General features: G+C 41.8%; 10 protein-coding genes and 2 non-coding genes across 15 annotated transcripts; 4 read left to right on the top strand and 8 right to left on the bottom strand.

Moving 5' to 3' along the window:
* Positions 1-5,390: 5,390 nt before the first annotated feature.
* si:dkey-208k4.2 (uncharacterized protein LOC570186 homolog) lies at positions 5,391-8,978 on the bottom strand. Its single transcript, XM_027016111.2, has 9 exons — positions 8,844-8,978; positions 8,615-8,712; positions 8,416-8,512; positions 8,196-8,284; positions 7,965-8,038; positions 7,772-7,852; positions 6,986-7,215; positions 6,314-6,367; positions 5,391-5,889 (listed from the first exon to the last, which is right to left on the bottom strand). The coding sequence occupies exons 1-9, from the start codon at positions 8,976-8,978 to the stop codon at positions 5,659-5,661; spliced, it is 1,089 nt and encodes a 362-aa protein (XP_026871912.2). The 3' UTR covers positions 5,391-5,658.
* An 8,662-nt stretch (positions 8,979-17,640) lies between these two features.
* On the top strand, positions 17,641-29,235 carry LOC113581139 (oxysterol-binding protein-related protein 7-like). Its single transcript, XM_035529293.1, has 21 exons — positions 17,641-17,832; positions 18,545-18,691; positions 18,777-18,830; positions 18,932-19,045; positions 19,247-19,426; positions 19,770-19,908; positions 20,311-20,429; positions 20,721-20,795; positions 21,052-21,202; positions 21,872-22,005; positions 22,451-22,543; positions 22,635-22,815; positions 23,282-23,571; positions 23,834-23,971; positions 26,455-26,518; positions 26,696-26,774; positions 27,028-27,172; positions 27,362-27,512; positions 27,804-27,930; positions 28,038-28,160; positions 29,126-29,235. The coding sequence occupies exons 1-21, from the start codon at positions 17,692-17,694 to the stop codon at positions 29,232-29,234; spliced, it is 2,754 nt and encodes a 917-aa protein (XP_035385186.1). The 5' UTR covers positions 17,641-17,691; the 3' UTR covers position 29,235.
* A 1,539-nt stretch (positions 29,236-30,774) lies between these two features.
* On the top strand, positions 30,775-48,934 carry LOC113581129 (TANK-binding kinase 1-binding protein 1-like). Its single transcript, XM_027016065.2, has 10 exons — positions 30,775-30,910; positions 36,616-36,853; positions 42,316-42,444; positions 42,674-42,778; positions 43,450-43,627; positions 43,917-44,110; positions 44,375-44,436; positions 45,204-45,325; positions 45,728-46,347; positions 46,551-48,934. Exons 2-10 carry the CDS (start codon positions 36,629-36,631, stop codon positions 46,677-46,679), a joined length of 1,764 nt encoding a protein of 587 aa, XP_026871866.2. The 5' UTR covers positions 30,775-30,910; positions 36,616-36,628; the 3' UTR covers positions 46,680-48,934.
* A 1,091-nt stretch (positions 48,935-50,025) lies between these two features.
* ankle1 (ankyrin repeat and LEM domain containing 1) lies at positions 50,026-58,075 on the bottom strand. Its single transcript, XM_027016067.2, has 9 exons — positions 57,764-58,075; positions 57,413-57,565; positions 57,090-57,195; positions 56,636-56,759; positions 53,020-55,209; positions 52,740-52,902; positions 52,458-52,620; positions 51,774-51,906; positions 50,026-51,593 (listed from the first exon to the last, which is right to left on the bottom strand). Exons 1-9 carry the CDS (start codon positions 57,832-57,834, stop codon positions 51,421-51,423), a joined length of 3,276 nt encoding a protein of 1,091 aa, XP_026871868.2. The 5' UTR covers positions 57,835-58,075; the 3' UTR covers positions 50,026-51,420.
* Positions 58,076-59,043: 968 nt separating this feature from the next.
* psmd3 (proteasome 26S subunit, non-ATPase 3) lies at positions 59,044-66,027 on the top strand. Its single transcript, XM_027016080.2, has 12 exons — positions 59,044-59,352; positions 60,281-60,471; positions 60,804-60,941; positions 61,240-61,376; positions 61,835-62,025; positions 62,229-62,332; positions 62,559-62,673; positions 62,854-62,973; positions 63,257-63,360; positions 63,505-63,660; positions 64,019-64,069; positions 65,295-66,027. Exons 1-12 carry the CDS (start codon positions 59,193-59,195, stop codon positions 65,370-65,372), a joined length of 1,545 nt encoding a protein of 514 aa, XP_026871881.1. The 5' UTR covers positions 59,044-59,192; the 3' UTR covers positions 65,373-66,027.
* A 7,590-nt stretch (positions 66,028-73,617) lies between these two features.
* On the top strand, positions 73,618-75,396 carry LOC118241924. Its single transcript, XM_035529473.1, has 5 exons — positions 73,618-73,633; positions 73,871-74,031; positions 74,429-74,539; positions 74,725-74,943; positions 75,205-75,396. Exons 1-5 carry the CDS (start codon positions 73,618-73,620, stop codon positions 75,394-75,396), a joined length of 699 nt encoding a protein of 232 aa, XP_035385366.1.
* Positions 75,397-75,554: 158 nt separating this feature from the next.
* LOC113581130 (sterile alpha motif domain-containing protein 14) lies at positions 75,555-90,499 on the bottom strand. The gene is made up of 10 exons (XM_035528796.1): positions 90,305-90,499; positions 84,251-84,307; positions 82,945-83,105; positions 82,386-82,716; positions 82,135-82,234; positions 81,882-81,950; positions 78,782-78,920; positions 78,310-78,411; positions 77,166-77,321; positions 75,555-76,803 (listed from the first exon to the last, which is right to left on the bottom strand). Exons 2-10 carry the CDS (start codon positions 84,279-84,281, stop codon positions 76,648-76,650), a joined length of 1,245 nt encoding a protein of 414 aa, XP_035384689.1. The 5' UTR covers positions 84,282-84,307; positions 90,305-90,499; the 3' UTR covers positions 75,555-76,647.
* Positions 90,500-93,856: 3,357 nt separating this feature from the next.
* Positions 93,857-104,789, bottom strand: LOC113581136 (suppressor of cytokine signaling 7-like). 4 transcript variants are annotated; one of them, XM_027016076.2, is made up of 10 exons: positions 102,925-104,789; positions 102,397-102,449; positions 101,687-101,791; positions 99,687-99,782; positions 99,434-99,579; positions 98,640-98,808; positions 95,268-95,396; positions 94,632-94,767; positions 94,290-94,422; positions 93,857-93,917 (listed from the first exon to the last, which is right to left on the bottom strand). In XM_027016076.2, the coding sequence occupies exons 1-9, from the start codon at positions 104,385-104,387 to the stop codon at positions 94,314-94,316; spliced, it is 2,406 nt and encodes an 801-aa protein (XP_026871877.2). In that variant the 5' UTR covers positions 104,388-104,789; the 3' UTR covers positions 93,857-93,917; positions 94,290-94,313. The 4 variants fall into 4 exon arrangements, with proteins under 4 accessions (XP_026871877.2, XP_026871878.2, XP_026871879.2 ...); XM_027016077.2 differs by having other exon boundaries at positions 102,397-102,446; XM_027016078.2 differs by lacking the exon at positions 101,687-101,791.
* An 860-nt stretch (positions 104,790-105,649) lies between these two features.
* kpnb1 (karyopherin (importin) beta 1) lies at positions 105,650-122,334 on the bottom strand. The gene is made up of 22 exons (XM_027016072.2): positions 121,966-122,334; positions 120,647-120,705; positions 119,675-119,857; positions 119,074-119,274; positions 117,705-117,857; positions 117,257-117,316; positions 117,043-117,132; positions 116,817-116,927; positions 116,480-116,581; positions 115,947-116,171; positions 114,857-115,048; positions 114,380-114,510; positions 113,419-113,566; positions 112,951-113,022; positions 112,663-112,807; positions 112,439-112,521; positions 111,868-111,975; positions 111,606-111,749; positions 110,984-111,089; positions 108,805-108,919; positions 107,941-108,102; positions 105,650-107,579 (listed from the first exon to the last, which is right to left on the bottom strand). Coding segments are annotated over exons 1-22 (2,631 nt in total). The 5' UTR covers positions 122,006-122,334; the 3' UTR covers positions 105,650-107,578.
* On the bottom strand, positions 112,122-112,264 carry LOC113581161. Its single transcript, XR_003411042.1, has one exon. It is a non-coding gene; the product is annotated as a small nucleolar RNA SNORA79 (small nucleolar RNA).
* On the bottom strand, positions 113,210-113,352 carry LOC113581162. Its single transcript, XR_003411044.1, has one exon. It is a non-coding gene; the product is annotated as a small nucleolar RNA SNORA79 (small nucleolar RNA).
* A 1,824-nt stretch (positions 122,335-124,158) lies between the features above and the next one.
* On the bottom strand, positions 124,159-132,206 carry ube2m (ubiquitin conjugating enzyme E2 M). The gene is made up of 6 exons (XM_027016107.2): positions 131,935-132,206; positions 128,271-128,365; positions 127,818-127,856; positions 126,457-126,560; positions 125,434-125,497; positions 124,159-125,052 (listed from the first exon to the last, which is right to left on the bottom strand). The coding sequence occupies exons 1-6, from the start codon at positions 132,047-132,049 to the stop codon at positions 124,912-124,914; spliced, it is 558 nt and encodes a 185-aa protein (XP_026871908.1). The 5' UTR covers positions 132,050-132,206; the 3' UTR covers positions 124,159-124,911.
* Between the last annotated feature and the right edge of the window lie 1,141 nt (positions 132,207-133,347).

The following is a 133,347-nucleotide window of genomic DNA, read 5'->3' as shown; positions in this document are numbered from 1 at the left end:
AACTGAACGTAATATGTACTTGATGAAGGAACAGGACATTCGTGGCAATCTTTCGTTTATACCTACATTTCTATATAACCGACCGTGTCCTTGTGTTCTTCTCTCATCTAGTATTTGGTGCTTTAGTTAAATGCGTTCACAGCTTCGTAGCTCACAATTCGCTATGTGCTGTTTTTCCTTTAATATGTGTGGAGAATTAGTTTGTTAAACAGAAGTTGGACAATGTACAGGCATCATTTTGCACGTCAGAAAGTCATTCACAGTCAGATTTCTCCAGTGTATTCGGTTTGTTTTAGGGGCACAGCGAAAACGGCAGCAACGGTTAAACCCAGCAGTGTCAAAATACGGTAATCCGACGTAAACAGGGACGTGAAGGTACGAGAGGCCGAATGTAATTAAAAATGAAATGAAGTTCATGAGATTATATCCATTTCAGTACTCGGCCCTTTACTCTGCCTTCGAAAAGTGTATGCTTCAAGGCCCTTGCTGCGTATGGGTAGAATTTGGACAAGACCTACACGTCTCTTCGACCTGTTTCGCTTCGGCTACTTTTAAAAACAACATCATTCGTATTTGTGAAACCACGAGATGATTGCATCTCCATGTTGGAGCTCTGGGTTGCCAGGAAACCAGAAAACACGGCAGTAGCCAGAACATTGTGGGTCTTTAAAACCGAGTCGTCGCGGGAGGAGTGCAAGTCCTCCCCGCTGCTCATCTGAAACGCTTGGCAGGCCGTGTCTCTGCCGCTATGGTTGCTGTTTTTGTTTGTCCACTAAAGTATACACAGACTAATTATGTCTGCGTGAGGGGAAAAAAAAAAAACAATACTGGGATGATGAAGGAAATAAGGGAGATTGGTGTGGTTGACTTGTGATTGTGATTAATTGGGATCTCAACACACGTGAAGAGCTCTCAGCAAAAAGCCCTTTGGCTCATCAGAGATCTCAGAATTCTCAGCGGGAGGGTCTGAGATTAATGAGCGTGCTCTCTTAGTGCACTCAGCAGAAATCCCTGTTTCATTAAACCACTTATTTGCCGAGTAGCATTATTTATAACTAAGAATGCGTATTTCGGAGACCATTAATGTTAAAATTTACTTGAGACACTTTCTATTACATTTAACACATAAATGACAGTATTATATATGAGGGCTACGTTCAGAAAGACCAACGAATTGACAATCAGTTCCATCCCTTCCAAAGGACTTCACTGTGTAAATTTTCATTAAAATCCCTGCCAAGGTTAAAGACATTCTGCTCTTTTGATAATGGATTGGACAGAGTCTGTATGCAGTTGCTTGGAGAGAAGTAGATGTACCAATATTTACTGAACATTTCACGGGAGTAGTGGAAGTAGGAGTAGTTCTCTTTGAGTCTGACAGGTAGCCTGCTTGTGGTTGCTTGAGTGAACTTATGATTGAAATCAGCAGCGCTTTGATCTTTCTCTTGGGCTTTAGGTCAGGGGCCTCGCGTGCTTTGCCAGTGTGCAGCAGGGTATGGTACTCCCTTACATTACAGCAATGCCCTTTATCTACAGAGCATCACAGGCATTCCACAGCTTCTCGTCCAGTGCATGCACACATACTCACAAGAGATGAAACTAGATGAAGGCAGTAGATTTGCCTCCCTTTTGTATGAAACATATAGATGTGCCTGAGAGAATTAATGAGCATTTCACAAAATGGGGTATCTACGCTCTGACATGTACATAGAGAAACGGGGGAAGAGGGAGCGAGGGGGAGGATAGGATTCCAACGTTTTTGGGTCATGTATTCTGGAATGTGAGGAGCTGTAACTATTTGGGGGCTGGGATACAATGCTAACCTACTTCACAGTGCTCACACCATCCTCCATTTTCCACCTGGGGGAAAGAGTGTGAGTGAAAGTGCAAGAGCGAATATTTTATTAGATAAAATTAGGGAATTCATGATGAAATACAAATGGCAAAGCTCATTGATTGGAGGCAGAGCTGTCTGGTCAACTGCCTTCAACCCCACTAAGTATCTCACCCTAAGTCTCTCACCCTCTTAGGGAGCATTTTACATCTGGTAGCCTGTTGGGCAACTAGTGGTGAAACTTACATTTAAAAATCCATAACAAAACATCATAGAATCAGAGGAAGTGTCATGCTTGCAATGCTTTGTAAATTAACAGTTTGGGCAAGTACATAATTTACATTTACAGCACTTAGAAAATATTATTTTCCTGAGAAACAACAAATTTTTTGTATATGTGCTCCCTGGAAGTCAAACCCAGAGGCTTGGTGTTGATAGTACTTTGCTCTACACCCTTTACCTGATGGCCTACAGGGGTGCACCAGAAATGATTGCCAAAGAATCACAAGACTTAGTTGTTATGACTCTGGGATTATTCCTGTGGTAAAAGTACCCTCCAAACACATGTGGTTATTTTCTTGAAACTGTGTGTGCGATAACTCCAAAGTGATTTGTAAATAACTAATACACTGTTTACATCCAAGTGAGCACACTGAGCTACCCAATGCTGCATTCTCTGAGATTTTCTACCATCCCCCAAATACTTACTTATATTTGGCACGTAGTTGGATTCAGGAGTTCCTGCCACTTCACCCTGTTGCGAGGTAGAGGAGGGGCAAACAGAAAGGCAGTCGAGCCACATGTTCTCATTTCCTCCTGCAGCGTTGTCGCTTAGCAGCTCCCTGCGATCTGCTGGCCACCTTCTTCACCTGACTCTCTGTCCCTTGGCTCAGTGGTCTGCCGGTGCCACAGCCATCCCTCCTCGGGGCAAATGTAATCATCTCCAGACAACCCTCTCCCTTCAGGCCAACACAACAGGAGCTGCTGCTGCTGGCAATGGCAGTGGTGGAGGTGCTCTTCAGTTCAGAGAAAAGACTTTCACTTATATAAAATTACCATTTTTATATTTAAATATTTTAAAATGTATACTTAGCCAGAAAGATTTGCATTCATGGTGCAGAATCTTTTCAGGAGATGTTCATTCAGAAGTGCTTTCACTCAGAACTGAAGACTAATTTTGGGACTAGTCTGTGTTTTCTTCTCAGCTGTGCTGATCCTTTGTTCTCATTTACAGTAGAACAGACATATAACTTCAATTTCATCATATCCCACTGTGCCTATCTCACTGCACTGAGACCCATGGACGTACAGGGCCACTGTTCAGATTCACACCACCACAGGGGTGCTCAAGTCTGCTCATGGAGATCTAACACCCTGCCAAGCATAGTTCCCACTCTGATCCAAAAAACTTGGTCCTGTTAGCCAAGGCCTTCAGTAGCATCTGGATATTAGTATCAGGGGTGGTAGATTAGGGTTGGAATAAAGCAAAGCTATACATATCATCTTTCAAATGACAGGCTGAAGTGTCACCCACCAGAGGAGATTAGGACCTTGTACACTTCTTGTTAGTCAGCTCACCAAGTAAGGATGACATGCAGTGCTAAACTGATCAAGTGGCTGTGCAGAAGATAAGCTGCCCCTCCCAGATCTAAACACATTTGTAAAAGAAAGTGGCACCAGAGCAGTTTAGCCAATTTATTCCATATGCGATTGCATCAACAAAGGCACAGGTGTCGTGGTGCAAATTGTCCAAAAGGACAATATGCCCAGTGCTCATTCTCCAGGTTATATTACCATGGAAACAAGGTCTCACCTCGGAATCAAAATTCACAATGCATACTCTCAGATGTACTATTACCATGACACTTAACTACGTATACATTCCCAACCTACAGTACACACACGTGCACACCAAATGTGACATGCCTACACAAAGGAAACCGTTTAAAGCATTGGCAAACACCTGAAAACAATGGTTTACATTTCTTCATTCTGCAGGTATAGTTCTTCAGGTGAGTGTGCCTGTCTGTGTCCTTTGAGCCTGCAGCAATTTTTGGCTCTAGACTCCAGGTCTTGCTGCCTTGCATGGTGTCTAGTGCTCCCCATTCTAGCACCTGATCCATCTCATCAGCTCATTATCAATCCCCTTGCAAGTTAGATCAGGTAATGTAGAATAACGTAAACCCAAATTTGAACAGGGCAGTGAAGCCCCAAGACTGGAATGAAAAACCACTCCACTGTTCCATATTACACTGGCCCCTCTGAACTATACCACGATAGCTACCTACCTCAGTCATTTTACATGAAAGATATTTTGCTTTTTGATAGGTCAAAGTCTGAGACCTGTGGCTACAGATGATGGAATGGTAAACAAGCAAGTAGCATTACTTGCTAATAGCTAGTTTCCCCTCAGACTTAGCTAGCCAGATTCAGTTTACAAGTCTTTTTTTTTTTTTTCAAAGTGGACTTCAGTTCAGGTCACACCAGGATGTAAGGTGCAGTACTTTGATGACTACTCTTTTAAAAGAAAAAAAATGCAGAGCTTTTTATTTTCTCTCTATTGTCCTGACAAGTTTTAAATAGAAGCAGCATTGGTCTAAGGACCCCATGATTGAGGCTTATTCGGGAGAACATTCTATTTCAGCATGAGTAACAGACCAAACTCTGCAACAAATCCCTAAATCTTAAATTAGAAACAGTCTATATTATTGACTACACTCATCCACCCCTTAGCATTGAACACAAAGTAAAGCAACATTTGACAAAATTGAACCTGGGCTTGCTCAAATAAATTTTGTACAAAAAAAAGGAAATGCAAAATTGCAAGGCCTTCATGGTTTTGGGCTTCATTCACCACTTATCTCAGGGCAGCAGGTGGCTGTGTGGATCAAATTGGTAACAATCAGCCTTCACCTTGAGCCCCAACAAAAGGACATGATCAAAAAGACTCCAATAACCAGGCAGACATGAGCTGGGGTTGCAGTATTCAGACAGTGGAGCTAATGTAGGAGATGGTTAGTGCAGACATCATTGTAACATTTGAATCACTTTAAAAGGAGCAAAGACAGGTGTGATATTACAAGTGCATCATTTGCACCCAGTATAGACCAGTCTTGCAACCCCATCTACATTTAACATGAAAAAGGACTATAGAGCAGCTCCTCAGTGCCTTCTGTGGAACACGCTCCAGAAACTCAATAGCAATTTAGAAATTCCAGGTACCTCAGGGTGGCATGGCATACATGGGAGAAAAAGCACTTATTTTCCTCTTCCCATATCCTTCTATAAAAAACTCCCAATGAAGGAATTAAATGACCAGACAAACATCTAATCTTCATTCCCTCTTCAGCCATGATGGTTAACTACCACAGGCCAACAGGATTCCCCTGAGAAAAATATCCATTCGACATGTGAGCATAGGACCACTGCATGCATTTATGGTTAGATGAACATTTAAAATGAGACCAACTGCAATGAGCTACCAAAGAGTACCAAGTTTAGAAGTTGACATGAAAAACCAGGAGAACAAATTTACCTGCATCTTTTAATCAAATTAATACAACCAAGAATAAGTTAAATGATTACAAGTTTGCAGAAAAAAAACTACACCCAAAACCTTCAAGCTGTACAGGTCAATACATACAACTTATGCTTTGTTTAGCCAGTACCAATTCAGTAATTGCCTTCACACATTTGAAATAAAAGACTACAGCAACAAAAGGTTCTTATTCACTTAAATGCATTACTAGGCACTTGACTTGCTGCCCTCATCCAAAACCCCTGGTATCCAAACCAGGTCTCATGGGAAGGCAAGCCTTAAGCCTTCACTTCCTGACATGTTTAATACTGAAAAGGTCCCGCAGGTTGACCTCTGGATCAACATGGTGTGGGATCTTGCGTTCATTGAAGAGGCTGGAAAGGTTGGCCTCCACCTTGGCTTTGCGCGAGATGCGCATACGTAGTGCAAACAGCCTGCGCAGGTCCTCCTCCACCAGGGGGCCCCGTCGTCGACCCTCCAGCCGCTTCTGCCAGCCCTTACTGCTGCGCTTGTGCTGCTGTTGAGGCAAAACAAGAAATGTGCAGACATCCGACATGAGCATTTGGCCTACTTAAACCTCAGTTGCCACAGTTATCAATTCTCATCATTTCCCCCCTTTGTCTTTGTACACACCAATTGGTGTTATGGCTCAACCTTCAGAGCTACTCTGACATTAGCTGAAGGATCAAGGATTTAGTCCCAGTCAAACTCCAGATGGTTGGAACATATGGCCCAACAGCTTCAATACATCCGACACCAGCACTGCAGGCTTAGTGTTCGTCTAATCAAATACCTCCAGTTGGAAAATGGAACCCTTCATAAAAGGTCAGCAGAGCTGAGTGGGGTGAACAGCAATGAATCCTTTACCAACACATTTGCAGTTATAGATCAAGTGCTGTGAGGTGGAAGGATTGAGTTAGGGGATCAAAAGTCCACCCTACCTTCAGCTTGCTGGCATCAGGGTCATGATGAAGCAAGTGACGGACGAGACTTTGCTGTTGGACACGACAAAACCTTAGCAAAAACCCATATGCACATGTCAAGGTTTAATACTGCACCATGCAGGTCACCATGGGAATGGATGAAAGGATGAAATGCAATATGAAGATCAGCAACATGAATTTGTCAGACTAATTTCAGGGTCTCAAGTGTAAGGCTAGGGATGTGCACTTGAGGCTATGCCAAGTACGCCTTTGAAAAGGCAGTCACGTCTGCCTGCAATTTGACAGACCTCAGCAGTTGGTCACAGTCTGCTCAAGACTCCTAAAAGGTGTTAAACTAGCACTATTGAAGACTGCATTACAAACTTGGTTTCTGCAGATTTTTCCATCATCTGGCCAACTCAGAAATCATGTTTTGTAAAATACCCCCCTAGTGATAGAACAAAGCTAGAGTTGCTGTAAAATCCCACTATGCCAATAGTTTAACATTATAAAGTTAGTCACTTCATTAGGCTGTAATTAAAGTACACCATGGTGCACCAACTACCAAGCAGTGCTTTAAAAGCTACAACTCCTAGAATAAAAGCCCTGAACTGAGAGTCAAAGTGAATGGTGCTCATAGGAAGCACAACCCCCTCCTCCCATCCTGCAGGGGGAAGTGCAGACACCCACCCGCATGGCGAAGGCCTTGGTACAGCCAGGGAAGGAGCATACGTGACTGAGCAGTTGGAGGTGAACCTTGCGGATGTGGTGCTCCAGGTTGAAGGTGGTGGAGAAGTAGGCCTGGCAGCCCTTGTTGGGGCATAGCAGCACAGGCTTCTGCAGGGCGTGGCTCCGCTTGTGCCGGCGCAGGGAGTCACGTTTCCCAAATGACTTCTTACACACTGTGCAGGAGAAGGAGGCTGCAGACCATTATGTGCATGTGCAAACAGAGGGAAGAGAGGAATGAACCAGCATGCAAAAAAGCAGTAAAAAATGGCAGGTTATCAGATCACAAATTAACTGGTCATTCCTGCACCCCTAGAGGTTATGCATCACATACTTTGTAGAGCAGAAGTTCACATTCCAAACCATCTGGAATATTGTCCATTATGATATGGCACAAAATACATTTCTTAAGACATGGAACAGGATTAGAGGCAGTTCTATATAAAAGTGACAAGACTGAAGACAGGAATAAGAATGGATGCACTGAGGGTTTACACAAGGCTAGTTCTGTTCTGAGGCCATTCCCTAGGCCTTGATGCAGTTGCCAGAACTGCATCAGGTACTTGACTTGTAGCCAGAAGGCTGCTGGTTCAAGTCCCACCAGTACTGAGTTGCTACTGTTGGTGGCTCGGAGCAAGACCCTTAACCCTCAATTGTTCAAGTTGTACTCAGTCATAATTGTAAGTCACTTTGGATAAAAGCATCAGCTAAAGGCCATAAAAGGTAACTAAAATGAATATGCTCCCTCACCAGGATGCTTGGCTTTATGCTTCTGTAGTTTTCCCCAAGTATGTTCAACTACCTGACACTCAGTGTGAGGACAGCAGTACCCTATGAAAAAACAGTAGGACAAAAGCATGCATGAAAGTTAGAGCAGATAGTTGCAGGCAAGTTTAGTTAATTCCCAAAAGGCGCACTGCAGTGAACTCGCTTTAAATTTCACCTGCGTGGGTTTTCTCGTGAGCTTTTCGGGCAACATGCGTGTCAAACGTCATTCCACAAGTTGGCTTCGAGCACCTAGGTGGGAACATGCATATACATTTTTAAGGCTCTCAAATACAGCTACCAATTTGCATCTGATTAGGTATTTAATCGTCTGTGCAGTCATTTTTATAATGTTGCGTGAACGCACATTAGATTATAAAGCACGCTCGGCAGACTGAACAATGCCTACCTGAAACCTTTGGAAACGCCGTGCCCGGCCAGGTGAAGCTTGAGCATACGTCGCTTTCGAAAGGTAACTTGGCAGTTTTGAAAGGTACACTATAAGACACGAATAAATGCCTGCTATAGACAACTACGGAAATATTTGTTCGTTTTAGACACGTTGGCTGAAGCGGTTTTTGGGGCATTGATTCAAACTACGGTCTTAACACGCCATCTTATGGTCAAACCTTAAAATACTTGTCTTTCTCTCCGTGGGCATAGCGGACGTGTCTCTTCATATTGTCCGCATTAAAGAACATCTTGGCGCAATTTGTGACGTTACACCTGTTAAAGTCAAGCCGTCTTAGTGTGAGCGTTAAAGCCCTATACGCGTCAATACGCCATGCTATTCTTTGTATTCCTGTTAGTGCGCGTATTGGTCTTAACCTGATCTTTTTCTCTCCGTGTTTCAGCGCGTGTCTGCTGAGGTGCGACTTGCGTGAGAACTGGCGCCCACATCCCTCGACCGGACATTTGTGAGGTCGCTGCGGCGAGAGAAAGGGACGTGCAATCAAGCTGTGTAGAAGGAATCTGAGCTCCTTTCTTCCCTTGATTTAGATACGGTTATGGATGATAATGAACCTATTAGTGTCCGGTGATCCGTGTTGAGAGTTACCTCTCCGGTGTGTACTGTCTCGTGCTCCTTCAAGCGCCACTGACGCGTAAATGTGGCTCCACAGGTCGCGTGCACACATTTGAAAAGCTGTAATCGTGGGATAGCGTCCACTTTTCCGAATCTTGCCTGGTTCATTTTTTTTTACGTTTGTAGGCTTTAGTTTTAGACAAAACCGTTACCCACAGCTGATCTAATGCTATGATATTAATAGGAACGCGAGTGCTCTGGACCTCCTTTATATCTTGTCGTCCTAATTACCGCACCACCTGAAATGTGTTAAGATGACTGTGCGTGAAAGGGTCCCAACCTGACATATAATGGCTAAAAATGACCGCGGGCGCAATCAAAGCGGTGCAGAGATGAGGTGGTATTGGTTGTGTTCGCAACTAACATACAAACTAACACTTTATATTAGTAGGCTGTGTAGGTCAATTTAGCTAATACAACACACTAAGACAGCTAGACAGGAAGATATGTGAACTTACGCTATACTGAAATTGTATAAAAGAGAATACTTTAGCTTCACACTTGCAGATTAAATGAAAGTGAAATAGCAATTATAATGGCAGTCCTTTTCAAACTGTATCTGATCTTAATCCATGGCTGGGTAAACTAGAATGGTTGGATTCAATTAACTAGCCTAAAATTACATGAACAGTTAAATGTTTCTCAGAGGCATTCTGGGCTGGCTCAACCTACGTATTTGAAGGGAGAAGCAGTTGATGCACTTTTGAGTAGTCACGTGTAAGATGATAATAAGATGCTGAAGAAGTGTGAGGGAACTCCCATAGTGTGTTCTATGGATTTTGTTTGGCCTCTGGTCTTATATGGAGTCTTATGTCTTCTAACTGTCCTGAGGAGTTTAGTTGTTCTGTTTTAAGTTTGCACAAATATTCCCCCAAAATCTCCATGAGTTTAAGTATGTGGTTTCTGTTGAGCAACTCTGCCAAAGTGTTTTTCCCCTCTATAGGCCTTTAAGCCAGACCTTTCAGAATGGGACCGAGGGTGTGACACTTGATCTTGACCGAGAATAACACCAGTGCTTTTCAACAATAGAATGCAGAATGTTACAGTAATGGCTGATCCAGCCAATTACAATGCCTTTGACTGCTGAAAATTATTATTAATAATAACAATAATAATAAGTTTCATTTGGATAGCACATTCCATAGTTTTTATTTTTATGTTTGTTCACTATTACATAAAAAGGAAACAGAAAACAGGTTTAAATGAATATAAAGGTATAATAATTGGATAAGTGGATGAAGATCTCTGAAGCGGGGACACACACACACATACATACCAGTCTTGGCTGGATATTCAACCCATCAGTGACACTGATTTTAAGCAAGGTTTAAACAAGATTTTTAACAATGCTGTGCCTGATAAACTTGTGCACGTTATGCACTTTAGTTTCTCTATGAACACATGCATCAGCTTATTCATCATGAGATAGAGAAAGTTGAAAAACTAAGTTTTGATATATTTGGAGCCCTTTGGAGTAATAACAACAACAACAACAACAAACATATCAACCATTTCCCAGATATTTTATCAGTTATTTTAATTTTTGATTCTGTACAACATTTAAATTAAAATAACATCAAAATGCTAAATGTTTTATTTAAACTTGCCTTTCTTCATTCATGTGGGCATTTAAAAATAAAACTTGCAATGCTTTATATTATTGTTTTTATTTTGTAGAATGTAGAAAAATAGTAAATGGACTTGTATGTTTTTTTCATTGCAAGGGATCATTTGTGAGACAAAAAATCTCTAAAATTCATGCTGTCAGGAACTCATCATTTTTTTAAAGGCTCAGTTAAGTTATAACTGGATAGCAACTTTTTGCAACAAGCTTTTCCAAAATTTTGCACAAAACTATTAAATTAGAAATGGGCCAAGAGTTTAACAAAACTACAGGGTACAGAATAGTGTTTTGTTATTTGTTTGTTTATTGCAAGAAAATATTGTAAGGGAGCCAGTTCAGCATCTGAAAGTGCAGTCCGAGAAGACAGATATTTGTTGATAATGGTAATAAAAATAGAACTAACTGCTTGAAAAATACTTGCAACAATGTGGTATCTAGAGTGGAAAATAGTTTTTTGTCTCACTCATCATAGCCAAACTGAAATAACTGGGTGCAGAGGATAGATGCTTGGGATTGTCAATATTTGTCTGACTTAGTACAGAGTAATATTTGGGTTCTGTAACTGTCCAAATATTGATTTGTTTAGGTTTTCTAAGCTTAGTTGTTCAGTAAATCAATGTGACAGATGACAGAAAGGCAGTGTGAATCTTCTGAGGAGCAGATGTGTCCAGGCTGCTATGAAGGGCAACAATATGAACAGAACAAGGCTATAGACCAAGCAGATTAGAGGCATTTACAAATGACACCTTTAATGTTATGCAAAGTACTGGATTAATAGATGTTTTCAAGAAATTATTTCACACCATTCTATGGTCAGAAACACCAATTTCCAATAATTGACCTGTAACAGTACTCGTCACAGGAGGACCTGAGGACTCGCCATGCTTAAAGAATGAAGCTGTGGGAGGCAACAGGGAAAAGCAACAGCAAGTGAACATTTTGGGGCATTAACATGGGTGATAAAATCAGAATAACAGCAATGTTTGTGAGATCCGGAGACTAGTTTCTAATTGCTCACTTGAAAGGAATTTAAAGCAGCAAAATATATTTATTACCCAGCAGATAGCGCTGTGGCTTTGACTTCAAAAAGTCATGGTCAGGTAATACCATGTCTTGCTAGTGACAAAAGTCTGACACACAAGCTTCCATAAGTTTTCATGGAAGGACCATTGCATGCTTAGTAAAGTCAAAAGTAAAGTGTAAATAAAACTAAAATTAAAAACCAACCATCTTCCAGATGGCAAAAGGGTGAACAGTTCATGTGAGGGGTGTGTGGGGTCTTTCACAATGTTGGTGGCTTTCCAGATGCAGCGTGTTATGTAGATGTTCATGATGGAGTGAAGAGAGACCCCAATGATCTTCTCAGCTGTTCTCACTATTCTCTGGAGGGTCTTGCTGTCAAAGGCGGTGCAGTTCCAAAACCAGGTAGCGATGCAGCTGCTCAGGATGCTCTCTATAGTATCTCTGTAGAAGGTAGTGAGGATGGGTGATGGGAGGTGGGCTTTCCTCAGCTTCCGAAGGAAGTAAAGACGTTGCTGGGTTCTCTTGGTGATGGAACTGGTGTTCAGGGTCCAGGTGAGGTTCTCCACTAAGTGAACACCAAGGAACTTGATGTTCTTGACGATCTCCACTGAGGAGCCGTTGATGGCAAGCGGGGAGTGATCTTGCCTTGCTCTCCTGAAGTCAACAACCATTTATTTTGTCTTGTCAACATTCAGATACAGGTTGTTGACCTTACACCAGCTCACCAGTTCTTGCACTTCCTCTCTGTATGCTGACTCGTCATCCTTGTTTATGAGACCCACCACAGTTGTGTCATCAATGAACGACAGATAGTAGCATAATAGCACCATTTATCAGACCTGGAGTGGCCACTGCGTGCTACGCCGCCAAAATTGTTGGACTATGAAAAAAACTGATTGTGATTATTTTATTTGCACTGAAAACCTAACACACTTCTGTCACTATGTCCTTACATTGAAACAACACAGGGTCAGTTGCCTACATTCAGCCAGCCCCAGGTTAATGTACGAGTGGTTAATAGCACAGATACACTGTCCTCCACCCAGTGTTCTTATCATGGGTTGCCCCTGTTTGTAGCAGTTGATGGGCCTCCATTCAGATACAGCATTGAAAACCAGTCTACACTAAGGACAGGGATGCTAAACAAACAGTCTCGCTATCTTATGAAAACAGGCATGCAAGCAATGTTTTCATTGTCACAACATATAAGAGCATCTATATCATCATTTAATACTTAAAGAAGGAGAATGTTAGAAAAGAATGTGATAATGCCAAGGTATTTCCAACCTTTGGAAATGACCCAGCAGCCAGATAACAGCAGGGGCTTTCATCACTGTAAAAGCATTTTTACATAATTGCATACTGAATCAATCATTGTTACAATGTTCACCGCTCTGAGAAAGTCCCTAATGTTTAGGGCTAACTTGTCTTCTGGTCAGCTGTGAGTGTCCATAACTCAGACCAATTTTAACATTGGAAGATGGAAAATGCAGCATAAAATATACTTTTCAGTTCAAAAACTAGGCTGTTCCGTTTGTATATTTGGTTCTGATGGCCTGTTAACGTGCGAAAATATGAATTAATGGTGTCATTAACCTACGTGAAAGAGTTGTCGAGTTTCGTTGTACTTCGAATACCCACACTACGCCGTTGCGTGCTACAGCACACGTGCTTTAGCTCCAGGGGTTCAGAATTACTCGAACGGCTTGTTAACCAAATTGAATCATATATAATGGGGCAGCAGAACAGAAACGTGCCGTGAATAGGGCTGAGAGGCAGAAATGCCATCACGGCACAAACGGTCCCTCGAGAGAACGGGAAAAGGGAAACGGACAGTCGACGGACCTGCGGTGTCCAAGCGCCCAAGGAAGATACCTAATTAACCGAGAAAAAAGACTTATAATAATATCACGTTATAAAACACCCAAAGCACCCCTCACCCGTCCGCAATAAACAATGCGCGATAAAGTTGATCAGCAAAAACATGAGATTTCTGAGCAAGAGCAGTATGGCAACAAACAAAGCAACCAAAAGAAAGACAGCAAACAAAACAGGTTTTCGACCATGACATTAGGCAGATGTTTTTTTGCAGTCGTTAAGCAGGTGAAAATCACACCCCACCTCTCCAGGTACGGCAGGTTTGGCGCTTCGGGCCCGTGACGTCATCTCGTGCGTGCGTCTTGACAAAGCAAGGTGCGCACTTGAGTTTCATTAGAACTTTCGATGGCACTTGCGCTCGAGTATCCCCCCAAAAAAGGGTAAGTTTTCGTTTAGTCTTCCAGATCACTTAAAATTTTAATGCTATGTTTGGTCATCAGAATAATATACAGTATGTTTCACTTCACTACCTTAAAATATATTCAATATAATTTTAGAATGCTTAAAATGGATCGCAGTGGAATCAGCTGCGAGATGTAATTGAATGTTACTGCTTGTTGAACTTGCGCTTAAGTGGTTTAATCAAGTGGATCGCTATTCATTTTATTCCTCATAACTGGATTTAACAGCCCGTTAGGGTTTTTCTTGTTAGGTTTGCATGGTTTAAATTGTAAGCGATAGAAATTGGGGAACAACGTTACGGGAACTAACGTAAACTCTGCGCTTTTTAACATTCACGGATGACTCGAGAGATTATCACATCTGAAATGAGATCCCTTTTGAGTAAGGCCGTGGTGCACGTGGTTCACTGTTTTAAATTATTTTTCTAATTTTGCCACATTTATCACTAAATTGCATGTAGTTACACCTGGTTCTTCCAACGAGATAAATAAAATGGCAGTTGGCCATATGCGTTAAAATGTTTTGCAGAAGCACGGCGTAGATGGTATTACATTAATCAACATGCCGGCAGCGTGTCGGATCTACGAAAGAATTATGGGACATAGGCCACTAAGATAGAACAGATTTCATATCTTAGTTTGAATATATGGCCTCTCTTTCGAGTTTTGTTTTGTTTGTTTGTTTTTGTGTATTAACTTGGCGTCTTGCTCTCTCGTAATACCTGAATTCAGTTCAGTCAGAAATTAATCGTGTCCGCCAAGAACTCTTGTGTGCCTTCACGTGTTTAGGTTCCCTGTAGGCGATAAGCGAAGGATACGACCCACCCCGCAGGGTTGGGTGATGTCATGATGGCTGGTGTATCTACTGATAATGCTCCCAAATCTAATGGGATCAATTGGAGACCTTTGTCACTCTCAAGTTATTTTACAGGTTATTAAAATCCTCAGACCAGTTTATCGAAAGCATGCGCTTGCAGAGATGAACTTAAATGATGGGGAAAGTTCAATGTGAGGCTTACTCTACTGTTTCATAGGTAGCTTTTGGGAAGTCCGATCCCGAGTTCATTGCCAGGACCAGTGACTTTCGTTTAAATTAAATTTTACTCTAAACCAGCGAATGAGGAGTGTAGCTGGCAGTGTACGTGTATGAGATGTTTTGCTAACTTTTCACTGTGGGTTATATCTAGATGCCAACAGAAACTCGCATTCCCTTCTGATTGTAATCAAAGTTTTATCATGTGGAGTGAAGCTCTGTGGTCTAGAGTGGTTTGTCTGGAGGTGCTATGTGGTTAGCATGCAACATGTTGTCTGTTCACATTCCATTTGGGGCAGCTGAACTGGTCTGCTCACTTCTGTCAAAAAATTCTCACTTCACTTCTCACCAAAAAACTCAGGCTTGCTTCCTCTTGGACAGTTACTCATTTTCTTTTAATTCACTCCTCATTTAAGCCGTGCATTCCTGTTTCTACATCATATTATACATTGTGCCTATTTTTGACTCTATTCTTTTTCTTTTTTTTTCTTCTTTTTTTTATGTAGCAACTTACACACCTTTCATTAGTCATGTTTCAACACAAGTGTTTGTGTTATTTCAATGTCTCAACACAAGTATTTTGTTCTGGTAACAGGTTGGTGTGCATGTCTCAGATGTTTTAAAGTGAGTCATATCTGAGCATTGTATGACTTGGTCCAGGACAAAACTATGAAGGGAAACGTGCAGTATTAAAATGTTTGCTGATGTCATTCTGTCCTACAGGAGCCTGGATGAAATTTGTGCTCCCAGGGTGTTGTGGGGTGTGATTTTGTTTGTGGGATTTTTAAAAATTCATTCTATCACTGCTCAGTCCTAAACTAATTCAGCAATACGTAATCAGCAATGCTTATTTTATCAATACAAACAACTTTTTCCTTTGTTGGGCTAGCTTCTTTAATTAATCCTAATTGCAAAATGAATTACAGTGACTATTGGTCTTAACATTATATTAGATCATACAACACTGTTATTTGCCCTGTGTTTGTGACCCAGTTACACGTGTTTGTTCATGCTCACACCCATCCCTGAAGGAACATGTAATGTAGGCCTTTGCCTGTGAACTAATTTACTTTAAGAGAATTACATATTTCTGTTACTGACATACAGTAATATTAGGTTCTCATTTACACCCTCAAAGATCAAGTGAAAATCATGCACCATACCATTATCTGTACATTAGGCCTGTGAGTGGTCTGAGTGTTTCTAGCAAGGGTGTGTGGAGACACTTTTTATGATGGCTTGGGGTTTTTTTCTGGGGTTTATTACAAAGTTGAGCAGTTGTTGTGGTTTGTTTTTGGTTTTTTTAACTCAACATTTAAAGTATTTAACATGGAATTGATTTTCTTTCTATCATTTTTTAAAATAAAAAGGTTAACATGCATTCAGCTACATATTACTATGTAGTCTTAATGACATTGCGGTGTCCCTAACAGTTTCAGCCTCTGCAACTGGTCTACATTGCTCATTCTTTTTTTATGATGCATACACGTGACCTGTGTTTTACTGATAACACTGTCATGTGCTTTTAAAAATGTGGTGACATGATGCATCAGACTTGTGATGTAGATCACTCCATCACTAGTTTCTAGAGGTTTTCACTTGGTCATCTTTGGCTGTCACTCATTTCCTCAAAAGCATGCCGACCTGAGTGCTTTTAGTAGCTTCTATGGGAACTTAAAATTTAGATCCCTTACTGAATGGCTTTAGTCCTCTCTGACCCTTAATGAATGGTGCTAGTCCTCTTTTCACCTTTTGTTTCCACAGTAGACCACCTTTGACTCTCAGTAGGTCACTGTTGACCAACAAGCTAAACCATCTTAATCATCACGCTTCTTGGGTGTTTATCCCTGAACAGTGTTTTGAGATCCTGTAAAGCAGGGTGTCTGAACTCAGCAGAACTAGAAGTGTGTGTGCTTCAGCCAAGCATTGCAGGAGATTCTTCATGGGCAAATCCTTGGTGTAATCCATTCATGTTGTTTGTCATCTCTGGATACTTGCATTAGCTTCCTTCATTTAGTGATATTTAAGCACATGCTAGTTAGTGTGGCTGTGTAACGGTTTTATTGTAGTTTTTATGGTAGTGTTATTCAGGCCAATGTGTAAATAGATTCATTATTCACACTGTGATGGCGCTGCCCTCCATTACAGTATATGCTCAGGGACATTTAAATGTATAAGCAGACATATGTCTTTTTAAAATATTTTTTGTACTGCCATATATTTGTAAATATTTATTTTTTTCACATGGTAAATTTAGCATTTTCTTCACTTGGAGCACTGGGATTGAATAAACACCTCCTTTTGCAGCCTAACCCGAGACAGACCCACGTGTGTCTTCCTCTGGACCATCACCCACCATGGCTTTGACAGATTTCCAGCAAAATGTGGCATTTTCTTCATAAACCATAAAGCCTTTGATGTGATCTGTCAACTTTTCTGTAAGAGAAGTTGCTGCAGTGTTCTGGTGCTGTCCTTTCAGCTTCTTTTACCTGTGAAGTGTCTACCTGCTGCATTTTGCACTTGCCGGTTATAAGATTCAACCTGTGTCGGAGACGTTTGGTAGTACATGTATGTTAGACATTAAAAATGCTGTGTTGGGACTGAACTCATTGTACACACATTGCTTAGATGTGACTTGTTACCATGGTTACGATGTGATGTGCCTTCTTTTACTTGGCCTGTATAACAAATATGATGAGATTTACCGCAGCATTTGAAGAAAAAATCACCATGAGCCACTTCAATTGCTTAATCTTTTAAGATTTTTCTGTTTTCTCTTTGTGTCAGTGTCATTTTGGATGTAATGAGAGAGGAGGAATCTGACCCTGAATAAATTGTGCACGTAGACATTTCTCAGCTACGATGATGGAGCACCACGGACCTGTGACGGGCAGTCATTCTGTGACGGGCAGTCATTCTGTGACGAGTAACCTGGAGAAGTCACCCAATAAGATGGGCCACTTTCGCAACAATAGCACAGGCTCTTCCCGTCACTCCCGACAGGTGAGGGGGTGCCACTATGGTATTAACCCCACTTCCTCCCCCCCAAAAATGCCCTTTTCCAGATTATAACTGAGGTTGATGCAGTACATTTATATCTCGAGTAGTGATTTTTAAACCCTTATCCTGTTGATAAAGGGCTAAAGTTAAAACTAAACCGACCCTTCTGTGAATGCTGAACTTCATAGACCTTTGGGGGGAGGGGGGCGGTGTATGAGATGCAATTAAATTATTCCTACTCTCAAAAGAGGGGAGAAACTGCCCTGGTCAGCCCCTTCAGTTTATGTTCCGTTTCCCAGATTCAAGTTCAGTCCAATTTCAGACTCAGATTAGCATCAACGTGCCAATGAAAGCTGTGGCTTGTTGACATTTTACTGGGTGAAAATGTTCCTATAGTTTCTGTAAGTCTCTCATGTGGGGTGACAGAGCCAATCAGAAGGCAGGCAATAAGCAATTTACCTTTAAACTTATCAGCATAAAGTACTTGTATATTTTTTGTATATGTGGAATGAGCAACTCGAAGACTTCCAGAAGAATTTTTACTGCCTCTTTAACAAGTCCAAAGTGCGATGCTAAAGCTATCATGCCTGACTACATAAACGGCTAATAACAGCTCATAACTGCATCCATTCCTATCCCGGGAGCTGATGTTGGACTGCCTGTGGTTTTCGTTCTGCTAACTGTGATGTTTGGTCATTGCACTGACATGATGCAGAACTCCAGGGACTGGGAGGTTGTGGCTGATATCCAGGCCGGCACAGCTGCAGCAGGCGCAGCATCATGCATGGAGAATTGTGTTCCCGGCATTTGCGAGGGATATCTGATGAAAAAGAGGAAGTATCCACTTAAGGGTTGGCACAAGGTAAGCTAGATGGACTCCTAATAGCATTCTGCCTGGGCACTTTGAAAATTTAAAAGTAAAACATCTAATCGTTTCTCCCCTACAGAGATACTTTTTGTTGGAAAAGGGGATTCTCAAATATTCCAAAACTCAACTAGACGTAAGTACCCAGAAGGATGTCCATGTGCTTTATTTTGTCTTGTTGGTTATTTGTCATCTTCTCTGCTGTTACTGAATTGAGTGGGTTGTCCTCCCCTTCAGCTCCTGAAGAAGAAGACGCACGGCACTCTGGATGTCAGCCTGGCTGTCATGTCCGTGAACAAGAAGTCCAGACGCATTGACCTGGATGCAGGAGATAACCTGTATCACCTTAAGGTAGGTAAAAGGGTGAATTTCTTGGGTTTTAAAGAAGTGTCGTGTTGATGCCCTCTACCGTTCATTGATAACATGCCGACTCATCATCTCCGTGCCGTTGTGTATCATCGGGTCATTGTCTAAACCTGTCAATGACATCTTCCTGTGTAATAAAAGATCACACTAGTTTGGGATCTGCAGTGTCTGGTTTATTCTCTGCAGGCAAAGAGTGATGAAATATTTTACATTTGGATGACCAAACTGACCGCCCATCGGATCTACAAGAAAAATGAGGCCATATCTGTCCATCAGGGGGTGCTGCAGGCTCTCACGGCGGGAAATGACAACCCTCTGCCTGCAGTGGCCTGTCTGGCCCAGAGGAACAGGGCAATGTGGGAAATGGTAAGAAATCACAATAACTGCTTCCAGAAAGATCACAGGGCCAAATTCTTTTAACAGGTGGTCACCTGAAAAGTCAATATAGCATAATCTAGCCATAGCAGATGTGGAGACAAAGAATCCAGTAGTCCTTGAGGCCTGATGTTCTTGGCTGTGATATGGTGGTCACATCACTCGCCATATCGCTGCCTGCATGCCGTATATTTGCTGTAGCAAGAAGTGGATTAAACCTCCTGCTACAGCAAAGATACGGCATCCAGGCAGCAATATGGCAAATGATGCGACCACCTGGCCAGGGCTCTGTGTCTGCCGCAGCCTCCTTAAAGCCCTCTCATTGCCTTTTCAGAATGTGCCACAGTACCAGAGCACTGGCTCAATATACCAGGCTCCTGTGCTGGGCTCCCCCTCCCTGGCCTCATCGCGGGTGAACAGCAAGGTCTCAGCCTGGCTTCAGCAGACCCAGGAGACCCATGCATGTCAACAAGGTACGTCCCTCCAACGTGGCTGGCTGGGTGATGCCAGTGCCTTCCTTTTTCACTAAAAGCCAGAAATGGGTGATGGGATGTTTTTTGTTTTGTTATTTAAATGGATGTGAGGGCTGTTTCAAACTCAGGAATGGACCAAGGAACATTGGGTAGAGCTCACATAGGTTAGCCCCTGCTGTGGCCTTTGCTTCTCCAGGAAGTTGCATGCAAAAAAAAAAAAAAGTACACAATGCAAAACCCAACCAGGGGCTTCAATGTCCACACTCTGGGGGGGTGTCATCAGAACCAAACGAGCACCCCGGTATGAAAACCACCCTGAACAAGCCTGTAATTGATCCTGCTCTGCTTTTGCCCACACATCTACCGTGTCCGTCTGTAACAGTCACTCTTTCACCCTGGCAGATCTGGCCCACTGTGAGCAGGACCTGGCAGAGCTTAATTCTCTGATCCAGAAGCTGCACTGCCTGGAGGGGGACCTTCCTATCACCAACACAGACCTGGCACAGCGTATAAACATGCAGGTACACCCTCAGCATGGTCATCAACACATTCCTGCCTGTTCCTCCCCCTTCTCTCTGCTGCTTTCTGTATGTGTCACAGGTTAAGAAATGTGGTCGTTTTGCATTACTCTCATCTTTGGGTGTTTGTGTGTGTTGGCTGGAGTCACCCAATCACTTTCAAAACCACAAGTTATACCATTTAGTTGAACTGCCCCATACTGTCTGATGGCCAGGGGGGAAAAATACACTTTTTTTTTTTCTTTCATGGACGTGATCAATGCTTGACTAAAGTTATCTTTGTGCTTCATTCAGAATCTAACTCTGGAGAAGCCGAAGAAGAAGGTTGGGAGGAGCTGGGGCCACACGCGCACGCTCTCCCACGGCATGGTCAGTCTCCTTTTACCTCTCCTGCTTGTGCCCTCTTCATCTGCCTTATTTTTTCCCATGTTTATAAGAACCCTTAATTTAGCAATCTGTTCTTTGCTTGTAGCCACACTGAATACCTTTTACCTTTATACACCAACTCTCTAACACCACTCCCTTTGTTGCCTTGTCTATGTTGTGTATTTCCTGTTTGAAATCTTGGTTCTTTTTACGTCTTAACCCCCCCCCCCCCCCCCCCGTCTCTCTCCCTCCCTCCCAGCTGTATGCGAGTCATTTGGGCACGCCAGCCGGCCTGGGTGCCTCGCTACAATCCATCCCTGACTACGTTTACAGCCAGCTTTCCACACCGGGCCTCACCTCACCAGAGGGCAAGAAGCTTCAGCAGGACATCTGTACTGTGGCCCAGAGGGGTGAGTGCACAGCTTCTGCTTACCTTGGCTCTTCATGTTTTATACTTTCATTCACCTTTTTACATCTTATAACCAATATACACTAACACTGAAATCAAGATGCAGGGGACTTTGGGTTTTGTTTTAATGGTTTTGATATCTGCTTCTGGTGCTGCCTGTATTGAGTAGAAAACGGCAGAGACGTATTTCTCTGAGCGTTTTTAAAAAATGTTTTATCCCACTACATCTTACTAACCAGAAGCGATGTAATCAAAGTTCCTGAGCCTTATCATCAAGCTTTCAATCAGATTTGTATGGATATGTTCACTGTTCTTTGTGAAATGCAGCATTCTAAAAGTTTTAAGCTGCTTAAAGTGCCAAAGCTTTTGTAGCTCACCTGGTAGAGTAGGGCAAGGTGTTTAAATTCTCTGCAAACACACAGTCATAAACATGCAAGTCACTTCGGATAAGAGCACCTGATGAATGCTGTAAAATAATGTAATTTCCAACATTCCTGTTTGACAAGGAGGTTTGTTCTCGTCTGTGGTTAACTCAGCTGTGAAAAATCTGCTTTGATGATGCCTTGCCTCTCAAATATGCATTCACCTGGCAAATACTTGTCCATTTTGTATTAGTTCAAGCAGAGTCTGTCTAGTTGCTGTGAGTAAATTGCTGTTTCTGTCCCATCAGTGTACTCCTCGCTGAAATCCATCCAGAAGGCTCTGGCCATGGAGCGAGAGCGTCTCAGACAGGCCTGGACCGGTCCGGATATCCGGCAGTCCACTTCAGACCAGCTAGCCTCACTCTGCACCACGCTCTCTGAGGTAACAGCCTGAAGAATTCCACCCCCCCCACCCCAAGTTATGACTGGAAGTCTGAATCTTGCTGTAGTCTGACTCTGAAGTAACTTATCTGAAACTCCAGTATACCACTTAGTGTTAAAGTATTCCTTAATGTGCCAAAGAACAAAAGAATAAGTAACTTGTTCTGGATATAAAGTGGAAGTGTTTGTTCTTCATAGCTGGCATGTAGCAAAAGGGCACATGACCTTTTATGTTTTTCATTTGCTCTCTAGATGCACAAGGCTTTAATTTAATGACTGTTTCCTCAAATACAAGTGGCAACTCCAGAACAGCCATTCAAATACCTGAAATAACTTGGTGTTGTGTAAGCACGACTCGACAATACAGTATGATGGTAAGGAAATTCCTGTTCTCACTCTCTGTCTGTTTGTCTGTCTGTGCATGCACGCACATACGTGCACTCCAGCTCGAGCTGCAGTCCCGTCTAACCAAGGTCCACTCCCTCTCCTTGTCTTCTGACTCTACTGACGAGTCTTTCTGCACCGTACAGCAGGACCAGGTGGGTTATGTACTTCTCTACGACACAGTGAGACTCTGGTCTCCTCCGGTCTGCTTATCCTTGTACTCACTGGTTGTGATTTCTCCCACAGCCATCCACCCCATTGCAGGGGTGGCGCACACACGGCAGGCTTTCCAGGGCCGAGTCCATGGCTGAATACTTCGATGCTAGCGAGGTGGTTGTGACCGAAAGCCTGTCAGAAAACGAGGCCTCGGATGAGTCTGGCCTCAGTGATGTCACAACGAGCAACTCCGAACCTGAGGAGGGACATGGTACTTCTTGCTTATTTTGATTATTTATTATCTGAACATCTAAAGCTACACACTAATTTTAGAGTAGCAATAACCTTCAATTTTGGAGCATTTAAAAAAAAAAAAGCAAAGCAGGGCCCTTTAAAAAAAAAAATTAAATCCACAAACTTGGTGGTTTTTGGCAACAAACAATGGATATGGTTTTTTGTTTTCTCTCCATTTCCTTAAATTGTTCCTGTGCTGTTGCATCTAACTTTGCATCCTCCCTCCTGGCCGATCTTGCAGTATGCTGTGTAACTACATGTACTGAACAGTAACTAGGTGTAGCCTTTGTCCAGAAAGGTGAGGCTTGCAGGAGACAAGCTTGCCATGGAACAAGAAGTAAAATTCATAAGGTCCAGAGGAATTAATGAAATCTCGATGGTGGGGTCAGCTAACTTTGATTTTGCTTCCTCTTCTCTCATTGTCCCGTTTCTGTCCTGTGCAGCCACTGTGAATTTAAAGTACCGAGCAAGTGTGTCCAATGCACCCGACGTGCCCTCCCGTGTGCCCAGAGACACAGGCCGGCGCACAGCAATGCCCGGACGTTGTGCTGACAATAGCCACATTGGTATCCTCTCCATCCTGTACAACAACATTGGGAAGGACCTGTCACGCGTGTCCATGCCTGTGGTGCTGAACGAGCCCCTCAACTTCCTGCAGCGTGTCAGCGAGGAGCTGGAGTACTCGGAGCTGCTAGACATTGCTAACCGCACGGACGACCCCTACCAGAGGATGGTAATAAGCTTTAGCCAAGAAGCTGCTTCAGGGGTGTTCTGGCAAGAGCTACGCTTTATGCAGGGAAGAGACTAACTGTACCGCTGGCTGAGCTGAGACTGACTGACTGCGCTCGCTCTCTTGCATTCAATACCAAAATACCTTTCAAGAGTTGTTAAGTCATAGATCTGGCTTGATCAGAGTTCTTTGTATTGTTTGTCATTTTATAACATGATGCAGATTGTGTGTGTGTGTGTCTCTCTCTCTCTACTGTGTGTGCCAGGTTTACGTGGCCGTCTTCTCAATCTCCGGCTATGCCTGGGCCTCTTGGCGTTACCGGTACAAACCCTTCAACCCAGTGCTCGGGGAGACGTACGAGAGTAGCCGGGAGGACCGTGGCTTCCGCTACGTAGCCGAGCAGGTCCTTGCTCTCCTCTGTTTTACCAAACTGATTGTAATGATCCACCTGAGGACCCTGCAGTCACAGCATATTTCTAAAACACCTCCACAAATAAAATTTTAGGAAGGAAATATTATGTTATTAACAAATTGGTTGTTCTTAAGATCTAATATTAAACCTATATAGTTTGATGAACAAGAGCCTTTCCAGCCTACTGTGGTGCTTGAAAGTTTGTGAACCCTTTAGAAATTTGTATATTTCTGCATAGATATGAAATGAGACAAATAAGACAAAAACAATATGCTCATTTATTTGTTGACAAAAATGATCCAATATTGCATATCTGTGAGTGGCAAAAGAAATGTGAAACTTTAGGATTTATAGATAACTTGGAGATAAAACTTTACTCGAATTCTGTCAGTCATTCGACTTTAAATAAAGAACAGGCATCTAGCAAGGTCTGATCTTCACAACATGTTTGTGTATCATGGCCCAAATAAAAGAGATTTCTGAGGACCTCAGCAGAGTTGGTGATGCTAATTAGGCTGAAAAAAGGTTACAAATCCATCTCTAAAGAGTTTGGACTCCACCAATCCAGTCAGACAAATTGTGTACAAATGTTGTTCAGGAGAACACTGAACAACAATGGTGTGTATGGCAGGGTTGCAAGGAGGAAGCCACTGCTCTCCAAAAAGAAAATTGCTGCCCATGTGCAGTTTGCTAAAGATCATACAGTAAAGCCAGAAGGCTATTGGAACAGTGTTTTGTGGATGGATGAGACCAAAATGGATCTTGCTGGTTTAAATGCGAAGCATGTTTAGAGACAGGTAAGCTCTGCATTCCATCTTAAAAATCTCACCCCTTCTGTGAAACAAGGTTTTGGCCTGCTTTGCTGCATCTGGACAAGATGGCTTGCCAGCGTTGGTGGGGGGTGGGGTGGGGAATAAATTATACCAACAAATTCTAATGCAAGATGTCAGGCTATCTGTTTTGTGAACTGTATCTTAAAAGAATGTGGGTCATGCTGCAAGAAAACAATTCTAAGCACACAAGTCATTCTACCAAAGAATGGTTAAAGAAGAATAAAGTTAAGGTTTTGGAATGACCCAGAAAAAGGTTTCATCCAATAGAAATATTGTAGAAGGACCTGCAACAAGCAGTTGCATGGGAGGAAACCAACCAACATGTGAGTTGAATGGAGTAATGTGCTAAAATTCCTCCTAGCTGACATGCAGGACTGATTTAACAATTACCCAAAATGTTTAGTTGTTGTTATTGCTGCACAATGGGGTCACACCACATACTGAAAGCAAAGGTTCACATAATTTTACCACTCACAGATATATAATATTGGATCATTTTCCTCAATAAATAAATGATAGTCTAATGTTTTATCTTATTTGTTTGATTTGGTTCTCTTTTTATCTATTTTTAGGACTTGACGATCTGAAGTTTTAGGTCAAATTTGTGCAGAAATATATAAACTTCTAAAGGGCTCACAAACTTTCAAGCACTACTGTTCTGCCTGTTGGCTCCCTTATGGCATGAAAAGAGAACATTTTATTGTGGTTTCTACATAGACAAATTTGTACAATAATGAAATGTTAAAAATTCTCTTTTAACCTACTGCATTTATTTTCCATTGTGTTTTTTGTTTTTGTTTTTTTCTTCTATGCAATTTCACTATTGGTAGTCTTGATTGCATTTGAGCTATAGTAAGACCTTATGTTCCACCTGACGATGCATTTTAAGCATTTATATCCAAGTTTATCTGGTCACATGTAAGCAGCTCTGAGGCTGATGTTTGAGGATTTGATGCTCTTCAAATTCTTCCATCCCTTGTACTCCCTTGATCAGGAGTTGGAGCTCCATTTTCTAGCATGTGGGCCTTTTAGTTTATAGTATGTGCACTGCATTATGGCCTGATACCTAACAGCTGCCATGATGTTACTTTATATCTGTCCTGTAAACAGAAATGTATTTTACTTCAGTGTTTTATGCATCATGAAGACGTGTATCTGCATCCCAGGAACATCCAGTCTTCACCATGACCTCAGTGTTTCCCTCGAGAACTCCTTGGTCTCACTGTTTCAAACTTGACCGTCATTCAGGTTTCTACTTTGCATCTTGTGAAGGATTCGAGTCTTTCTATCATGGGAAGCTGTTCAGTCTCATGTCAAGCCTTGAGATTGCTGCTGCAACTCCCTACTTGTTGGTCTTCCTCTATGGGCCATTGGACCGCTACAGTTGATCAGAACACGGCAACACGGCTAGTCTTCAGTCATCCAAAGCTCATACTTCTCTCCACTGATACTGCACTTATTGCAATACTATTGATTTTAATTGAACACTTGTCTGGTATTGCACATATTTTTGTTCTATACTGTATTGTGCTCATTTTATAATAACTACATCCTATGTGTAGACGACAGCACTTTTTTTCAAGTTGCCCTGGATAAGGGCATTTACTAAATGTATATATTTTATATAATAAAATTTGTTAGGTGAGTCATCATCCTCCTGTTTCTGCCTGCCATGCAGAATCTGAAAACTTCACATTTTGGCAAGGTAAGACTGCAAAATCTTTAAGGTGCAGCTGTTTTATACAAATGCCTATTAGGTTCATAAGAGACTCTGTTTGTTATTCTGTAATAGACATTCTGCTTAAGGTCCAGTTAATTGCTAATGGAGGGGCTTATGTTCATTATTTATTCTTTTTTTAACTTTTTTTTTTTTTTTTTTGAGATCAAAGATGGAAGAATAAGTTTTGGGGAAAGTCTGTGGAAATTGTGTCTACAGGAATGGTGAACGTCACCCTGCCAAGGTGAGAAATCCCAGGTGGCTTTGTTCTTGCGAGGTTCCTACAGTTACTGGTGGAGATGCCGCCATAAGAGAACAGACCTGTTTGCTGGGCTGTCTCTGGAATGACAGAAGTGTTATGAAGTGTCATTCCAAAATGTTTCTGTTGTTTGGTGATGGCCGTCTCCATGGTTTCTTCCCTTTCCTCTTCCTTCTCCTCGTCCTCTTGCCCTCATTGTAATGTTTTCTCTCCCTGATTGGTTTGCATTCCTCTGCAGGTATGGGGACCACTATGAGTGGAATAAAGCAGTGACATGCATCCACAGTGTCTTCAGTCAGCAGCGCTGGCTTGAGCACTATGGCGACGTCGTGATCCGCAACCTGAACAGTGACGAGTGCACCTGCAAGATCACCTTTGTTAAGGTGGGCCAGAGACTGCACTCTGCACCAGCAGGCAGATTGGTGTGGGTGTGGCTCACCTGCAGAGTAAATGGGGATATCTCAATTATCATACTGCCCAAAGAGCAGTTCATTATTATAAGAAGTGATGGCTTTTTTAGTGACTGAGGCTTTGTGTGTGTGTGTGTGTGTGGTCTCTCGGGTTCTCTGCAGTCCCGTTATGGTGGAGGGGAGAGCAGCAAGAATGAAGTGCAGGGTATCGTTCTCAACCAGGCAGGCAATGTTGTGCATCGCTTTGGTGGCTCGTGGCATGAGGGCATCTTCTGCGACACTCTGCCAAGTCCACAGTGCCTCTGGAAGCCAAGTGAGTTACGTTACAGTTGCTATCCCCTGAATGCCAGCATAGCTTTTAACATTGAGGCCACTTCAAATCTGAAAAAAACTCATTTTGATGACTGTAGATCATCTAATATATCTATAACTGTTCTGGTTTATAAGGTGCAAGCTTTTATTTAGAGTATATCTATAATCCATTTTGCCTGGTTTCTTTAGGCTAACAAGGGCATTTTCTAATGTGAGTGATTTGCTCTGTGCTTCAGACTTGCCTGATTTGTTTTATGTTTCTGGGGATTCTGTATTTGTGTATAATCCACAGATGAACAGCCTGAAGATCACTTTGAGTACTATGGCTTCTCACGTTATGCTAGGGAGCTGAATGAGCTGACGCCTGAACTTGAGAAGCTACTGCCTCCTACAGACACCCGCTTCCGCCCAGACCAGAGGTATGCTCACTTTAAAGTCTACAATATCTTGAAGAGCAGGCTATTGAGTATAAAATACTATTTATATACAAGAGCTAAGGGAGACTCACGCTCTCACTCTCTCTCAGACTTCTTGAAGAGGGCAAAGTAGCTGAAGCCGATAAGCGTAAGGATGAGGTGGAGGAGAAACAGAGAGAGCGAAGGAAGGAGCTGGCTAAGCGAGGAGAGGAACACGTTCCTCGCTTTTTCAGGTTCAGTGTCATGTTTCAAAAATGTATTGTCAACAGGACTTTTTGCATGGAATGTTTTCCCGCTCATCTTTAGGGCAGAGTGGAGAATCCCTCCACCAGACTTCACCGCACTCAGTCATGTTCTCATTGCTTGGCAGTGTTTCAATAAGGGTGTCTCTCTTGCATTTCATTTTGAACTGAACATGCAGTTCCCATAGCTAAAATGTGTACATGCCTGAGCTGAAATTATTCATGGCCAAGTTTCATAGTAAAGATGAAATCACTCTAAAATGTTATGGAATATTTGTGGTTTTACTGGGTCTTACATCCTCTGACATCTACTCATTGAAATTCTTGAGTATTTTTGACTCATCCACCATCCATTGTGAGCATGGGAAGATTCTGTCTCTGTCCATCAGTCTTTGTGCCTGAAACTGGAGCAGTGTTTTTCCACTCAGTCCTAAGAGACAGTTTCCATTTTGCCTCATCCAAGCTCCCAGTCCAGCTGAACTAGGTGTTCAGTGTGTTGAGTGCATACTAAAGGTGTTGAGAGCCACAATGGTACAAAAATGTGGACTGGATGTTTGGCCACATGGACTGTGTTGAGAAACACTGATTTGGAAGAGGGTTTTGACATCATGTGGTGTGCTATCCATAGTCAAATCTCCAGGCCATAGTCATCATCTGGCCTTTTCAGCAGCTGTTATTCCTCATGGGAAGCAGAAATGGTGCAATATTTTGTTTTTTTTCTCAGAAGCCATTGTGACTTTGTATCCTTGTGTATTGGAAGGTGTGAAATGCTGTAGTCCTCCTAGACTGATTGTTTGACTTCCAAAATCTGAAGGGAGTTTGAATATATTTTACAAGCTTGATCGGATGGTGTGTGACACAGCAGGGGGTTTCATCTACATCAGAAAATAACACTGCAATTCTATGTAGACAAAACTTCTAAAAATTTAACAAACATTCTCCTCTATATCAAACAGAAAAACAGTGGATGAAGCTGGAAGGGAAGTCTGGGTAAGCAATGGAACTTACTGGAAGATCAGAGAACAACCTGGATTTGCAAACACCAGCAATCTGGATTTGTGGTGACCTGAACAATGACCCTGCAGTACATTTGTTTGTTTGTTGTGGCCCTTATTGTAATAAATTAATGGTAACCTCACAGCTTCCAATAGTCTTGACCATAGTCCAGAGAATCCTAGTCGCCTTTTAATCAAAGTACTTTGTCAAACTCCTATTGGCTGAGCTAGATGGAGCGGAACTGCTGCTGACTCTGCTAGTGGAAGGGAGGTGTGTTCTGTTGTAACTTTAATGAACCACCAGTTGAAGTGGTGATGATACTATTAAGGAGTAATTGACTTATGGTATGGATCTCTGATTCATCGCTGATGCTCCTTGTAGGCCACACCCCTCTCTGTTAGCAAGCTTTAAGCCAATGGTTTCTCACCAAATTTTGTTGCTTTCAGGCACTGTGTAAAATGCATATAAATGTATATATCCTAAAATGTGTGCTGTGCTGATTAATCCAGCCCAATCTTTTAGCAATTTTACTGAATTTTTTAAATGATGTGCTTTAGTCAAAGGTTTGACAGAGACTGAGTAAAAGGAGATGGCTTTTTGGTGGGATTGTTTGGGGTATTCACAGTAAAGTTGTATAACTCATATACGGGTTATTTCTGTGTATATGTTTTCAGTGTAAAGTCTGTTTTTCTTGATGATTTAAGCACATTTTGATGTAGCCCTTTCCCTGTTCCTCAGGATGTCTGTCTTCTGTAAATATCCCAGGTTGGCTCTCTGTGGCCTGTGACTGGGGTTTCTCTTTCGTTCCCTTGTGAGATGAATGAGCTGCTGAGTTTTTAAAATTTCGTAGATGAAATGAACACATGGGTCTGTTGACGTTTCAGCCACGCATGCCAAGGAAAATATTTTGTAATTTGTGAAAAATGTAAAAACGGGCCATGTAGGATGTGCTCTCTCGCTCTTTCTTTCTCGCTAGCTCGTTCGCTCTTGTGTAAATGCCTTTGTATTCATGCAGAATTGTATAAATAAAATGGGAGAAAATTAATGCCAGTTTCGTATCTGTCTCTGTAAATCAGTTGGACCTGATGAGCAGTACCTAAGAAGGGGATGGTGTTTGTTTACATTGGGTGAAAATTATACTTTTAAGATTCTCATCTTAAGCATATTGTACCTCTACAGAGGTTCAAGTCAGTATATCGCTGATACTGAAGGAACATGTAAAGAAATACATGGCTTATAACATTAACAGCCTTTTGGATGTTTTTTACCATATGCAATTACGAAACCTTATCCATACTTAATTAAAACAGGACTATAAAGTTTCTGTTTGAATATACTGAATAATTGTAGTGCACTAGTCTATGGTTTAGTTTTTCGTGTTAAACAGAGGGTGGTGAAGCATACACAGATGAAATTGGACAAACGAACGCAAAATCCGACGCATGTGCTTTTATTGCGTTTGCATTTGTTGGGACAGGCGCGCTTGGCACCTAAGCGACGATGAGTGAACTGTGCCCTCCGTGCGCGTTTCTCCTCCACCAATCAGTGACGTCGAAGCAGCGGCGTTCATTTACTGACGTGGGAATAATTTCCGACCTACATCTTTTCCCCGAACGCGGGGTATAGTATGTACGATTCAATTGCTCATCTCTGAACTCTTGCATGCAACCTGATTGCCTCTATTGACGGTATAAAAGGGAAGCACTCTTGGAGTTAGAGGTGAACCCTGTCTACGATTAGAAAGAGTGAGTAACGTCGCCATTTCTATGACACTGTCTCCTACTGTGCAACGTGAGTAGAACAGAATTTGTTTTAAATTACATGCATATCATCGTATATTTAAAAAAATCATACAATAACTAATGTGCAAAAAAGGACGTCCTGAGCACGACCATATTATAGCGACCTCGTATACGTTTATCACACAGTGGAGTTGAAACAAAACCACACAGCAGTTTGCTACAGTGAATAAGTCCTGAACACGCAGCCTACATATGCCTCGCGCTTTCGTGATAATGAGTCGCTTTTTGATCGGTAGAGCGTGTGTGCTGCTTTTCAAGTCTGATCGGTTTATCTGAAAACAACTGGCGCAATATTTCAGACTATATGTTGCAGGCTCAGTACAATAAAAGCCGCGTCCAGTTTTTCTTTTGCTCGATGTGGCACTTACGACTCACTGGGCAGTAATAAAATAAATTGGGTCGATTGTGTTTTAAGTCAAGATTGCAGGTGGCTGTAAGTAACGCACAGAGGCTACACAGGCGTATCGAGCTCTTTTGCTGCAGCGCTGTATCGGCCAGTAACCACGATCGATCGGTTTCGGCTATTCAGTATGAATTAGAAATCAGGTTTAAAAGTATTGTTTGACTGGTTTGACGCTTTTTTCACAAGTGAAAACTATTTAATGTAACCTTTCATATTTATGCATAACGGTTATGGAGGGGCACAACCAAATTAATTAGTTGCGATTTTGTCAATACTTGTTATAAAAGGCACCACAAAGTTGTATTACTATGATAACTTATTTGGACAATGTTCAGTGTACCATAGTAAATCCACATAACATGATAGTATAGACCAGTAATTGTTAGAGATGACATCTATGACATTTAACCGTGGCTTGCCAGATAAAATTGAGACTACCATTTATCTTTCATAATTTTAACATTCTTTATTCTGTTCGTTGTCACTCAGTATGTCTAGCTTTGTATGTAATTATCACAGTAAAAGCTGTATGGTTACAGTTTATACATCTGAACTGGTGGGTAGCAAGTATGTTGATCTGGAGCTAATGAGTGGCTGGTTTTGATTACCACCTTCTCATTTCCTGAGTTGTGCTCTTTCCGCATTTACTACCTTGGCATCTTTCAATGAGCTCTGTGGGTTTAGAAGGGTCTGGTTAAACAGGCCTATTGAAACCAGACAACTAGGTATCTGGGTCAACCTGAAGGTCCCAGCATAGTAACCTAGTATAATTCATGTGAAAATGGGCCATCAAGAGTGAGTGAAATGTACTGAAGTATAATGCAGTTATTCTTAAACAAAAAATCACATCTTATGTCTTACTTGGCTTGCAGAAAATAGCCTTGGTTAAGACATATTTTGAGATGATGAGGTTTTTTGTATTAAAAAAAAAAGTGGAGTGAATGTTAACTCATGGCAGCCAAAACAGCTGAACATACATTCCCACAACACACAGTACAAAATAACTTCTCAGTCTGTCCTCATAGAAAATGAAACTATCAACATGGAGAAAAATATGTTTGTAAAGAAGCCTTCCCACTGCATTGGCCACATACTTCACTACAAGTTCAGTCTGAGTGGAATTTTCCAGATCCTGTGGGAGTAAGCCTGCATCCCTCTCTCCCATGTTGCTGGCTGGCACATCGGTTTTTGGTAAAGCTCCATAATGGTGCGTAACACTGAGCACACTGAAGCAGCTGCTTTTATAATTGTAATGCAAATATTATTGCAACACTGCCAAAAGCATCCAACCGTATCACACATAAATCACAGTGTCAAGGTCAGAACAGTTGAAGCATGTGTGTTCTCCGTGATATAGCAGCTTTTCAATTTGGGAACGTTTTCCAATTTGATTAGATTAGTTTTGATTATATTTATTACCCAGAGAATTGATAATAGAATATAATTGCTTAATTGACTCCAGTTATATTTGTTGATGCATATATACATTTTAGACACATCATCTTTTTTTCTTGTACCCTAATGTATAAATTACAGGTCACTATATCTAAGAGTACTTTCAATTTCAAGCATCTACTCGGATTAAGAATTTTGCTTTGGAGTTCCAGGTCCACTCTCTATCTGAAACTGAATGTCATTCTGTGGTAGGAAACTGCATTATCATGTCTCTCTAATTATTCACCTTATTATGAGAAAATGACTGACCTATATTCAAAGCATACTTTATCCAAAAAAATAGAATATAAAATATAGCCAGCTCTACTTCTCTGGTGTCAAATATCCAGGTAATACTACTGCCTGGAGAACTGAGGCTTGCCTCAGACAGACACTTTTTCCACAGCAGACTGCAATGGTAATCAGTTCAAATCTCAAGGAGAACATTTTCACTGTCAGCAACATGCATTCATCTCTCACTCACTCACTCTCTCTTACTTTCTCTCTCTCTCTGAGTAGACTTTTGTTGTTGATGTTGTTGATGATGAGAACGATAATTAAGTCAGAAAAAGTACATGATGTTCCCTGCCACCTCCAGTTTTGGTTCCTGCAAAAATATGTAAAATAAATGCCATGCCACTGTAACCACAAAGTGATTTTATATACATATATATATATATAATGTGTGTGTGTATATATATATATATGTATATGTGTGTGTATATATATATATATATATATATATATGTATGTATGTATGTGTGTGTGTGTGTGTGTGTGTGTGTGTGTGTGTGTACATCTGGGTGAACCAAAGTTCTTTTTCTAGTAGCATGTATCCTTTTAGGCCAGTGAGTGCTTTAGGGCATGGGGGACCTCTGCAGTGGGAGAGGTCATTAATATATGGATTAGCCATGTGACATTAACATATGGAGTTGCATGGGCATACAAGAAACAGAGGACTGGGCATTGGTCCCATTGTTTGGGTTTTCTGAGGGTGTTTGATGATGTGTTTGTGTGTGTGTAAGTGAAGATATGGGCAAAGGAACAAGGACACTGCTTTCAGAATGGTTTCAAATGCTTTTTTCACCGTGTTTACCACATTTCAGTTACCATGCACCATAATCAATTCCAGCACATTCTACCTTTGTTGGGTGTGTCGCTGATGCATAAAGAACATAACTGTGATGTCAACCTCCTCCTCCCATCTTCACTCTTTTCTAAAAATTAAAATGCTGGAACACTATTCCAGCTCTCTTATTGACTAATGAATCTTGACTAGTGAATCTTAGCTCTTTAAACCTTCAGTTCAATCAACAATCAAATGCTAGAATACTAACATATAATGGGTAATCTGCAAATGTCCCATCTGTCCTGAGGTTCTCCATCTTCACATCCCAATATATCTAAATACGTAAATAAACCGAATGAGGCGGAGGAGGCAATGTTACAAAGGCATAAAAAGACAGACTTAATTAGATGTAATGTTAGGTTCAGGTGAAAGTCTGGACGTACAAATAACACCAAGATTTCTAACAACCTGAACTGGCCTGACTGATACACCGTTGATGTCAGTGGAGATACTGGATGAAGGACCTACTAGCAATACATTTATTTTGTCAGTGATTAATTTAGGAAAGTTTATATCCATCCAGAGCTTCAAACTGGAAATGCATACTGTCAACTTCTGCATGAGTGAAATAATGGGACACTTATAGTGGGTAATGTTATCAACACATTGGCTGTTAGCATTAAATTGGTTTGTCACTGGAACCTACAAGTCCTTAACATCATGCGATGAAGATGGGGTGCAGAGCAGGATGCAATTTAAAAGGAGGAAAACCAAAACAACCATTAAACTAACAGAGAAAAACTGCAGCCAAACCAGAATGTATCTACCCACAATGTACCATTACCTACACAAACACGAGAACAAAGCAATTAAATGCAGTGGTTTAAATATACCTTCCATTTTCTCTGCCGGTCAATTGATGGAACAATGACACACAAGTGCATTCGATAAAGGGAGATGATTAAGCAAGAGAAAAGTGCAGAAACAAACAGCAGAACAAAACTACTTAGCAATTGTTGTCTAGGAAACCAAATGAAAACAAAAATACATAGACATAATGTGATACGGGGAGGGGGAAGGAGCATGGGAATCCATGACACTTAATTGATGTTGCAAAGGTGTTCAACAAAACAGTCAACAAGCCTTCTCTTGTTTGCTATTATGTAAAGCTGATTTCACCTCTTGCAAGAGATATAAGAGATGATTCCTATAGTGATAACAATTGGCCCCTTCATTCCAGTTGTTTTAGTGGCTGTGATAATAAATCTACATGTGGTTTCTCCATCATCCTGGAGGATTTTGAAGTGTTTCAATAAAATATTAGCCACTGTTTTATTTGTATAGGTGCGTATAAAAGGAATTCTTGTAGTCATAACAGTAAATTGTTTATAGGTCAGTGCATCTATTCTCTGAACAGGTAAAACACAAGAAAAGGTATCATCTACAACTTCTTCAGGAAAATCCAGAGTTATGGAAATATTCACACATTTCAATATTTTTTTGGAGGAGGTCTTCATTCTCACTGGAAAGGTGCTTAAGCCATAATAGCTGTGAGTAAGGAATGGAGTTTTTGCATGCTTTAAAATGTAAAGAGTTGTACTATCTGTTGATTTATAATCAGTCGTGATATTTAAGCCAGAATTTTCTGAAATTAAATGTTCAAAAATGAGAGTGAAGTTCCCAAGGTTTGCTTGCACAGCTGATAAAGGTCCTTGTGTACTTCACTGCAATTTTAAGCATTCTACATTTTTTTTTACTACTGTACACTACACACACAGAACATGGAAACCCACAGAGATAGAGACTTGAACACAAGACCCTAATGCTGAGGCACACATGCTATCCACAGAGCCTCCCCTGCCATGCTGCACCCTATTTAAAGTCCTACACACATGTACAATAGTTGTGACAATGAAGTAGACTTTGACTTTGACTATGACTAGATTATAATAAAGGCAGAATAAACATGTACTGTATACAATATTAACTTAAAAAGACGAATACAGTAATATCACCAAAACAGAACAAACCACATAATGAACAGTAAAATGGGTTGTGCAGATGTATGAGACAGATGAGTCTAGTGGGTAGAGTTACTGTGTGGTTGAAAAAGGTGGAATGAGGTAAGAGTGTTATCCTTGCACACTCAGTGACAAAACTGAAACGAGGGGGCGGTCTAGAGCTTAGTGGAACATTGGTGAAATATGAGGAGAGTGAAGAGAGGAGCCTCTTCTGTAAGATGTAGGTGCACCACTGCCCTCATTGCTCTCAGGTGGTCTCAGTTTGTTTATAGGAATCAGAAGAAAGACAAAACTGCAGAACAAAAAAAGACATTTCAGAATGGTGTTACAAAGGTAGAATGAGCACTTTATTGTACTGAAGGTCTGATGTGTGTCTATGGTGCAGTCTTGGAGGCATTGTTTGATGGAGCAGTGTATGGTGATTTCTCTCTTGCAACAATCCTACTAAACATGGTAATTAAGAGAAACTCAAACTGCTGGTCTGTGGCCTGTATTGCCGTTGGTGTGCTGTCCGTGGTGCTGAACTGCTTTGGGTGCAACGTGCTGCTGTCCCTGGTACTGGACCCTCATGACTATAGAGAATCCAGAACCTTTATGTTTTTCTCCATTCATAAGATGCCTCACTGTACATCACTGTATCATTTCTTTAATGATATTTTTAATATGTAGTTTAGTACTGACCTACAGTGGTTCTTGTTCCATTTGTAATTCTCTATTCTAGCTGCGGTCTAGTGATGGAGTCTCTCCTGAGGGGAGAGCTCAGTTTCAGGGGAGCAAGGGAGGTACTGAGAGAAGATGGGTGTGGACTGGGATGGCCGACCTCCCCTTTGCCTGTCGACATTTCTCCAGCTTCCCAGTTTGCCCTGACCGCTGCTTACCATGACATCAAACAAAGGCTTGCCGGTCTGGAGCGGGAGAACAGCAGCATTAAAAAGAAGCTAAAGAACTATGAGATAACAGTAAGATAACTTTTTTTCATTTCATTGTAGTGCTGTAGTGCCAGATTAACTGTAAAGCAGTGGATCAAGTGTAGCTTAGCTCTGAGAAAGCAACACTGTTGAATGCACAGAGGCTGGGAGTGAGAACTATTTAGAATTGAATCTTTATTGCCATTATACTCAGGTACAATGAAATTTCATATGGCGTCTATTCTTTAGAGGTCACAAGGCAGTGCAAAGAAGGTTGTACAATTCAGTCTAATATATAATTTAAATATTTCAGGTGTTGAGTGTTATAAAGTTCAACAAATATTAATAAATAGGTAAATGCTGTATTTTTGAATGTTACCTTTAGCAAGTCTCTGAAGATGAAGTGGATATGTACATACATACATGCATAGTTGCATAGAAGATGAAGTGGATATGTACATACATACATGCAACTATGTCATAGTTCTCTGTGTGTGTGTGCGTGTGTGCACGCGCATGTGTGTGTACGTGTGTGTGCGCACGGATGTGTGTGTGTCTTTTTTGGAGGAACACCACCTTGTTGTGAAAAAAGACCTCAAGATGCCGTATGGAGTTCAGCTCCTGGTAGGGTCACCCTTGGTGTTGAGGTTGAGGGGGAAGACAAAATATAACTCAAGAAAGACGTCAACAGTGGAGCAGGCAGATGATTGTGTCCAGCAAACAGGTGGATTACTACAATGGCTATGATGGTGGAGGAAGGCTGAAGCAAGGGAGGATCTCCAACTGTCATAGAGTCCATACGGTAGTCCATGCTATTGATTGCAGTTCCATCTCTGCAAGTACCATGTGGTGGCTCTCTGTGCACAAGTCTCCTCACATTAAAAGAAGTTACCCACAGGCATCAACCTGTAGGAGATAACCCACACTGCACACTTCAAGTCCTGTGGCAGTCAGCATATGCTGACAGCACAGGGTTGAGAAGTCTGGAAGCTCATAGTTACAGTGAGTTAGGTTTTGAGTTGCTAGACTCTTGGATTTAGGCCAAGAATTTTTCAGCACCTTCACCCATTGACTGAGCAGCCCATTTCAGCCCTTTTCTGCCTAACGAAACTTCCAAGCTGGATTACTGCATGCAGTCCCTCATGTGATCAGAAATACAAAAATATTCATTTTGGAGGCTGGAATGTGACTCCTGGGAACAGCTAGAGCGATTAATAGCCTTTGTAGCACAGGAGCTATGGAGATTTACATCAACATTGCAGCCCTATTTGAAAACATGCTAGCAGAAGAAAGACAACCGAGGGAGGAAAAGAGAGTAATACACCTTCTTACAAAAAGGAAAACCTACTAGTGAACCCAGGATACATGGTGGTGACTTCACCACCAGAAACAACTTGGTCAGTCATCTTACTGAACTGCCCAAGGGCATCAGCAAATTCCTAATGCCTAAAATCATTCTAGGGGACTTCAGTTGGTTGGGGTTATAGAATGTGGAGTGGAAAGAGAGGGTAGGAAACATTAAAGGGTATTTTCCTCCTGACCAAGTGTGCAGAACACACTACAGGGGAACCTCATTCCTGTCCACAACAAGGAAAACTATTGCCTGCATTCTGCTCAAGACTCCCCCCACTATCTGAAGAAGTCCTCCCAATATCCCATTGCAGTTTCTCTCCTGCTTGTGAAATTATCGTCATTATATTCAGAGCCAGAAAATTATAGAAAAAAATGCAAAAAAAAAGGAACAAAACAACCACTATACATGGCCTTCATTGACCTTACTAAAGCATCTGACTCCATGAACCATCAGGCCTGCTGGACAGTCCTGTTAGTGTTGCTGTCTAGAGAAATACATTAGGATTCTGAGACTCCTTCACAATGACATGTCAGCAGCAGTCCCCTGTAATGGCAGTGAGACTGAACCTTTCAAGGTAAAAACATGATTTAAAAAAGGATGCATCTTGCCCCAACTCTGTTTGCAGTTTTCAGCTATCCATCTGCTTTCAGCTTTTAGTTTTCAGCTACCCAGCTATCCACCATGGAGCTACAATATGCAGATGATAACAGTATGATCCGTCTACACAGAAAAATATCCTCTGTGCATACCTGTTGCTTTTCACAGGGTGTAAACAGTCGTTGGTTTGGCCACAAACGTAAAGAAGACCTAAAAATATATTCCATCAGCCCCCATTGGACTCCTCTGCACCCCTGCAGACAATAACAATTGATGGTGCAAGCCCTGAAGATATAGGCCAGTTCCCCTTTCTTGAAAGTCATCTCCTCAAAGGCAGACAGCAACAATAAGGCCTCTGCAAGGTGGAGAGTGAGGTTTTTGTAAAGCTCCATAGAATGGTCTTTGACCAGCTTGAAAGACCAAGGTAGTTGTCTTTCCCACAAGGTACTGATCTTGCCCACACAATTAAAATATGGTGCAGACACCTGGACTAACAGCAGTAGACATATAAGAGTCCCGGAGTCCTGCCACCAGAGGAACCTGCAAAGTGTCTTGAGTATCAGTCAGAGAGAAAAGAACACTAACATCAGTATTCTTGAGGAAGCTGTAGAATTTTGTACTGTCACTTTAAAATTACAGGTGCTGATGTACGACATGCACAGGTGGCAACCTGTGTGGTTGATATAAAGTATGCGATGGTGAATAAAGCAGTTCAGTGTACATGAACTTGTCTGTTTATAAACACTTACTTGGTGTCAGAAGTGTGTGGTAATGGATAAGTGGCTTTGTTGCACTGGCCCCTTAGCTTTTGATGACAACATTGCTGATATCTGGTGGAAATCTGACAAGGAACAAAGAATCTTCTGCAATGCAGGCCTGTCGGGTCAATCAAATAAAGTACGATCAGCCCTGAGGCTACTGAAAAATTCAAATTGTTCAACTCCAAAGATGGGTGAAGGCACAAAGGTCTGAAGATTTTACTAACACAGTTTACTTATGCTTGCCTGCAAAAAAAATGTAATTATAGACAGATATACTTTCAACACTGTTAGTCAAAAGCCTGATAAATCAGTGCATGTTTACATCTTGAGAAGTGTGATTTCAACTGACATGACAAATAGATTAGAGGTTACAAGGGATAGAAAGTTCTTTTGTCCCGAAGCATCTACTCTGTGAGAAAAATCTCACACTTTAATTGAGGATTATGCTCCAGGAACAGTGAGAAAAGGATTACAGGAAGCTAAAAAGAGGTGGATATGTGTGTGCTATTCAGAAAACGTACTAAAGCAACCACAATGAACAACAGTCCCTTGAACTCCCTTGAACTCCCCTGAACGTAAATGCTATGCATTCAACTAACAATCTAACAATTGTAATAATTGTAATAATTTTGCTAAATGTTGCAGATCCCTGCCAGCACAGCTAGTACCAAAGCCCCCAGTTAATACAGGAAGAGACAGCCAGGTAGAGTGCAAGAAATATGCAACCACTGATGAAATAAACAGAAGCTGACAAATGAATAAAAGCAATCTAAAAGATTAGACCAAACCCAAGATAAAACAAGGATAAATATCATAGCAATTTTTCAGACGTGGAAAATAAACATCTAAGCACTGAAATCAGTGTGTGCTAGTTAATTTTAGAAATAAATATTAATTAATGGATTATTAATTAGTGGATTAATTATCATATGTAAAATATTTATTTCTGCTTGTTCATTGGCCAGCAATGTTTCATTATGTGTACAACAGCAGGCAGGCCCTAGGACACAGGGCTTTGGAGGTGGGGCTTTAGTAGCAGGGCTTTGGGGGCGGGGCTGGAGTATAGAAGAGGGGGAGGGCCATAGATGTTGTACTGCTTTGAATTTTCAAGCTAATTCCTCAAGCATACTGAATGCAGCTTTAATTTACAATTTAAAAATAGATACATTTTAAAATAGTCAATGGTGAAAAATAACAGCAAATTAAAATGCCATGTCCTGCACATAAAGGTTTGAGATGACATAATTTTTGTTTGTCTTCATTTTTTGTTGCTGCAATTGTTCCTAATTATGTACTGCAATGTGTATACAAGTTTCTAGAAAGGCTCAGACAAATAAAATTTATTGCTATTTATTGCTACTAATGATATGAATATTATTGTTAGAACCAGCAAACAGTTGGTTCTGTTATTATTTCAGGTCACAGTCTGAATAAGTCTAGCTAAATGCAACAAATGGCCTATGGTAGTAATTTGACTGGGCTGTCATTAATATAGTTCAATTAAACATTTGATTTTCATGGATTAACCATATCCTTAAAAAACTACTTTTGAGAAATACTTTTATTCATTTTTGTGCTTTTGTGTGATATGATGGAAGTGGCCAGAGAGGTAGCAATGTGGCATGTTTATGTAGCTTACTCAGCCAGAAGGTTTTTAAATGCAGTCCATATCACAGATTGCAGGATATAGAGGGAATACAGATGGACATTGTCACAAGCTCCAACCTACAGTTATAGGAAGTGGGAACAAAAGGGATGAGAGGCTTTGGTATAAGGAAATGCCTTTTGCATTTTGAAATCTGCATTTTGAAAAAGCTGTCCAGGTGCTTACCATCAGAAGAAGCTTGCAGTGATTATTCCAATGATCTAATAGGTTCATTATGCTTTTAATTAATCTAAAAGCCCACTCATCTACCACTTAACACCACACTCATTGAATGATATACTCACATTGGCAATTTGATACACATCAGGACAGTGATAGAACTTGTTACTAAGAAACCAGAGTACAGACACTCTATTCATTCTTGAAGCAGTTAAATTAAATGTTAGTCAAATATAAGATGTGCATACACAGTTCAGGGTGATGTCCTGTGTTGTATCTATGTCCTACTTTTGAACATCAATGTAACATATATTTTTTTAACCTACCTATCAAGAGAACTCATACAGGCAGGCAGAAGAGGTTTCTGTGAAAACAATATGCAGGCTTTCAGAGAAGATACACAATATGTAATTGAATTAAGATTTTCTAAGACTGATCTAGGCTTATATCCTTTTATGAGCATAAAAGGAAAAGCAGGGTAATGGCATTCCACCCCACTATTGCCCAACACACTGCTATCTTTCGACAATGATGTACTAGAAGAAAAGCTGAACAAACTGAACAGTTGTTTCAGCGGAAACCGAACCCAGAGTCAGTGACTAATGCTGCCTCTCACCACAGCTGAGCTTTATCTTCTGTGTTTTCTGTAAGTACTGGCATGAATTCCCCAGTGTACTGTGAGTTCTGTGATAACATCTTCATAATGCTGACAGTGAAACCCAAAGTCCAGTATTGGGGAACATGGAGAAGGAGCAAAGTTGTGGCTAAAAGAACCTGGATGACCAAAAATAGACCCAAAACAACACCCTCTGAAAGGAATAGGGCCTACACAAATCGATAGAACACTTGGTGTTTAAAGGCATTGCTGAGAGGGAGTTCGATCATTGTACTGAAGTTGATGTGTTTCCTGTAGTATGAATAGACTGCAGGAGTCATGTTCAGTCTGGTTTTCAGTGTCTGGGTGTGTTGTTTGCAGTTCCCCATGATCAGTGTGTTTGAGGAAGAGAGGAGCATGTGCCGAACATGTGACCCCACAGAGGCCACGCTGATGCATGTGGAAGATAGCCTGAACCTTCAGCAGAGGATCAGCAACCTTACCCAAGAGGTAAGACAGAATGTGTTTGAATGTGTCTGTGTGTGCACACATTTGTATATATGTGTGTCTTTGGGTGTCTGTGTATCTGTGAGGGTGCATGCATGTGTGTGTAGTAAATATAATTGCACAATAACTAAATTGGATCTTGTTGTGGCCTTTGCCTGAGCTTCTCTTCCCAGCTGCTCAGACAGACTGTCCTAAGCTCTGAAATGTAAAAGTCTCAGATCATCTCCCGCAGCTTCAGAAAAGTAAAGCTCAGAAGGAGCACCTGGAGGAGGTGATTAAGGCCTACGAGAATATCCATCTGGAGAAGACCAGCGTGCAGAAGGACCTGGACAACATGGTGGGTAGCTATGCTGGTCCAGTTCAGGCCATACAGTGAGCTTAGGATGTCCTTCTTCTCTCACTTAGCGTTGTGTGTTACTGCTGTTTGTTTACTGTAACTACTGGTTATTTTTACCTCAAGATTAGCAGAAGAGACTTTTTGTTATACTAAGCATATGTGCATTGGAAATAAAAACCCAAATTGAATAGAACTGAATACCCTGGGACTCCCTCTGGACCAGGCTTTAAGGACTTGCTGTTCTTTTATTTTAGATTCCTTTGGGTGAGTGTAATAAAAGCATACGAGCACTCAGGCAAAATTCAAACATTTGCTGTACATTTAACAGTATAATTGAACTTATGTCAAATATGGGGGTTAGCCCTTGGATACTGCTGTCTGCTTGTTCTTGCTCTGTTGTTAGTTAGCACTAATGGCAGTACTGCCAGCTTTGGTTTAGGTTTTTAGTAAGCTGGGGTTCCCTATCCAAGTCCTGCAGGTTCATTTAGTTTTGCTGCCCTGACACACCTGATTCAGCTAGACAAGGGCTTGATAATCAGCCGTTGAACCGTATCAAGTGTCTAAGATTAGAAGGCATGTTCTGTAGAGCATGGTTTGTCCTTGGACTGAGCGGCATTGCTTGGGTGTGTGTGTGTGTGTGTGTGTGTGTGTGTGTGTGTGAATGAGATCAGGCAACCCTGGCAGAACAGCACCTGAAGCGGATCAGGGGTCTGGAGACAGCTCTCAGGCAGAGAGATCTCCTGCTGCAGAGGAGGTGCTCCAGGCTGGGTAGCGCAAGGGAGTCGTCTTACTCTCGGAGCAGAGAAGCCTACTGCCTGCATCTCCATAACAGCCTGGATGTGCCCTGTGGTAAGACTCACAGTTAAGACATCAAAAACATATGTAGGGAAAAAGACCCCTTCTCTCTCTCTCTCTCTCTCTCTCTTTCTCCCTCTCTCTTTCTCTTCCTTTGTCATATACATACAGACACACACCGTACTGGGTCAAACCAACAAAGACAAAGTGACACAACAGGAAGAAAATATTAGAACAATTTTACCACTAGTACAAATGTCCTGATACACAATTTTTATTTCCATGTAAAATGTGCAAATCTGTCATGGGCGTTACTTCCCCCTGTGCTTTAATTTTGTGACAGATTGTCCTGGTCCAACCCTGCACAGTTCGCGTAGTTTGGACACCCTCACTGACCTAAGGGTACTACGCCTGGAGGCTGAGCTTGAAGGTGCACGGCACGAGGCTCAGGGAGCGTTTCAGCGAGAGGAGGAGCTTAAGTCAGAGCTCCAGCGACTGCAGGAAGAGGTCCAACATTTACAGGACCAGCAAAGACAGGTGCACATAGCGTACATATGCCTTTATGAATCCAGACATTGCTGTAATACTGTACAAATGCACTGGAGTGTAGAGGTTTTTCGCTCCAGCTCACCATTTTTGTTCTTATTGGCATTTAAACACACCTGCTCCAAGTGATCAGTGGCTGTAGTATCCTGAATAACTTTGGTGGGATAGAAAAAATGTAGACTGCATAGAGATTCTGAAGAACTGGACTGGAAACCTCTGCTACAATAAATGCTGCTACCATCTGCTTTGCTGCAGGAGTTGGATGCCCCATGTGAACACTGCAGTGTGGAGTGGATCAAGAAAGCAGGAGATGAACAGTGAGTGACATCTCCAGGCTGATGGGCCTCAGTTCAGAGCCTCTCAGTCCAGTCCAGTGAATTAACCAGTAATTGCCTTTTTGTTCCAGTTCCCAGCAAACCTGACCTCAGCATTCAACATCTGTAGATTGCTGTAGAATTACCTCATGTGTTTGGAGCTGAAGACAAACAAAAATATTTGTCTTGCTGAGCCTCCCTAAGGAGTCACTGCTCCAGTTTGTTTGGATTATAATTTATTTACCTAAATCAAAATGGGAACAAAAATAATGTGTCAACATCTTAAACTTGTAAGAGATCACAGAGCAACCCCAAAATGTGCGGTGTGTAACTACAGTTAAAGTGAAGGCACGTGGTATTGTGTAGTGCATGGAAGTCAACACCTGGAAATCACAAGCCAGAGAATGTAACTGGTCACAGTGTCTCTTAACAGTGCTAGTCGTAATGATGCTACTCATAGCAATGTCATCCTGTGTGCAAAAACACCATTTGTCTCATAAACTGAACATTAACAAAGGCAATCAAGCCTCATGGACAGCCTGGGCGTTGAACAAATATTTCACACTTTAAGTAGCCATTAAGTGATGGTTAAATCTATGTCACAAGCAGCTTTCAAACTTAAAAATGCCATAAATTATTTTGTAGTATGATTCATTAATGTTACAGTTGTGTGTGGATACAAAGTTTGTCTTCAAACGGCAAAAAAAACTATGAGATACATTCTTCATATTGATGTGGATACTCGCATGTCCTGTGTTTGTGTTCTGCAGAGTAAATCTTGCCCTGGCCTACACAGAGCTCACTGAGGAGCTAAGACGCATTTGCATCTTAACCGCTGAGCAGAGCGAGATTCTCAGACAGGCACGAAATCCTCCAGAACAGAAAAGCCCTGGTAAATGCCTTTAGCTGCATAAATCCCATGAGCAAAACAGCAGACAGCACACACATGCTGATTGTGATTTAGTAAAGAATTTGCTAATTGTTTACCAGGCCCAAAAGGAGCAAGATTGTTTGCAATATCATGAGCAAACAGTTCTTGCTAAGAACATAGAAGGGAGACAGTAGTTCCTATGAATATGAAGCAGTCCAGTCAACATTGAACCTGCACCACGTCATAAGTAGCTAATTTTCTTTAGTAAAATACATCACAATAATTTTTATATAACACTTATATAAATAAGTTTTATATATGTATAATTTACCAGTGAATTAAACTTTGCAAAAACTTTTTTTCTCCCTTGCAATGCTTTGCGAAGTCTCAATAGAAGCTGTTTTCGGTGTGTTTCTTCTACAGTGCTGAGGCGTTCCCCAGCCCCCCATCACAGCTCAGTTGCTTCCCCCCTCCCCTTAACCACCCTCTCTCCTCTCACTCCCTCTATCTCTCACTCCGCTTGCCCCTCTGTGCACCACCTACGGGCCAATTTCCAAGGCCGCCGTAGCTACTCTGAGATGGCCAGCTCCTCCGCCCACCAGGGCTCTGCTCAGATCATCTGCAATCCGGTGTCCACACTCCCAAAACCTCGCCCAGGAGGTAATGGCTATCTGGGGCAGCAGGAGCAGTCTCAGGCGTCATCAGTAGGGACCCGCCCAGCCTCCGCTCATGGGCGGAGCCTGAGCAGAGGGGACATGACCAGCAGCCCGCGGCTGGAACTGGGCTTTCCTTTGCCAGGTGTGCAGCTCCTGTGCAGCTATGACGAGCTCCCTGCCCCTGCCCCACTAGTCACACCTCCTCAGTCTTCAGAAGATGAAGAAGAGGAGTGGCCTTGTCCAAGCCCCACCCACAGTCCACCCAGGACTCTAGGAGTGATGCCTCCACACCCGCCTTTCCCTGCCCCAGACGGGCCCTGCACTCTGACCTGCCCACTGCTGGGATACCTGAGCACTGAGCATGCACGGTCCTGGCCATCAATCAAAGTAAGTGATTATGCTATGTTAATTTGCTGGCAAAGCCAAAAGCTAATAGCTTTTTCCTGTGTTTGGATTTTTTTTTAATGATTTATCTGAATATAGCAGGATAGTGCAATAGTTATTTTAATTTGTTGATTAGTTCATGCCTGGTATTTTTATGTAGGTATGCAGTATGACTATTCTTCTACTTCTTCGTCTTCTTCTTTCAGCTCTGGATGGAGTCAGAGGAGAATGACTCACGAAACTGCCCACTCTGTCAGCTGACATTCCCTACCGGTTACCCTGATGACGCTCTGATCAAACACATTGACACTCATCTGGAAAACAGCAAAATCTGATAGACCAGCTTGGCCAAGCCTTTGCTGATCTTGTTGGATTTATTTACTACATAATAAATTTGCTCTCCTTGGAGACATTCATTCATAAATTGGTCCAAATTATCAGAACTGCCCACAATGTGTTCAGGTAATACTGTAAGCAAATCCCTCAATCTACATATCGCACACACACAAAGCAGCTTGTAATGACTGTTTAGAGGTTGTAGATCTAAACTGTGAAACCCCCCCTCCTAAAACATCACATATGTCAACCCAGTCAATTGTAATGTCTTTAATTAAGTGTTGATACATGGATGTAGCTTTAATCCTTATTTTCTCATCATTCATAATCCTAAAAACATTCTATAACCACAAAATCCTGAAAAATAGGGCATAGAATAGTAAATGTTTTTTGTTTAATAGAACTTTGTGAATAGTGCTGGCAAAAAGGGACTGTTTTCTCCTGTGCTAATAACTGCTCGGTTCCAGCCAGATGTATGTTTGTAAATGTGTTAACATGTCAACTGCCTCTGGAGAGCATGATGTTTTCTTTGAGCATACAAATGTTTAGTTCTTTGCTAGCTCAGCTAGCAAAACCTCATGCCCATTTATATCTTCAGAGTCTTCTTATCCTGTTTGGATTTCTGTAATACTAACTATGATGTGTCCATTAATGTTTGAAGGGCATTTAGATTTTGTGCATGTATAACTTGACTTTATTCTTTTTGTTAATAACTATGGGAGATATTAGCTATTATATGACAGACTGGAAGAAAAGGAAAACCCTTACAGACCTCTACAAACATTTAACATTTGTTTCAGTGAATGAGACATGAAACCTAAAGAAGAGGAATGAAGCCATGGTTTCAGAACTGGAAAGAATTTTCATTCTTTAGAAGAGTCAGTACTGGATGGCCATTTTGAATTTTCTGAGTCAGGTACAAAAGGATTCCTTCAAAATATTCCTTCTGGCGTAATTCCCAATCTCAGACCTGGTAAATTTCACATAATGCTCATTTTTTGTTTTTCATGCTCTGACTTATCAGGTAATGACAAAGACCTTCTTGAGTTGACTCAGGTGTGTTATAGCAGAAAAAAGACAGTAAACAGTGCAGAGTTGCTAGGTGTGGGACTGGCAATGAGAGCCAGTGTCTTTGGGGTTACAGGTATCAGGACCCTCTGCCTTCTGCTGGGATTTGCTTTTAAACCTGACCTAGGCTTTCAGTACACATCAGATCCCAGACCACCACACTGTCACAGTATCTTCACCAGAGCACTCCGCCACCAAATCCTTCTGTCACCTGGTAGCAGATTGGCTGGAGAAAATAAGCATCAAACTGTGTGTCTTTGTTTTCCTTCACAGGTTCCATCTGTCACTTTGTAAGTGTGTATCCTGTGAGCATGCTATGATTAGATGCAGGCTCATTATAATGGAACCAGACAAAACAAACTACCTAACACCAGCTATGTGCTTTAGAGCTGCTGTTGATGGAGATGTTTTTGATCCTGATTGTCCTGATTGGGTTCTACAAGAGCGTGATTGACCTGCGTGCTCCTGAGGTGACGCCGATATGTGCAAGCGTTGGCTAGATGGTTAGTGCCAAACTAAATCGGTGGAGTAAAACCAACACAAAGACTCATAATAGGTGTGTTTATGCTGTATGTTTACACAAGTGTATTCTGAGGTGTGTCAATGTTGAAGTAATAACACATTAATAACAACAGCAAACCATAAACCAGCCTGTGGGAGGTATAATCTCCTATGTGAATAAACACATTTGTACTGTTGAAAGATTAGAAGACTGTAGATTGTGCTACCAACCAAATAGCCATCCAGTATACATTTTCACAAAAAACAAAAAACAAACAAAAAAAAAGTTCACACAGCATTAGTGACATCACTTTGGGCCTTCATTATGCAAAGGCTCCAAGATCTGGGACTTGGTTGTTTAACATAATTACCAAACAGTAGGTATTCAAACAGGAGTTCATTTAAATCTCCAGTATGTCTTGCAGGAAGTATGTGTAAACTAAAAAAAAAAAAGTAATAATACAAAAAAAGGGCTCGTGTTGGGCAACAGGCTGCTGTTTGTCTTTTTCTTTAATGAGTTCAGCAGTTGATTATTTCTGCTGTTGTCTCTGTCAGGAATATGTACTTCTACTGAAAGCAAGTAATAAAACTAGAAAACCAGAATTATTTGCTCCAGAATCATGTAAAATTATTTACTAATAAAACATTCATACCAGTGTTACCTTGACATGTACCACATACATAAACATTGCTGCAGACCAAGTACACACCTTCATGGTAACGGTATTCCATAATGGCAGTGGTGTCTTTCAGGAAGATAATGCACCCTGCCCCACTGCAAAAACTGCTCATGATTGGATTGAAGAACATGACAAAAAGTTCAAGGTGTTGACTTGGCCTCCATATAACTGAGATCTCAATCAGATCTAGCATCTGTAGGATGTGCTGGAAAAGTCTGATCCATGGAGGCACAATCTCACGACTTGCAGGACCTAAAGGAGGTTGTGTGTGCCCTGACAGGTCAGAGCTGTTTTGGCAGCACAAGGGTGACCTACACGATATTGGTCAGCAATGTTATTGCAGATCAATGTATGTGCACACACACATTTAGTTGATTTGTTTGTGTCAGTTTAGTTATTTTGTGCCTTCTTAAGTTAATTTATGTGGTAGGAATATGTTACTATCTTTGTGGCGTATTTTTGTTTTTCCTGTTACATCAGCTCCCTTTCTGCTTGTTTTTGCAGGGTGTGAGCCTCGTTATAGGTCTGCCATTGCAGTAAAACAGTTTTCCTTAGGCAGAAATGTCATCTGTTGACTCTTTTCCCACCTGGTGCTATATATTCCTGTCTCACCCTTCTAGTGGGTTAGTCATTTCTTGTTTTCCTCTATTGCTTTCTACTTGGGAGTTTGAGGATGTTCTTGCTGTTCCTAGGATTGCGCTCTTCTGGACTAAGATCAGTGTTATCATTCTGGGATCTGTGGAGCCTCTCTTCTACACCGGGGGTCACAGGGACAACCTTTGTATACGTTTTCTGCATTCTCTCAATATACATGGTTTAAGAGACACTACTAAACATGTGATAAAATGATAACACAACCAGCATGTCTCCAAGGAATACTACAGTGCAGCAGCTTGAATTTAAAAGCCATAAAATGCCTTTTATTAGAAATGTGAACCTTAATTCGATTGCCCTAAAATGTAGCCTGCTGTCTGAGGTGTCCACCACCCTGCTGCAGTTCTGAGTGTGTTAGACTTACAGGAATGTATTAGCACACTGTGAAATATGAATGAATTATAGTGAGGGGTACCATGATTAACACAGCCCAGCCAGCCAGTTCCACTGCTTTCTTCATTCATATTTGTTTATTGCTGAGACCCAGTACACGTTTTTTAATCTATATTCGTCCATGTGTTTGACAGCACACACCCACTGTGATGGGTACATAGAAGTGTATATGTATAGATGTAAAGGATGACAATATACTGACAATCTCATAATATTTATGAATGACAGAAAAAAGATTTCATTTATTTATACATGAATAAAAAAGGTTAGAGACAGTCAAGTTTCTCTTTTATATGAATGTATTTTTTTTTTCATAATTCCATGACAATATAAAAACTATTACCAAATTCTAAAAAGGTTAACTTTAAAACAAGAAAAGGCAATGTCCTAGTTAACATTTATAAAAACAGAAAAGGTCTTCCCTAAAGAGCTTGAGAGGCAGAATTATTCCCATTTCTAAACAAAATGACTAGTGATTGCCTCTAATAACATTCATACAGCAGGACTATATAGGAATTACAGCAGGACACTGAAGAGCATTACCCAGTTCTGGTCCTGACCTTGCTGCACATTGTAAATCTCATCGTCTTCCCTGCTTTTAATGCACCTTACACAATACACCTGACTCGATACATAAGCTAATTAACACACCTGACTCAACATATCAGCTCATGAAGAAGCCCTGTTTGAGAAAACCCCTGCATGTGCTGAGAAAGATACTAGATTTTTTTCCAGCTACCAATCCAGTGAAGGAAAACTACAATTATAATCTAATTAATTTACATTTTGTGCATTTCTGTGTATTTTATATGACAGCAGCACAGAAACCCACTCCAAATGGCTTTTAATTGCAAACACAATTTAATACAAACTACTATAAACTGTTTGACTGCTCATCATTATGAAGGTTAGAAGTATAGATAATGCTGGCTATGTTTAGTGCTTTAGGTTTTAAAACACTGTTGAAATGCAGCTTTACCAGGGCCTGAATGTAATTTTTTGTTGTTTTTGTTTGTGTGTGAGACTTTCCCTAAATGCTACACATTAAAAATCACAATAGAAGAGTCTGTGCCGCCAACTCCCAGTGGTAGTTTTAATTAAGCGTTGTGAAATCTTAAAAAGGAGAAAAAAAAAAAAAAAAGCTTGCATATGTGTTTTTTGCACAGGGCTGCACTGTCTTCTGTACATTAATCATTATGACAATCCTAAGCAAAAAAAACCAAAACAGTGCTGTAGTGCATTCCATCCAGGAGTACAACTAGCCCAGCATAACTAAACAGGCTGACGGAGTGCCAGTGAGCAGCATGGCTCCATAACACTCCACAAGCATTCACATTCCCCACCATGAGCACATGCCCTGTATGTTCAACCGGGCTGCACACACATTTGTGGGATTTGTCAAGTCGCGGTGTCTGGTGACGGAGCTCGTCCTGTGGCCCGCAGCTCACCGTGCCAGCCTGATGTCAGTCGGCCTGAGCTGCCTCTCACCCTCGGCCAGGAAGATCTGCATGGCTCTGTAGAGCAGGTGCACGCCCAGCTCCCGCTTCCTCTTCACTGGCCATGTGGAGACCACCCCATAATAGTCTCCTCGCTTCTGATTTGTCAGCATCTTTAGGCCTAACAGGACAGAAGTGGAATTCATTCCACTTTGAGTCACTGATGAGCACAAGGATGCACATAACCAGAGAACTGCCATAATGAGCATTCAACGTTCTCAGCAATCAAACATTAATTTAAACAAAATTCAGGTGGAGTGTGTGTAGCGGGTGGAGTGTAAGGAGTGTGTGGAGTATGTACCGATGGCGTCCACCATGCAGGCCTCGCGTGTGTACGCCTCCACAGGGATGACATTCTGAAAGCAGTGCAAGGAGACCACGCCCAGGCTGCAGTTCCACACCTGCAGGATGTGCTGCACCTTCGAGCAGAGTTTCTAAAGGAGAGGGGCATCACTGCAGTTACAGAGATCCAGTTACAAAATCCAGGTACAGAAGGTCAGCAAAGCCTTAGGTAGGCAGAGACTAGTTCTCAAAGGGCAAGTGGGCAGAGACTGGATTCTTCAAAGGGTAGGTATGGCTGGAGGGTTCTGTTCTAGCTGAGCAACTGATGCAGCTAATCAACTGTCTGCAGTCTGAGACCACCTGATTAAACAAGTGGAATCAAATGATGCTCCTGCTCGGTCAGAGTGAAAAGCTGCAGCCACACCTCCAGGAATAAAACTGGACACTGCTGAGATACAGGACAGAATGGCTGTGTGGTCTTATGGTGTTACTGGGGGTCTCTCGTACTATGGAATAAGTATTATTTCAACATACAATAAACAGTCAAAGGCCTTCCCTTGCAAAAAGGGGCTTGTCAAAAACCACTGACAGAAAACAACAAAGCCAATTTGTTGAAAACCTCACCGTGCTGGAATGGTACATAAAAGGATCAGTTAAACAAAAATGGTACATAAATATGTTGAAAAATTCACTTCTCTCAGACCTTGGATGTCTTGTCTCCTCTGAAATATTCCAGGGCTTCGTACAGGTGGCTGTAAGGTCTGGAGCGCTTGCCTTTCCCAATGTAAAAGATGGCACTGACAAAAGTTTGGAAGCATTCCAGGGCACTCATGCACTGACTGCGGTACGGAAGGTTCCTTGTCACCCTAGCAACAAGACCAAGCATGATTAGACCTGGTCCTAGCTGTGTGTTTGTTTATCCTCCCTAAAACAATAAATAAACAAAAAAAATTGACACTTCCCTTGTTACGAGGCACGTCTTTACCTGGGATCAAGAAGCAGGTAGTTAAAACTGGACTTTATAATGCCTTCGCGCCAGTGCTTGTTTTGATCGGGTTGATCAAACTGCTCGCACAGCGTAAACTCGTCCGCCTTGCAATCAGGCAGATGAAACGTGCGGAGTGCTTTATTGAGCTCTGCGCTATAATCTGCAGCTCATCACAAAAAAAAAGGAAATAAACATAACAAAGGGAAGTAAACAAAATATATCAAACTGACATTAAGATCAACTTAATTTGTAGGTTGCAGATAATGGATACACATACCAGGGAATGCAGATAAGCTGGTCCGGATGGGTTGTTGGAGCATGGCCATCTTCTGAAGGGATCTTAATTTCTGAATGTACAGAGGACGCGTGTGTGTGCTGATGGGCCCTGGTTCCTCTCCCAGGTCCTGAAGCCTGTGCCTGAGCTCTTGATCTGTCAGCCCTCTGGTATCCACAGCATCCTCCCCACCAGGGCTGTGGTTCTCCTTGCCTTTCTCCGGACTGGTGGCCACTGACTGCAGAGAGCGCCAGTCATAGAGCACAGTGTCGTCGCTGGTGGAGGTCAGGAGGCTGGAGCTCAGGGATGCATTGGAGGTGGGTGGAACGTGTGTTTCGATCAGCTTGTGCCCTTCTTCCGTGTCGGTGTAGAGGTATTCCACAGGCTCGTCTACGTCCGTGATGTGGGGGCGTCCACCAGGTGTGTAGGACAGGTTCGCCAGTGTCTGGGGTGGGGAATGGCTGTAGAATCGACTCATGCTGTATCTGGGTGTGCAGCCTGAGGAAGGGGTGTTGAGTAGGTTTCCCGGAGGCAAAGAGCACTCAGAACTGCAGCTGGAGGTCGACTCAAGACTTGCCTGGCTTGGACAAGACTCTTCCTGAGAATTCAGGCCATCTTCATTTTCTTTCAAAGCACAAGTTCTTCTTTGTGATATCTGAGTTGCGCTGTTTTTTAGCACTGCTGAACTTTCACTTGATGTGGTCCTATCTGAGGTGAAAATTTGTTTCTCATCATCAAAAACTGAAGTAGTTTCCTTGGTAGAGTTTTCTGAGGTTTCTGTCAAACTGTTACTGACACCTTCTAAGCTCTTGTCAGCAGCACTTCTAGACATGATTACTGTGTCTGCCATGCTCCTGGATATAATCAGTGTATCTGCTTGGCTCCCATAGTCATCTGAGCTCTGGTTTGAAGACACCCCAAGTCGTAGCAGGTGGGAGCGTAGGTCTTCCACACTGCTGTCTTCGCCAGGCGGTCGGGAGCTCTCATCTGCATCGCACGTGACACGCGGTGATTTCACCGTGTTGCGACGCATCCGTATTGGTGTAGGCAGCGTCTGTTCGAACAGAGACGAGGTGTGTAGCAAGGACTGGGAACAGTTGCTGATTCTTTGGGAGCAGCGACTGAGTCTCGAACGAGTCCTACCAGTCACAAAAGGACTCGTGGTGAAGTGAGTCTCACGCAGCACCTCGGCAGCCTCCAGAGTGCAGTTCGGCATGGGCCCTACGCAAGGCTCACCATGATACTTGGACTCGTTCATCAGCCTGGTGCCTCCATCAGTGGCCGATTCAAAGCTTTCCATCTTAGTGTTATTAGAGTCTGTACTTTCTGTGGTTGCTCCAACATTGGTAATGGGTTTACTCTGATCTCCATCACATCCGTTTCTCCAGATCATTCCTTTGTCTTTCTCCAAGGGTGAGAAGTTTCCAGTAGTTAGTGGGGCTTCAACTGCACTCTTGTACGGGTTGCTGTCACAGCTGCTGTACTGGCTGGACCCACTGCTACTGCTGACAGGGGCGTGAGAGTCGCCTTTCTGCTCATCATCTTCATCAGCAAAAACATCATCTTCCACCATGCTTGCTGCTCCAAGTCCAATTACAGTTTTCTCAAATTCATCCTCGGGCATTTTGGTCTCTCGGCAAAACACGAACACGTCATCTGGAGAGGTGACGTCAATTCCCTGGTTTTGTAGCACTGTGGCCATGCGCTCTGAGTCTAGGAAATCTGGGTACTGGGAGAAATCAACTGTCATATCACAGGGATCCTGTCTCTCAGCTGGGATGTTCCACAGGGAAGCTGGAAAATACTCATTGGAATCCCTGAAGGATACACTCTTCCGGCTTAGAGGGAAAAACGGAGCAGAGTGCTTTGAACGTGGGATAAACTCCCTATCTTTGCACACGGACGCAACCTCTGGACTCTTTTTGACGTCTAACACTGAGAGCCGAGTGCTGGAGAGCACTGCATCACCCATTCCACCTCTACCCACCATATCACCGTTTCTCTCGCTGACACCAGACACCTCAGACAGCCAGGACTCATGAGCGCATCTGGCCCAGTGGTATTCGCTGGGGATCCCAGGCATGTGGAATAAAGAAGAATGCCGTGTGCTGCTGAACACCTCGTCCCCGAAGTCACTGAGCATGGACACAGAGTCTATGGTGCTGTCCCTCGGAGAGCAGTCCGAGTAGAGTGCTGGAAAACAGCAAAGTGAAGTGTTAAAAACACATGTGCAAAAAAATGTTCAAAGCATATTTGTATATACATACACACATATATACACACACAGTGAACAGTCAGTTCTTTGATGTGTGAGTCGATGTGTTGGCTAAGTGATAAAGTGGATGTGTTGGGTAAGTGTAAGGATCTGAGTAACTCTCACAAGGGCCAAATTGTGATGGCAAGACAGATGGGTCAGAGCAACTCCACACTGGCAGGATTTGCCCTGTGGGGCATTCCCAGTAAGCAGTGATAGTGCCTACCCAGTGTCATCCAAGGAAGGACAACTGGTGAACAATCACCAGGGTTGTGGGAAACCAAGGCTCACTGATGTGTGAGGGGAGCTGAGGCTAGCCCATCTGGTCTAATCCCACAGAAATGCTACTGTGGCACAAGCTGCTGAAAAGGTTGATGCCATCTATGACAGAAAGGTGTCAGAACACAGTGCATCACAGCCTGCTACATGTGGAGCATCATAACCACAATCTTATTAGAGTGCCAATGCTGACAGCACCTACAATGGGCATGAGCGCCAGAACCACACCATGGTGTAATGGAAGAAGGAGGCCTGGTATGATGAATATCAATTTCTTTTACATTATGTGAATGGCAGGGTCTGTGTACACCTGGGAAAGAGATGGCACCACAGTACACTATGGGGTGAAGGCAAGCCAGCAGAAGAAGGCAAGCCAGTGTAGAAAACTGCCCAGCAGTGTGACGCTCTGGGCTACATTCTGCTGGGAAACCTTGGCTCCAGGAATTCATGCGGATGTTACTGGCCTATTTTAGCAGGATAATGCACCCTGCCACAGTGAAAAAATGTTCAGGAATGATTTGGGGAAGGTGTTGCTTTATCCTCCAAATTCCCCAGGTATCAATATGCTCATGCCCATCTGTGGGATGTGCTGGAAAAACAAGTCCGATCCATTTACGACTTATTGACATATCTAGAGAGACAAAGGCAGTAATAATTTCAATGTAATAAACAAGGTCTCTTAACGGCACATTTCAGATAGAGGTCCTTCATGAGCTGGACAAGAAAAGTGCACGTGTGTGTGATGAAATAAATAAAAATCAATTCATATATATATATGATTGATTGATTGATAGATAGATAGATAGATAGATAGATAGATAGATAGATAGATAGATAGAGAGAGAGAGAGAGAGAGAGAGAGAGAGAGAGAGAGAGAGAGAGAGAGGCAGTCATAGTTCAATGGTAAAGGTACTCAACTAGTAATCAGAAGGTTGTCAGTTCAAGCTTCAACACTACCAAGTTACCACTGTTGGCCCCTCAGCAATACCCTTATCTAATTACTCAAGCTGTGTTCAATCAGAATTGTAAGTCATTTCCCATTCAAGTGTCAGCTAAACGCCACGAATGTTAATGTAATCATCTTACAGTACTGGAATTTGGGAATGTCTTGGCAATCCAGGGGCAGGGCCTGAGACTCGTGCTCCCGGAGAATGCTTGCACACCTGCTGTTCTCCTCTTGCTCTGCCAGATCAGCAGGTTTGTTTCCCTCCTGAAAACAGCACTGCAGAAGGTTCAGCTATGCACAAATGCAGTTTGTATAAATGCAGTGTCATATGTAATGTCATTCTTTGCCTTGTTTTGACTGAGAATCATTTATGCGAGTACTCAGACAACAAATGCAACAACAGTTTAGATATTCATAGAATGATATGATTATTAAGTGTTTATGATGAGTCATTTTAGTCTATTTTAAAACAGCTCACAAACATTTATTTTTGGCTCACACTGTTTCTAAACAAAACAAACTTAAAAATAAATGTCCAAGAAAGGCCTACTTTTTTTTAATCAAGCAATGTGTTGAGTATACTGAATATCTTACTTGGTCTTTTATACTAGGGTTTCCACCATTTTTCAGAAGTAATTTGAGGTTCTGATAACAACCCCATGATGCAGCAATATGTAATGGTGTTAGACCCTCAACAGACCTAAAACAAACAAACAAACAAACAAACAAACAAAAAATCCACAATTATCCTTTACCTTTAAATGCTTTTTAAACATTTTCTTTGGAAAACAATTTTTAAAACCGAAACGTTTGTAATCAAGACACCAGATATCCAAAATAAATCCACAAACCAAGGCTATAATAACTGAATATGACTTAAGAACCAGTGGTCTGTCAGATCAGTCTAGGCCGTCTACCTGAGGTTCGGCTCGGCACCATGTTGCAGAATGAGTCTGAGGCACCGAAGTCCTTTCTCAGACTCTTTACCTGCGGCAATGTGGACGGCCGCAAGACCCTCCTCTAGAACCGTGTTAGGGCTGGCGCCCTGCAGCAGCAAGACCTCCACGCTCCTGCGAGGCACCAGGCGTAAAGTGAGGGATGCTATTGACCAACCATACACCTAAGAACATATACTGAACACATATTCAATGTAAAGACTACCTGAAATACTATCAGTGTGTACAGCATGTGCCATAACTGAGCGTGTGCTGTGTGTGCAGATGTTTAGAAAAATTAAAAATCTTAAATTTTGGTTGTATTTGCATTACCTGACGTCCGTGTTGTTTACTGCTGTACACAGCAGTGAGGCTAAAACTGAATCGTTCCTTTGCGTGGACATGTTTTCTGAACATGTGTGAGGTCCGATGTTTCGATTTTACAAGTACGTGTCCAGCATTAAGCCAATTAGCTCATCAACAGCAGGCAACGGGCATTCGCACGATTCAACTGTAGTTAACTATCAAATATGAATTTAGAAATTTGTGCTAACGTTATGCACAGTTCACAGTAGTTTCGCAGGGCTTTCGCTGCATATAAACAGTGATCAAATATGGCGATTTATATAATATAACTGGAATTTGCAGGGCAAAACAGTTTCCTTTTGTCGATTAAATTTCCCTCCGTTGAAATGTTCGTATTGTTACTTCGGGGAGTTACCGCCATACAATGTACACACAGTGCCCTCTGGTGTTCTGGAGGACGGTACCTGGGTTCATCGTCTTTATGGTTTAATGCCATTGTATGTCGTTCCAGATTCTGACATCCAGTTTCAATTTACTGATATATACTGATTTGAATTGTGGGATTAAGACAAAAATAAATGATGAAAGAGAAACCGAACAGGCAGTGTATGTAGATTATCGAGAAGCCAGCGACACTAAAGAAAATTACATATACACACACACACACACACACACACACACACACACACATATATATATATATATATATATATATATATATATATATATATATATATATATATATATATATATATATATTAGCTTCATGTTTTTACACGTACAATGAAAATAAATAAATAAATAAATAAATAAATAAATACATTTGATTTTTTCCCCCATTGTACAATGAAAAGAAAATTACATATACACACACACACACACACACACACACACACACATATATATATATATATATTTTAGCTTCATGTTTTTACACGTACAATGAAAATAAATAAATAAATACATAAATACATTTTATTTTTTTCCCCATTGTACAATGAAAAGAAAATTACATATATACACACACACACACACACACACACACACACATATATATATATATATGTGTGTGTGTGTGTGTGTGTGTGTGTGTATATATATATATATATGTAATTTTCTTTTCATTGTACAATGGGGAAAAAAATAAAATTTATTTATTTATTTATTTATTTTCATTGTACGTATAAAAACATGAAGCTAAAATATACGAAGGGCGAACGTGGCGCTGGCTTCTCGATAATCTACATACACTGCCTGTTCGGTTTCTCTTTCATCATTTATTTTTGTCTTAATCCCACAATTCATTGCACTCCTCAATAGTTGCCAGTCATTCTTCATTATCCGCGGTAACCAAGGCCAGCTAGCGGCTGTGTTAGTATACAAGCTTAGGCATTAGTCCCTTGTTATCATTCTTGATTTGTCTGCGGAGGATAACAGACTTCGCGTTGCCGGCAGCATGAAAGAACTGACGTCAAAAAGACGCGAAAAGGTGAAGGAGCCGAAAGCTGAGAAGCAAAAGGAATCGGGGCCCGAAAACCAAGATGTGGAGATGACGGAGGATGATGTTGCCGCGCTCGGGAAGCCGCCGAGGGAGCAGGACTCAATCACCCTGGAAGGTCGGGTGCTTTCTCTCTGCGAAAGAGCCCTTAGTGACCGGAGCAAACGGTTATGCACGTTAACCTTCGGTTTAAGAAACGATCAGGACCCCAGATGGTGGTATTAGGTAACTTTACCTTGGTTAGCTTGGAGCATTAGCTAGCTAGGTAGCTAGTCGGCTAAAATCCTGAATAAACTCTAGTTGGCTATCTGTTATGGGTTTTTCCTCCCCGCAAACGCTTTCCTTGACATTTTGAATGCAAATTTTTGTTTTGGTGCTCATGTTTCCAAGTTAAGAAATGATCAACAACCACGTTGCGTCACTAAGTAAATAGAAAACCATTAACTAGCTTGCTAGCCATCATGCGCTATCTTTGTCTTATTAAGTTGTGTGTTATGTTAAGTAGCTTATCAACGTCCTTGTCTATATTTTGTTTCTTTTCAACTCCCCATCCCCCTTAAAGAAAGAATTCACGTCCTGGAGCCATTGTTTGCTTAGATTACGTGCTGTAGGAACGTAAAGCGGAAATAAATAACGTCTAAGAGACCTGAAGCCCCTGCTGTCGTTTATCCTAGCTAGCTACTTAGGTGTCAAGTAAGGTTTGGCTGCCTTTGCAAGAGGATCTAACAATTATTTGTGTCACTAAAATGCAGGATGAGTACATGAACCTATTTTTGTCTCTTCAGTCTGATTTAGGTTGACTGTATTAATCAGTTAATTTAAAAAATCACTTAAGTCATTAATTTAATCAGCTACCCACAGATGACAGTTGTAAGTGGATGTGGCCTTGCAATAATGAAGGAGTCTGACCAAGTCTCATCAGTCCTGCAGTGACATGTGGATTCAGCACAGTTTCACCATGGGGTCCAGAAGAAATAAATACTCACCAGCAGTGTGCAGAAAATGCAAAGGAAAAAGGTGTTAAATCCATTCCTTCAATCTGGCAGATATCAAAGAGCATGTGAAGCAGATCGAGAAGGCAGTGGCTGGTAAGGAGCCACGCTTTGTGCTGCGGGCCCTGCGTGCTTTACCCTCCACCAGCCGACGGCTCAACCCCAACGTGCTCCACAAGGCTATCTCTGGCTTTTACACCTCCAACGCCACAGGCAAGGAGTTCTTGCTGAGCTTCCTGGAAGAGGTACACCGAAGTGCCCATTCACGTACAGACCCACCACTGCTCTTAAATGGCTCTATATTAGTCCAAACAATGTTTTTCAACTTTTCTGCTCAATTCTATAAATATTAGTTATATTACATATAATTTTATTTGCCTACAGACTTTTGTTTGATCTCTCCATCAAAAGGGTTGAATGCATCTCTTGATGCAAAGAAATTTGGGTTGTGCAGCAGAATAACATGTAAAGTTGTAATTGAAATTTGTGTCCTGTCTACCTATTGTTTTAATCTCTCTTTCTCTCTCTCTCTCTCTCTCTCTCTCTCTCTCTCTCTCTCTCTCTCTCTCTCTCTCAGCCCATGGATACTGAGGGGGATGTGCTCTTCAGGCCTCGCACCGGTAAGGCTGCAGCCACTCCTCTAATCCCGGAGGTGGAGGCATATCTGCAGCTCCTGCTGGTGGTCTACCTCACCAACAAGCAGCGCTACACTGAGGTAGGTGCTCCAGACACTGCAGTGATACAGAATCACATGTTTATGCTCTCGGTGGATGGCTAGTCAGACCAAATTAACTGATATAAGACTTCATATGTGGTAATAAAATAATAATGTAGCCTGCTAATGTACTAAATGCGTACCCTTTTAGTACATTTCAGATGTTTTTAGTAAATGTTTTTTGTGCCTTTTTTCCCTCTGAATTGGAAAGAATTGGTTAAAAAGTGGTTGCAATCTTGCAAACTCCATTGTGCCTTTACAGTTATAACACATGATCTGTTTCCCTCTACTGTCTCAGGCTCAGAAGGTGTCTGATGACCTGCTGCAGAAGATCAGCTCTCAGAACCGCCGCGCTCTGGACCTGCTGGCTGCCAAGTGCTACTACTACCACTGCCGTGTATATGAGTTCCTCAACAAGCTGGATGCTGTGCGCAGGTGCCTTCCTTCTGCCTTTCTAACCCCAGTGCTTCCCTCTGGAAGAAATGATGGGGAGAAATAATGGAATTATCTTGGACTTGTAAGGTCCACTGTGAACCTGGCTGGAGCACTCTGATACCTGCCACAACCTTGTTTTCCAAATATTCAACCGCAACTTGTTTGTTTTGGTTCATAATAAAACAAAACGCTATTTTCTGATATTGTGATGTTTCACTGATCATCACAATATGACAACAAAGAGTACAGAAACAAGTTGCGAGGAAATCTTACAGTGGGATTGATGAAATTGTTGCTGTCATAGAAACTGCAGTACTAGTAAGTGTAATGTATTTGTGTTGCAGCATTGCAGCATCTGTATAAATGCAGTATATCTGTATAAGATTTGTGCCTGTTGTGAATTAAAAAGTGATGCAGTCGTGAAAAGACTCTTGGTGCTGTATCTTAACCACCTGTAGTTTTCTGCACACGCGTCTGAGGACAGCTACGTTACGCCACGACTCGGATGGCCAGGCCACCCTACTTAACCTGCTACTGCGAAACTACCTGCAGTATAACCTGTACGACCAGGCTGAGAAGCTGGTGTCCAAATCCGTCTTCCCAGAGCTGGCCAACAACAACGAGTGGGCCCGCTACCTCTACTACACAGGTGAGTGGGGGGAGGGTGTGTGCACATGCATGTAGGGAGTGCAGAGTATCTGAAGGTTTAAGGCTGTTGTCAGCTGGGGAAGAGAATCAGTGGTCCTCACTGCATCTAATGTTTTCGCAGAACTTTAATAGTGCTTTTGACTTTGTAGGCTGTGTAGAGCTCAACCGTGCTTCATGTTGCATGCTGTGCCTGTATGTGTGCAGGGCGGATTAAGGCCATCCAGCTGGAGTACTCAGAGGCCAGGAGGACCCTGACGAACGCATTGCGCAAAGCTCCACAACACACAGCAGTGGGCTTCAAACAGACCGTGAGTGGACCTGCTCACTCACCTCATTTCAGCTCCGTCTGCAACAACACATGTTTTTCAGCTGGAAAACTGGGAAGAACAACAACACGTGTTTTTCAGCTGGAAAACTGGGAAGAACGTACATGGGGCAGGGGGCTGAAGGGACAGTGTAATAGACGGACTTATAGACCCTTCTGTTTGTTTCTCTCTCTCTCTCTCTCTCTCTCTCTCTCTCTCTCTTTCACAGGTGCATAAGCTCCTGATCGTAGTGGAGTTATTGCTGGGGGAGATTCCTGACCGGCTGCAGTTCCGCCAGCCCTCTCTGAAGAGATCCCTCATGCCCTACTTCCTCCTCACTCAGGGTAACTCCCCCTCCTCATCGATCAGAAGTGCAAGATCATAAAAGGAAATCCAGATGCTTTTACTCAAGAGCAGGGCTTTAGTGCTAGATGCCTAAAGCAAGTAGGAGGAAATGTGTTTTTACATGGCGATAAACTGTGTCATTGGCAGAAGAATGAGCTACTGTCTATGTGTATTTCCAGCGGTGAGGACTGGGAACCTGGCCAAATTTAACCAGGTCCTGGATCAGTTCGGAGAGAAGTTCCAGGCTGATGGCACGTACACGCTAATCATTCGCTTGCGACACAACGTTATCAAAACAGGTGAGAGATCAACACAGGGGCTTCTTAAATATTACCATATAATTAAAAGTGTTGGAAGGCATTTTTGAACCCCCCCCCCACTCCTTGTTCAATCCTTTTTTTTTTACACATCGCCCATCCGTTACATTTTCTATTGACATTTGTACAGGGGTTATAAACATTGTAGATTTTGGAAATTCATTAATAGTTAGTAATTAGTTCATAATAAAAATAATTGACCTTCTACTGTACAAATTGTATTTCCCAAACCTTGTGTGAATGTTGCTGCACGTCCTGTGTGCAGGTGTAAGAATGATTAGCCTGTCCTACTCCCGGATCTCGCTGGCCGACATCGCTCAGAAGTTGCAGCTAGACAGCCCTGAGGATGCAGAGTTTATTGTGGCCAAGGTAAGGCAGCATCCACACCCCCCTGACCTGCGCATTTCTAACACTACGCCCATCCCATTGGCCAGCAGCACTCAGTAACCCTTGATCAGGGTGTATGATCAGATGGAGCAGGTAGCTATATTTTGTCATTTCCTGAACATACAGGCCATTCGCGACGGGGTGATCGAGGCTAGTATAAACCATGAGAAGGGTTACGTTCAGTCCAAGGAGACCATGGACATCTATGGCACTCGGGAGCCCCAGCTGGCCTTTCACCAGCGCATCTCCTTCTGCCTGGACGTCCACAACATGTCAGTCAAGGTGAATCAATGCCCTTCCCCACAGACATGCTGTTGTACTGTAGGAACACATGCAATTTTATTGTTCCTGTGACAAATACAAGGGTGAGTGAGAGAGATGACCAGAGTGATGCCTGCAGCAAGTACTGTGAGTTAGTTGTGATGCTGTTTGTAGTGGTGGTAAGATATATAGAGAAGATGTCCACAACTGTCTGTGTGGCAGCATGCCGCTCCAAGCAAGCAGGGGCTGTCTGTCTCTGTGCTTTCTGCCTCTTCAGGTGCAGCTTCTTTTGAGCACCTAATGGGTGGGAATCACTGTGACCACTAGGAATTCTGGAGTCTCTCACTGGTCATCACTTACTTTGTGCATTTCCTTTCAGGCTATGAGATTCCCACCCAAAGCCTATAATAAGGATCTGGAGTCTGCCGAGGTATGGTCCTAAATTCTTAATGAAATTCCTCATATAACCTAGAAATGTGTGAACCATTCTGTCTCTTGCATTCATTTCTAAAATCAGAATTATTAAATAACTTTTTAACTTTTTAACTTTTTAAACTTTTTAACTTAACCACTTCATGTTAAGTCCTTGATTTTTGATATGTAACTGATGTATATCTTGTTGACCTGAGAACTATTATATCCAGTCAATCGTATTTTCAAACATTTTAAATGTAGAGCAATTTTCCTCCAGAGTCAGCTTTAATAATAAGGGGGAAGTTAAGTTGGAACAGTGAGAATGGGTTTTGCGTCCTCATCATGTACTGTGCACATTGTTTTCCTTTTCTAAGCTATGCACTTGAGCTGAGTGAAGACTGTGTTACCACAGAGGAAACCCCACACTGAGCGGTGCACTCTAGCTAAGACGGATGAGGGATGTGTCCTGTGGCCAGGACCCAAGTTAATTTCCCATAAATCACACAGCCACATTTGGCCAGGAGCCTAAAAGAGCATAACTGGCTGTTGATCAGAACGATGTTAGCCAATCAAAATGTCCGTTAAGTCATATCACAAACAGAATTGGGCAGCTATTTCAGCAAGTTGAGCTATTTTCTGACATTATCTAAGCAACAGTTAAAAAAGTTGCAGTGTCATTAAGGAAGCATGAGTCGTTGTACCCCCACCGTTGCCCTGCTGGTGGCTCTCGTCCAAAAGCACTGTGAGAGCAGGTGGGAAGAACAAATGAGTAGCATTAAAGGAGGAAATGAGAGGAAAATTTAAGAGAGTATCAAGGAAGGGTGAGGTTTTCTTGGGTGTATCACGGAATGAGGCAACAGAGCTTCAGCTGCAACTCCAAGAATTCCACGACTGATTCATCAAGCAGCAGTGTCATGATCCACCAGTCATTCAGTCTCGCCAGCATAACCTCGTGTATGTCTGAATGTATGTCCTGTAAGAGTCGTAGTCCATGCGTCTTTGAGAGGTTCAGCAGCTGTGACTAGCTGACAGGATGTAGCAAATAGATGAATAGACCAGAGTCCCTGGTTGTTTCCATATCTTAGCATTGTGTCATACAGCGCTCTCGCGCTCTCTGTGTGTGTGTGTGTGTGTGTGTGTGTGTGTGTGTGTGTGTGTGTGTGTGTGTGTGTGTGTGTGTGTGTGTGTGTGTGTGTGTGTGTGTGTGTGTGTGTGTGTGTGTGTGTGTGTGTGTGTTACAGGAGAGAAGGGAAAGGGAGCAGCAGGATTTGGAGTTTGCCAAAGAGATGGCAGAGGATGACGACGACAGTTTCCCGTGATACCACAAACATTAACCCCATACTCCACTGTCCCTCTTAACTCTTTACTTATTTCTTTATCTCCCTCCTGGTTGCCCCCATAACCTCAGTAACTCTGAAGAAAAGTCCAAATGCCCAGCCCTCTAGCCTGCCTCCCTTGGTCCTGCCTCCCCACAGCCTGTATCTCTGCTCATCATCAGGGCCTGTAGCCTGGTTCTAAACCGCCCAGAAACTGACAGGTTTCTGCTTTCATTCACCACAGTCTGGGAGCTGGCGAACCAGCTCTCTTTTATGTTTGTTGTTGTTGTTGTTGTTGCTTATTTTTGGTGGTTGGTGTAAAATACATGAAGATGATGATGATGATGATGATAGTTTATTATGCCTTTCTGTATTCATGGTGGTCTCCGTGGGTGGCACCATAATAGAAATCAAACCTGAAAGTGACAGACAGGGGAAGTTTGGTCTGCCAACCATTTTTTCCAGCATAAAGTTGTAGGTAGTGGCCCCCACCCACCCAGTTTGACATTTTTCCCAACTTGGAATTTTGTGGGCAGGCTGTTGTAACCTAGTTGGGTGCTGAGGTATCATCGAGGGACTTTTGCTCTAGTAAGGCTGTGTTTGTTTGTTTCACAAAAGATAAGTACAAATAAAGTTTCTTTTCTATGATTGATTGACATTCATGGTATGGTTTTTTTTTGTTGTTGTTGTTTTTGTTTTTTTCCCTTCAGTTACAAATGCCAAAAAAAAGTTTTTTTTTTATGTCACTGCAGTGTTAGACTTTTATTTTTGTAGCAAATATGAATGTTAAAAGCACATTAGCTGTGCATATGAACCTTGAAGAAATGTTAATATTTTAGCTTGTTTTTTTTCTTTCAGTTTTGACGTCTATATTGTAAGTAGGCTCCCTCTGAAGAATATAAAGATTCTTTGTGGGATTATTTACTGTACAAAAAAAAAGAAACACAATTCATAAAATGAACATTAATTTTAATGAAATGCTTAGAGTAATACTGTCCAGGCTGTTTGAAGCCTCTGTCTTCAAATATTCTTTTAATTAATAAAATAAATACAAATAAATTTACACGCCCATTAGCTTCCACAAAGTGGTTGCTAAGCTTCCACTTGAGAAACAATATTTAAAACCCTTCTGGCTTAAAAACAAACTCAAAAATTAAACAACTACAAATAAAATACAACACCAAAATACAGCAGCAAAACAAAATATCAAAAACAGCAATAACCACAATAGCATCTATATAAGGTGCATCAGCTTTTATTTTAAAAACTTTTAGAAAGAAAATCTATAATATTGATGCGAAGCACTTCTACTCAAGTGTCTTACAATGTGGCCTTGGCACCATCAAATGGCCAGTGCTCACTTGACGTGTATTATATCCACGACAACCTGAAAATAGTAGTTTTTTACAGAATAAATGGGATGTCCTATTCAAAATAACATTATGCATAAATAACGAGACAAAATTTCTATTTAGCCGCCACAGTAAGCCATGTTTAATTGTTTATGCATCACACACATTGGCACAAAAAAAAGGAGCTTTTCTGACTGCTCTGTTCTCTGCAATTTGAAGGATTGTTTTTAGATTGTTCTCAAAAGCACTTGACTAAACCACTGGGCAATACTCCAGGTGTACCAAAACAAGTGACTGAAAGTTTTAACGTGGTAAATCATTTATGAAAATTGAAAATAAAAGTGAATCCAGGAAGCTCCCCTGTGGGACACTTCAAAAAAAGGCACTGAAAAATACATGGTGTGTTCTGCCAGATAAGTTATTCTTCATCAGATATGTTACTCTTTTTCCATGCAAGAGCTAAAGGTGAAATGCCACAACATTCAAGCTTAGCAATATAAATAATAAAATCAGAATAAGAATACTAAAATCAGAACCAGGCTTTGCTGGCCAATCACATTTGCATATGCAAGGAATTTGTTGTCTGTCTCACTGTGGCTCATAGTACACAGTACAATATATACAGTAGCTGACAATAGAACTAACTTGTGCAGGACCATAGACACTTGTGTTTAGTGCTGACACTTGAGGGTCATGTTCATAGGCACACCTGCACACACCTGTATTGTTAGTCTGTGTATTTAAACTTTTGTCTTTGTGTGCAGCGTTGTCAGTTATTGTTGGCATAATGTGTGAACATTAAATCGTTTTTCTTGCCGTTGTTAAGTGTAATCGTGTTTGTGCAAAGTAGTAACCGTGTTGCGTTCATTGTAACACGAGTGCTGTCTTCTTTGTTTCAATTAAATGTTCATCCATGTCGAAGAGAGTCTGCGTGTCCTGCCCCTCGCCCTGCGGCACTCAGGCCAGTATGTTACAGTATGTCTACAGTGTTCCTGAACATTACTGTGACTCAAAGATGTTTATGCTGTGAGATGAACAGTTTTGGTGAACGGGTCCTTCTACTCTTCTGTTTTGCAGAGCTGCTTTATATGGCAAATCCTAAATCCCTAAGATAAATTACTATTTATTTATCAAAAGGTAGACTTGATTATGATGAATGCTTAATAATGTTAAGAGTGTATATTATAGGATGACGACAAAAAAGATGACCAAGTGCTCATTGCTGGTTCTTGTGGATGTGATGGCTAACAGCTGGTTCACTAGTGTCCATGCAGAGCTGTCTTTAGCCATTAGGCATGGATCTTGTCAGACACAGTTCTTCATGTTTGTCTCCTGCTTTGACATTTGCTGTTGCATTTCTGATTCCTGCTTTGGGCAATTGTGCTGTGTTTTCAGATAGTTTAATTACTGAGGACTGGTCTTATGTGATGCTCTCCTAGGACGGCTCCTTTGATTTACAATTAGGATTCTGTTGCCCTGTAACAGAGCATATACCTTTCTATGGTATCTGGTCATGATCATCTTCTGCATGTTATCTGTTGGACCACACAGTGTGTTCACTCCACACCCTGGCACTCCTATGGCAAGTGCAGAAGCAGTACAATTCGGACAGTGTTTTTTCCTCTTTATTTCATCCATTCAAGTTGGGAGATTTGGTTTTTTAGTGTTAGCACTGGATAACTAGCTGTTTGTCTGTCTCTCCTCATCCATAGTCTCATGTCCTTTCATGAAGCTCCATATTATCCAAACTTGTACATCTGTAGTTTGTTCCAGTGGTCCACTTTCCATTTAAATGTCCTGGTTCCTCAGTATTCAACCTTGTTTTTCAGAGTGACATCTGAGCCAGAAATACTTTTGGTTCTCTGTTTCTGTGCCAACACAATTTTTACACAGATGTTCTAGGATTTGAACCAGTTTTGTTGCTCATCATTCTGCTATGCCAAAGAATCAGTTTTTACAAATAACTGCACATTCACTAGCACCCAACAGCAGTATGTTCCCAACACTTTGTAGCGCATACAGAGCACATGCACCTGCTGAAGACGTCCAAAATCACTACCTGGCAACTGACACAGGGTTGTCCAGTGAAAGAAATGGACAGTTTAAGAATTTCAGGAATTTCCTCTTCCTTGTTGTGAGGTATTGCCTCTGTTTTTTATAAGTGCATACCAACTGGTTTTTCTATTGGATTTCTCATAGTTTTTGACATGTGTGTTTGACCATGTTTTTCAGATTTGCACCTTTTGTTTGTTTGCCTGGTTTCTGGCTCGCTCTTCTGATTATTACCTTCACCTCTGTCCTGACTGGGTTCCTGGTTAACCCTATTTCAGTAAAGTGGTACTATTATTTTCTGCAAGAGTCTGGCTAGTTATTGCTCCATTGCACACATGAATTGTAGATTTATTTTGAGAAGATTATTTCAAAAGATGAATTTAACATGGATCATTCCCACCCAATGTCATACTCTTCATTTACATGAATTATAAATACATTTTTATAAATTGTTGATGAATTTCAAATTTGTTCAACTGAATTTTACATGAATTGTAGATGAGTTTAACATTTTAAGGTCTATTCATTTTTATGAATTACTGAAATTTAAATGTATTGAGCTGTAGGACACCTCTCAGTATATTTCAGATTCATTTTCAGAATAATTGATCATTTTCACATGAATGTTACAGTTTGTGAAGTTATGTCATATTAGTTTTGTTAATATTATATATTCAATTGATATGTATCAAGTCCCCATGTTCTCTGTAGAGCACATGCTGTAAAAAACAAATAAAAACATGTTTTCAGTTTCTAACTGAAATGGTTTTATTCCCCGTTACACTTAAAGAATATTAGACATCAAAATAAAAACTCTTGAGTTTCAGGAGGATATACAATGATGAATTAGACTTCAATCAAAATTTATTTACTGATATTTTGATATTGACAGTTTCTTTCTAGGGAAACATCCTGCATTGTAATGCCTGACAATGCAACATTACTTAACAATGGTACTTATCAATCTTACATATCAAGACACCAGCGCTCTCATCAGCTTTATCGCTGATGCTTTCCCATATTGATAATGTTAGTGTTAATTAGTAATTAGTAATGATAGATAATCTGAGTATCTGCGATGACAGACCTTAAGTCACAAAGCAAACAACACAAAAACCTTTTGTTTTGGCAGCAGCTCTTATCTGATTCTAGTACTAATATTTATGGATCTGCAAGGGGGCTTAAACCCAGGACAGACGGGTGATGACACCAACAGTCTACTGGGTGAGCTGCCACATTTTAATGAGGGTGGGCCTGTGTGCAAAACAGTTAGATTTCAGAACAGGTAAAACCAGAGAAGTAAAAAAACCAAAGGTGGGAATTGAACCCCAGCCGCTTTGCTGCGAGGCAAACAATCTCCCGCTAGACAACCTGTCCATATATTGGCGGAAAAACTAAATACCATGCCAAGTGTGATGTATACATGATATTCATGTATCAGTTAAAAAGCAGAAAACACATGTTAACATACAAATTACACAAAACCTCAAACACTAGTACATTTTTATTTATATAGGACATTTCCAGAGCATGTCTAAAAGTGCTTTATAAAAATGGTTACAAATACTATAAAAAAACAATAAAATACAATAAACTTCTAGATTCAACATACAATACATACAGAAAATACTGAAGTGCACACCAACATAAAATACACATAGATTAAGATAACTATTAAAAGCAAGAAAATAAAAATACGTCTTGAAACGTTTTTAAAAACATGAGTTGAGTCAAAGTGTCTGATATCAGTAGGCAGTCAGAGTGACTGATATTAGTAGGGAGATTATTCCACAATTTTGGAGTATAAACTGCAAAGGCCTTGGTCCCACTTTGATTTAAATATAGTTTTGCGGACAACTAATAACGCCTCATGTGAAGACCTTCGAGTTCTCACATTATGAAGAGGCACTAAGAGCTCAGCAATGCATGCTCGAGCCTCATTATGAAAAGCTTGATATGTAAGCACAAAAATACAATACTAAGTATAATATAAAATCTATCAATATATTTAATTGACCATCTTTACCATTTTGCCACTTGTACACTTTCATCCTTCCAATCTTGAAACCACCGATTTACAGCCGTATCCTAACAAAACTGTTCCTAAAGGTGTCATGGACAATGTGTTCCCCCTTCAAAGAGACCCTTACATTCACACAAGCAACTACTCAAACACATCTTTTGCTTTGCATTTTTCTTTCTCATGTGTGTCTAAGGTGACTAAAGAATATTTCTGAGAGATTATATATAAGGTAAAATCCACTTGTGATGGCAGCAGGAAGGGCGAGACACCTGAGCATGAGTAAGGAATGTCTGTTCTCCATCGAGGAAATAAACAAAGAGCACAGCCGCAAGCTTTAAGCAAACAGGAAAAAAAACACGCCGCCGGTGATGACTTATAGCACAGCCCCACAGATGAGCAGGCTACACTTCGCCATGTCTTCTAAGGTGCTGTACTGTTGAGCAGTGTCCGGCACTGGAGGAGAGTACCTGTAGGCTTTAAATAGGGCTGAATCCTGTAATCAGGTGATGGGGAGCAGTGTGTGTCTGTGTGCCAGTGGCTATGTCCCTCAGGCTGGGTGCCTGGTGACAGCACTGGTATAAGTAAGGGGAAAGTCAGTAATGAAGTAGACATTATCTATTTAAGGTTAATAGAAATGTGCTGTATCAAACTAATAAATATATTCAAAGCTTTGGAATCACCTGTCATATTCTATTTTATTTTATTGGAATCACCTGTTATATTTTATTCAACAGTCATTTTATTCACTAACAATTTATGAAATGTAGATATAAATAATGTTAATGGGACACTAGAATTTTCATTTAGTGTTTCAACTATTTGGGTGATTTAATGCTAAATATTTAACTGAAATTTTATTTAATATAATTTTATTTATTTTAAATTTATTATCATTTTAATTTTATTATAACCTCATTCTCAATGCTGAACAGCTCTCTCAAGCAATCTGGAGACATCTACACTATTGTATATCATATATCTACATTTATATTTATTTGTTTGTTTGTTATTGAAGGCTTCCTACAAATAATTTATGACGTTGTATAGATTTAGTATAATATTGTAATAATTTTATCTGCAAAAATATTAATGTTATGTTATTGAAAACATTGATTATAACTATGGTACTGTGGTACTGTAGCCTGCAGCTGCTCTAGATGTGTTACAGGTACATTTATGAACAAAGCCACTCATAGATTTCTGAATTTTAGGACCATGTGGAAGGAATGTTATGATTTAAATATAAATTTTTTTCTAACATAAATTGGTTTCATCTCCTAGAACTTCAGAAGCATTTTGCTTGCACAGCTGATGAAGTAGTCTTCTGTTTTTCTTGAAAACCTTTGTATTTCACTGCAATTTTGATTACCTATTCCTTATTTGTCATAAATATTAACATGTTGCCAGTGAAAAACTTTAAAACTTTATCTCTAAATCAGAGAGGGTATTTCTCCCCTTGTGGAAAATTTATCTTGGAGTGCAGTCCATTTCATATATTTTCTATTCATCAAATAACTAATACAAATACCAATGCACACAGTTAGATTTTAAAAAAGGATCATAAAATATCATAGTATAAGTGTTTACCAACAGAGTCAAATTTTTGTTAATTTTTCTAAGCTTTGTGAATATTAAATTCTGTGAATATTGTGAATTTTAACTGTGAACATTAATAATCTACATTTAGTTAATTTATACATTTTGCGTAGAGTCACAAAGGAACAAAGGCACATGTTAAAATTTTCAGTCCCTGGTTTGGACCACTTGTGCAACTCATATAGGGCTCAACCAAAATCTTAACATGTCAAATAGTCTTTAATTATACTATAAAGGTAAATGCAAAGAAAAAACAAAAACTAAACAAACAAACAAACCAAAACACAACTGAACAACAACAAAAAAGCCCCACAAAGTTTGAAGATAGGGTTAGTTGCATTTTATTGCATCTGCAAACAAGCATATAAATGTATGCATTTATAACAGGGTAAATCAACAAACAAAAAAACAAAACAAATATTAAGAGAGTGGGGTTAACACAGAGAAAAATTTACAGATACAAATTTGCCAAAATTCCAAACAAGTTTACAGACTGCCATAAAACGGCCTGAAAGTATCTCTGGATCCAGACACCTGCCTTCCTGTATAGAATGTGTCAATAAATATGAGTGCAATCGAGGGACTCATGCCCATACATTTAGGGGAAATATTGGATTAGGTAACAATGTCAACAATTTTATCAGTGACTGAATTGCAGAACCCACCCGGTTATGACGCATAGAACAAGGAAGTGTGCCAGTTATTTGACGTTCGGTTTACAGTTTGGTTTTCCTTAGATTATGAAATTCAAGGATCGTGGCAATCCAAGGAGCTAAAGCCTGTTTCGGTCGATAAACACTAAATATAACATTACATTTTTAAGACCAGTCTTTCATGAGTTACAGTTAACTATATTACTATGGAGCATATGTATAAGCCACTTTTCCGTGGGGAGTGTAATGAGAGTAATTCGGCATCATAAATTCAGAAATATTCACATTTGGGACAGAGTTTTAGAAGCCGTTTCCGCATAGTCCTGTAATTATGCTTAACGTCGGATTATCTGCATGCTCCAACATGTCTCAGCATACTAATCCCAAACAGAGTCATCAGTGCCTACGTAACAGTGAGCGTACTTACTTAGTGAGAGAAATTTCCCTGATTCCTCAATGCAAGTTTGCTGATCTCAGATGGGGTTTAAATACGGCCCCTGCAACTTTCTCCATCTGTGTCAACCGGACAGAATATTCTCAGTGATATTGCAACAATACGCTCCTGAAACACAATGAACTCTCTCCTAAGTAAGTGTGATTAAAAAAAAAAAAGAAAGTTCGTTATTTTTTATATTTTATTCTCTGTGCACTGGCAGCACCGTTATAACAGCGTTTACTGCGTACAGGGGCAAGTTAACTGAGTGTAGTGCATTCGATGGACTGTGCCAATGCGTTAGCAAAGTTATGCAATGCAGTGAAGCTGGTAATGTTTGCTGTGGGAATATAGATGCGGTGGTTGACTAGGTTTTCTCTCTCATCCCACAGCCCTGGTGTGTTGTCTGGCGGCCGTGTGTTACTCCGCGCCTCCCAAGGAGCGCAGCATGCACAGCAGCGACTTGATAGGCGAAGTCGAGCACGCCAAGAGTTTGGTCAAGAAGATACTAAGCGATGTTACTGAAGTACACCACTCATGCGTTATTATGGAGGTAAGCCGGACACTTACGGTATAATGTTTATAGATCGTTCTAAATGTGTTCACAAACCGCAACGGAGATGTTAAAAAACTTTAGACCACTCCAAGATATTGTTCTGCAGATGTTCGTGTCTTTGAACTAACAATGAGTGAAATTTTAATGGATGAGATAATGGAGTAAAACCTGTTGGTTCAGAATAAGGTAGAACAATTACATCTGTAAATTCAAGCATTTAAATCTGTCGGTTTTTCAGTGGGACTGTAGATTGAATTTGTATTTTAAAAATTACACTGCAGCTTCAAATTTTGCATTATTCTGAAGCAGGTAAAATGATTTTCTCTATAGCTAAGGAACATGTTGTCTAAACTGCAGGTTACGCTTATTGTCTATTGTTCCTGGCTCGTCGTAGGGCTTCACTCTTGGGCCTTCTGCTGAGATGAAGAACTTGGACTTCGTCATGACATTGTTGGCCATTCCTTCACCACCCAGGATGGTTCCGATCTCAGAAACACACACCTTGGTAAGTATCTCTGTGGGCAGTGGGCCTTACGTAGTGTGTTGAATTCTGAGTATTTGTGCATTTGGGTTGCATCGTTGCAAGTGTGTTTCAATTGTTTATGCAAACTAATCATGAGCTTGTTTTGCACTGATGCACTGAAAATTGCTTTGTGTTTAGCTCTCCTGTGTTTTTGGGTTCTGGATTAGATCTCCTGTGTGTTTTTGGGTTCTGTGTTAGATCTCCTGTGTGTTTTGGGCAATGACCAGGCATTTGTACCCTTCCAGGAAGTGAGCTTGAACCACATGGCAGAAGGCATCCAGTTGCATCAGCATTTGCTGCAGGAAGTGGAAGGAAAACTTACATGCTCAGACAGACTGACCCCTTTCCTGGCAGACCTCAGAGACCTGTCTGCCCATGTCCATCAGGTTGGCATTTTTTTTAAAGAGTATCTTTGAGACTTTATTGGTGGTCTCAACGCTACATTACATGCACAAGGGGTTTGCTGTTCACCATTTGGATTAATACATGTATGTAGTTTCTTCCTGCACTGAAATCGCAAAGCAATGATGTCAGGGGCCCAACAAAAGCCACCACCACTATGCTTGTGTACCAGATCTTTGATGCCTTTTTCTCATACCAGATTGACCAGAATATTCATTTTGTGTTGACCTTTCATGTGTGTCCAGGTGCAGCAGCTGGCAAAGGTCACCCCCACAGAACCACACGGGTCATCGTCTGACCTCTCCTCTCGTCTCCATGGTGATTACCAGGTGCAGGTGGCCATCCACCTCATTCTGCAGCAGCTCCAGAGCTTTGGGCAGGACATGTTCCGCACCCTACGGCACATCTTGCTCCGAAATCCACCCTCCACAATCTGAGCTGCGCAACCCCACACCAGAGAGCTTAACGCACCTTGGAGTGCCAATTTGCCATTTTTCTACATTTATTTTTATACAGGCTTTTAAACATTCAAGTAATTACAATAGAGTTTATATTTATATAAAATTATACAGAATTTTATGCAAGGTAGCTGTAATTTATTTAAATGAAATGAATTTATTTATTTATTTATTTATTTATTCATCTACTGTCATTCATTCACAGTCATATTAAAAGCTAATGGTTACAGTTTCCATCTTCTTGAGCAGTATTTGAAAACTGGATCATGAAACAAAAAGTCATGACTTTGTGCATATTTTCTTGTTGTCTGTGGTCAGTGCATGGGGGAATTGTTTACCTAATTGTAGGAGAAGTGTATGAGAAAATAGTCCAGTGGTGCAAATCTCTTATTTGGGAGCCACATTTTGGAGTTAGGCTTAATTAAAAATATGTTTCTGTCTGTATAATGTGGACACTCAGACTTCACATAAAAAAAAAATATAAAAAAAAATAGGAGCAGTCTGTGTACTGTAACAAACATAGGCATGTCTTTCTGCACTCTTCCACACTCTGAGTGTGTTTCTTTTCATCCAAACCTGTCCAAAGTGAGCTTGTATGGTATGCATGCATCTTTCCAGTTCTTTTAATTCTTGTTAAATGTAAACTAACTTGCATATCAATCGGAGTTCATTTTACACATTTTATAATTTAGTTCCCAACCTGCAAGTGAAAGTGAAGCTGCTCAGCACGTCGCTGAGAAGAGAACAGGATTTGGTGGTAGAATGATCTGCATCATTCTCTATGTGAGGACCTGTGGTAATGCAGCTGGTTATATCTAGTTGCTTCCATCTTTCCGTTTCTTTCTGCCAAACATCCCTGCTGCAGTGCTGAAGCAAAGGCTACTGTAAAAGTGGGACGAAGCACAGACAATCTAACCGAGCTCTATTACACGGGTATATCACACATCCACTGTATTATAACAAGTTATAATTCTGCTAAGCTATTTTTTGGCATAGCAAGGACAGATAAGTGTAATAGTGTAGTACTCCTAATTCCGCCCATCCTGTCCAGAAATATGAACTTGGGGGAGATGGGCGAAAATAGGAGCCTTTGAGATATACTGCTACGTAATACAGAATAATATAGTACAATAAGTTCAGTACAACATAACAAAACGAACAAAAAGACATATCATTGCCATTGAGAGGGTGAACGAGCATTGTCTGTATGTGCCGTCTTGCAGGGGTCTGTTAAATTTTCCTCTGCTCTTGGTCTTTCTTTCTCTGTTTCTCCCTCTGTTTCTCAAGCTTGTCCAGAGCCTTACGCTCCTTCTCAGCAGCGTTGTGAATGTCTCGGATGCGGCGCTTCAGTAAACTGCGGTCTGACGAGTTCAGCACACCCAGGCCCTGTACAACCCACATGCCAGGGTCAGTGTGGTTACGCAATGGCTGATGCTTACTGATAATGTTGTTTGATACTGTATGTAGTACAACAGAGTCTTTGAAACAAGATTCTCTCAATAACATTTTTAGACTGTGTCATTTTAAGAGTCTTTTTATTTCAACATGGACAGTTTATCATAAATATTATTCGACTTTGAGGATATTGGGATAATTACAAGCTAATACCACCAGGTGGCAGCCAGGTAATATACACAAAATCACACACACACACACACACACACATACACACACACACACACACACACACACACACACACACACACACACACACACACACACACACACACACACACACACACACACACCTTCAGCTTGGTGCCGTCCATCTGCAGTAAGAGATCACCGTCTATGTCCTTGGCTCTGAACTCTGGGATGTACTGCTCCATGTTTAAGCTCTTGAGCCAGTCACAGACCTGCTGAGTACTCCATGAAGACACAAGGCACTGAGGCTCTTCTGAAGGCTACAGAGGCACGGCAGATGGTAGAGAGGATCAGCAAATGAGAAAGAGAAAAGAAAGAGAAGAGGGGAGAGGACAAACAGATTTAGTCTCTACTGGCATGTTGTAATTATTTTAATCTGTATTAAAATTTGTGAATTGCAAAAGAGGCAGTAGGTTTACAGTTAACAATTAATTGGGTTAAAGCATCATTCTATAATGCTTTACAACACCACTGTTACAGTCTAACTGCATCTTTATTTACAGGGTAATATATTGAGTAACAATGTGTGATAACACATTGATAATCTACTTATATAATGGAAGACAGAATACAGAGTATATAGAGTACATTTATTCAGCACTGTTACAGCCTAAGGTGTAATTCTACAGTGGAAGACTAAGATGCCAATTCTACCACTGCCATATACCACAAAATGAGCCATTTTGAAATAAATACATGAACATTTTTGCATTTAGCATACATTTATCATAGCATTTATCAAACATAAATATATAAATTATATGTCTCATTTTGTACACTTGCATATCCTTTGAACACAATGACATAATGTCTTTGTGTCTAATGTGAAACCAGAAAAATCACATGATGCTTATGTTATGCCAAAGATCTGTCAGGACTCTAGGTTGTAACCATCATTATATCCTGCTTGCTTTAGTGGTGGGTTGGAGAGCAGTCCAGTCCTCATCAAATAAAATACGAACTTTACTGGATTTAGATCTCACGATTGGCTTGGCAACAATTCTATAGTTACTAGGACAATAGTGCAGTGTGTTTTTGCAGTCTGATGCAACGCCCTCTGTTGGCTGTCATCAGTATTTGCACAGACTTAATTGTGCAGTCTTCAAAATTGCAAATTAAACTTTTAGTTGTGTCTTTCACATTAGTTGTGTCAATTTCCCATCTGTAAAGGAATATACCTGGAAATAAAAGCTAAGAAGATTTTGTTAAAGCTGTACAGTCTATTCAAAATTTGGCATCATTACTCACTTCATCTGAAGACTGAGATAGCGTGTGGTAGGGGTGAGATGAGCGTGAGTCTTGCGGAGGGGTGTGGCTTTGGGGGACAAACTCATCACTGAACGCTGACTCCTAGAGATAAGGTGGAGAGACAATTGCAAATACTTAAATTAACTTTAATTAAAACCTGAACAAAGCTAATAAAAACGTTGTCACAGATATGCTGTCATGCAATGACTGAGCTCTATATTGTACTGAAATCATAACCCACACTGAAAGGGGCTTAACTGTATAGTTTACTTCTAACTGCTGCAGGACGTAAGAAGACTGTTATAAAATCAAATGTAATCGCAATTATTAGAGCATGTTATCAATATGCCCCTTTTCAGATGTTACAAGGTTTGCCTATATTTCTTGGTCCTGCTGTGGGCAATATTCCAGTGAAATACATGTTAATGGCTTACTGATCAATTTTGTAATGTCGTCATGGCTATGGGTATACCTGGGAATCTGATTTTCCCAGGGTGCTGGAGTGTGCTGCCATCTTGGGAGAGGAGGAGGTGGCTCCACGGTGACCATCAGTGAACCAGGAAAAAGGCACAAAGGATCCCGAGTTGCGGGACGTGTTCTCGCTTGGTTCTCTGCATGCAGCAGAGCGCATATGCAACAAACTTAGCAGACATTCTGAAGGAACAGTCAGGCCATGTTTTTGTCTTGTCTTTAGACTAATAGCATGTACCTCATTTTAGTGTTTGAAACTACACAAACAAGTCTATTTGAGATCACTTGACAACTTGGCACAGATTAAGGCAAGTGTATGATGACTTTGACATACAGTTTGAATGCTACTTAGTGTGAATAAGCTTCCATTAGCTACATTAGCCTCAAAGACCTAGTGCAAACCTTAAAAACTAAATGGCAAGTATGTCTTGACCAATTAACCAAGTCTTGACCAAGCAGTGCATGCTACTGAGGACCCGTGACTCAGCCTTCAGAACAGGTGACAGAGAGGCTCTCAGGAAAACAAGAGCCAAACTGTCACGTGCGATCAGGGAAGCAAAGCGTACACACGCACAGAGGATCCATGGACACTTCAAAGACACTGGTGACACACGGCACATGTGGGAGGGCATTCGGGCCATTACTAACTACAGGAAAACATCACCTTCCTGTGACAGTGATGCCATCCTCCCAGATGCACTGAATGACTTCTATGCATGGTTTGAAGCGCAGAACAACGTTGCAGCAGAAAAGTCCATCCCTCCGCAAAATGACCAGGTGCTGTGCCTGACGGCAGCTGATGTGAAGCATACTCTGAGTGGAGTTAACCCACGGAAAGCTGCTGGACCAGACAACATCCCGGGTCGTGTGCTCAGAGAATGTGCTGACCAGCTTGCAGATGTCCTGACAGACATCTTCAATATCTCTCTGAGCTGCACCGTGGTCCCAACATGCTTCAAGACCACCACCGTCGTCCCTGTGCCTAAGAAGCCCACGGTGTCGTGTCTCAGTGACTACCGTCCCATCGCACTCACATCCATCATAATGAAGTGCTTCGAGAGACTCGTCATGAGACACATCAAGACCCAGCTTCCCCCTTCTGTGGACCCCCTGCAGTTCACGTACCGCCCCAACCGCTCTACAGATGATGCCATCTCTACCACACTTCATCTGGCACTCACACATCTGGATAAAAAGGGCACCTACGTAAGAATGCTGTTCATAGACTTCAGTTCAGCATTCAACACCATTGTTCCTCAGCATCTGATTGGAAAGCTGAGCTTACTGGGCTTGAACACTTCCCTCTGCAATTGGATCCTGGATTTCTTGACTGGTAGACCTCAGTTTGTCCGGATTGGGAGCAACACTTCCAACACCACCACATTGAGTACTGGTGCTCCGCAGGGCAGCGTACTCGGCCCTCTGCTGTTCACACTGCTGACTCATGACTGTGCAGCGATGCACAGCTCCAACCACATCATCAAGTTCACTGATGACACGACCGTGGTGGGTCTCATCAACAAAGACAACGAGTCAGCATACAGAGAGGAAGTGCAAGAAGTGGTGAGCTGGTGTAAGGTCAACAACCTGTATCTGAATGTTGACAAGACAAAATAAATGGTTGTTGACTTCAGGAGAGCAAGGCAAGATCACTCCCCGCTTGCCATCAACGGCTCCTCAGTGGAGTCATCAAGAACAAGTTCCTTGGTGTTCACATAGCGGAGAACTTCACCTGGACCCTGAACACCAGTTCCATCACCAAGCGAGCCCAGCAACGTCTTTACTTCCTTCAGAAGCTGAGGGAAGCCCATCTCCCATCACCCATCCTCACTACCTTCTACAGAGGTACTGTAGAGAGCATCCTGAGCAGCTGCATCATTACCTGGTTTGGGAACTGCACTGCCTTTGACCGCAAGAACCTCCAAAGAATAGTGAGAACAGCTGAGAAGATCATTGGGGTCTCTCTTCCCTCCATCACGAACATCTACACAACACGCTGCATCCGGAAGGCCACCAACATTGTGAAAGACCCCACACACCCCTCACATGAACTGTTCACCCTTTTGCCATCTGGAAGAAGGTACCACAGCATCCAGTCCCGCACCTCCAGACTGTGCAACAGCTTCTTCCCAGAAGTCATTAGACTCCTGAACTCTGGCTAACTCCAATTCCAATTCAGATTCCAAAATGGGCACTTTAATACACACACATACACACATGCTTATACACAGTCACACACACATACACACACATACACACATGCTTATACACAGTCACACACACATACACACACATACACACATGCTCATACACAGTCACACACACATACACACACATACACACATGCTTATACACAGTCACACACACACACACACCCACACACACACACAGTCACACACACACATACACACACACATACATACATACATACATATCCATACACACACACACGCATTGTTTTGCATCGGACTAGTGCTGAAGTCAAACCTCACACAAATAAACTATGCACCCCTGTTGCAGTCTTGCACATTATCCTACTTGCTGCTAGAGTACTGTACTAAATCAGCACTGTACTCTGAACTGTTCTGGCTGCTACCGGTGACTGCTATGTTCAGGGTAGCATGTCACTGACTGCTATGCACAACTCACTTTACATATGCCCAGTACTGTGTACTGTACTAAATTGCACTGTCTACTCATTTTGTATTTTGTATTTGTCCTGTCCTGTATTTATTATTGTTTATTTAATGTTTATTTAATGACATTTTGCACTATATTGGACTGTTTGCACTCGTGTAGCATGTTGTCTGTTGCACTATTGTTTTGTGCTGCACCATGGTCCTGGAGGAACATTGTCTTGTTTTTGTTGTGTACTTGTATATAGCTGAAATGACAATAAAATCTCTTGAACTTGAACTAAATACAATTGGGGTAAATGGAAACGTGAAAATAGATTTTTTGCCAAACTACTTTTTAACACCTAACAGTCACTTGCACCATGTTTAAAAGTGACTGCAATTAAGTGTGAAATAACTTTTCATAACTCCCTTTTTTTAAAAACACACTGTAAAACAGGGAGGAAATAAATTAAAGAGACCCACCGGTTTCCCATAGACAGTCTGTTGGACTTGTCTCTCCTCACCCTCACATAGGAACGACGTAACGTCACCCTGGGAAGGGGGGGGGGGGGTGAGAGAAAGACCTATAACAAATCTAACATACAGAAGAGGTCAAAACAGGAAGCAGTAAAAACAGGAAGAGGTAAAGATAGGAACATGGAAGCTCAGAGGACATGGGTGAATAAAGACAGAAATAAAATGCTTGCACATAGAAGTACATTTCACTATCACTTACCCCAAGTCCAGGAACCTCCTTTTGGTTTTCTTATCCAAGACAACTGTAGGACTTCCGGCTTCAGCTGGGCTACCATCCTGACTGTCATCTGACACCAGCACTGTCCAATTGTCAGGACACAACTTAAACTGAGTTACCTAACTACAAATGAATCTGAAAATGTAGCCAAACATGCAGGCTGACCATAATAAATTCATCATTTTTCCTGGATTTTCACTTGGGAAAAGTTAAAGTACTGAAGGTGCCAGTACCCTCACTCTCTGGACGTCGAGTCCTGCGAAAGTAGATAGGAGAACTTTCAGGACATGACCTGCAGGGTGAGCTGGTGGGTGTGGGCCCTAGCGCCTCATGAGACGTGGCATTGGTGAGTTGCCGGTAACGACCCTTAGGGGCAGGAAAACCAGCGCTTGCCTCCTCTGGTAAGCGACGCACGAGGGGGGTGTCAAATGAGAAGGCAGGACTTTTGAAGGTAGACGAAGAGGTGGGACTTCGGAAGGCTGTTGAATCCAGCAGTAACTCGGGAGAAAGTGAACTTTGTAGGCCTGACTGGGGTGGGACGGAGTACAGGGGGCTGTCTAATGACTATAAAAGACACACACACACACACACACACACACACACACACACACACACACACACACACACACACACACACACACACACACACACAAACACAACCACCCATCCACACAGGATACACACTCTCAAATGTATGTAAAGTTAGTAAATCAATGGAAATCTACAAATGTATCATAACCTAAATATATTGCGTTATATTTTATTGGGCTTTCAGCAGAATGTGCTACCAACCCTGCGCTCGAGGCTGTCGTCGCCTTCAGTCGAGCTGATGCTGTCACGGAGCCGTGAGCGAGACGGTCGGTTTCTCCGGCTCTTCACAGGCAGCTGGGCCCGCCCCTTCTGCATGCTGTTATCCAGGAGCTCCGTCTCAGGTATCGCCTCATTTAGGTCCGCTGACCCAATGTTGTGAGACAGAATGACCCAGTTAGCGAGAGCGGACACAAACAACATTAAACAGGAAAAGATCAAGAGCGGTGATAGAGCTGGGACTCTAGCATTGAATTTTGGAGAGTTTGATGGTGGTGTGTAGAGTTTGGCGGAGATGCATAGAGATTCTTGATGGTGTGTAGAGTTTGATGTGATGCGGTATGGGGGTTGTTGATAGTTTTGGAGGTCACTGATAGTGTGTGGATTTTGTCCATAATGGTGTACGAAGATTAGAGATATGTGAAGAGGGTGTTCAGGGTAATGATGGTGTAAGAAGACAAAACATGTGATGAGGTTGTTGATGGTGTGTGAGAAACTTGACAAACTCAAGACTGCTGCAAATGCCATCTTCTCATAATGTAAATTCTCCTAATTTTGAAACTTTGCTTCCCTTATAATATAAATCTGTCAGGTTTGGCTTTGTGCCATTGGTCTGTGGGAGGAGATAAGGAAGGAGAGCTACACCAAAACCAGCCTCCACCTGCCCCCTCCTCTATTACACAAAAACTAGCCTCCATCTGTCCCCCTCTATTATACCACCACACCTTTTCTGGCCATATTACATACAGACCCAGATATGAACATATACATGTGGACATGGACATATACATGTGGACACTGTGCCACATGGACAATGGCATGATAGTGTACTGGTAGACTCACCACCCATATTATTAGACTATTTTATTTTATTCTAAATAACATGCAGGTTTACAGTTTAAAGCTATCGTCCATCTGTTACCATGCACAAATGGTCGATTTCTAGCCAAAGGACTGTTGGGGGCTGAATATTTTGCTGCCAGATCCCACTCAAGCAGCAGTGACAGTGATAAGTGTAAAAACACAAGGCAAACCGCTGTGCTTGACATTTTTCCCAGTACAAGCACTACCATGCCACTACCATGTTAGTGTCACTGCCATATTGAGAATAATCCACCAGCCAAATCTTACCCAATCAACAGTGTCCTGTACTATCCAGCGATGAATAGTATAGAGGGTGGCTGACAAAATGTGCATGGCAACAGATGGGCTACACTCTCTATTACAAAATTACAAAGGGCAGCAGTAAAATAGATAAAGTCTCCAAAGACTGCAGATGAGAAAGACTCACCAAACACAGATTCAGTGTCCTCGAGCTGCATGACAGACACACGTAGTTGAGTGAGCACTGTGGGGGGAGGAAAATACAACCAATAAATAACTAGTAATAATCCCATTATAACACACGCATGCACTCACCATGCATAAGCCATGTAGTTCCCCCAAAGTCAGTGTGGTAGTATATCTTCAAAAGATTTCAAAACTTACAGGTTTATGAGTTTGTTCATGTGTAAGCATTAAGAGGAGGTAAATTCTCTCCTAGTTTTGTACATAGCCAATGAGCAATATCCCTGAGTTGGGCTATAAATGCCTGGATGACAGATACATTCTTTAATTTCATTTTTTTTTGTTTACACTAGAACAAAGCATTATTGTTAAAGCACAATGTATCCCCCTCTTCCATAAAGATAAAGCATATACCTGAGTCATGCACATGGCTGCCCCTGTAATGAGCTGCAGATGGTGTGTTACCGATCTTTAGCCTCTATCTATCTATCTATCTATCTATCTATCTATCTATCTATCTATCTATCTATCTATCTATCTATCTATCTATCTATCTATCTATCTATCTATCTATCTATCTATCTATCTATCTATCTATCTATAGAGAGAGATTCAAAATTGTAGTAAAGTACACAGAGATTGTGGAGAAACAGGATGTTTCAGACAGAAGTCCTTCATGAAAGTGCTTCCGGAGCCAGAGTATATATGAAAAAGTAAATGTTTAAACATTACTTCCATGTGGTTCTAAAGTTCCAAAAGTGTAGATGAATGAAGCCAAATACCAAATACAAAGAGTGAGGCAAGTCTTGATAAGTCAGCTGAATGGGAAGAAGATTCAGGCTACCAACACCTACGCTTTACTAGTCATCAGATACCCCACTGGCATAATCAGCTGGCCAAAGGAGCAGAGAGAAGCCACTGACATAAAGACAAGGAAACTCCTTAAAATGCACAGAGGGTTTCATCCTAAATTGAACACTCTGAGACTGTACACTAAGCAGAACAATGGGGGCTGAGGACTAGTGAGCATCAGATCCACTATCCAGGATGAAACAACCAAGATCCAGGCGTACACCAGAAAAATAGTCCCAAGTGATGGAGTGCTTAGTGAATACCTCAGACAGTAGAAACTCAAGAAGGATGTGAATCATGAGGAACAGGAACCATCATATGAGGATAAACCCCTGCATCGTATGTACCAGCGGCAAATAATAGAAGTAGCTGATATGGAGAAATCCTACCAAAGGCTGGAAAAGGCTGGACTGAAAGACAGCACGGAGTCACTAATCATGGCACACATTATAAAATTCAAAATTTTATATATATATATATATATATATATATATATATAAAATTTTGAATCTCTCTCTCTCTCGATAGATAGATAGATAGATAGATAGATAGATAGATAGATAGATAGATAGATAGATAGATAGATAGATAGATAGATAGATAGATAGATAGATAGATAGATAGATAGATAGATAGATAGATAGATAGATAGATGAAAAAAAACTTTTTTGGCAAATCAGCTATAATCAAAGTAATTTATTTCAGTTTAAAAAGTTATATCAGATATGTTAATGAACTGGTAGTGTGTAAAAACATGTGATTGAGTTAACAAATGTGTAGTTCTGGATTGCCACAATAAGCACTTTTCCCGAAGTGGAGGCTGTGAGGCAAAATGATCCCAAGTCTTGGGGATAAGTTCAACTAGTGTTTCATCTTACCCCTTCATATTACCCTAATGTCAAGTTGAGTATTTTGTGTTTAAATGAGTGTTTTCTTATTTCAGCTAGATGTAGCATCTAAACAGCTGCCTTGCCACATAATTATAGAATAAAAACATATTGAGGCTCCATATCCTCCAGAAGCACCACTTCATATTTTTGTTTATTGTTGTCATAGCCAAGTAGGCCTAATTTTTGTTCAAAATAAGGCTAAAAAGTTAGCAATTGGACCAAACATACAGTTGGGATTCAACACTTTTTTCTATGTAGTATTAAATTGGTAGACCCAAATTAAGTTAATTATTAAGTTAATACTTTTGATACTTGTTAATTAAGTTAATTCTTTTGATACTTGTTAATTAAGTTAATTCTTTTTATACTTTAGAAAATATTAAAGTACTTCAATTCAAGTAAAAATGTGTATAAAATAATTCTACTTTTACATGGTTAATATATATATAAGTAGGGATATCATTACTTTCAGTAAAGATCTACCACTACTTATTCCAGTTCAAGTGTGGTCTTGTATGAATGCTGGTCTGAGACTGAGACTCTAACTGAGCTCTGACCCTGTTCCTCTAGCTTAATGCAGCTTGCCACGTGTGACCTTATAACACCTGGTTAGTTGCTGAGGTTCCGTGTAACAAAATCAACCAGTATGGGCTGACTCCAGGCTGATTTTAAGCTTTTTCTCTCCAATCATATACAATATTAACAAGCATTAACATTTTCCAATCCTACTGGTAGATGTTTAGCTTATAATGTTTACTATCAGTAAGACTCAGACAATGAATGCATCAGGCCTGTAGAGGCACTTTTGCATGCAGTTTTAAAACATCAGGTGATGATAGAAATCACACACATATCCATCACTGATCTGGAGCCAAGGGGAACTTCACATGCTTCATGGCTAATAAAGCCTGGAAAGTGGGCTCAGATTCACAAATGTTTCCTGACATTTCTGTGCCCAGACAATATCTTTGGAAGGACCCAGTAAAGTCAACATATGAAGCTACTGGGGGAAAAAAAAAATAATAATAATAATTTGAATAAATACTGCCCTGGACACAGGAAGCTAAATTTTCTACATACAGAAAGCAGCACAGATGTGTCATCTGAAAGTGATTAAGCAAGACAGTCCTAGAATGCCCTGAGCTGTAAATAGCTGAGATCGTATATACAGATAGGTCAATGAATATATTCATATGTACAGACTCCCAAGAAGAGGGATTACTCTGCAGAATTAGAATAAACTGGAATAGCATAGTTTCAGCAGTTCACAGAATACCATGCCACCTGCGAAATTCTGTCTTATTGGACATAGTACAAATAGTACCTCTACAGCAGGACATGTTCAATCTACAGGAGCTTACCCAGCTGGATCTGATCTACCCAAGCAATCTAACAAAACAATGGCAAAATTAGCCTTGGAAAAATAAAGAATAATACAGTATGCACCATTGTAGCTATTGAGTGGTAGAGTTTCTTGACAATACACTGATCTGGTTTAGTCAAACAGCTCAAGATAACAATGTGTACAGAAACTGTAAGGATAGTTGTATTAAAAAACATTAGCAAGCAGTTGGCTGAAATATTAAACATTAGCTTCCTTAGCCAGCATCCCCATTTGCAAGCTCACTACTCCACCGCAGAATGACTTACCCAGACTTTATGAATGGTCATCACTCAAAACTGACAATGCTAAGATTCTTATTCAATTCTTGTCATTTTGTCATCATCCTCCTATAAAGGGGTGATTTGGGCAAAACATGCTAATATAGTTTCATGCCAGCATTTTTAACTGACCTATGCCGTTTAAAAAAGGACCCAGTTCCAACTTAGTTAATCCCATCTAAAAGATGACTTCTGCAAATGGTATGTGACAATATGTGAAGAGCGATCAGGCAAAAAGGATATGAAAGGTTCAACCTAGCACACATACTATTCAGTGGTGACAGCACATCTCAGGGAGAGTTCTGAACAGTCATCCATAATACTGCTATCGATGAGAGCTGCATCGACACTGAGTTGCAGACCAGAGATGATGCTAGCTAGCTGTCGCTTTATTTCGTCATTTTAACCAAGCCAGTAGTTGCACTTCTGAAAGGGAGGCAAAGAATGTAAATAAGGCAGATTGAAAACTCTCATTCAGTAGAAGCCTTTATCAAAAAAGTGTTGATAGGTTACTCATTTGGATCCATTCAGGGAATACTAATTAATCTCCCCTTGGGAGTAATGCAAGGCTTGGTTTTATGTCCTATTTAATATATTGTGTTCATAAATAGTGTGAAAGCTGTATTTAAGCCAGTGGCCAATGTGAGTCTCAATAGCTGCAGCAACCATCACCTATTCCATCTTAAATGCTTAGTTGAAGAACAAAGATTTGCTCCTCTGGAAAGAGAAGTGTGCTATTATGCACAGCCTTCTGGACCATGCCTTTTCTCTCAGTAACATTCAGCATTCTGTGATGCAGCTTATAAAAACACAGCTTACTAGGCAAACATCTCCTGAGGATTCTTGGGTCACTGATATGGCTGCATGAGCTAGTAGGAAGCTACAGCTCGAACACATCAGCTGTTTTTTTGTAACCTCAGCAGATCTCTGTTGTCCATTTCTATCAGTTTGGCATCCCTGAGTACCTCTGCCATTATCAGCACCTAGGGACAGAACCTAAATAAAACAACCTCCCTCCATATTCTCAGCTCTTCTTTCACAAGTAACCCAGGAGCCCACCAGACTCCTCCAAGAATAACTTCCCTGTCAGAGAATTGCACACTCATTGCATCCCAGCTCTTCAACCATGTTCAGTCATGAAAAACAGGCCAAGCAATCATACCATCCTATATATTATGTGCATTCTTTAGATGAGAAAGATAATAATTATGACTAATACATACATACAAAATAATGACTAATAAATACATTTCTTATTTTGCATCTGGTAGGTGGGATATGGTGAATAAGTAATAAAGTAGGTGTTTTTTTCCTTGTGTGTTACCTTTTTGCTAAACATGTTTTTGGCTTGTCATAGTAAAGTTTAAGTCATGGAATTTTAGGTTATTCTGTCAGTTGGTGATCATTGCCTTTATACCCATACATAAGTGCACAACATAACAAAAGGACTGTTATTTATTTTTTCATTGGTTAACATTGGTTAGTGCCAATGGTCTTAGAGTAAATGGCTGTTAATGTAACTGGCCAGCTGTTTCTCGTACTGCTAGTCTTTCAGGTCCTACCACATCCAGGCATAAGAGTAAATCTCCTCCTTTCTGGGGTTTCAGGTAAAGCACTATTTTATTTAACCATTGGATATAATTTTATGTGCTGACCGAAGTTGAGCATAATGCTCGTTATCAAAGAGGAGTTCTATGAATCCTATATTTTTATTTTTCAGGCTCAGTGTTAGTTTTTTGAAACTCAATGTATTCAGCTTGATAGAAAGCTGAGTTCACACAGCTAAAATTGCTCCATTCAGGTCTCAAGGTTGTATGCGGTGTTCCTTCTTACTACAGCAGATGTAATATGTGCTAAGTTGTGAACATGACCTGCCTCCAGATCAAACAATGAAAACATTTACAGAGGACTGAGGTCACAACACAACACCTAGTAGATAGATAGATAGATAGATAGATAGATAGATAGATAGATAGATAGATAGATAGATAGATAGATAGATAGATAGATAGATAGATAGATAGATAGATAGATAGATAGATAGATAGATAGATAGATAGACAGACAGACAGACAGACAGACAGACAGACATGGACAACTAGGAACTGAGTTAGAGGAGAGAGGTACTGAGTTCTGAAACAGTTGTGCATGTTGTGGTACAATTTGAGTGAGGCAGAGAGGGAAAATATTAGAAGTGAGCAGAAATCCCTCATAGCCAAAATGGGGGAGGAGTGAATAAGTAATAAAGTTCAGGGCATCATAGCATGCACTCTCTTGTAGTGTGCACTCTGGAAGTGTGCACTCTCTGGTAGTGCGCACTATAAAAGCTGGATGGAGGCCAAATCCACGATGAAGGCAGAGGGTAGATATAAGCAGTCATCACACTCTGTGGGGTGGGGGTTAGCTTTAGCTAATATATAAAGCTAATATGTCCTATACGCCAAAAACACAAACACACACACACACCACTCCACACCACATGCTGCCCTCAGTAGAACTCTTACAGATACCATTTTGCAGGCAAAAATAGCAGGAGAAAGAGAGAGAGAGAGGGGAGAGATTTCTAAATAGCACGGATGACATTCGCCAAAAAGGACAGAGAGACAGAAGCAGTAAATGAGCAGTAGTCATAAATAAAATCATCACAGCCTCACCTTGTGATGATGTGTTCAGTTTAGGACGACAGTCAAGGCATATCACAGTGAGCTGCCATCGTGCTGGTTGCAGCCCCAGACTCCCTGATCTGGGAACAGTGCGACATCAAACAGGTCCTGCACACAGCTCAGCATCAGAGCAGCTCCAAGCATGAGCTACACAATTACTCTCAGACAGAACAGGCAAGGACAGAAGGATGAGGGAGGGAGGGAGAGAGGGAGAGAGGGAGGGAGAGAGGGAGGGAGTGTACAAGAGAGATGGAGCCAGAGCAAGGGAGAGAGGGAGGGGGTGAAAGAGACTGAGAGAGAGAGAGAAAGAGAGAGAGAGAGAAAGGAGGGAGGGAAGGACAGAGAATGAGGAAGTGAAGACCTGTAATATCTAGGAAGAGTGAGGATGGTAGGGCTGAGTCACAGAAACCGATGCTCGCCCAGCCAGAGCACTGAGCACTGGCGGAGTAAAGTATTTATAAGCATCTCTGTGTAATCTTATTCCTTGGAGTTTTTTTTTTTTTTCACTTTCAAAGGCATCTTTGTTCAGAAAGGCTTGTAAATATAATTTTGTAACAGTAAGTTATTATAATTATTTACATAGTGCCTTTCTCAGACTCAAGGACGTTTTACAGACATATATCAGCTTTTACAACCAGACACACTGATGCGAAGCAGCAACAAATTTGTGCACTTCATACTCCGAATCGAAAACCACAGCCCCTTGGAGGACTGCGGTGGGTACAGGGGAAGGGGAGGAGATGAAGACCAGGACAGAAAAAAACCCCTCACTAGACATACATGCAAACATTAAAATAGGACAATTTTGAATATCAAACCAACCTAACCTCCATTTGGACTGTGGGAGGAAACAGAAGACCCCCAGAAAAAACCCACACAGACACATTGAGAACATGGAAACTCCACCCAGATAGGGATTCAAACCAAAGACCCCAACACTGAGAGGCAAACGTGCGAACCACCAAGCCACCCACACGTTTGGCATTTTTTAAACATTATTGACTCTGTGATTGTATTGGTTGTGTTTTAGTGAAAACACATATTTAAAAAAAAAAGACAAACACCTTTGTGCCAAACGGCTATAAAAATCATATGATCATGGCTCTATATGTTGGTTTTGTTTTTTTTTACATTATTATGACCTCTTTGTATACAATGTTTTCCAGATAAGCACTCCTTCACACACAACTAGCTGACACAAAACAAATCTAATACTAAATAAATATGTATGTTTTTATATATATATTACTATTTATGGTAAGGAGATATTATGATTTTGGCTGATTCCACATTACATATTTGTTCCTCTAGTAATCTACATGCCATATATCATTCCTGTCAGATTTATATAGTCCTTTTGCACGAGAGATGAAATTCTACACGTGCCAAAATTTGCTAACTCTAGATGAAAGTCTCTGTGTGAGAGTGAAATATAAAAATTGCCTATGCCAAAAATGTAAGAACCTCAGAAAGCATTTAAAACTACACAACAAACAAAAAAAACTAATATTTTGTGGAATCATCTTAAAGCACTTTTTGCTAGCTCACTTGCGTTCCCACATGCCACCAGCTTCAAACTGCTGGACCCTTTCCGTGCATTTTAGGTCTTCATTACTGTACCAGTGTTCCTAAGTGCACTGTGAGCTAATTGGTTTCACTAACTGTGCAGTTGCAACAAATACAAGAACAAGGAAAAAATGTCAGACTCTCTGCACCCACATCAATCTGAATGACATCCAAGTTTCCCAAAACGTTGGTATTTTTATAGGATAGATAGACTGAGAACATTTTTTAAATTCAGTTTACAATATGCTGTTAGTCCACTGAAGTTGCTGGCGAGTGAAAAAAGAAGATATATTTACTTCTTTATCTAGACTGTCTGACCCAGAATGTCTGCAGACCCTTAACCAGGTATCTGTGCATGTGGTCTGCATAATTAATAAAACTGCTTCAGCAATGTTAAAAATAACTGCTCACTAACGAGAACTTTGTGTTATGGACAAATTTGTAAATTTAATGCAAAAATGCCTCAAATTGCAGTTTGATCAGTGTTTTGGTATAAGGAGGGTAAAACAGCTCATCTTATCTTACATTCCAAAGGCCTGGCTCAACGCCCACTGCTGGACCAGCTGCTCACTGCATCACTTCATTGCTTACAACTTTAAATATTTCTTTGTATTATTCAACACCACATAAAATGCATGTTTATTGCAGCCATTGAAAGTCATATTTGTAAACAATTAAAAAATAATAATTTGAGTAACATTATTTACCAGAATTGCACTGCAGTGCCAATTGCTAAAATGTCACAGACTGTCGTCCAATAATTGTGTCACCTTTCTCTCTCGGGCAGGTGTTGTGCTGTGTTGTGTGATTTTGTGATATGGAACAAAGAGACGCAAACCAAAAAATTAAGCAGCACATTTTGTGCAAAGACTACACCACTGTAAACCTGATCTCAGACAAATGGCTAAGACTGCTAAAGACATTTGAATGCCAGCAGGTCCTTATTAATGTTTGGAAGAAGCTGAATGGATTCTGAGGCAGAATACCTAGCTAAAGAGCACCAAGTCTGGACATGCTCCACCCTCTTTGTCTGAACCAGCAGTCAGTGTGGGCAAGAATTGGAGCTGAAGTAGCTCTGGCATGCACTCACTAGGGCCCTGCAGCCTTATTTCAAGACATGTTCAGTCGTGAGGTTGAATGTATAGTCTTAAACAGGTGGGAGACTTAAGCACCGAAACCAAATGTGCACCAAACCAATGGGAGAGACAAGCGCCAAAATACACAGAAGCCATTTTATGCCATCAACTTATTTTTATTTTTTCCGGTGTCTCTGATGAGATGTGTTGGGTGAGAACAGTCCTGTTACCCACAGAAACCACTGTGACTTTTAGTGAGATGTGACCTCTGCAAAATAATATAACATCTCCCAGCAGCCCCAAATAGGCCATACATACACTATTTACACACACACACACACACACACACACACACACACACACACACACACACACACACACACACACACACACACACACACACACACACACACACACACACACACACACACACACATACATACATACATACACACATACATATACATACATACATACATCTTATGCTTTTACAGACCATGAGGGAACACAAGCATAAGAGGAATCTCATATCTTAGCAGAGGGTTAAGAAAGCTCTCTGGAGGAGACCCTTAATCTTGCAAACAAACATATTAACCCCCTATTACACCCACCAAAGAGGGGCAGGGCTTACTGAGACAGAGGTTCAAAAAAAGATGAGTGGCTCAAACATCTGGAGCCCCACCTCTCAACAAGCCCTTCCCCTCTCTGGTTGCATGTCCATTTTACTATTTTGGGCTCACTTATATTCACGCAATGCTTGACAAAAGTCAAGCTGGTTTCCAACATCCCCATCACCTCCGCTGACAGAAGAGGGAGGATCATTGTCTGAAACCAAGCAGTGCAATGGAAACACCCCAGGGAGGAGTTATCAGAGTCCATCAGTAGTCTGTCTGTATGTCTGTCAAATTTCATTAATCCAGTGTCCAGCCCTAACCACAGTACCCATCCACAAAAATAAAGACCTACAAAGAAAACAGAGGTTAGTTCAGAAAGGAGAAATAAGAAACATGGGTCTTTAGAAAGACCTGGTTGTTTACATCAAATTTACCAAATGTACTGATACATTTTCCAAAATACTTTTTCAAAGGCATGATAAGGCTCCTAACATGATCCTTAAGGGCATACTAAAAACTAGCTTTAAATGTGTAACAAATAAAGCAAATTAATGCATTTGATCTTGTAGATAAATAGAGCAAGAAAAAAATCAAATGAAGAAGTCACAAGCTTCTCATATAAATTCCAGATTCTAATGGCACTATAAACAGGAATGTTTACATTAGCTTTTGGTTAAACCCTCAGTGACCACCAGAGGGCGAGACATATCTGTGACTTACTTTTTATCCGGTTTTCTCTTAATGCTACGTGTGAAGCTCCGACTCCTGTGTGACACCTCTGTCCCGCCCCGACAAGTACTTCTCCTCCTCAGGATCATAGAAATAAAATTTTCGCAAATACACTATTAAAGGTCTGAGAGAGAGAGAGAGAGAGAGAGAGAGAGAGAGAGAGAGAGAGAGAGAGAGAGAGAGAGAGAGAGAGAGAGAGAGAGAGAGAGAGAGAGAGAGAGAGAGAGCGAGAGAGGTGGGCGGGTGAAGGCAAGTTTCAAATGTTAGCTTCATTTTACACAAATCCTATAGCAATGCACAAGTCACAGGTGTGTGTGTGTGAGTGATCCATACGTGGGGAGAGGGAGCTGCTGGATGTGGTCTACACGGACCAGCTGGCGGATACAGAAACGGCAGAGATGTTGCAGGGACTTAACACTGCTAAACCGAGAGACCGGATAGAGGAGCTGCACAGGAGTCGGCGGCAGACCTGAGGGGGGGGGGGGGGGGGGGATTTTTTCATTTTGCCTACATCCTTTAGACTTATCACAATCTTTCTTTCCCTTGCATCTTCTTCTTCCCCTGCACTGATGCACCCAAATGATTTGTCTAGAAGACTTGCAATCTGAAAGTTTACAGGCTTCTACCCTCAAATCTGACTGGATCGGGAATGGTTTCTGCTTTCAAGAACTTCACGATGGTCCTATTTACTGATGCATGTTCCTGATCTAGTGGGTAACCTTTAAAAATTAGACACTCCATTTACATAACATGCATACTTCTCTACAATTTGCTATTTTGCCATTGAATCTTCTGCAAAGCTGCATGCATGCTGTTCAGTTAGAGATGTGTTTAAAGAAAAATCACCTCACAATCTTCATTACCACACAATCCTTTCCTCCCTCTCCATTTAGCAATCTAAGAGAGCTTCCCATCTCTCTCAGTAAAAATTGACTCTTAGCTCTGTAAATAAATAAAACCCTAACTCACCAGGAACACGAGAGCGCAAGAAATACAGGAACCTGCCATTCTTTGAGTGCATGATGGCCCGCTCAACGAACTCGACAACAGAATGGCAACGATCCTCAAACTTGGGGTGACACCACAGACTGAAAGTACCTGTGGGAACAGGAACAGAGTTACACACAGGCAGGACACACACAGGATTGGACAGAACCTACACTCATCATCTCTACGCCTCTTACTTGAGGGAGAAAGCAAATTAAGGAAGGGCAAATGTGTGTGTGTGTGTGTGTGTGTGTGTGTGTGTGTGTGAGTGTGTGTGTGTGTGTGAGTGAGAGAGAGAGAGAGAGAGAGAGAGAGAGCCTGTGAGTGTGTGTGTGTCCATTTTATGATCCATTTATAAGAGAATCAAGGATTGCTGTTGAAAGCTGTGTAGAGCAGAAGACATTAACTGGTCATACATATATGCAGACTGATATCTACCAACACTGCTCTGGTTCTGCTGAACTGAATTAATGGACAACTTTTCCTTTTTAATTAACAGCCTCATTAAAAAGATTCCTTTATGTGTCTAGACATCGACACAAAACAAAGAGAGAGTGGCTCGACTAAAAAGGGTTAAGAAAAGCAAGAAAGGACCACAATGCAGACATACATTTTAAGATACAAAACCATGCAAACTGTGAAGCCAATTAAACAAAACACAATAAAACCTTCAACTCACAGCAACCGCTGCTTAGGGCTCTTATTTGGAACAACTGGCTAACAATTGACTAAGATGACCATGTTTTTCTGGTCACCCCCAGTTTGGCTTCCAGCAGTGATTAACCCCATTTGGCTGGAAGGTACTAGAACTAGCAGAGAATCCTGTGAGCAAAACTCACTCACCTGCACATGTGTTTGGCCATCCAGCTGGCAGACAGTGTGAGGTTTGGTGTAAGTACATGCCTCACTCAAACAGTTGAGAGAAAACTGGGTTGCAAATGTATAGCAATGTTGCCAATGAGAGTTACTGCCTGCCTCTACTGTACAGTTAGCCATCAAAAGTAGTTTCAAAATTATTTTTCTGAGCACCTAATGAATCCTAGCACCTGACTCTGCCAAGACCTCCATTTTAACGTTTTTATGTATATAAAAATGTCATGAGATTGGTTTGACAAGTCACCTAACAGATGAATAGACTAAACCGCTTTCAGGGAGCTCTCATGCATATCAGCCATCTAAGAAAACTACTTTTGAAACTTTCTTCTCCAATACCTTCGATTTGTTCTTCTGTGCTGTGGGTGGAGCCATTGCCCTATTGTAAACCCACCTCCCCTATAAAAGACCAATAGTAAACTGGTAGAGGGGCGCACGGGGGGGGGGGGGGGGTACCAAGATCAAAAGACACTTGGCAGCATCCTGTCTTTTGCTTGAGCTACTTTTACTTGGGATTAGTTTTATGTTTCTGTTTTGGTCTGTTTAGGAACATGCAGCAGTTCCCAAGGAAAGCCAGCTGGGCCACAGAAAGAACCATTACACTCCAAACATGTTTATGTAATGTGTTAACTGAATCACAGGAGCAAAATGACAAACCACATAATCTGGAAGAAGAATTAGCTGCTCACAGTTAATCATTAGCTTGACTCTTATAGAACCTTCATAGCCATCTGAATCTTGTTACATACCCTGAGTTGCAAAAACATTAAAAATACTGGCCAAGAATTTAATTATAGACAATGCCTTGTGTCCTTCTCTGTGTCAAGAACTGTAGTTAAACTAAAATGGAATTTTAAAATATTAGGATTTTTTAAATGAGAAACTAAAGATCAAAACAAAAGCCACAACTGTGACTGAATATGAAGGGATGAAAGTTGTTACAGATTTACATGAAAGTTGTTACAACTATTCAAAGGAAACAGGAAACATTCTGAACAGAAGAGCAACAGTTCCACTTTTTCAAACCATCCAACCCAGGGCCAAAGGGGGCGGGGGGGCAACTTCGCTTCTTATTTCACCATCAATACTGTTCATTTGGGTTGAAGCCAATTCCAGGTAATCACCCAGTATTTAACCATTTTTGAAAATCTCTGTGAAGGGAATTTAGTGTGTGGCAGCACTGAAGTTCAACACGCAAGCACATACCTCCCACTCTTACAAACACTGACACATCTGCCTCCATCTTACACCAACTGCGTGTGTGGTTTGTGGTCAGGTGCTGGATGGGTGATGACGGAGGCAGAGGGAGACAGGGAAGCAGCGACAGAAACACAGAAAATAGTTGCACAGAAAGACAAGTGTGAGAGAGAGAGAAGAGAAATACCAAGAGGTTCAGAGAGGTACATACATTTAGAAATAACTTGAGAAAATCATTTGGGTGAACTATGCATCAGAGAGCTAACAAAATGCCTGGAGTTGCTTTCAGATGTGCCTTTTGTAGCTGGAGTCTATTGTTGTCTCCTCTCAATATGAGGACCAAAGATGGTTTTGTAATGAAGCTGAAGAATGAGAATAAAATCAACCAGACACATTGGCCTGCTGATCTATCACAATCGGCTACTTAGTGCAGTGTTTAAAAAGAAAGGCTGCAATGATAAGCTTAAGTAAGCAAGTAATCTGGCAGACGATGGAAGACCACAGTAGAAGATTGCTTAACAATACTCCAACGACAATACATTCATTAAAGTACCCACACGCGAACATGTCATGAACATTAATCAGGGTGAACGCATCAAAGATGTGTGGGAGGCGATCATAATGAGAACAGACACGCAAGATGCACAGCACTGATAAACCTCAGGTTACTGAAATGCAAGGGTAGGGACCGATAAGGAGTTCATAAAAAAGGTTTGTAGAGTTCTGCAACAATGTGAGTGATAACGACAGATAAGAGGACATGCATCAGAGTGATGGGAAGAGATAAGTGAAGATATAACTGAACAGTCCATGATGCAAAGCACACCACTTAATATGTGAAAGATGGGGGGCATAACTGTATGCGGGTGCAAGTAGAACTCTCTCATTTGTCTGTACTGATTAATGTGACTACTGACAACAGCAGGATGACGAATGCCCCCAGCACCTGGAGTTTCGCACGGCAGCAGGACATGAACCCCCCCAAATACACTGCTAAAACTACTGGGAGCCCATTTTGGTTACATGGCTCTGGTCTTGGCCAGTGAGATCACCTGACCATTTGAGATCACCTGACTATATGTCATTTGCTGCACCTGTGTCTTATTTTACAGGTGTAAAATTTCAGACTGATAAATGGGACAGAGGGACAGATAGGCTTTGTAATTGTACACTTAAAAAAAATGCACCTGCAAGTCAGGAGTGCCTCGTAATGTTGGTGACAGTGAGAAGTGTGTGTGGATGAGAAGAGCGAGAGCTGGAGATGGAGCTTTAGGCGTGTCTCACCTCTGTAGTGCTCCATGCGAGTGTGGTGTGTGACGCCCTGCGAGCGGAAGCTGAGGCTGAGGATGTAGCGTGGGTCCGAACTGTCGCGCACTAGGAATGAACCGTCCGGCTTGTGTTTCAACTTCATCTCAGCATCCTCCCAGTTCATGGGTCCCCAGTACCAGCCACACTGCACGTGCGTGCACGCACGCACGCGCACACACACAAACGCACAAATCAGTGTCATACATGCAGAGCAGGAAAAAAAAGAGAAGGACCACATCATCACGACAGCAGAGACTCAGACAGACCTGTACAGACAGACAGGTACAATGTACATTCAGCAGTAAAGGACTGCAATATCTCTGGCACTTCAACATTGTGCAAGGTTATAAAACCAACAATATATAAATCCAGCACCTTTATGAATAAGAATGGGATTTTTGAGAGAATATGAGCTGTCCAACAACAATGACAAGATTTGTCCATTTACACACTCTTATGTGACTAGACTACCTGTCACCCACATATGAAGAATCTCATTTGCTATGAGAAGAACTCTGGCTACGTGATGTCAGTCAGAGTAGTCTGAGGATGGGGTTGGACCACAACATTAGAGCATGCTTCACAGACAAGTAATAGTGTATGGAGACAAAACCTCACCATGGAACCAGTTGAAAACTTTAATATCACTACAAAATGAGTATTAAAGGGAAGTGTTCTAGTCCTTCAGAGAAACAGAGAGATGAACAAAGGAAAAAAAGAATGGGAAGCGCAGGGGGAGAGAGATCGAGAGAAATGAAGGAAAGTCTCACCTTCTCTAACTCTCTCAGGCTGGTAGCGAAGTTGCCGGCGTCCGGTCGGCTTAGCGGGCACAGCAGGGGGCGCTGTTCCAACTGCGTGGCCGATCGACTGTCGGGCTGGTGCGGTACGGGCTGTGGTACGCTGCACAGGAAGGTATCTGCAGCACAGGTGAGTGCAACAGTGCCAGAGGTTACATACTCAAGACCAGTGGAGCAGCATGGTACTTTCACTCAGAGCACAGGGAAGTGCCGAGTGGCACGTTACCGTTGAGACTGAGACTTTGCTGCATGGAGGTGTGGGTGGGAGGGGGTAGGGAGAGAGACTGCCGGGACATGCCGGGCGGACGCCCTCTGAAGTCGTCTGCGAACAAAGAGACAGAAGGCAGGCTTGGGACAGTTTATGACCGCACACTGCCAGCTGGGAGCCTACTGCATCACACCCTATCATCTGCCAACAATTCCTCCATCACTGTTTCCCAACCCCAGTCCTGAGAACCCCACTGAGGGACGTGCTTGGCCAGCTCTGCCCCAACGCACATGATGAAGGCCTGTAGCTTATGGTTTCCAGTCAACAAGTACTGCTGGTTTTACTTTCTCTACTGGTCTACCATGTCTCAGCGAATTACTCAGGCCTACCTGAAATGGGTCAGGTGAGCGAGCAGAAAGAGTCAAAAGGTCAAATCGCGAGGTGGCGAGTACTGGCAGTGAAACACGGCACAGGAGGAACGTGGGGGAACTGAAGGCATACACACTCTCTGCATGTGGAAGCAAATGTCATACGCATGATCAAGCATTCAACTGAAATGAGCCCGCAGGTTAAAAATGTTTGAGTCTTCCTTTAAATGGCAGCACCTCCTCTCACTGCGCAGCAAAGACACACTCCCACACTGAAATCCAAAATGTACACTTCCAAAAGTACAGGGCTGTACCATTTTAAAAGAGGTTTTGTGCCCAGTTAACCTCCACACAAACACACACCCATGCACACATAGGCAGCTCTTTGCTCAAATCCTCCACAATCTAGGTAGCTAGGTGTGAGTGGGGTTGTGTAAATTCTTGAGAAGCTTCCACCCATGAGTGAACCAATGCTGAGTTGTACAGGCCGTTAACGCTCCTCACTCAGTGTTCTTTACACACACACACACACACACACACACACACACACACACACACACACACACACACACACACACACGCCGAGTCTGAGCAAGTATGACTAACACATCCAGGTTGTGCAAAATGTCCTGGATGCTATCCTTCCAGCTGGACCTAACAGACCAGCACACAGACATGCAGTCCACAGAGACACATGCAACCTGCATGGTGTGCAACAGAAAGCCACAGCCTGACTGCATTTGTGCTCCCAAAATAGGTGGGATCACCACTCACAGCCAAAACAGCAGTGTGGAACTTAACGTTTCATACACTGATCGTGGAGTCAGCAGAGCAGCCAAATGTCCCTGGAGCAGAAGACATTCAGCAGCAGAAATGCAGCATGAGTGTGAACAGTCACACTCTCCGAGGAATGAGAGTGATGTCATGGGTCAACCCAAAACAAAAAAAACCCTGCGATTGTTCACATAAGGTGTCTTGCAAAAAGAAGAACAACAGCTGAACAAAGAAGCACAATAGCTGAACGCAGAAGTGCAAAACTTTTGGTTTCCTCCCTGTTTCTCGGTCTGTGGGTGGCACTGGAACAGTGCAACACAATTTAGCCAAGCACAAACACATCGTGAAGATGACAAGCCAAGCTGTGGTTAGTGCATTGCAGTTGTTCTGAATGTCTTTTTTATCACTGCCAACTACTGATGACTGTTTTTAGAGTGATAACTCATAACAAGCTCTTCCAGCCTACACAGGATGGAACACCCAACATAAAGTTACATAATATTACTTGAAGGTCTTTGATGTCAAAAAAGTGTGAATGAAGAAACATGGCCAATGCTAAACAATGACAAAACGTGTCAAACATGGACAAGGGCGTGTGGGTGGCAAACGTCTGCGCACATGTTCTAGTGTATTCATGTGGAAATGTTGAACAGGTCAGCAGCTAAACCACAATGGCCGCCAGCAAAAAACAGCAGAGGAGGAACTGATAGAAAGAACAGAAACCAGGCCAGAGAGGAAAAGAGAGAGAGCGAGAGAGAGGGGGGGAGGAGAATGAGAGATAGGAGGGAGATGTAGAGAGAGAGAGAGAGAGAGAGAGAGAGAGAGAGAGAGAGAGAGAAAGGATTGTAAAGAGGAAGAGAAAGTGTAGGGAAGTACCCAGCAGACTGAGGCTTCTCCTGGGAGGAGGAGGAGGAGTAGGTGGATGAAGAGAGTTTGCCCCCCTTCGAGAAATATCCACATCAACCAGGGACATAGTCTCACCTAGACCCAAGGAAGAGACAGAGATGTGAATGTGTTACCTTCTCCTTCCTTAACCTAATTTTCTGCTCTGAATAACTTCATCATGATTATACTGAACACTTTCAGTGACAGGGGCGTGATATGCCAAATAATTTATTATGCATTATCAGACTTTGACGTCAGTCACGGCCACATGCATGGGTCTGATATTAATATTTTTCACTACATAGTTACTACACACGCAAGACTCATCAAATGCATTTTTCAATCTAGAGAGATCAGTACAGCCTTCAGCACCTTCTCTTTTACTCATTTTACATTTTTGAAAAAATATCACGCCCTCTGTTTGATTATGGACGTTACCTCTGCCCTACAAAAACAACCCCACCCGGTGAGAAGGCCATGCCCTCCCACCTGGCAAACTGTCAGTCCACTCCTGCTGAAGGTGACACTAAGGCTAGTAGCACATTCTGAAAGGACCGAAAAGGCTCAGACTTAACTGAAAGACTGACTGAAAATTACTTAAAAAGAGGCAAAGCAGCTGTATCTGAGCTGGTGAGTAAACATGAAGAAACGTGAATAAATGTAAATAAACGTGTGAGCAGAAGTGAACACGATAAACTTACCAGTGAAGGGAACCAGGAAGCAAGCACTTTGGGGCCTGGCTAGCAGAGACCTGCTGCAGAAACACACAGAAAAGTGATGATGATCAGTTGAAAAGACCAAGAGAAAACACAGCAGTGGGAGCCTTGTGCATTCTCTCATGTAGGGGTGTACAAGCCTGGTTCTGGATGGCTGGAGTTCCAGCACAGCAGATTCTCCTGCTCACACACACACTAAACCTGACAAGTGACTGGGAGTTTAGTCATGTGGGTCTGAGCAGCAAAATTGCCAAACTTTGCAGGACGTCGGTGCTCCAGGAGTCATGGTGTGCCACCCCGACCTCAGCTCATCACGTAGGCCATCAGAGACGTCACAGATGAACACGAAACTGAGGAATGAGCTTTCTCAGAACCTCCAGTTTAATTACTAATTACAACGACATCGATTTTAATAATGCAAAGAATATAAAGAGGAGTGTTCAGAGTTCAACTTGACACAATAAAGAAGACAAATTAAATAAAATAACTCTGAAGCGTAGTGAGCTGTCTGACCTGCCAGTATCGGGCTCCAGGCTGGAGGCGCCCCACACATCCACCAGGCTGCCCGTAGATGAGGTGGATGAGTCCAGGGACGGCCGCTTCTCTGTCCCGTGACCCACGTTGCTACTGCTGCTGCTACTTTTGGTGCGGAACAGTTTGCTCAGGCACACCTTCAGTGAGCCCTTCCTGGACTTCACCCGGCTGCCTCTATGTGCGTCCTGGCCTCTGCAGGTCATCAGGTCCAGAGGGGAGCCTACGTGCTTGGGCGTGGGGGGTCGGCTCAGAGGGGCGGTCACACCTGCTGTGTCCTGAGGGAGAGGACCCGAGAGTGGGAGGACGGGGCAGTCAGTCAGGGGTCTGCTGGGTGAACCGCTGGAATCGGGGACAGCTGGGCTGGGTTGGGAGGTGCAGGAGCCACCCCCCGCAAGACACTGGACCTGCTGCATGAGGCCACTGAGGGAGCTGTCAACACCATCGCCGCCATGCTGGGAAAACGGCTGCCCAACAGAACTGCGCTTTAGTCCTTCACTGTGGCAGACCGTAGGGCTCAGCTCAACTTCCTCAGCACCCAAACCCTCCAAGACCAACAGGGCATCGCTGGTCTCACTTGGGTCCTCTCCGGGGTGAGCTCTGGTGGCTGATGCCAGAACACTCTTGCAGGAGCAGAGGGGGATGTCCCCGTCCTTCCGTAAAACATCCGAGCCCTGTCCGAGCTCTCTGAGCCGCCTGGCAAGATGAAGGACAGGATCCTCAATGCAAGAGCCTGTAGCATTGACTGGCTTGTGAGCGTGAGTTGTACCGAAGTGCAGTGTTTTATCCCCTAGAGGTACCCATTCTGGAGTATCTGAGATAAGGCGATGCCTCTGACACAACCCTTCCTGAGCCTCATTTGCGTCCACCTTAGTAAGTTTGAGAACGGGAGTCCACTGAAATCTCTGAATTGCATGGCTCTGGTGCGTGTCTGTGCCGTAGTTTGTAGTATCGCTGACAGCACCGCGCGGTAAACTGACACCACTAACGCCCTGCTTGTCAGAATCACGAGGCTCCTCGACGCCGCATTCCAAAACCCCGTCGCCCGGGCGAAGGAGGCTCTGGAACACCATGAGCTGCGCTCGCGAACCTTTAGTCGCGCCGTGCGGGAACTCGAAGCGCGGGGACACGGAGAAGTCGGGGGGCGGAGGCGTGCGAGACAGCGCGGGTCGAATCGCCGTTGCGCCGTCGTCGAGCGTCCCCGTGCCGCTTTCTTGCTGTGAATGACTCGGATCAAGAGTCGCCGGGCCCGCGGTCGAGTTGCCGCGATCAAATCTGAATCCATTGCCGATATTGTGGCGATGATGCCCCAAGACTGATTTCCCGAATCCGGGAATCACTCCGCCTCTCGACAGTATATCCTCCTCATCCAAATGATCATGTTCCGCTGCAGAAACCAAGCGCATCAAAACAAAATCAGGAGACATATCTTGCGCGTTAGTCATTATTCTGACCAGCCAGTTGAGAGCAATATTGTTCTTTGCCGCCTTTGTTTCCTTAGGTAATCCTAAAACCAATTCTTGCTGGAAGTAAACATCGTTAAGCTATACGCAGCAAGCCATCTTCAGCCCTACGATCCTCTTTGGCCGTTTCGAATAAACATCTCATTGAGAGAAATAATTTGGAAAGGTCCCTTTGTTGCAGTTGCGACTCCCCGGTAAACACGGACGAAACTGGCGGCTGTGCCGCCGCGACATCAATCATCTGTTCCCGTCTCGCTCTCTACCGGACCAGAGAAACCGAACGCCTCGCGCCGTAGAATAAAGCCCGAGGCTCTTCGCTCGCGTCCGTTTCGCTCCCAAACCCCACCCGCGTTGTCGTATTACTTCCGCGAGCCCATGTGCGCGTTGGCCCCTTTCACGTCCAGAGACAAAAAAGGGGCCGCGACTTTAAGGCAGATGTGTGTCAACAGCGCTTCTCGCCTCCTCTCCGGTGTGGAAGGACGGAAATAGTCCTGAAGCTAAAACGCAGGGGACAACGGGGTAAAATGAGCCATTTTGCACGCAACAGGCTTGGCACTCCACGAAAATAGGGCCATACAGTTTTACTAAATTAACTAAATATATATATTTAAAACGTTTTCAAATATCTAAAGATGCACTAGTTTAAATCTTTAACGTGATAAAATCTGTATAATTTACAAAAAAATCAGTACGTTCATCTGTAGAGTTGTAAGGCATGCATGTATGCAACTTTATTTTGGTAATAAAGTTAAATAGGATCAACTAATAATTTATGTAAATTTCAAGGCAGTTATAAAACTTATCAAACTTCGTCAAAGTGCAGTTGAGTTATATTAAAAATTACCTTTATTCAATTTTATTTATTCAATGAGACTCATAAACCAAAACTACAAATTTTACAAAAGGCTAGACGATCATACAAGGAAGTGAAGCATTTTCCTGCCCAAGTTATCTACATGATTGTTGTGGTTGGGACCAGTCTAACATCTCCTGTAACTGTTACCAACTTCTGTAAATTGCTTAAATATTGCCAATACAGAATGAAATGACTGAAAATATGTTGATAAAGGAAACTTTTAGAACACCTGAAAATTATATATGTGGGAAAAAATCGTGTTAATATAAAGGGCATTGAGGTTTAGACTGAGCCAGTTTTTAGATTAAAGAGGTAAACCCAACATTTAAAACACACCTCAGCTTCTATAAACTCTCAATAGCTCCTGTAGAAAAATACACCACAAGCATTTCATGACTTTAGTCATTTATTAGCTTTATAAGGACCTTTACAAGCACAAGATGGCTTGAGCGTTCACAACTTGTGCAATGTGAACATCGCAAAAGTAATTTGATCAAGCTGGAATGCTCTTCTTTCCTGTACAGTTAATTATCTAACACATTATGAAAAGCAGGTAAATCATGTGACGTTTTCTACACGCGGTCAGCTCTCCTCAGAAGGGACACTTCCACTGTTAGAATCAGGAGGGGAGGCAAACAAAGGGGGAAAAAAAATCCTGCTTCAAGAAATCAAACAAGGATCCTGGCTGGAACCTAGGTGTGGAAACCAAAGCAGTTTTTCACTCCCTGGTAGAGCAGAGAGAAATAAATTAACCTGAAGTACCACAACTGATAGGGGAATGTTTGATATAATTTTATTGTGGGTTCTTTCAGAGAAATGGAAAAATATAACCTTATACAAACATCTGATTCTCTTTTTTTCTTTTTAAATCAAGCTTGGAAGTCTCCCTTTTCCAACCAAGTGCAGCAAGAAAGCCAAACAGGGCTGAAATCCCAAGCAGATCCTAATTAAAACAGGTCACACCAGATCAATCCCAGGCTCATTTTGCATTTAGAAATTGAGTGCATCATCCTCTTCTACAATTCATTAAACCACAAAATTAACCTTCCAGCCCATTCTGAATTATGAATTTGGCACTTTTTCCCTGCATTTAAAAAAATTGTTTGGGAGACCTCCGTGTTTCTTTGAATCTAGTGCCTTCACCCTCTTCCTAAGATGACCCCATGTGCATTCCCAACAGTGCTAAAAACAACCAGTCTTTGCTTTGAGTTACGATATTCTCTCCTAGCTAAGGCTACTGAAAAGGTTCTGCAAACCTTAATAGCCCACACTGATAAGAAAAAGGAGGGGGGGGGAGAGAAAAAAAAAAAAGTTACCTTTAAAAAGAAAAACAAATGGTGAACAATTGTCAGTGATTCACTTGCAGAAAGTAAGAGAGGGAAATCTCCTGCCTGTGTAGTTGCCATTGGCTCACTCATGTAGGCTTCAGAAGTGCAGCTCACTGAATTTGCATCAAGCTATGTATATTTTTTTTATTATTAGCTGAAAGAACAGAAGGGGCAGGGTTTAGAGACAGCAAACCCCTCCCCTCACACACACAGACACACTCTCGGCAGACCAGCCAGATCCAGTCTTGGCCATCTTCAACTCCAGCAGAGATCTCTTCCCGGTTTGTTGAACGGCAGTTATGCAATCTGCTCCCCCTTCCTCCCTGCTCTTTCCACATATGATTGGAAGCGATCGTCACTTAAACAGATTCCATCGAGTCAGAAAAACAGCGCTTATAAAGCGGGCAAAAAAATAATAAGGAAGTAAAAACCAACCCCGCAAAGAAAATTTGGTGGTGGTGGTGGGGGCGGTTCCGTATATCCGTTGGATGGGTAAAGGAGTCTTTGCATGAGCATAGAGAAACCACATTTTGGCAGTTAGCCACGCCTCTCCTCAGTCTCATGGTCCTGCTGTTGACTAAATTGTTGTTTAATAAGAGCCTGTATAGGAGCTAGTCAGCTACAGCAATCCAGTTCATGTTGTCCTTCTTGGGTCAGAGTCCACAGGTGAAAGGGCAGAGATTTGGAGGGTGAAAGGAGGGTTATTTTTTTGCTTCATCTCTCCTTTTTTTGAGGTGGGGGTTGGGAGGGTGATGGGTAAGGGATTGGGGGTGCTGTTTGTCTGCCGGCAACTGCTGGAATTGTACTCAGAAGGTGGTGTGATGTCATTCGTCACGTACACTCGCTCGTTCTCGCTCTCACTCGCTCTCACTCAGACACTCAGGCCAGCACACACCGCTCTTCGGCTTCCACTCGCGCGTGCAAAACACAGAACTCACTCCACTGGGCTGCTTCTCTCAAGGTTTAAGGTTCCCCCAATCAGAGACAAATCTGAAAGAGGAGAATGAACAAGAGTGGCAAACCTTTGGCAACCTCGCTCAGAAAACATTAAACCTGAGCCTGGGAGAACCGGGGGGATCTTATTCATTCTGCACATTTATATTGGTCTACTCTTCATAAAAGGTTTCCACAATGTAAAGGTCAGCAGATGTTCACTAATAGTATGTATAAATCCCTTAATTAAAATAAACACACAAATACTGACAAAAGGAGCTTTTTAAAAACAGCCCAAGACATTTTACCTACAGAACAGTGATCACCAATGTCCAGTGGACAAATACAGAAGTTAAAATGAAATATCCCAGAGAGAGCTCCAAATATGATGAACCATGTGGAGGAGGGAGCTACGCACCAAGCCTGGCTCTTCAGTTTGCGGAGCTCTTTGGTGGCCCAGGTGGCCAGGGTCTTGGTCTTGCTGGTCTTGGACCGTCGGCCCTCAGTCAGAAGGTCGTTGATCTGGGGCCGAACCTCCACAAGCTTCATCACATCTTTGCCAAAGGTTGTGCAGAGGTCACTAGAGGAGGCGGTAATATTGTATGAACATATTCAGTACTTTAATCTATGATGTGAATTCTAATCTCAATGCCAATGTGTATTCCCCAGTCGAAGCTGTTTTTTTGCAGAAGGCCACTTTACCTCGATGCAATTCACTTTCTACATGTTCAAATGGCAGCACACTATCTAGTTAATCGAAGTCAATCTTCACTCAACTTCATGGGCTGGTTTCCCAGACAAGATTTAAGACTGGTTTTGAACCAAACTAGGCAAATTAGACTTGGGTCAAGAAACATTACTGATTATTACAAAAATTCAAATAAGTGAAAAGGTTAGCATGTATTGTTTTCCATCACCATTACCACATGGCTTTTACTGGCTTAACCTTGATCCATTCCCTTTGCCATCTATGGTTATTTAAAAATCCATAGAACAAAAAAGACTGCATAGGCCACAAACAAAATGATTCGAGTGACAAACCATTTAATGCCAACATGGAGCAACATGCATCATCACAGCAACATTATATAAATTTAGATAAATTATTGCCTACTTAGTTCTTTTAGTGAAGGCTTTATCTGGCAAACTGGATGTACATGTAGAAATTCACCATTATTCATTAACATTACAAAGGAGAAATTTAGATATTCTTGCTAATTGGCAGATCTGATAAAAGTACCCAAAGAAGGTACTGGATGGGATCAGTGTAAACGGTTCTTACCCAATGAGACCAACCGCGTTGGCCACCACCCCATCAGAGTGGTCCTCATCTTCTGCAATATGGTGGATGAAGGACAAGATGAACTCCACCCGTGGCTGCACCAGCATCACATCAGCTACCGGCAGAGACATGAGATGGAACTCCATTAAAACCCAAACACCACCCATTTCCCCAGACATCCAGCAAAGGTGGAAATAGTGTAGAATTTTTTTTTTATGGGATTAGCAGTGTTTTCATATCACTTTAAATGTGTCCTTTAAAATTTGTAGAGATCAAGATCAATTATTCACTGAATCTCCAACTGGGCAAAAACATTTCTATGCCAAATTAAACCAAACGACTTAATCCACACGAACAATGGCATTATTAAATTCTTTTTAATAATATGGGTTTTCCCTAGGCAGTTATGACCAGCAGGCTAACAAAGGCACGAGGAAGCTAGGAAAGGGAAAGCTGTACATGTGGACTAAAAGTTGAGTTGTTCCTTGGCATCATGTGTAAACATGTAACAAATCCCGTTAGAAATCTTAAAATCAGCATTACGTCTGCCATTGCACAAAATTCGCATCATTCAAACAAAGGAGATAATGGTGCACATTGACATTACAAGCCAAAATCTGTTTTCCTTGTCTAAATGTCAACATGGTAGTTTTACAAGAGGTCTGTTTTCAGATCTAAAATGCAGTTGCGTGTGGACAAAAGGCAAAACCACATAGAAATGTTGTATTTTATAAAATCACTCCAGAAACGATAGACTCTTATTGAGTCATGAAAACACTAAATTACTAACAAAGAAGAGCTTGTAGCATTTATCACGCAAGGTCTTGGCTCAAATCATAGTAACGATCAGTGTGCATACACACTATATTGTCAATGTATTCACTCACCCACCCAAATCATTTAATTCAGGTGTTCCACTCACTTCCATGGCCACAGGTGTATAAAACCAAGCACCCAGGCATGCAGACTGCTTCTACAAACATTTGTGAAAGAATGGGTCGCTCTCAGGGGCTCAGTGAATTCCAGCGTCGTGCCACGATAGGATGCCACTGGTGCAACAGGTCCAGTTGTGAAATTTCCTCATTACTAAATATTCCAGTCAACTGTCAGTGGTATTATAATATTAGTGGAAGAGATTGGGAACGACAGCCACTCAGCCATGAAGTGGTAGGCCATGTAAAATGACAGCGCAAAGTCAGCGGATGCTGAGGCACATAGTGGGCAGAGGTTGCCAACTTTTTACAGACAATCACTACAGACCTCCAAACTTCATGTGGCCTTCAGATTAGCTCAAGAACAGTGTGTAGAGAGCTTCATGGAATGGGTTTCCATGGCCGAGCAGCTGCATCCAAGCCTTACATCAACAAGCATAATGCAAAGTATCGGATGCAGTGATGTAAAGCACACTGCCACTGGACTCTAGAGCAGTGGAGATGTGTTATCTGGGGTGGCAAACCATGCTTGTCCGTCTGGCAATCTGATGGACGAGTCTGGGTTTGGCAGTTGCCAGGAGAACTGTGCCAAGTGTAAAGTTTGGTAGAGGAGGGATTATGGTGTGGGGTTGTTTTTCAGGAGTTGGGCTTGGCCCCTTCGTTCCAGTGAAAGGAACTATAAATGCTTCAACATACCAAGAGATTTTGGACAATTTCATGCTCCCAACTTTGTGGGAACAGTTTGGGGATGGCCCTTTCCCATTCCAACAGGACTGCGCATCACTGCACAAAGCAATGTCCATAAAAACATGGATGAGCGAGTTGGGTGTGGAAGAACTTGACTGGCCTGCACAGAGTCCTGACCTGAACCCGACAGAACACCTTTGGGATGAATTAGAGCAGAGACTGCGAGCCAGGCCTTCTTGTCCAACATCATTGCCTGATCTCACAAATGTGTGTCTGGAAGAATGGTCAAAAAGTCCCCATAAACACATGCCTAAACTTAGGAAGCCTTCCCAGAAAAATCGAAGCCGTTATAGCAGCAAAGGGTGGACCAACATATTCAACCCTATGGATTAAGATTGTCACTCATGTTCACATGGCTGCAAAGGCAGAGGAGCAAATACTTTTGGCAATATAGTATGTATTCTTGAACTTCGCACAGCAGGTGATGTTTAGTGATACCGTGCCCATAAGGTAGGGGGCACCGTGTGGCCACACTGCTGTGTGTATAAGGCTCAACTCACGGTGCACATTCTCCTGGTCTCCTTTCAGGCCCTGGATGATGCCTGTGTAGGCCTCCAGGCAACCTTCCCTCAGCTCATTCAGATAGTCCACCATATCGTAGTCTGTCTATAATGAGAGACAGAGCTCATCAACACTGGCTATAATACACATCGTTCATGTAAATTGTTAAGGAAGGCAGAGATGGCGTTGCCTACCCATTTAACAGGCTGACAGCACATTATTTCAAGTGAACTGCAGGGTTAAACCAGATAAACCAAAACCAAACAGGCAAAATGCTCATACACCAAAGCCAAGCACCTGACATTCTAAAAACACCGGCAGAAAGCATTACATGAGCACAACAAAAAAATTATTAGTCAAGATAGCTCCTTATGATGAACCTGCTATACAGACTGCTTCATAACAGATTAACCTCAAGTTTTTTAAGATCAGTCTGTGTTCCTTGCATTTATAGCAGCTAACCATCCCCCAGCATAAATCTTCATAACCCATAAATAATTAACAGAAAACAGAGGCCACAGCTTTCAGAGCCAAGTTCAGAGCCAACAAGGGTATACTCTAAACATGCGGAAGTGACGTGTGTGGAGAAGTGACCTTTAACAGCAGGTGTCTGTGTGTTACCTTGTCCACCTGTGCCTGTGAAGCTTGCTGCAGGGTGTCTAACACAACCTCCAAGTACTTTTTAAACTCTCCTCCAATGGCCAGGGCAATGTCACCAAACACAGACAGGATCTGAGGCTTCACAGACCTGTGGACATTCTCATTCTACACACACACACACACACTTCACAGAACTGCACAAGGCAGTAAAGGAGAGCTCTTGGGCACCACCCTCCCATGGATAAGAAGGCATGTGGCTGAGTTCATGGAAGCAGACACTTACACCCAGATTCTCTAGTAGCAGCTGCATGATTTCATCACAGTAAGGCAAAATGTTGGCCATCAGGGCCCTGCAGAGGTCACACACTAGACCCACGGCAGCTAGACACACCTAAAAACAGAGAAACAGAGTGAGGTGGGGGTAGGGAGAAGGGGAAAAAAAAAAGCTTGCTGTTGATCTAAAGTGGACATCTTCGTAATGAACTTAATATACCAACCCCCCTTCCTTCACAACCTTTTTAGTCCATTACAAAGCCAAAGTGTTGAATCTGGATTTATCCAGAGTGGACAGAGAACAGCCCAGCCATCCCACACACTGGATTAGACAGACCCTGTTTAATCTGTGATGACCTAAAACCCTGACACGCCAGATCTCAGAGCGGCAGGAGGAACTGTCATCACAAGCACATTCCACTATCCTGTCATCTGCTTTTGGGTGCAAGTAATATATTCAAGGGTTGGCACCATGTACATGGTTTCATGCCTCATCTCAAAACTACCCATTTTAATAAAATAAATAAAAATATAGAACCTATCAATAAACAGGTAAGCATACAAGTAAAACCCTGGCCTACCTGATATTCAGCATAGTTCTTAAGTCCGATAACCAAAAAGGGTTTGAAGGCATCCATGTATTTCAAGAAGTCACTGCCCAAAACTGGAAAGAGAAGAAGGGAACCCATTGCAGCAGAGAGAACAGTGTTTGAACATCAAGCATGAATAGGCTATTTTAGCCAGATAACAGCCACGGTTAGGCTGGTGCAAATGCCTTTCCACACAAAGATAAATGGGTGCTGACCTTCTACCAGAGTACTGACGGCCATGAGGGCGTCCTCCTGCACACCACCCGAGCCTGCCGTGCTCTGGAACATGCGCAGTAGAGAGGCCATGACCACGTCTGAGATCTGCAACGCGTCCTGGTGCTGCACTTTCCTCAGAACGTTCTTTAATGGGGAGGGACGACAACGGTGAGGAGGCATGTAGATGAGATTTGTTGAGGGAAGAAGTTACTGACAGCTATGGATGTTTAAACATCACAGCGAGTGACGGGAAGGGTCAAAGCTAGAACAAGGGTGGTGAGACGCACCTGTAGCGTAGCGCACAACAGCGACTGGAGGTCGTTGAACTGGATTCTGTCTGACGTGCTCTGGATGTGGGACTGGGGGGAGGGCACAAGGCAACAGACTCACTCACCATGGAGGAGTTCTTCAAATTTAATTACACAGGTGAATCCACTTGGTAAGATTATATAAAACAACCTCTTTAGGTTGTTTTCATGAAAAACATTTGTGCACCCAGTTTGCAAACCTACAAACTATTTCCTTAATCTACCATAATACAGAATAACATGTTGAATCTGGATTTATCCAGAGTGGACAGAAAACAGCCCAGCCATCCCACACACTGGATTAGACAGACCCTGTTTAATTTGTGATGACCTAAAACCCTGACACGCCAGATCTCAGAGCGGCAGGAGGAACTGTCATCACCTGTCTGTGGCTCAAATTTCTCCAACACCCCAAACTCCTGACTTAAAACATTCAGCGGGTCTCACTTCCATCTGAAGAACCTGCTGCAGGCGCTCCATGATGACCAACGTGGTCTTCTGTACGGCAGGGTAGCAGTCTTTAGCGCTGTTCTTGACTATCTCCATCAGGGCCTCGTATGCGGCACTGCGCAGGTTGTTCTGATGTCCGTCCGGTCTGCCCAAACCGAGACACAATCAGGGACTGCCAGCTAACCAGAGTCTCTTAACAGTCTTTAACAGTCTACTAGCTACTGTAACAGTTCACTTTGCAGATTGTAAATAAAGCAGTTAAAACTGCCCCTCATATAAACAGGTCTGCAGAAACTGACAGGCAAGTGTGACCATTTGAGTAGAGGGTGTTAAAGTTGACAGCTTTTTAATAACAATGGATCTACAAAGCAATCAGTGCAGCTGATGCACAGCCTACTGTATGTGTAAAGTAAGTCACTAAGTGCAATAATTGGGCTACAGTGATCACAAAAGATCAAAGCCCCAGGTGTCAAATGAATGCAACCCAGTTTGCTTAGACACATGCCAATGTCTAACAGTTAATGCGATGAGTGTAAGTAACCCATCAGGACCAAGCATTTTCCCAGATGTTCAAAAGTGATAGCTTTAGTATTGATGAAAGTTGTCATACAAACATAATGAGCATCTTCAGTTCAGATCCAGCAAAGCAGTCAAACTCCGACAGAGGTATTTTATTTCCTAATGCTTAATGTTTGCATTGTCAAAATGGTGGATAAGGCCTTACATAATGAAAACCACCTAAATGCTATTACTAGCCACACAACCTTCTTTGCACTCCTTTGCCTGCCATTCGAGCACAAAGAACAAAAACTTAGCCCATGATCATGAAGCTTCAAAACACCAAGAGCAAACAAGCATTTCAGCAGTAAAAGCATTTATGTAACAAGGCAGTGAAGTTCAAATTATCTGCATCAATAGCATCAAGTATAGTGGCACACTTCATACCCCTGGGGCTTACCGGTCAGTGGTTTCCAGAAGCTTCTGGACGATGAGCTCGAATGAAGAGGAGAGGCAGTATGTGCTGGGCTCCTCCTGATCCTCGGCAGCATCTGTGGCCTCGTATGCAGCTTCAGCCAAACTCGAGAACGCCTGAGTGCCACAGCACATGCAATCAGTTAGACAAAATCTCCCATACAACGTTAAAAGCAACAGCTACACTGTAACTGTGAGCTTATATTCAGTCAAAATAACCATGGATCAAACTGAAAAGGTGTGAACAAAGGGGAAAAAAAAAAAAAAAAAATCAATATGCAAACCTGACCATGGCACACTCAAAAGGGCCAAATATCACTTATTTGTACCACAGTAAAGGACATATCATACCAAAATTATAATGTGGAGGGGGCATTATTTTGTGGGCATGTAAGCATACAAGTCCCCATTGCTAACAAAGGTGAGAATGCTCTTTGGTGGTTCAGAGCTGTGAGGAGTTTACCCAGCACACATTGGAAGCCACACGGGGCTCAGCGCCGAGCCCTTCGATCAGACACTGGAGCAGAGGGGCCAGGTAGAGGTCATTAATAGCAGCTTCTGGCAGAAGGTCGCAGATGCGGCCCACCGTCCAAGCCGTGGTGTCCCTCACCACCACACTGGGGTCCTTCATCAGCTCAATCAGTGTAGGCATGGCCTACAATGGGCACAAGGGAAGAGGGCAAAATCGCTTATGAATATGGTAAAGTGGAAAAAGGAGAAGGAACCATTTCTGGAAAGCGCCAACTACATACCAAAGCTAAGTGAAATGCTTTACCACTGCTATCAACACTGCTATTTACTTAGCACAGTTTGTCAGTTTTCTAAAGCCAGCATGCAGCTGTGTCTGCAAGATATTCAGCTGTACAGGATCACCATTCTGAAACTGATAACTAAGCCATTTCCCCCTCGTAGTCTGATTTCCTTGGGCTAGTGTCACCTTTAAACAGACATGCCTTAAAATTAAACAAACAATATGAAGGTTATGACTAAAAAATGCTTTTTTCAAATACTGTTTTTTAAATGCCCTTTCCGCATTGTCACTCTGATGAGTCATATCCTTTGCCAAACAGGTCTCATTCCCACAGCACAACAGCACCACCTACCTGGGAGTAGAAAAAGTGCACAACCCCCAACCAGTAATATTCTTTACCGATAGCCATGGGGTATAGCATTAAGGTTACCACTGTGTTAAGGAGTAATCTCCAACATTGACACCTGACTGGCTGGTGTGTTGCTTAGCAATGTGGGTGGGGGGATCCCAACTTTCCCCCCCAGCACGAGCAAAGCTAACTGAGCTGATGAGCAGAAACGAGAAAATATTTGACTTTGCATAAACGCTCACCTCCATCCCACATCCTGAATGAGGGAAAAACCTCGATACAATTAAGCAAGATGAGATCAAAAACATTTTACCTACTACATTAGTGTCGCATTATATTACAGATGATTAAAAAAATAAAAATAAATTAAAAAAAGAAAGTCACACAAGGAAGGAAAAATAATGCAGCTGTATTTATGAGACTGGGTTCTTGCCAGAAGGGGGAGATCCTCACCTGGATGACAAGTGGTTTGAGCTGGTTGAGCTCAGGGCCCTCCAGGATTGAGCCGAATGCCATGACGGAGGCATCGCGGTAGCGCCAGTCAGGGTGTTTGATGTTTTCTTTGATGAAGGGTAGCACATGGGGTACGACGTCATCCTCGCAGCAGGTGGCTAGCAGCATGAGGCACACGCCCGCAGCCTTACACGGGTTCCAGTCATCGTCGTCATCATTCTCATCCTGTTAAACACACAAGATAGGCTTTAAACACACACACACACACACACACACGTCTGGTCTAGCTCTGACCCAGGAGAATGTTGATTCATTACTCCACACGCACATATCAGTTAGGGCATGATGAACCCAGTTAACGTCCCAGAGGAACACTTCCAGAGACAGCTTCGGATTTATTCATGGCTTTCTAATTAACACCCGCAGAACGCAGGAGAAGTCTGACCGTACATGTTTCTGCTTTCCTCTATAGCCCCAGAGTGCACTGTAGCTTTTCAGTTTAATGAATTTTGGGAGCGTGTTGGGAGAAGCACCTGTTTGGTGAGCGTCTGTGTGAGGATGGGAACCAAGTACTGTAAAGCTCCCTTTGCGTAGAACTTGCTGGTGTGCTCAGGGGGGCGCCCTTGCTCCGATGCCTGGTGGGGCCCAAGAATATCATGATTAGCAGAACTGAAATGCTCAGCCCTTCAAAGAAAAATGCTGGCAGACAAAACACTGGTTATTTTTCTCTACTAATGTTCAAAGAGGAGGAATCAGGGGAGACAGCCAACTACAGTGAGATAGTCATAAGAGAGCCCATATTACAGAGGTAAAATAAGAGAACCAACTTTCCTGAGTTGCTGAGCAGACAGAAGCCATTTAGCCACTCACCTCTGTGGCTTCAATTGCCAAATCCATCTCTTCATCACACACGTTGGACCAAAATTCAATTCCTTGCAAAGCAACTTCATCAATATCACTCTTCATGGCTTCTATTGTAATCTAAAAACACAGCCATAGGAGAACACTGTTAAATAGCAAAAGCAGCTTAGAGAACCTTATGCCCCATCTGAAAAGTCAAACTCAAGGTAACCAATAGCAGAACACAGTAACTCACTGCAAAGAGTGCTGGCCCCATATATGTCTCCATGTACTGGTAATATAAGGACATGATCTTCACCAGGTTCTGCAATGCTGCCACTCTGACCTGGTGAATACACAGTTCACCTGGTCATCCACTGAACACCACACACACACACACCCACCCATCCACCACCCTGAACACACTGCAGCACACACCATGTCTGGAACTCAGAGGTCTTAACACTCACCCTGGTGTCTGGACATTGTGTGGCTTCACAGACAACTTGCATGATAAAGTGTCTTTCAGTCTAGGATCAAGAAAACAGAACCAAAACCAATTGGAATACAGACTTCATTAAATTCCAAAGCCAGATAAATATTGAAATATGAACTCTATTAAACCATGAGCTGTGTCAGCCATGTTCAAGCAAGACATGGGGTCCCCAGAGCTCAAACCAAGAAGCAATGCTTTACAAAGCTGTGTGATGCATTTGGTTGTCCCCTTTGTTGAGGAATACAGATGTGTTTAGCGGGCCACATCTTGTCACCATATATACTCAACAATTCAACAGATCACTCCACATACAATAACAGCTATTGAAAGTGTTTGATAAACACTGCTTAATGAGACTGAACCAGGCAGAAACCGCAGGGGGGGGGGGTACACCGATGTCGTCAGAGAACAAGCAGCAGTACCTCCTTGTCAAAGTTGGCTTTGGTGAACTCTAGAGAGTTGAGCAGTGCATTAGTGGCAGCAAGTTTGACATTGTTGCTGGGCTCCTCCTTCCTCATGCCCTGAATGATGGCGGTGAGGATCTGGTTGGCGCTGTCCTGGAGCTGCTCTGGGTCCTAATGTTGAAACAAAATCAAACTGGTTTCACCATGTTTGTTAGTGGGCAAATCAATGTATAGTAACCACAGCAGGGTTCACCAGACATGGAACTCCTTAGTGAAAGACAAAGAATGATGACTACACCCAAAGATGATGGGTTTAAACACCATTACAGCACAACAGTGTGGCTCTACAGTGGAAACTAAAGAGATGCTTTTATAAACATTATATTAGTGATTGTATTATAAATGTGACACTAGTGAGTAATAAGGAACTACAGCCCAAGTGCTGTGGGACCAAGGGCGGGACACAAGGATTAAGGAGTTGACTTCTGGGAAAAACACTGATTACACTGTCCCCTCATCTCAACCAAGATCTTCACTCACTTTCTTGGTGATGAGACCACTGTTTAATATACCCTAAATCTGTAAACGTCTTTGGGGCTACATTTAAAACAGGGCAACAAAAGGAGAAATGGCTGCTACTTACATCTTAACGACAAGTATGATTAATTTATTTGGTGATTTTTAAAAGCCAAATTCCAAAGCAGAACATAAAGACAAACAAAACTGCACAACATACTAGTATTTTTGCAAATGTAACTAACTGAGAAGTGCCAAGACCGTGACCTGGTTTGATACAACTATATCAATTCCAGTGGTGACCATCCTTCTGAACAGTAGTTGATGCATTCTGCACACTATTCCATTCACCTAGTACAAGGAAAGTCACCTGTGCCAAAAGTACTGTGCAAGATTCCATTACAGTATAGATTACAACTTGGTGTGTTAGAATGAGGAAAGAGACAGTGCACCTGCTGTGGTTTAGCTAAGATTGTTATTAACCTGTCATTCCTCAGATTAACAATGGCTTATTTAAGGTAAAATTACTTCTGTCCTGGCAGATTGAGGAAAAAGAAAAAAAAATGCATCCTGCCATAACTTCCAGCCTAAGATCAGACTTTAGATTAAATTCATTGCCTTGCAGTACCATTGTGTCTTCTGATCAAAACAAAAAGCAAATAGCTGAAACTTGAGCCATACTAGTGGATCCTTCTCCCTGCTGTGTCATGGTGCGCAATATGACTCCTGTATTAAGGCACAAAGTAAAGCCCAGCCAAGCCCTGAGGACCACTGAGATGACCATTACAAATGGCACTGTTACACTAGCGCAGACTAATGCTGATCTAAGGATGTGGGTGCTGGAAGTAGAATGTTCATGCACGTCACTCACTATGTCCTGGCAGATGTAACCAATGGCCTCCAGTGTGGACTCCTTCATATGCTCCGTGCTGCTAGGATTGGTCACGTTGGCAACCAGCTGGGGGATGAGTTCAGGCCACTGACTGACCGGGATCTCAGCACATGCAATGCCTGCCACACACTGGGATGCCGAGCTGGGTCTGTATGTTTCTGTGCCCAGGGTCTGCAGCACCTGGGGGTGGGGGGTTGAAGAGGAAGGCAGGTGTGAAGATGCTTTGCTTAGAATACATTTCTAATTATGGCATTTAGCTGACGATTTTATCCAAAGCGACTTAGTTATGACTGAGTATAACTTGAGCAATTGAGGGTTAAGGGCCAGTGGCTACTTGGCAGTGGTGGGGCTTGAACCAGCAACCTTCCATTTACAAGTCAATGCACACTAATGTATAAACCAATGTATAAACAAAGAGAGAAAACTAAAAGGAAGTGAACTCTTAGACAAATGATCATATGTCTTAGCTAGATCTGCATACAATGGTCATCACTAAGCCTTCCATCTGTATGCTTTGCAAGTGCCCCTGAAAAGGTGTGCCAGCTGAATTAATGAATGCAGAAATTATGAGGCTTCCTACATAGTTCTTGATCTCCCTGCGGGCGTTGGTGTCGATGGCCAGCCATCTCTGCTGGTACTGTGCTTTCACATCTGGGTCCTTGGATGTGAGGGAGTTCTTCACCTGAAGACCAGCAGCAACCCGGGCTACCTGGGTGTTCCCTGGGTTGGCCAACACCTTAGAGAGCTCCACCAAGAAAGTGGGCTGCAAAGGGAGGAATGAAGGACATATGGGTGGATCTGAATGACACCTTAACCACTGTAAGCATATACAGCCTCAATCGTGTCATCAGAAATACACGCCTATGCAAAATAAACCTCAGCTCCAAAACACTGACTGCTTCAGATACCTTTGTGATTTGCTACAGACCAAAAGCAACTGGTTTTGAAGTCAGGCTATCCTTGTGCACTTCGCCAATACTTAAGCGTATAAAGCTAATAAACCCCCAGAAGTCATTTTAATCAAATGTCTATTTTACGAGTCATGGACAGACTATGGCTTTAGAGACTTACATGCAAGACCTATGCCTCAGAACAAGTTACACACTTCAGCCTTCTAGTTCACATAGCATTAGCGCTCCAATTAATAGTTTTGACCAAGATATATGACCCGAAATTCAACGATAGACTGAAAAATCTCAACTTTCGGACAGAATCTGTCCAAAACCTGAGTGGTTAAATGGTAAAGCGTCACCTTAAAGTGCAGCTATGCAACATATACCAGAAACATTTACATTCAACCGATTAACAGTTGCAGCGATGTGGGTGTTAACAGGCCTAGCAGCCTGCTAGCGCTCGGCTTCCATTCATCCGAAGACGGAGACGCCGTCGCGGAATGGAGGGAGTGAAAGGACCCGTGCACACACCGAGAGCTCGCGAATTCGGCACCGACACGGCGGCACTTGCTAGCCAATTTCTGGCGCCAGAGTTCAAAGTGAATGGTTAACGAGCACATCAAGATGACCACCGCACAGCATCACGCCTGCCAACTTACCAAATTTTCAATCGCCGCCTGCTCCAAAAACTTCTGTGCCGCCTCCAGCTCATGTCGATCTAAGGGGAATAAGACACATTACCTAAAAAAATCTAAATTTGAGCAAGTCAACCAGTCAAGTTAGCTAGCTAGCAATGGATGACACCACCTGACAGCAGGCTATTTAGCTAGCTAGCACTTGCCGGTTTTCAAAAAGCTAAAGTAGCTAGCCAGCCAACACGCTTATTAGCCAAGATACCCAGCAATCCAATTCGCTGTGGAATCTGCCGTCATGTAGTTTTATAGCCGAAGTGCCCGCAGTGTCTCGGCCTTCGTAATGCCAAATAAGCAAAATTATAAAGTTGTCCGCAACACACTAAAATTAACGTTGCACATCAAACAGTTGTCATCGGTAGCCTAAAGGATGTGATATGTCAGTCTTGGCAAAACTAGCTAGTTAATTAAAGCGAACAATCTATACCGTTATTTCCTAAATATTTACTGGACACAAACATTTATAAACTTTTAATTAGCTGTATAGCTAGCTAGCTAACTAGCTAGTTATTTGTCGACCACAGAGGCGCGCCATCTATTTTTCCAAACTTAGCGTAGCTAGCTAGCTAACGCGAGTAAGCTAGCTAGTTAGCCAAGTTATTTTTTCCAGACTTGCTAAGAGATTGCTTGCTAGTGCTGCATCCCTTGACAAATAACCATCCGAAGCGCCAGAAGAAAAAAGCAAAAGTATTTGAAAATACTTAGTATTTGGCAGCAAACTAGCTCTGGTAAAATTATAGGTGGATGTCTCGAAGGAAAAAGTACGTTAGCTGGCATGCTAAAAGGCATGCTTGTTTATGCAATGTGGTGGCAAGCAAACCATGGCCGACCACCGCAAAACGGGCCGGTAAACTTGAATTTCTGCTCAAGAATGCCCACTAGGTAGCTAACTACATGCATTTCTGTTCCAAAGTTACACAAACGTTCACAGTTTGTAGTAAATCACTTAAAACGCATTAATTCCGATGCCACCTTACCGCAGCTTTGACAAACTCGTCGTTTAGCGTTAAAAGCTAACCATACTAGCGTAGCGCGAGATAAGCGGCTTCGGCAACGTGCTAGGCAGCAGCTCCGCGCGAGAATTTCTCACGCGAGCCGAGGGAGCAGGCCTCGGCGTTGCCTAGCCGCCTTGCTAACTGCCAGAGGCACCCCTCCCTCTTTAACTGACAACTTTTTGAGCTTTGACAAACCCCCGTAAGAGATTGCCTCGGCTCTAAACACGTAATTTACAGCCGTATCAGATGAGGCGTAAAACAAAGAAGACGCCGAACGGAGGCAGAAGTCACCTGGGGAGACGGTTTTTTCGAGGATTGTTATCAGCTCCATTCTCTGTCCCAGCCACTCTTCACAGAAGTAGTCGCTAGCTGGCTAGTTAGATTGCCGCGCACAACTCAAACCAGATTATATTTCCTCGGTGTGTTACACCAATGGGAAATGAAAGTAAGGAAGTTGAGGAAACGTGCTGGAAAAAAGAAACCCCGACAAACGTCCACTTTCGGGGGTTTGTCGATGGAGTTTTCGATGCCTGCCGCCTGTATTCAAGCGCTCCGCGGGGTAACAGCTCCTTTTTAGCAGCTTGTTCTCATCCTGTGTTGTCGGGAGGGAAAGGGCCGCGCGCTAGACTCCCGCGGAAGAACATCACGCGCCGACGCAGTAGAGAGAGAAGAAAAAAAAAAAAATCATCCTGCCCTTCCGCGCGCCGCCGTGTCCTCCGCGCGCACGCCTGCCCAGTGAGAAAAGATTATTGGTCTGCACCAGCGAAATTATGTCATGTACATAGGTTTTTACATAGAACCAGGTCATTTATGTAGACTTGGAAAAAATTAATAAATGATTCTCTAATTCCTTGTGCTACATAATAGGAATTTAACTTACCTGTTAGCAGTCACTTTCTCAAATTTAGGCCAAAAAGAAAAATCTAATTTTCCCATTCTTTCTCATCAGTTTGGTAGATGCTGATCGTGTTTTTAAACTTGTTTTTGAATGAAATGTGAATGTACTCAGATCGGCGAAAGAAGACAGCTTTGATAGGGAAGGGGGGCGGTGCAAAACTAACACAACATGAAACCGTTTCTTTTAGATTCACATTTAGTCATCACGCAGTACTGTGACTTTAGCAGCCACATACTGACAAGCACACAAATCTAAATGTTAAGTACTGTCTTAAGTACTGTCTGCTGTCGTAAGTACAATAAAAAAGACAGGTAATGAAGTGGTCTCATCAGGTTCAGTGCTCTAGGACAAAACAAAAACTGCTTAATACCTGCCTGAGTAAAACCTATTAGCTGCAACTTGCAATGAGTATATGGACCACCCAGTGTACATTCAGTTGTGCTGCTATTGTCATATTAACACATCATTAGCTTTATTAAGATGTCTCCTAGTCCTTGAAGGCTTTTCACTGCTAAATAATTTTTTTTGTATTCAGTCCCAGACTAAATTTGATCTGTGTCCAGTAAGTGGTTCAGTCTGAATGCTGCAGTAAATGTTGGACCACATGACAATTTGTTTCACAAAATATTAAACAAGATTTTGAATTACGAGTACAATTCACATGACAAAGGTCTTGCTAATGATAACTAGACAGTATCAGAAAATTAAGTGTGCTGTCATCACACTGTTATTCAGATGTATGAGTTTGGTAAAAATATATCTATACAGGCATGTGGATGGATGGATGGATAGATAGATAGCTAGCATCTGAAACCCAATATGGGACAGTAATATAGGTTTAGAACTTTGGTTTTACCCTTTCGCAACTTTTGTGACAACTTTGGTTGTCACAACACTGTACTACATAAATATATGTATTTATCAATATCTGCAATAGTTTAATCTTTGAAACTTTGATTTACATAAGCACATCAAAACATGAATGCAAAATAATTTTATAAGCCTTAACTAAAAATGTAATTACCCAGAATCTTTAAAACAGGTATGTGGATAATATCATATTGCTGACTCTGAAAGACTAGGAAAAATACAAGCCCTTAACTTTTCCAAACCCAGCTCCTGCAAAGTACTTAAATTCCCCTCCGTTTTAGGCTCTCAATCCAGTCCGTTGATCCTCCTCTTTTTATTGAGTCGGGTCCCAGCACACCTACCACAGATAGCCAGGAGCAGGAGGACACCAATCACCTGGTTCGGGTGCAACCGGAGCTGCAGTAAGAGCATTTTGGTTTTGGTTTTTAAACCCAAGGTGCATGAGCAGAGGTCCTGGAGATCTAGCAGCCCACGGTTAATTAAAGCCTTCAGCAAAATCGGAATATTAGACGTGGGCGTGTTGGAACTAAACTCTGCAACTCAACATGCAGAGCCAGGAATCCCTGTTTTATACTAATACACAGATATAGACTTGCAGATATACACTGACACCTTGAGCAATCCCTCAACCTCCACATTAAACCAATGAAATGATGGTAAAAACATTTCTAAGTCCACTAAAAATGCATGCCTATAAAAGTTGTACTTAATGCATATTTGATGTTGGTGTTTGTGCTCATCTTCGTGTATAAGCATTCAAGTCCATATTTTATTTAACATAATTCATATTGCAGTCATTGTGAACAGCTGGGATTTCAATATACACAATAGAATTGTAACATTTTCTAAGACCCTGCCCAGCACAACCCAACCCGGTCCCAACACCCCCCCCCTACACACACACAGAGAAAACGTTAACAAAACAAATTATCTCCCAACCCCGTAAGAGCCAAACCTGCATTCTGATCCTGTCTGCCATTTCTGCAGTCGGTTGGTCGGTCGGTCAGTCATTCTGTCAGTCGGTCATGGAAGTGTGTGTGTTTCTCAAGTCAAATACGTGTGCTGTGACATACAGGTTCTGCCCCACAGAAGCTCAAATGACTTCGGTGTTCTGCTGAGCCCAGCGAGTCTTCATACCAAAATGTCTAGTGTCTGTCAGGGAGGAAAGAGAGGTTTCTTCGAACCGCAGTATGTCTGTCGATTGGTTTCCATGCGAATCTCAGCCAAATAAACATCAGCAAAGTGGAGGCACATTTACTGCCTCAGGATCCTCTGAACAACAATCACTGACTGTTCAAGCTTGCCACTTTAAAACCCAGCTTTAGCTCCACTCACTCGCCCGCCCACCTGCCTGTCTGTCTCCCCGCCTACCCCTCCTCCCTCCTCTCTTCTGTCAAGCGTGTCAGTCAGTGTCTTAACGTGTGTAAACGATAAATGTGTCTTAGGATGAAGTGATGGCTGGCTGGGCACTATTTCAGACACCGTTCAAAGTAGGTGGCACCCACATAGCCACCGCGGAGCGACCGCTGAACATTCTGCTCGAAGAGCCTTCGGTTCGTCTGCAGCACTTCTGCTGCTTCTTTGTTCAAGGGGTCTTCAGGGTTGGGCTCCTGGAGCAGATGTATGAGGAGCAGAGAGCATAGGGACACAGGACAGACCAGATCAGTGGTCACGTAAATACACCCAAACACCCAACTTTCACACTTTCCTTTGCATCCAGTGAATGTTTTCAAAGATCAGTTACTGGATGTTATGTCACAGTAATATAGCTCAATGATTCTACTAAGATTTGGCCATTTTGTATGTTAAAGCCTTATTTTGCATTTATTTAGATTTATTTATTCACTATAAGACTAAGGACTAGAGGAACTGGTGAAGATGGGGCCAGTCTTTGGCTGAGCAACATACAGCATCAGCAGACGCATGCCAAACTACCAAAACATATATACACATATACAACACAACAAAAATAAACCATATTCTCCACTCACTAAGAATAGATACTGTAGTCCATATATGATGGAGTTAATTGTCAACACAGGTTTCCAGTCTTCTCTGAAACACAAAGAAAAAGAAAAAGGTTTACTCAAGTGTCTTAAGCTGATCCAGACCAATCAAGTGCACCAAGGAACTCACTGTAGATGAGACACTACTGTACCAGGTAAGTCACTACAGGTGCACCAGGGAATTCACTACAGGTGCACAAGACAACTCAACAAAGCAAGTAACAACAAGACAAATTTTAATGATCTGAAAGAGGAATAGGTCTTTATGAACCATCTGTACTGAATTAAATAGTTCAGTAGTTCAACAACTGGAAGCTAAAAGAAAAACTCCAACCTTGACAGCACAGCCAATGTTCCCAGCAGTTTTTGGTGCCAAACTCTTACCTCTGAGTGTGCTCAGGATATGAGAAAAGCAACAGTTCAACACATGGAATTCAATATGTTCCTGTTTCAGATTGTTTTTGCACTTTGTTTTTCAACAATTTTGTAAGACAGGAACTTTAAAAAACAATTTTTGAAAATGTGATTTGTATACCTTGAATTAAACTCATGCCTAAGTAAAAATAAATAAATAAACCTGAAATTCGATTAGAAAAGTAAGTAAATAAGTAAATAAATAAATAACTGTGGCCCAGAATCTGATGAATGAACCATGAAGGGGTGAACCATTACTGCCAACACATTGTACAGATACTTCTAAACAGCTGAGTGATAAGGTTTTACTGAGAAAACAGTTCGATGTTTCAAATTATTTGTACTTAGTTTTGGTTGTGAGGTATCCCATGCACTGTGTTTTGCCTTTGACAGAGCCAGTGAAACACATAACTCAGCAGTGCTTGGGCTCCCTACAGAGCGTTTGTGGTTTGGTGTCATGTTTGCATCAGTAACAAATGTCCAATTATGCTGTGATTCACTCCCTTTATGACCCACTAAATTCTTCAGGAATAAACACCAAAATCACATATTGTAAAACAGCAGACTATGGAAATGATCCGAATCCCGTGATACCTCAAAATATTTAGACACACGTTGCCCTCCAGGTCAATGTTGGGGTGATACACCATCGTTTCGCACTTCACTTTGGGAGGGTCATGAGGGTAGCCCTGTCCGACCTGGCAAAGATAAAAACAAAAAATTAAAGCAAGAATAAGAAGTGCTCAAAAGAGGTTGAAAACAGAAGGTATCCTGGAGAGCTATATCAATAAAATGTGATCCATCACACGAGTCACATGAAAACCTGCTTAACATGAATGGTGTTAATGGTACCCCATTCGATGGGTGTACAGCACTGCTGCTGGTGCTATTCCACTCTATACCACTTAGTTACAACCGCAATCTACCACAATAGACCAAGCTAAGCAAGAACGTTTTTATACTTCAGTTGTAAGACAACATGCTTTTCCCAATGCAAGCACCAAAACAAACATATGTGGCAGTAATCTCTGCATTATATATACAGCAATCACATGAAATGTCAAATGACTGACTGATTAGTTAATCGGATTTGGATTCCTTGGGCTAGGGCTCCCACAAATTAATACAGGTTTGGCCCCCTGACATCCTGTAATGGAAATTGTGACTCAACCCTCAGATTTCCCAATCTGAGCTGCAGCCTTAGGGGCCTCCAGTACTGCATACTTCTGTTTTCCCTGCTCCAACATGCCTGTCCAAGACATAAAGGGCCAGATGCAGTAAACAGTTGACAGTGTAGATCAGGTGTGTCAGAACAAGACAAGCACATTAAAATCTTCAGTACAACCCACAGATCTGGTAAGTGAGCATCTCTGCTTTGTGTAATATGAAGAAAAAGAGATGTAATGTGTGTAGGATATAATTAAAAGAGGACATCCTTTTGTGTGGGATATACATCCAACTTAACCTGAATAGGAACACAACCAAACAGAGGATCGAGAGGAAGCGCCCGCAAGTGAATTTCTGGCAGCCAAGTCAACATGTACCAGGGCAAACCAGCAGTGAGCTGGAGCAGAGGAGCTCAGAGTGAATTTGTGAATAGGTGAGTTTCACTTTTATCATAGCATCAAACACATGGGTAATAACTTCTTGTTACATATAACAGCTTGTTACATTAAAATGATACTTGTTCACTGTTATCACTACATATTAGATTCCCTCCCATCCACTGATAAACAGCAGCATGCGTGCTGTGATCAGAGATGAACAGTGTATTTATAATGTGGACAGGCTCTCATCTTCACATATAGTCAGATCCAGACTCTGTAAAGACATAGTTGTTGACAGTTGTGTCCCTGAGAAGTCCTGAAAGAAATGGCTAAAGACCACACTGTTGAGTGCCAAGATTTATTAATTTTAAAAATAAATACATACATAAATACATTTCAAATGCTTACCTTAAAGCTGAAGACAAACTTGCCTCCTTTATAGAAGCCCTGTAAAATAAAGATCTGAATTCACATGCGATACATCATCAGAGAGCATATATACCATTTAAGTTTCCATCTTCATTCAGAAATAGGATTTTTTTTTTTTCAACCTGCATAGGCTGTGAATCAACCTTACTGACATGTGATGCTGTTACATCTAAGTTTTACTGCAAAAGAAAACTAACATTTAACTGAACAGTACTTCATCAACAGCAGCAAACCCTTATAATTAAAATATTTTTTGGCCCAAATGATCCAAGAGGTTGTTATGATTAACTTGTTTAATAACCTAATCAATCTAATTTAGCCCATATCATCTTAACTGATTAATCACTACAACTGTCCCATAGAGAAACTATTTAACTAGATGTTGAGCTCCATCTGGGACCAAAGAATAGAAGTGGTAAGTATCATGGAAACCTCGTCTGGTGAAATGATGAGTTTAAAGTTCAGTAGATCATCCTGGTCAGGAAAGACAATCTCACATGTCTTTGGAAGGTTCAGCTCGTTTATGTCTGAAAGAAAGATTGAGTGAGGGAGAGAGATAGAGATGGGGGTTGGAGGGCAGAGAGAGAATTACTTTTAGAAGTGTGCTATGTGAAATGAGAAAAACAGGACAGGCTGAGGCTTTTTAATTTGCATAAAATAAACGGACGCTCATATTTATGTGACTTGGACATTTTACAGCTTAAGATCTGTGAGATTCAGTTAACATCTCTAAGTATTAGGACTGGAAATCACTAAATATCAGTTTTTTGGACAGATTCTCAACCAAAGCACTTCATAGAAAATTGGATAATTGCACATTTTATTACAGATACACATTTTTAATTGCATTATTTTCTCTTCTTCTGAGATCAGCAGATCAAGTTCCTTCAGGGACAGGTAATGTTTTCTATAGATTTCAGACACCATCAGAGAGATCTTAAAACACTGCTATCTATACCTTGCAGCCTATAATGAGGCATTCCATGTAGAAAGTGATGTGAAGTGTTTTTAGCTCTGCCCTTTACCCTTTGCATCTCACTTAGCCCTGCAGTTGGTGTCTGTTTTTTCCTGTTTCGGCTGTTAAAACATAGCTCACAAGACTTCCTAGATTGGCCCATCACTTGCTGCCGCTGGCGGTGGTGTATGCGAGTCACATTCTGCTCATATCATCTAATTTTTAATGCACATTGTATGCTAGAGACAGTAGTTCAGCCTAAGCAGCCAGTGAAAATAGGTCAGTAACATTGGACCATCCATGAGAAGTCATGACAGTGTGTACAATGTAATGATGCCTTGATTGTTAGGATATTAATGGCAGAGATACAAGACGACTAAGCTCAGAAGCAAAGTTTCCTTTATTCCTTTCTTCAACAAGAAAAGAGAGGCATGCTTACAGCAGTGAGCACACATCTAAACACAGACTAAGCTGTAAACTTAAAGCAAAATGTACATTTTAAAAGAAACATTTTTAACTCAGTAGTGTCACGGTTTAAACATTCTACACTTCAAACAAATAAAAATGTAGGCTCAAATGCTGGGGAAATCATTTACTGCACACAGTGCATTACACATGATGTGGCAAGCACTGTTTTGACCATTATTGTTTTCATTTGCTGGATCATGTAAATGGTGTGATTCATCAGACACATACAGAACACTCATGGAGTGTTCTGAGACTGGTCAGGATGTACAGGCACAAATTAAAAAGCACACCAAAAAATGAAAGAAAAAAACCCCAAAAAAACCAAAAAAGTGTGCTGCCATAAAAATTAACAAATATTTTGTGCAACCCTAACTGTGACTGTTTCAGAAAATAAGTTAGCCTTACAATGCTATTCACAACACTGTTAAAATGAAAACAGCTGAACAGTGTGATGGACTGGAAATGAGGAATTTTGCTGCAAGACCTGTGTAGCAGTGCTGAAATTAAAATGATGGGACTTTGTTTCAGCATAATTTGAAGCAGTGCAGTACCTTACTGGGTAACTTGCTGTAAGGCAGTAAATACAGTGCTAAATAAATGGTAAAAATGCATTACCATTTATTCCACTGGTTGCAAGATAGACTGCTCAAGTGTCTGGGGGATGATAGGTCCCCCAAGGAGTTAACTACTGCTGATTAGAAACGAAAACTGTAACTGTAACACTTTGCAACCTTTCTAGAGATGCTACACTTTGCCAATAGAAGTTGACAAAAGCAGGGAAAATGCTGCAGTTGCACTACTGTATACTACTGCAGCATATCACATGCACTGCAGTCACTGAAATAACCAGTGGAATAGGGTGGGTGCTATAACCTGTTTTTAAGTCACTACTGGATTTTATGATCAAAGCACAGAAAATTTCAGTAATTCTAGCACTCGGGTTAAAATATATGAAAATAATAATAATAATAATAATAATAACAATGTCTCTCCTTATCATCAGCCATTTAAAATTGCTGCCAAATTAAAGCTGCATAGCAACAAGAAACTGATTGGACGCTAGACCTTTATTTGTTACATTCTTCCTCTTGTTCACTGTTAAATTGCTTACTTTGTACATGTACTTTTTCAAAATGACTCAACTCATTTTTAATGTATAACTAGTTTTGCTTATGCATGGTGACTGTTCCAACACTTTTTCAGATATTGCTAACCTATATATTTATTTGCCACATCACCCAACCTGAATATTAAGGGATGACTGGCAATGAAGATGGAAATCCACCATACACGATGTTCTATGGATATGTGAACCACTATAAACATGAAAGAACTAAAGTTTCCAAGTGGGTTATCTAATTAAGGATAGCATAAAACCTATTCCATATGCAAATCACTACACTTAATAAACCAAGTCAAATACGTCAGTGAAAGATTACTGGAGGCAGTGCATGACATCATCCCTGTCAGAGCTCTCTGCCATAAGGTGCCGATACACTTTTTGACCAGGACTAGACCAGTTACGAATTCATGACTTGTTTCTCAATCTAGACGAGCGAATATTAGTAGTGACTTGTTAAAAGTCTACGGCTTTAGCTATAATGATCAAAAGAAACGAGAAATTCCCACCTGAACTTAAGTCTTGCTTTCGATTTTGAATATCCACACCTCCCGAGTTATTACCTATAGTTGGGATCTCAGTCAGCCCTCTGATTAAAACGTGAATTTGTTTGAAATGTGCAGACACGCTTTTTAATCGTATGATAGTATATTATTTTACGCAGAATTTGTGTAGACATGACTATGTCCTAGCCATTTGGACAGTGGTGAGTGAAGATACTATGGCGTTAAACGGAATTGGCTACTAACAAGGATTTATAGGATTTCTCTCAAAGTGGGCAACTACTACGTGCGCCTTCAGTTCTGTGGCTTAATAACAGTCCGAGTATAAACTTTTGTAGCTAGTTGGCTGATTGGCCAAAAAACCCCAGTTAACTTAGTTGTCCATATTTTACTGCTTCGTACAACTAAAGACCTGAACAGCCCAAACTATTAGTTTAGGTTAGCTAGCTGCGTAGCTAAGTGAGTGTCTAGGTAAGTTAACCTAACAGTTAACACTACCATATAAGTGACCCCCTAATGGTGTAATAATAAATATATCGTTAGTTAACGATATTTAAAAGATGTGTCAAACACAGGGCAAACAGGAATAACAATACTACTGTCTTCCATCAGGAAATGGGCTTGCTAGCTAGGTAACTACGTGCTGGCAAAGCGTTTTGGGTTTTTCGGTGAATACTGTTTCTCTATAGTCTTAAAAGAACTGTTATATTTGTCTGCCTGTTAAAATGTCCAACGTCAGCTATCAAAACAAACACCAAACAGTTTATTGTGTGTAACATTTTACTGAATAATTCTAGCTGGCTAACTAACTAGCTAGTTAGCTTGCCCGTCAGTATGGAGACCATCATTTTGCCACCACCTTCGAGCTACGACGTTTCGTTTTCGTGAGAATATAGTGTTATGTGCTGGATATAAAGATCAGACTCATTTACAGTAAGAGCATGACTGATAATTACATTGGTGTACACCACGTTCAATGTCTTCGATATGGGGCAATAGCTTTAGGAAGGTTAAAACTAACGTTAGATAGCTAACCGCTAACTAGCCTACCTTTCTGTATTCGAAGCTGGGCCGCACTTGCTTTTTTACCCCCGGCTCCTGTTCTGTTTCCTCCAGCGGATTCTTCATCTTTTTTCTGCTGTTTTAAGGAAAAAAGCTTAATCATTTTCTGATTCTGTACGCCAAAAATTCAGCTCCTTCGCCGAGATGTGTCTCTCGTATTGAATTTTAGGCTGCGTAAGCAGACTGCACAGCACCGTAGGTAACGTTCTGGGTGCCGGTGCGTCTTAACTATTAGCCTGTGGGAAGTCTAAACATTATCTTCATTGACGCTGCCTGACATGTAAGGCGAAAGTAGACAACTAAGAAGGACTGAGCTATTAAGTACAGACTAGTACTATTTCTATCTATCTATCTATCTATCTATCTATCTATCTATCTATCTATCTATCTATCTATCTATCTATCTATCTATCTATCTATCTATCTATCTATCTATCTATCTATTATGATGCCATATGCCATCAGTGATGTGAATTAATCTTAGATGGATCTATTAGTTTGAAAAGGTTTATTTGTTTTTGTTTTCCTTTTTGTTAATTTTTTGCGGGGTGGATTTCTTTTGTCCTTCAGATGGAAAGCAGGAACACGTTCACAGTCATTTTATTTCATGAGGTCCAGCCCTAACAATCTAACATCATAACTATACATTTTAAATGATAAAAAACCAAATTAATAAAAATGCAATGAAGCCCTGAAACTGACTATAAGCAATAAGTGTATGAAGTCTGAAATTGGTTAATGTAATGATCAAAGAAGGCTACTTTTACTCTCAGCCTCTAAATGTTTACCACCTTATATCAGGCTTGAGTTTATATCAGGTTTGAGTTTGTATGAAATTCTTTCACATAGTTTACAGTACTACTACATTTGGCGTCTCTTCTTAGCAATTAGGACAGAAGTCCTGTGCTTTCAGTATTAATTAGTCAATCTTGTCAGCTTTGGGTAAAAGTGTTGTTTTTCTCTTGTTTTAGACATATTTTACAGATGAAACATTGTTGTCTGCTTCTGGCTGTAATTTGGGAAATACTACTTATTACAAATATAATTAAACTTAAAGCAAGATAAATGCTCCATGTAGCCTTTAAACTACAGAGGCTGTATGTTTTATATAAGCAAGGCCTATACCTTTTGCCTTCTTTCAGTAAATAAACTTTTATTTTTAAATGATGTAACCAAATGAATGTCATTAAGAGAGCTAGACGCCTAATACAAAAACAATCTATCAAAACAGAAAAAACCCCAAACTGTAGCTTGTAGTTAAATGTTGATGAAGAATAAATGTGTTCTGACCTTCTAATTGCACTTTTCTAGCTGCAGCATTTGTAAGTTGCTGTGGATGAGAGCATTTGCCAAATGTTGTAGATGTAAATGTAAATAATTGGTGTATTTAATTTCTGGCCA

Source organism: Electrophorus electricus, chromosome 8 (genome assembly GCF_013358815.1).
Source record: "Electrophorus electricus isolate fEleEle1 chromosome 8, fEleEle1.pri, whole genome shotgun sequence".
NCBI lineage: Eukaryota > Metazoa > Chordata > Actinopteri > Gymnotiformes > Gymnotidae > Electrophorus > Electrophorus electricus.
Note: the sequence above shows the minus strand (reverse complement) of the source record. Positions and strands in the feature narration are given on the sequence as shown.

Bases quoted from the DNA above. Each gene is read 5' to 3' on its own strand.
- si:dkey-208k4.2 (XM_027016111.2), bottom strand. From the start codon at position 8,978: ATGAACCAGGCAAGATTCGGAAAAGTGGACGCTATCCCACGATTACAG. The intron at 7,853-7,964 runs GTGAAATTTAAA...GTTTTTTCATAG, and splicing joins TCACGAGAAAACCCACGCAG to GGTACTGCTGTCCTCACACT. The intron at 7,216-7,771 runs GTGAGGGAGCAT...AATGGTCTGCAG, and splicing joins GCATAAAGCCAAGCATCCTG to CCTCCTTCTCCTGCACAGTG.
- LOC113581139 (XM_035529293.1), top strand. From the start codon at position 17,692: ATGATGGAGCACCACGGACCTGTGACGGGCAGTCATTCTGTGACGGGC. The intron at 18,692-18,776 runs GTAAGCTAGATG...TCTCCCCTACAG, and splicing joins CACTTAAGGGTTGGCACAAG to AGATACTTTTTGTTGGAAAA. The intron at 27,173-27,361 runs GTGGGCCAGAGA...GGTTCTCTGCAG, and splicing joins GCAAGATCACCTTTGTTAAG to TCCCGTTATGGTGGAGGGGA.
- LOC113581129 (XM_027016065.2), top strand. From the start codon at position 36,629: ATGGAGTCTCTCCTGAGGGGAGAGCTCAGTTTCAGGGGAGCAAGGGAG. The intron at 42,445-42,673 runs GTAAGACAGAAT...CATCTCCCGCAG, and splicing joins TCAGCAACCTTACCCAAGAG to CTTCAGAAAAGTAAAGCTCA. The intron at 46,348-46,550 runs GTAAGTGATTAT...TTCTTCTTTCAG, and splicing joins GGTCCTGGCCATCAATCAAA to CTCTGGATGGAGTCAGAGGA.
- ankle1 (XM_027016067.2), bottom strand. From the start codon at position 57,834: ATGTCCACGCAAAGGAACGATTCAGTTTTAGCCTCACTGCTGTGTACA. The intron at 57,566-57,763 runs GTAATGCAAATA...GGTGCCTCGCAG, and splicing joins GTAAACAACACGGACGTCAG to GAGCGTGGAGGTCTTGCTGC. The intron at 56,760-57,089 runs GTAAGATATTCA...TGCTGTTTTCAG, and splicing joins ACCCTAGTATAAAAGACCAA to GAGGGAAACAAACCTGCTGA.
- psmd3 (XM_027016080.2), top strand. From the start codon at position 59,193: ATGAAAGAACTGACGTCAAAAAGACGCGAAAAGGTGAAGGAGCCGAAA. The intron at 62,974-63,256 runs GTGAGAGATCAA...TCCTGTGTGCAG, and splicing joins ACACAACGTTATCAAAACAG to GTGTAAGAATGATTAGCCTG. The intron at 64,070-65,294 runs GTATGGTCCTAA...TGTGTGTTACAG, and splicing joins AGGATCTGGAGTCTGCCGAG to GAGAGAAGGGAAAGGGAGCA.
- LOC118241924 (XM_035529473.1), top strand. The intron at 74,032-74,428 runs GTAAGCCGGACA...GGCTCGTCGTAG, and splicing joins ACTCATGCGTTATTATGGAG to GGCTTCACTCTTGGGCCTTC. The intron at 74,944-75,204 runs GTTGGCATTTTT...ATGTGTGTCCAG, and splicing joins TGTCTGCCCATGTCCATCAG to GTGCAGCAGCTGGCAAAGGT.
- LOC113581130 (XM_035528796.1), bottom strand. From the start codon at position 84,281: ATGCAGCTCGAGGACACTGAATCTGTGTTTG. The intron at 78,921-81,881 runs GTGGGTCTCTTT...TGCTGCATGCAG, and splicing joins AGACTGTCTATGGGAAACCG to AGAACCAAGCGAGAACACGT. The intron at 77,322-78,309 runs GTGAGTAATGAT...GTGCCTCTGTAG, and splicing joins TATCTCAGTCTTCAGATGAA to CCTTCAGAAGAGCCTCAGTG.
- LOC113581136 (XM_027016076.2), bottom strand. From the start codon at position 104,387: ATGACTAACGCGCAAGATATGTCTCCTGATTTTGTTTTGATGCGCTTG. The intron at 102,450-102,924 runs GTCAGACAGCTC...GTGTTTCTGCAG, and splicing joins CTGGAGCCCGATACTGGCAG to CAGGTCTCTGCTAGCCAGGC. The intron at 99,783-101,686 runs GTACTTCCCTAC...CTTTGTTCGCAG, and splicing joins GAGAAGCCTCAGTCTGCTGG to ACGACTTCAGAGGGCGTCCG.
- kpnb1 (XM_027016072.2), bottom strand. From the start codon at position 122,005: ATGGAGCTGATAACAATCCTCGAAAAAACCGTCTCCCCAG. The intron at 116,928-117,042 runs GTGAGTTACTGT...CTGTGTTTTTAG, and splicing joins TGGGGCCAGCACTCTTTGCA to ATTACAATAGAAGCCATGAA. The intron at 111,976-112,438 runs GTAGGCCAGGGT...CTCTGTTTTTAG, and splicing joins AGAACTATGCTGAATATCAG to GTGTGTCTAGCTGCCGTGGG.
- ube2m (XM_027016107.2), bottom strand. From the start codon at position 132,049: ATGATTAAGCTTTTTTCCTTAAAACAGCAGAAAAAAGATGAAGAATCC. The intron at 128,366-131,934 runs GTAGGCTAGTTA...TCTTTCTTTCAG, and splicing joins CCAGCTTCGAATACAGAAAG to ACATAAACGAGCTGAACCTT. The intron at 126,561-127,817 runs GTAAGCATTTGA...TATCTTTGCCAG, and splicing joins AGTTTGTCTTCAGCTTTAAG to GTCGGACAGGGCTACCCTCA.